We start from the raw sequence: 111,756 nt of genomic DNA, 5'->3' as shown, positions 1-111,756 counted from the left end.
GGCCACATTTTTTCTTTCCAGACAATAAATGTATAAATAAATATTTGAATATTTTATATATTGTTAACAAATAGTAAATACATAAAATTTTATGTTTTGAAAGATATCTAACGTCATGTTGTTTTGGTATAATTGATTATTCTAACTTGAACATCTTACATACACATTTTCATCAAAAACCAGAAATCTTACAGATAAAAATCTAAATTTAAACTTGTAGTATAAGAGCTATAGAGCAGACTCTACATAGAGCTGAGTGTGCAAAAGTCGAGGAACGCATTTTGTCAATTGATTCTCGTTTAGAAAAGCTTATAGATTAGTATTCCGGAAGTTGCCAGAAACAATATTGGTCCAATTTTTGTATATCCCTCTCCCTCCTCAGAAACATTCCAATTTTTTGAATTGAAAACAAAGGACAGCCTGATGAGCAGTGGAAAGTACGCCACAACCGAGATTACTAGACCTCGTCCAGATAGACGCCTTTTTTCCCGCTACTATCTCTACTCGAGTTTTATGGCCTTAATAAGTTAATATGTTCTTGGTTCACCGAATTATTAACAGTTTAATCTTTGGAAAAAATCCAGAAAGATTACTTTTCAAAGCTGAAAATTAATACAAATAAATTAAATTTTTGAGCTTCGCAAAATCGTAAAATCATCTTTGAACATCTTTTAAAAAGTTCTGAAGAGTAATTACAGATTGTTTGATTCAAAAGCTTCAATTTTCAATTGTTAAAAATTGTTTAATTATTAAAAGTTATTATGAAATCTTTGAAGTGTTATAGTATGGAATAGTTTATTTTTTTGTAATTGATGAATTACACACTCAACTCTAACTAGCGCCTGCTTTTCGCCTAAACATTTTAGAGCAGGTAAAGTTTAAGACACCTTAAAAATTCGTGCAAAGCCTTTCTGATTCAAGGTTCTTGCACTGTTCTTTATGTTCCACCTAAACAATAATTAACTTAGGCTGATGAAAATGGCTATAACATTTAATTAATATGACGATTGTGGTTGTATAATCTGCAAATATCATAAAATATTTTTGGGGAGTACATTATTTTGATTTTTACTTCATTTTGTTCTACAAAATAATTACTCCATAATCAGAATATGGGTGCTGATACAGTATTGGTATTCTTAGAGACTCCCAATAACAAGAAAAAATTGTTTAACGCACAAATAAAAAATCTTAAGTGATTAAACAAATAGAAATTTATTAAAATTCCACATTATATTATAGAATGTAAAAAAAATTGTTTGCCTTAAATTGAATGCCTTTAAATGAAAAGAAAAAATATATTTATATAACACAGTTTATATCGAATGACAATTATTTTCTAATGGTATCTATTCTATTTGAAACTAAATACATATTTTGTAAAAAAAAAAGTTATTAATAATAGATTTAAAATTATGGGTGCTTCACATATTATATAAAGACTGCTTTGTATGGTCAATTAATAAAATTGTAAATAGTTAACTTATAAACCATGATAATATTTATAAAATTTATAAATAATTTAAATTGAATTGATCAATTGATTGGAGAAGTTACACGAGTTATTATTATCCGGAAAAAGTTGTAATTAATAACGCCGTAGAATCTGTCAGGCAAACAAAAATTCATTTTCTGTGTGACTTGCTAAACAATAATGTATAATTGGGACGCAATTTGTTGAAGGAATGTGACGCTGTTTTATGTAGACGTGGGTAAAGGGTATCGCAAGTTTATTTAAGGTGGGTTCTGTATATTTTTATGTACAGTGAAATGACAGTTCGCCTGCCGTGACTATGCCTTTTAAATGATATTTTATAGAGCCAACTATACATAAAACTGCGTCATAATTTGTGCTCGTCCTTGGTGGTAGAATTCGGAGTTATTGTGATTATCGTGTTTAAAGACATTTTTAAAATATAACGAAAAGTGTAAATATACGAGAAAGTAAAATTTGTCACAACTACAGTCATAGTTGGTCACAACTCTAGCCTCCCTAAGTTAGTTAGCTGACTTTATTGCATACATATGACAGATAATCCGATAATGTCTAGTTCAAATCATAGCTGTTTGATAATCTTCCAAATGCGCAGATTTTTCCTGAGATGGATCATAATTTGCCGTTTTTCCATCAATTATTTAATATTAAAATCGAACTTTATAAAAGCAATGCATTTTGTCAATTCAATTTCAAAAGGATAGACTTTAAGATCACATTTCGAAGCCTTATTTTCTCACTTCTGTACTGGAGAGAGTGACAATTATTGTTGTATTTCCTAAAATGAGGATAAATTTGCTTTTTGCACTTACTATTCCTATCGTTTTCCGATGCTAGAATTGTGGAAAAAAATGTTTATATATATTATCCAACGAGAAACCACACTAATTTTCCCTTATTCTTGTCAAAATTGATGTACTTTTCGGTACCTCTCAAGTCAAAAGCGGGAAAATGAGGCACTGTAGCCTATTTATGTTACGGTCAAGAAGTCTACTTAGAATAATATCCCTATATGGTGCAATCAAGCAAAATAATAGCAATATTAGATATATTTATATTTTATTTCTGTTAACGATTATTAAAAAGTAATAGATCAGCCCCTTGCTCGAAAAATGGATCGTGTCTCTGATCATGACGCCGCTCATGTCAATCCCTAGGATAACTTTAAAATGCATATCTATGCTATTTCGATAATTCCATTTCGAATATGAACACTATTTATATAAAAAAAAGTTAAAAGTTCTTGAAAATTGGCGTATAGGTTAGTTTAAAAAATACATTTTAAAAAATATATAAAAACCCGAACCGCCATTAATTAGTTTTGTTTAAGTTTTATATTCTTTAAATGCAATTATCGGAGTAGGCAAATGATTTTTAAAGGGATTTCTGAGATAGGTGTGAGTGGCGTCAGAATCAAGAGTCTTGACTAATTTTTTTCGCTAGGGCCTGCCTAACATTAACCCAAAAAGTCACTCGTAAAATTAATAACATAAATATATTATGTTTTAAATATTAATCTTATAAATGATTTTTATTAAAAATTTTTGATTTTTTTTAAAATTTGGTCGTTGGTAATTAATTATCTTTATTGTGTTATATTTTTATGTATTTTATGTGTAATAGTGGCTTTCTTTACGTACTTTTTTTAAATGTTTTAGTTTCTCTTTATATGTATTAATTAAGTCATTAAGTTTATCGAGAAAGTATTGTAATCAATAAAAATTTAATTTAAAAAGATTCAATAGTCGTTTTTATTTATTATTATTTATTACTAAGTTCTAGAACAATCTTTCTCAAAGTGGGCGATAACGCTCCGTTGTAGCGCTGGAGTCATACAGGGGGCGGTAGGGATAATTGCAATTTTCTTTTAATATGTAAGTGAAACCTACCTACTTTGAGGGCGCTGAAAAATAATGGATTCTCGAAGTTGGCGATAGACGAAATAAATTTGAGAACCTTTGTTCTAGAAGGGCTTAGAACAAACTTTCCCTAAACCATCGCGTTCAGTAGTGATCCTTTTCCAGTATTACGAACCTTTCCAAATCACCTCTCCGCTGCTTAATTTAGTGCTTCCCCTTCTGATAGTGGCGTCTTTTACTATAACTATACTCCTTGTCAATATATTCTCAAGCATACATTCTTAGTGTACTCATCACAGGTAATGTTATAGTAATAATACAGTAGAATCTCGATAAGTTAAACCTCGGTAACATAAAAACCTTAGTTACTTCAAAAAATACTACGTTCCCTTCCCATCAGAGCCCAAAACCTCTATAGCTTAAAATACGCAACCTCTATAACTTAAATAAATAATTTCTGTTAGGCCCTCAGTAACTAAAAGAAATGTTTCCACAACCTCTATAACATAAAATTGTGTGAATGAGTCATTTTGAAAGAGTGTCAAAACAAATGGTTTCGATATTTATTGCTTGCACGTTTTTACTTGTTAACGTAAACAATAACATTACCTATTGTTTGCTTTATCTAAATTCTTCAAAGCTTTGCGGTGGTTAGCTTTGTGACAACGACTTACTTGCATCATAAGTTTTTTGATTGTTGTTCTGGAAACATCGCTTTACTTACTGTGTGATAAAACTGTCTTAAAATGAGTACAAAAAGAAAACTAACAACCCTCACCTACGCTGATAAATTAAAAGCTATAGAAGCAGTGAAAAATGGATTGAAAAGGAAAGAAGTTGCGGCTCAATTTGGAATACATGAGAGTACATTGTCTCTCATCATTAAAAAAGAAGCTGAAATCTTGAAGAAACAAGAATCAGGAGGAAATCTTCAATGTAAAAGACAAAAAAATGCCGAATTCCCTAATTTAGAACATCCCATCCTTCTGATGCATTCAATAACATAGACCCTTGATAACTAAAAACCTCTATAACTTAAAATATTTTTTGTTTCCCTTGGACTTTAACTTATCGAGATTCTACTGTACTAAGAATGTTTCAACGTAATGGCCAGAAATATTTTTTGGATTTGTGCTTAATCCAAAGTTTGTCACAGGAAAAATGTATATTTGAAACTCATTTACCTATGCACAGATTTTAAAGCTGATTATTGTACGATATTGCTCGGTTAACGAAAGACAAGTTTTACAAAATAAAATAAATACTGTATGTATAAGCATTAAGTTAATTATGTGGTAATCAATAAGATGGGTGGCTGTGTGGGTATAGCACTTGTATCTGAAACCAAGGTACGCTGGTTCGTATCCTAGTGTGGATAACATTTTTACTTTTAAATTAAATGAATTTTTCCTGTTCTTAAAAATTTTTCACTCTTTTAAATTAAATATATAACCCGCCCTCTTGCTATAAATAACGTCATTTATACATATGTCATAAATAACTATTCTGTCAGGGGGTGGGAATTTAAATAATCATAAATATATCTCAATCTTTAAAATCATGTTCTCCTGCTACAAAATATTAAAAAATATATACAAAAATGACTTGCTTATGCTAAAATTTGAAACTTTTTAATAGGAGAACATGTCATATAGTTTATTTCACTCATATTCTCCTATAACAAAATATTAAAATATGTATTTATAAAATTAAAAAATCGCTCGTTAAGACTAAAATTTGAAATTTTGTTATAGGAGAACATGTTATATATTTTATCCCACTTTTTTATAACATATTCGCCTATTACAAAATCTTAAAAAAATACTCATTTTGCTTGAGCTCCGCGATCTTAGCACCTCATGTGCGGAATTTCGATTGACCAATTATACCATCTGAAAGGTCAGAAATTGGTCATAAAAGGTCAGTTGGTCTCATTAATTGGTCAGCATCAGAAAATTTTTTATTAAAGATTGAAAAAACTCCACCTATGCGCGATCGGGAAGCATTCGCTGATAATTGGTCAGCTAATATAAATAAATAATTGGTCAGTTTAATTTTATATTCAAAAAATAATATAATTTCGAAAAAATTTTCAATTTTTTCAACATTTGTACTAGGAGAACATAAGTGGGAATTAGTAGTTCCTGATAAGGAGAAAGGTGAGTAAGTGTTTTCACCCCGAAAGTCTAAAATTTTATTTTGGCAGAAAGTTATTGGTCTGCCCACTAGAGGTCACACTCACCAAACACGGGTGTGCAGACCACTAACTTTCTGACTTACGAGGTGACAACAATTACCTTGCTATCAGGTACTACTTATTCCGTCCGTCCTTGATGTTCTCCTAGTAGAAATGTGAAAAAAATTGAAGTTTTTGAACGAAAAAAAACTAATTTTTTCATCATTTACTAGGCAAACATGCTGTGGTGGAAATTTGAAAAAAATGAAAATAAAAATAAGATTTTGCTTAAAAGATTTAATGAACTTTTTTTTAATATATGTCCTCACCTAGTTTCGAACCAAGGGACTATTTATTCGAAGTCAGATACGCTAACCATTATACCATTAGGGCTCTGTTATTCGTATTAATAAATAATTATATTCATATTTTCGACTTTCTTAAATTATAACAAAAAGTAAAACTCATTTTCGGAAAATTTTGAGTAGTATTATTACAAAAAAAAATGGCAAACGAAGTTTGAAATACTTACCTATCGTGAATTTCGAAATACTCACCTATTTTTAAGTGAAATAATATTGTATAGCTACAGAGAGATGGGGAAAAATAAAATAAAAACAGGGTTTGAGTTTTCAACTTTATTTAAATGAAATCAAAATACATAAAAACTATTTACGAATTACTTGCACATAATTCCATATAATTAATTTCATCTTAAAAAAATTTTTTTGCATCAACTTTTTTTTTACAAACCAAATACCACACAAAAATAAAATGAAAATCCAAAAAGAATATTACGTATTTACAATCCAACTTCTTTATCTCACCTATATTTTATAAGAATTTGTTTGTACCTTTACTAAAAAAAAATTAATTAGTTAATTAATAATTTTGTTCTGAAAGGAAAAATGGGATAGAATAAAATAAAACAAAATTTAAAATATATAACGATATTTATTTATTTATATTAATTTGAAAACGTTATCCCGAAAATTGATTTTTTACTATATAAAATAACCATTATTATTATTCATTCAAATTTTTTATATGTGACATATGTACAAATATATATAATACAAGTGAAAACAAACAATTGACTGAGTTAATTGTTGAAATACCATGCATAGTCAGTGTTGATTTATTTATCACATTACACATACAAACATGTAACACATACATAACTGATAATCAAGTATAGTACCTATTATAAAATTTCCGCCTAATTGGCGCCCTCACGAGTAAACAGTGATGTTTATGAAAAAAAATTTTACATTTAAACTTTTGTTCTATCTCTAACGATTTACAAGATGGGTCCTACGGACCCAAGACCCAATTCACCTATGATGCTCATTTACGAACTTGACCTCACTTTTTACGTCCTGAGTACGCTGTAAAAATTTCAGCTCGATATCTTTTTTCGTTTTTGAGTTATCGTGTCCACAGACGGACGGATGGACGGACGGACAACCGGAAATGGACTAATTAGGTGATTTTATGAACACCTATGACAAAATTTTTATACTAACATCATTATTTTTAAGCGTTACAAACTTGGGACTAAACTTAATATACTATGTATATTTCATATATACATGGTATAAAAAGAGTGAAAAATTTAAATAAAAGGAAAAATTCATTTTTTTAAAAGTAAAAATTTTATCCATTTTTTTTTTTTGATATGTACTACTATCAAATATACATGCATATTTGATAGTAGTACATATCAAAAAAAAAAAATTATAAAAAAAATATTTCCCCTACTCTGTCTGGTTTATAGTGAAGAGCTGTGCGTAAGTACTCACTGCCCTGATAAAACCATCCGGCTCAAAGCATGCGCGTTACGACAGAGACAACTTTTTTAATTTTTTTTAATATTAAATTAAACTGACCAATTATTTATATTAGCTGACCAATTATCAGCGAATGCTTCCCGATCGCGCATAGGTGGAGTTTTTTATTTTTTCTGCGAATGAGGTGCTAAACTAATTAATTGACCTTGAAAAACTTTAATCTTTAATAAAAAATTTTCTGAGGCTGACCAATTAATGAGACCAACTGACCTTTTATGACCAATTTCTGACCTTTCAGATGGTATAATTGGTCAATCGAAATTCCGCACATGAGGTGCTAAGATCGCGGAGCTTTTTGCTTGCTTTTTTGTTGTATGTATATGCTAAAATTTATTCTTGTTAAATGAAATTTTATAAGATTTTGTAACAGGAGAACATGTTATTTCACAAAAAAAATTAATTGTGTTAGTTCCACTTTCCTACTTATATTATAAAACACTCTTCTGTCAGGGGGTGGGAATTAAAATAACTTACTTATGTGTCGCTTTTGGTACTCATAATAATTATCTAAAAAAATGTGCATTATCTCGGCATAATAATTTAATTAAAACTTAATCAGGACAATATTAGATACGAACCGAGCTACTCTGTAACCGTAGGCGACTGGCCTAGCCACTACGTCACCCTTGACATATTATACTTATCAATAATGTAATATAAATACCTTTTACTCACCTTTTTCAATAAACTTGTTATATTATCATACTCAAGTTGAAACGATTCTCGATTTTGAAGACATGGGATGAGGTAAAAGTTGAATGGAAATAAAACATAAAATCCAACATTATGTGTTTATTATAGTAATAATTCGTAAATTGTATAAATGACTGGGATTATAAACTATACATCATACATTACAATAATAATAAAAATTATAAAATTTAAATATTACTTTTGGATAGATTTGTATACAGTAAAATTTTAATTTTGTATTTTCTACACAAAAATTTGGCCATTGATCATTTTTTTAAAATAATAACATAATATAGATAATAATGTTGTAATGAATACTGTTTATTCTTAAAAAATTTCATTTAAAATCTATAAATGTTTTTAATTAATTTTTCATTTTTCTAGTGTTTTATTAATTAATAATTAATAATAATTATAATTAAAAAATCAAATAATTTAATTTATGAAAGAGTTTAAAATTCTTTAAGTTCTCCCAATCGTAGGAAATCCACGTACTTCTCGGCTAGAGAGCAAAAGGATCCGAAATCAGATTTTTTTCCTATTTATTTTATATTTTTATTTAAAATTTACATATTTTTATTAACGGGTATTATTTATCAGTTTTAATCGAAATTTTAGATCGATTGGAAAAATTGGTAGATATTTTATTAGAAATATATCAACCCCTCCTCCCCGCAACTTCGTTTGCCTAGGAAAATACTTAACCTTTTCGATTAGCTTCGATCAGAGAGACTTTCTTAAATGGCAATTATTTGAGAAAGCACAGGCAGAAATTTTATGAATGTAGAAAATTTAAAGGGTATAAAAATCGGATGGGATTATTTATGCATTTATAAATAATAACAATATCTTGAAGAAAATTTTCGCAATAAGAGTTTTTACTTTACAAACTTGTCCATTTTACAGACTTTCCAATCGATGCACATAAAACAAGATGCATTACAACATTATAAGAAATACATTTTTTCCCTATAAACAAATCTATACCGAAAAAAATCAATTAAAATAAATATTTTCTCTATGGCAGAATTAATTATTTGGCAAAATTTCCACAAAATTTACACCTGAAATATTTTAAATACTTATTTTAAGTATTCATTAATTTTTTTTTTGTTCTTTATAAATTGAGCAAGAAATTTTTTTTATAACTTAAAAATTTCTTATATTATGGAATACGTTTCATACAAATTACAATATTTAAAAAAAAAAAAAAGAAGAAGTTTCTACTTGATGAACGAAACGTATTCACATTATTGATTTAATTGTCAAATCTTAAAAAAATAAAAAAGAATAGAATTATAATATTGAATTAAAAATTCAGCAATTGAACTACTAAAGTTTTAAATTTGTATACAGACAAAATCGGTTATACCAAAATTTCTTATCAGTTTTTGGTAGCTTTTTAGTTCTCAGTTCTCTCTTAGACTACAAACCCATACTAAAATTTTTCGGGTGAAATGATCCACCAGAAATTATGTTGAAAAAGATGCTTCTATATGTAAAAGTAAATTTTAGCACCATGATGTCACATCTCTGCACCAGCAAATATACACGGCATTGCTGGATATTATCTCTGTATTAGTATTCGAAGCGAATTACATAAATACCGAATAGAAATAAATCACGTAGAGCTTCGGAAATTTACGGGAATAAAAAATTATTTTAAACCGCCGTTAGTAGAGTTACCGGATTTATTTCTGTACGGAATTTTTACAATTTGCCTCGAATACTTATGCAGAGTTAGTATCCAGCAATGCTGTACAAATTTTCTGGTGCAGGAGGGAGACACCAAAGGCTGTGACATTTATATTCTCACCTGTACTGCGCAAAACTGACGCCATGGTGCTTAAACTTACTTTTACATATAAGAACATCTTTTTCAACATGATTTCTGGTGGGTCATTTCAACAGAAAATTTTTAGCATGGGCTTGCAGACTATCTGAAGAATAATGATTATTTTAGAGGGAAAAGTTGCATTACATATCGTTTATAACGACTACCAGATATAACGACCATATTGTAGGTCTCTTCTATGTGGTCATAATCGGTTTTGGCTGTAATTATTTTTATGCCATTATTGAAGAATATAATTGTTTATTACATATACATAATACATTGATTTTTTGACGATTGTTTTTTTTTCTTTTTGTAATTATATTCATAGAAACAACATTAAAGTATACGTTTTTTTAAATGATTTGGCTTCTTAGTATATCCAGTCTGTTATTGAGCATATAAATATTTTTTAATTTATTCACGAAACATAATTAATTTCAATAAACTATATACTATAAATTTCTTCTGACATAGAAGCTATATCAATGTCACAAATTTGCCCAGTAATTTTTTAGACATTCAAAAACGCTTACTCAAGATTTAATCACCGACAGGAATTTTTTTATGTTTATTTCCAGAAATACTAAAAGTAGTCCTCCAAACGTTTCTCACTATTTATATCTACAGGAAATGCATTTTTTTGTGGTTATCTTCGTCGGATACAGTTATTGGACGAAAATCGAAGCTATTAAAAACTTAATATATAATATTCTATTAACAGCTACTACTAAATTGAACAGGGCAAACTACTAGGTAAGTATTTGGAGGTGAGATAAAAAATTATCATCAAAAACTGCCGCTGGTAGTTTATAAATTATAATTAACGAATGCTATGCTCGAATGCAGTTTTTCGTTTATGTTTTCCAACCTAATCTCAGTTGAGTTTCTATCAAAGTCGGCTGCAAACGCATTACTTTTCCATTCCTAGCTCCTTTGTCTACCCACTCATTCTACAACACTCAATTTTGATGTATTTTTACTCAAAAGTTGAAACAAGGAAGAAAATGAAGAAAACTTGCTATATCCAAGATAGTGGTCAACGCCTAAATTTTAATTTGTAATAATTTTCCACATTAGCACCTGTGGAAACGGCGAAAAATATTTCTTCCGACAATTAATTCTTGAGAAAAGTAGAAAATGACTGAGCAACTCTTATATATTTATTTTAAAACAACTTGTCTAATTTAATGGCAGAAATAGTTTTTTTACAATTTCAAGAATTTTTATCTACGCCATATTGAAGCACGGTGCACATGTAACAACAAAAATAATTTTTTTTAAACCACCCTCGAAAATGGATTCGTTAAATTACGGATCGCTATCTAAGACATGTGGATTATTCAATTTAAATCACTAGAATAATGTGCACCGAACTAATTTTAATGCAGAAATTTGTTTTAAAATTTACATTGATTCTTATAAAATAAGAAATTAATTATAATTTCCGGTTCAATGTGTATGGTGGTGTGACATTGCCGAAATTGAATAAAATCATATTTTTAAAAGATGGATGAATATTTTCCATCGCAAGTTTTTAATTATTTTGTGACCAATAATTTTTTGACATAATTTCTATAGATTGTAATAAAAAAAATTAGATATTTTCCTTTATTTAACTAACAAATCGTTACACATTGTGGATCTTGTAACGACTTTATTAAAATGTAATTCTATTTTATGTAAACAGCAAAACTTATGGTAAAGCCGTTAAAGATATTCACTTACTTTCTCATCGTTTAAACGTAGGACATTGAGCCATTTCAAGAACGACTAGATCGGAATCGAGAAATAATACGGTTTTGGGTATACACAAGAAACCAGACAGGTCTCACAGTGAATTACAAACCTATTAAAGAAACCAATCTATAACTACCTTGGATGAATTAGTTTCTGTGATAAAAAAAACTCACATTTTATGAATACATATTTTAAAACAACTTCCAATGTTACCAATCAATATGACATTGATTAAATAAACGAAAATATCTATTAAGGAATTATATTTATAATGTGACCTCTCATAAATATACATAATATAGCCACAGGTCTTTGTCTTGAGACATCCTAGTGTTTGTTCGTTCTTAACATTTCTTAAAATGAAATGAACATAATTGTATAATTTATAGGACAAATCGACAAATATGTTTTGTTTTATTTGAAAAGTTTCATACAATTATTCTTAAAATTAACAGATGATGGTAGATGATGATAATCTTTAAAATACAATGAAATTTCGGTTACTCAAATTATTTTTGTCTAATATTCCTAGTTATTGTTGTTCTATCGCGGCGATTCAAATTCATCGAAGTTTCATTGTATTTTACAATAACAGTTTAATTCTAATGGCATATTAAAATCGCTTATATACGTATTCAATATTTAATTTGTTTTATGTAGTTAACGGAATTATTAAAAACTTAATTAATTAAAGGCAGTGTTAAGCAAAATAATAGGAACTTGATCAAAAAGCATGAAAATTTTTAACAAAATATTAAACTTCAAACTAAAAGTGATAATTAATTACGGAAAACATTCATAGAACAAAGCTTTTTTTTAAGAAAAAGTTGTTGAAATTAGTTATTTCCAAGCATATTTATAATTTTTAAAAAAACTTTGAGACTTTCTATATGGCGTTATTCTATGTTTACCAGTGCAACATAATCAGAAATATCTAATCCTCCAATCAATACACTTCAAAATGTATTAGGTATCAATCATGAAACTAACTTTCATTTAATTTAAGGGATTTTAAGTGGCGGTTTAGGGGAAAGAGAATGAGTTTATCTGGCAACACTGAAATAGGTAATTGTCGATTGAGGGCGCAAAGTTTACATATCATACTAAAATTAGAATTATGATCAGTAAATTTATCGAACGCAATTGATAATTCTCGTAGTTTTTGGTTTAGTAACAATCTTAAAAAGTACTTTTTAAAGTTAAATGCCATCAGAAATGTTTATTAAACGCAAAAGCAGTTGAATAACAATTTAATAAATAGTATAAAAAGTTCAAGTAATTTTAAAAAGCTTACTTAAAATATATAAAGTATGTCCCACTTTCGATATTATTTATGAATTTCATGCCATTTTTGTGTTTTGTACTAAATATAATGTCCTGTATTTTGATTTTTGATTTGTGGCAATTAAGAACATTCCATTTAGCGAAAATGACGAAAATTTGATATTTGAATGGTTTGGTAATCGAATCTGCTGATTTTCTTTGAAAATATTTGAAAGCAAAGGTCTACGCTAACGATCTTCAAACCATAGATGATCTGAACCTAAATTTCATTGCCTGCCATTCAAGAAATGTGTCGATATTTTACCGAAAGTTTTGATAATTAAAATGTTGTTTTTAATTATACTCAGTGTCACAAAAAATGAACAGATTACACATAGTATTATATGTAATGAGTGCATTTTTTGTGACACTGAATACATAAGAAAATGACCGGGATATTTTGACTTGTCACACACAGTACAAAACACCAAAATGGCGGTACATTTAAAAATAACATCGAAAATGAAACACCCTATATTTGCAGTTAAAATTTTAATAAACCATTGAGCTAAACTGTTATTTGTTAATTCTTTTAATGGATTATGATGAATTGATGATCATTCATTAAAAAATATATATCTTTCTCTTTTTTACCATATAATCGCTTCCGCATTACTACTCAGTCAATTTTTGTTTTCTTTATTTTTCTTAAAGATTATATTATTTAAGGAAATAATTCCCTTTTTTAAAATGTGAGTATGTTTTAGATTAACTAAACAGAGATCCATTTATGAAATAAAAATATTAAGGCAATTTCATTCGGATAATAAATAATGGGATTTAAAAAAAATATTTCTCATAACAAGCGCTTAACTATTTTCGGTACGGGTGAAATAAATAGTTTAATTTTGAACTTACGTTTACGGGATAATTTGATCATTCAAATCAAACACAATTTTTTTGACTTAAGCTTAGATTCAATCATTCAGAATTTCATCAATCTTCCTCTAGCCAGAATATTATGTTAAGTTGTATTTAACTTAAAGAATTATTTTGTGCGCACCTTAAAAAAGACATCTTTCTTACAGTTTACAAATTCTTAAAAAAATATTTCTTTCTTTTTTCTGATTTGTTTTGCTTAAAAATTATATATCAACATTTAATTTGAAAAAAAAAAATCGAATCACGGTCATTTATTAAAAGAAAGTTTTAAAATAAATTGCCTTTATAATTTTTCAAGTTGAATAATATCACACTGTTTTGTATATAAATATTAGAATAAGAATTAAGAATATTAGTTCATTTCGGCAGCTTATGGTTTTTGTTTATGAGTTTAATCAAATTAATTAAAAATTAAAATTCTCATTTTGACCATTTTTTTTTGTTAGTTTTTGAGTATTTTTCTTCTTTTGTTATTTTTTTTGTAATCTCAATTTTCAGTAAAATATTTTTTTTTACAAAATAAAGTGCTGACTGAACAAAATTTTTTTGTGCCTACAAATTCTATTCTAATCTAAATATCTAAAATTAACTTTTATCAAACGGTGTTTCTTCATTTTGTCATTTTTTTACGGGTGAGTTCTGAAAATTAATAAAAAAATATTATTAGGAAACAAATTATTTAAGATTTTTGGATTAGGACAACATAAAAATATTTCTGGTAAAAAATAATTTACATACCCCGGGCCCGGGTAATAATATGGCGGGGGCCTCTCATACTCTGTAGGCGGGCTATGATATTGTGGTGGGCCCCCGTTCGGAAAATCCTCCCAGTGTCTAAAAAAAATAATTGAATATTTTTTTGTAATAAATTATATAAAAAAATGTCAGTAAAAAATATTATTAACATTTACTTTGGTGCCATATCAGTGTATCGCATATCTCTGCTGCTGCTTGGAGCATCTCCGGCAGAACGTACATTTGCAGCAGAATCACTTGCATAACCTCCTGGATTTTCATAAGTTTCTTGATGGTATGCTGGTCCACGACCACATTTCTTAGTTTTCTTTCTATGTGCACTAAAAATTTTATAGATAGAAATGTTATTTAATAATTATTAAGAACTGGCATCGGGTCTGCTTAAAACATTAGATACAATTAATTTATCGATCGTATCCAAAAGCACTTCAAAATAGGACATTTTCTTTATTTATTATTACTTTTATTTACTACCTTATACAAAGTGCTACTAAATATTTGGATCATATTCGAAGAATACTTAATACTAAAATTAACGAATAGAATTTTCAGTCCCAAAAAATTATTTTCCTTTAGAATCCTTTCATTTAGAATCAAGGTAGTTATAAATGTCAGCATAAGCATAAATTAATCTTGTAAGATATACTTGCTTAACGACAGACCATTTATTGAGAAATTTTAAACAGACGAAATGCATAAAATTTCTCAGTAAGTTTCTCTTTTGCCCATTGTAGACGACTTCCGACATTTCGAGAAAATTATTCGTTTTATAAAAAAAGTATGAAAACTTTAGATTAGCTCTCATATTTTTGTACCAGATTTACTGTAGTAATACAAATTATGCTTAGAATAGTAAAAATTTGATGTTTTGTCATGTTAGAACATTTATTACAACCAAAGCGGTTTTAAAAAATAACTAGCAAGATTTACAAATAAAGTTTGACGAGAAATACAGATAAATGCACAATCTTAATTTTCTTTTAGTTTGGTAGTGTTTTATTTTGAGATTCACTTCTGAAGGATTGTGTATTTTCATTAAAACCACATTCATATACTAGTTTAAAAAAAAAACGCTCTGGATAATAAAAAAAGTCCTTTTTCGATTGTTTTACACTTTATCTTGCGTAATTTCTTCTAAACAAGCCCATTATTATTAAAAACTTACCATAAGGCTTACCTGATTTGAAATACTTTGATAATGTCACAAATTTTCATATTGAAAATGAAAACATGACAAAACAAAACAAAAATTAAAACATAAAAATAGCAATGAGACATTAATACATCAATAACAATAAATTTTTTAATGGGGAAAGAAAGTTGGATTTTTATAAACAAAAATAATTTGAAATAACTACATGCATTTCAAATCATTTTTTGAATAACAAGCACGCAAAACAACTTACGCCAATCATTCTGAACAACTTTAAAAATTATATGAATGCCTTTTCATGCTGTCGCTCGCTCTGGGCGTCAAAAAACCACGCACATAGTTATTTGTCTGAAATCGAAATATATTGTAATTCGGAATTCGGATGACTTAGGAGATAAACCTTAAAAGATAGTTAATATCGCACGTCTATAGTCTTTACTCAATCTGGTCATAGTTGTTGAATAAACGGTTTTATGTGGGTTTGGGTGTGTTGGTGTGAATCTGTTTATGGGTGCAAGAGTTTGTGCAGATGTAAGTACAAATATAGATATGCATAAGTTTGGTATTTACCATTTTGCACTAGCACCGTCATATATGCTAGAGAAGCAAGCTAAGAATGAAAAAAATGAATTTCACATGGATGAGCAGATAGTTGAATTAGATTTCCTGCGTTGTCTATTCTTTTTTCGTTTTTGAAATGCGACGAGATGCCACCTGTGGATTCAATCAATATAAAATTGGAAAATTTTAATCTCAAAACAATAATAGGTTATTATTGCACTTGCAAATTTTGTTTCAAAACTGCTGATATTGCTGATAGAAAAGATGAAAATTAGATATAAACTTCAAAATCAGATTTTCTCCAGAACGTATCTGATATTCTGCAGATCGCTAGATAAACTCTTTGAAATCACACAGTAATGAAAATACAAAATAAAAACTGGTCAAAACTAAATTTAAAAAAAAAAAGAATCGGTAAACATGATTTTCCGAAACTATGTGGGAGTAATTTATTGAGAGCGCTTTGATTTTAAAGCAGCCATGATTCATAATAAGTTAGAAGCGAAAATATTTCAAAACCCATTATATTTCGATAAATAAAGTAATAAAATCGTAGAATAGTTCGAAAAAAGCGATCTCCCAGTAGAACCTGAGATGCCTTGGCTAGTCATTGATTGCAACACGTAGATTATTTATTGGAAAATTGACCACTGCATAGATAAAGATTCGCTTTAAAGATTTGAATATTTCGGTACAAAGTAGACTGTAGAGCATACTATGGCATCTAAATCGAATAACAACTTCTAATCCAACAGGTTGAAATCTGATATATTGTTTTTGAGCCACAATGTCTTCTAAAAAAATTGTTTGGTAAATTTTCGCTATAGTTTTGACTCGTTTCTTTCAGAAATGAAGATTGATAATGCCATTATAGCAAACTCCTCACCAAATCATTAACTATTCGAGATGGTGGTGTCGTTTTGCTTCTGATGCTTTTCTTGTTATCCAAGCATAGATGACATAATTCTGTGTATTTATCTCTAATTTATGTCTACTTTACGGCAATATAATATGGTTAAATTCGCTTTTACACAAACATGTGCGCCCAGAATCACTGAGACAAATAAAATTGAAATTAGAAAATTAGTTACATTCGACAAAAAAAAAAAACTTTCGATTTTAATATTTTTTCCAATACGTAGTATAACTGCAAGACATTAGCGGTAAGGAGGCCGCAAGTTAAAATTTAATTTAACGACTATATCACGTGGACAAATTTGATCCCCAAAACAAGTATCAATCGTCAGCATGAAATGAAATTCTTCATGTAATTTCTTTTAAATTAATCAAAAGCTATAGTTTAATATTATTAGCTTTATTTGAACAATTTTTTATTCAAATGTAGATTACCCAAAAGCCATGATTGTCCCCATAATGTGAATAATGTCTCATAAGTTTAATTAAATCTTAAACTATAGTAGTTAATCTTAAATAATTAAAATGGATTTTAAAATTGGCTACTTACTTGGCTAATGGAATGTTATCTCTGTCAGCATATGCGTCATACATATATTCACTGCAATGATTATATTAATAATGATCAGGACTTACATGAATATACCATAAATTCGATTTTAATCATGCAAAATGAAGATATTATGTAAAATGATCTCTTTTTTTTTTTAAGAAAATGATTTTTATAAAATATAAAGTTGATAATTGAAATTAAAGAAAATTATTATTTGAATGCAATAAGCCGCTATGTATTTTATTGTTAATTATGTATTTTTCATTCAATAATAACTAAAGTAGAAATTATTCGATGTACTTATTAAGAATAATTGTGGATTTTTTAGAATAATCAAATAAAAAGTTTTCGTCAGGAAATATTATTTCTAAAAAAATACTAAATAAAATAAAAAAACATTAAAATATAAACTGGAATGTGAAAACAGTACAAGGTATTTCTAAATCATTAAATGATAATATGAAATCAAGAGAGCCTATTTTTTTTAGTTTTACTACAAAAAGTCATTCTTTTGGACGAGAAAGTAAGGCTACCGTATTCCAAACTTTGAAAAACGACAAAAAAAATATATATGCATCATACAATTTCAAAAATGATGTTTAACACTAACGAGCTAAGTGCTATTTTAAGGAAATTTTTTGACCACCGGTTTTGGGTAGCAAATTATTTAATCCACCATTTAACTTGATTAAACAAATGCTTAGAAGCGTTTTTATCATTTAAACATTCCCTTTGTGGTTGAAAATAAAGAAAAAAGTAGGAATTGTTTATCCTATAGCACAAAGCACTCTCGCGATTTATAATCAAAACGATCAACACGGAAAGTAAAAGCACACTAAAGAAATAGATAAAAAAGCTTTGGTTATTTATGACAAATTGTCGACTTTCCCGTTTGCCCATTATAATTTCTCCTATTAAATTATTTACTCCGGTTTGATAGATATTTAATTTTACACCCGAATTGATTAATTCAAAAAATCCACAATTATTTTGGTTTTTTAATTATAGTAAATGTTTTTAAATGTTATTCAGTTCATGTTAATAAAATATTTTAACCGTTAAATAGTAATTAAAAATTATCTTATTTTGATCTGCATGAAATTTTAAAATTTTTTAATCAAAGAGTCAGGCAGTATAGACGTTTCTGGATGCGAACCGGAAAAATATAAATAATTCAATTGTAATTAATCATTAATATTTGTAAAGAGAGTTTTCATAAATTCATTCATTCTCTCCAGTTTCATAAATATCTTCAGTTATATATCTTTTTAAAAAACACCTACAAATTTTATTAATTTCTATTATTTACAAAAATATGTGTATATATTTGAGAAATTATGTAATTAATTATGAGATATGAATAAGGATAAAATTAATTAGAAAAATAATATTTTTCATTTAAAGAAGATAATAAATAGTAAAATATGAAGAAGATTGGTCGGCAATAATATCTACATTTGAAGAAGATATTTATGCTCCTTCCAGTTCACGAAAAACGTCAGAGTTATCCACTTGATCAAATTGTTTTGTGAGAAAATAGTAATACGAAAAACATTGTTTTTGTTTATCGAATAAATGTAATAAAATTTAAAAATAAAATTAAGTGTACCGTCAGTTCACTTAACCACCGTTGTTTTAAAATTCAACTCATAAATTTTATTAAAATATTACATAAAATTAAAAAACTTAAATATAATACACTACATCGATATAAAATCTCATTAATCGCATTCAAATTTGTTAAGAATATCTGTTTAAAACAAACAAAACTGAAGGGGAGGATTATAGAAGGGGGTAAAACAAATTTTTAAGATTTAGATCTATATTACCAATAAATAAAAGATTAAAAAAGTTTAAATATTTAGAGCATGCAACTAATTTTGAGAAGACATGCTGATTAATTTTTATACTCAACTCTTAACCGGATATCCTTTAAGGTTATTTTTTTTAGTAAATGAAATTTTAATCTATACTATATAGACCTACCAGGAAAAGATAGACACAGAACTACAAGATACAAATGAGATGAAAGACATACAATATTAGAGCAAAAAAAAAAACAATAATACTTACGCTTCAACTAAAGGGCCTGGATATGGATCAGATTTTTGGTATAATGTTGCTAATTTGACAGATAATACTAAAGTTGGTATGAATAATAGTATACACCATCCCAAACTGACCCAAAAAGCGTTCTAAAACAAAATACGAATATTTATTAATAAGTAGCTTTTATCTAGAGCTTCGTTACATATTGATTTTGTGGGAGATTTTTCTAAGTGTAGTAAATCGTCCCTGATAATATTCAGGATCAATTTTTACTAGACAGACATACAAATTACTTTAAAAAGGAAAGAAAAAAATAGTAAGAAACATGAAATATTCTGTACAATATATGTATTGTGGAAAATGAATAAAAAATTTATTTATTTATTTATTTTATAGATTTTATTATCTATCTTTTACTATCTTTCTTCACCTACTGCTCAAGTCAAGGGGGAGTAGAAAGGCGGGGCGTGAAAGTGGGGATGAACAATCGAATATTTTTAAATTTACCCAAGTGAGGCATCAAATAAAAGGGCATGATGTGAGTGTATATTAAAAAACTGTAAGTTATATGAAGTCAGTTCAGCCGAGTAGTTGTGAACTCTTTTATAGGGGATATGAATTGACCACAGTCTTCAAGATATACGTCTTCAAGATATAGGTGAGGGTACTAGGTACTTAACCGATTTGAAAAATTATTTCACGCATAGAAAGCTTATTAGCAGCGAATCACATGGGCTGTTTTCAAAAAAATTAGGGCTCCGCACCAAAATAATAAAATCGACGAAATTGTGAACAAAAGGAAGATAAGTGACAGCATATGAAGTGAAGGCACAATATAATACAATAATCTTTGTATTAATAATTGAAGTTGCCCAGCGAAGCATGTAGTTCAAAGCTAGTTTTTAATAAAGGTTAATTTCAACGTTATATTATTGTGCTTTTAATATTTTTCGGCGTAGTTTAGGCTAGTTTTTGACTTGGTGCGGCAAAACTAACTTTTGGGTACGAATAATATCGGATTAACAATACATAAAACAAAGTCTTAATTGTTATATTAACATGATTATTACTTACAAGTGGTTGTACTATTTTACTACATGCAGCTACGACGGTAGCATTGTAAGCATTACTGATTGGACCACATTGTCCAACATTATGTTCTAGTTCATAAGCTACATGACGTAGATAATGTTTGATACGACCTTCTAAATTTGTTGCAAATTCTTCAGCGATCTAAAATACACACAATAATAAATTAAATTAGATAAGACAATTTCAAAATTAGATATATCATTTACCTCGGCAACATCTTTTGTTCCATTTGTTTGTAGATATTCTTGTGCTTCTTCTACTTCCTTTAATAAGTAATTAACCGCTTCGTTAAATGATGAATGATTAAATTTCAAACCTTCTTCTAGACGTACAGCAGTTTCCTGTTAAAAAAAGTGTAATAAATTAATTATTTCACTTAAGAGATTCAAATGTCATGGAAGCGTTATAACAACAGTCTTGATATTACATATAGTCTAAATAATTAGTCAAAGATCGCTAAAAAATTGTCTTCTCATAAAATCACGGCACTATTCACAGCTTTTCCTGGTGTGATAAGAATAAATACTTTACTTAATTTTGAACTTACTTTTAAATCTTCTGCACTTTGCACCATTGGTACAACTAATGTGTTTTGGAATGTTTCTAAATATAATGCATTGCGTTGTAAAGATAATTTAATTTGTTGCAGATCTTGTTTATCACCAATTTTATTTGCAGTATCCGTTAATTTATGTGAAAGATCGGTTAGACTGATTGAAGTTATATTATCACGTAACTAAATCAAATAAAAAATAAAATTAATTCTATTGTTAAAAGTAATTTAAAATTTTTATTTGTTACTTACAATTTCGGTAAAACGATCGAATTTAATATCACCAATGCCTGAATCTGCTAATTTTTGTAATTTTCCTTTTGCTTCTTTTGTTAAAATTGTTATTCCATGATCCATAGTAATTTTATCTTTTAAAATTCCAATTTTTTTACTAATTTCATATTTATCTAAATATGATTCTAATTCCTTCAAGTTAAATTTTTGTTCTAAAGCTAAAACCTAAAATAAAACAAATATTTAATTTAATGAGCCTTAAAGTCTGGATTTTATTCTTAAATCAAGCAAATATTAGAACTTATTTTTTCTTAACACCGATTTAGTTTTGAATTCGACCTTGAGAAATATTTTTTTAAAAGAATATATTTTCGACTTTCGAAGATATGTACCGCAAGTGCAAAGGGTTTACACCTTTTAGTCGGTTATATTATAAATTTTCTTTGCGAGAAATGCACTTCAAGTTTTCAATTGTGTCTATTACGTAACTTAAGTCTGGTAATTAATTTCGAGAACAGCGTTGTCAGATAATCAAGCTAACCGTAGGTTCATCTAATTAATGTATTTATTTATGATTTATAAATTAATTCTAAGGAATTATCTTTGAATAATTACATTTAAAATTTTCAACAATTAACACATGGGATTTTTTTTTAATTTTCTATAAAATAGTAGATTTAAAAAAAAAACTTTTACATCAGATTTCATTATTATAGTTTTTTAAGAATAATAAAATAAATAACAATTTATTAAATATCAAATAAATAAAAATAATAAAATAATTTTTCTGATGTAATTGTTTAAATCATCGCGCTTAAAAAAATGACAACGCTGAAAAAAAAAAAAATTGTGGCACATCGCCACGACGTGACCGATTTTGTGCGGAAATTTTACGCGATGGGTTAACTATTTGTCATAAAAAAGAATTCATATTAAACATACTTTATAAACACTTTTATTTCGATGACATGAATCAATCACTTGACTAAGTTCCAAATTTAACCCGGTTGCTTTATCTAATCCAATAAATTGATCAATTAAAGACCACAATTCAGTTGATGATGGAGCTGTTGGTTGTTTCATTGGTTCACATACACCTTTTTCAGTAACAATTCCAATTAACATTGTTGCTATACAAACAGCCATTAATGCGGATGAGAATAGAAAGATTATAGCTACGCCACTGAAAAAGAAAACATAATTATATAAATAAAAGTGTACCTCTGTTTTTCCGATGTTCGTTCATCACTCGAAAACTACTAAGCAATTGTTTATGGTATAATCATTAATCATTATTTTAAACTGTAATTAATGATAACAAATACGGAGACTGTCCTGGGCAGAGGTGCAACAAGACACTATACCTCAATAGCCAGAGAAAAAAAAGTAGGTTCGTAATGCAATTTTCTACAGAAAGGATTTTCTTGTTGGAATATGTTCAGGGATATCCATCGAATGTAAACCTAAATTGGCGGGACGGGATGGGAGGTGTCGTGAGCTTTAGCCGCCATCTTGGAAAACACTTTTATCAAATATCTCGTAAACCGTGCATCGTACGACAAAAATAGTAGGGATAATTTTCGTAGACAATAACATATTCTATAACTTTTATTTAAGACTTTTTTCTGATAATGCATAATTCTGTATTTTTCAATATGGTTATTGAATAAAAGTTAAATATTGAATAGGGGTTAAAACTCGTCCCACTCCGTCCCCCCAACTTTAATTTACATTGAAGGGAAATCACCTGAAATATTTGAACAAAAAAATACCTTCTGTAGAAAATAAGTACCCGGTTATTGGCCTACCTGTATACAGAGTGCAAAGACTATTTACAGTAGATAATTTGCAGTAACAACAGATACATGACCGGATAAAAGAGATTTATTTCCGATGCTTCAAAAATGCTATTAAATCGAGATGAAAAATCGAACACACTTATTTTTATGTACTAAAATACACATTTTCTAGGATGAGAAAAAAAATCAAGACCATTTCGAGGTATTCCAGGACCAAATTAAAAATCAAGGACATTTCCAGGTTTTCAAGGACCGCTAGACATCCTGTCTGAGGAATAGTGTTTTTGTAATATTGTTTTAGTAATAAAAATTGTATTATTCAAAATGTTACACGCCTAATCTACTTTAAAACAATAGACAATTTATCAAAAATACACGAACAACTTGTCATACATACGATAACAAAGAAAATAATATGCAATTCTAATGTCAAATCGTGGTATGTAATGAGTAAGTTATAAACCGCAATTCAACATGAACATTTTTAAGTTTTTAAACTGTTGTTCTCCATCTGAATTTAATTTTACGTCTAAGTTTCTTTTTACACAAATCGCTCTATCTCTCGATTTTGACAAAACATTTAAACTTGAATCTCGAATGCGATAACATTAATAGGATTATTTAATTAAAAAGTCTATAATATAGAAAATATTTCTTTAGAAAACTTACAGCATTAAAAATTTACTGCCAGATCCTTTATTGCAACAATCATCACCGTATCCATCTGGTCGTTTTCCACAGATTCCACATAGAAGACCACATGAAGCACACAAGGCTACAATTAATAGTAAAGTACTGATGGCAAGACCACCATACCAACGATAAATTGAGTATTGAGCTAAATACAAATCAGCTTGATCAATTGGTTTTTTACTATGTTGGCCAATTGCATCGGATGCTTGAGTTAACATATTTGTTAAATTCTTTGCATTTGATTTAATAGCATCACCTAAAAAAATCATATTGATATTTAGTTAAAAGTAATTATAAAATTTTCCAATTGGTCTGGTTACTCGTTAACAGTCTAGCCTTATTATGAAAGTGCGCCGTTCAACTAGCGGTCTGAATGATATTCCTTCATAGCGTCTAATACAACATTTAATGAGCTGGCTGGCTGATGCTTAGACCATTCATACAATAGATTGACCATTTGACAAAAAAAGATGAAATATCTGACATTAGGAATTGTTTATTTACTTAATTTAAAATATAACAAAAAAATATAACAAAAAACTGAATAACAAAATACGCATGTAGGTTATTAAAAAATTATTTGCTAACGCAAGTTAAACTTCCATCGCATTTCGATCCACAAAAAACCTTGTTTTTAAAACAAGCACATCTATTACTGCGACACCTTTTGGAATCCATGGACACCAAAAGTGACTGATTTGCTACAGTATTTGTCATGTCTATACCATATCATATATATACTACAGTATATATCATATCTATCTATCATGAGTTCTGCAACTCTTGCCGTGAAAGCCAGATTTTATTAGTACCATACTTAGTTCCAACTTTTTGTCACTAAACTCTTCCATTGTATTTTTTGGCGTCAACGAAATCAAACTGTGAGAAACACTAATAATATTGTTGTTTAGCCACGCCATATTGACAGTGTGTGGGTTTCAGCGCCAGATAGCAAGAAGTGGAACTAATTTTAAATGACTAGGCTAAGCATCTAGTCAAACGTTATCGATTCAAGTCATTTATGTAGTTGTTTGATTTAATGGCTGAATATCATTCAGGCCGATAGTTGAACGGCATTTATTAAAAAAGCTAGGCTCTTAATTTAACGACAAATTAAGCTAGTTTGCTGCGACATACATATTTCTTCATAGTAGGCATTGATGCAAAGAAAGTTAATAATAAAATTTTATTACCTGCCCCTGCAATCGCTTCTTTTACAACCGGAATACTATCATCCACAGCCTTTTGAATTTGTTTTTGAATATCGTCGAATGCCTTTTTGCCTTTTTGAACTTCTTCTACAATATTACTATCCAATAGTTCGGTGATATTCTTTAATGATTCACTTACATCTGGTAACTAAAATACATAAATGCATGTTAATTTAAGAACTAAAATTTAAGTAAACAGTGACAGTTATCTCCTAAACTTACCCTCGGGAAATACCTATCAAGGTACTGCATGTAATTAATAATAAATATTTAGCAATTATTTTGAACTTAAATCTTATAATTAACAATAAAATATTGCGTTAATGTCTAACAAACTATCGTGAGTATAGATAAGATTTGTTCGAGAATCACGAAAGTATATCTCATATATTATTTTAGAAAAAAAAACTTATAATTTAATTTATAAATTTTTTTCAAAATTTGAATCATTCGTACTAAGCCGGGATTACTTCAATCGTTGGATATTAACGCATAACGCAATATTTTGTTTTTTAACAAATAAACTAAAATTCTTATACTTACATTACTAAAATCTACAGTTGTATCTAATTTTCCAATATCATTTAAACCTTTAAATTCTTTGCATTCACGAACTCCAGCAGTTTGACAATCAGTTAATTCACGTAATAATTCTGCTTTTACGTGACGCAAACCTATAAAAAAAGAGTAATTTTTTAGTCAAAATCAACATTTTTATCAAAAAACTAGGATTTTTGATTTAGTTAATTCATCGATGTTTACAAAAAAAAAAAATTAGAATCTAATATCGCTGACTAATTAGTAACGCCATTGTAGGAATCTATTGATAAATTAAATGCTAATTTTGAATGGTTTATTGTTGTAAAAAATATAATTATTATTAACAAATCACACAAGTATGTAAAAGATTCAATTGGAGCAGTAACGAATTGTAACTTCTTTTGTCCTTCATTCATGTCAAAAAAAAAAAAATGTGCCGACTCCTATTAAAATTAAAAATGTTTTATTTATATACGCAGTGGAAGCCCAGGATGGTTAAAATAAAAATGTCCAAACGAAGTTTCGGATTCGGCTCAGTCGAAACTTGAAAACACATGAAAGTTACGACATCTGACGAATTATACAGGGTGTATTTTTAAGTTGATATATGCTTAAAACTCGATCAATAAATTTAATCGAGGAAAATGCTTCAAACGAAAAATGTAAGTTTCAAAGGCACACATCTTATACCGGCATCGAATTCAATCTAAGTTTTCAGGTTCAATTAAAACCTCACTCCAGTTCATAACTGACAAACGAAACATTTTTTTGTAAACCGAATAGCTTAGACAGTAATTGATAGCAAAAATTTAGCTTTTTGTGCGTTTGTTCATTCAATTTGAACAAAAATGGTATTTATAGAAAAACAAACCACTCTTATTGGATTTATTGTAAAAATTTTTTCGAAGAGTGCCTAGGTTTCGCAGAAACAATCATACAAAATAACAATTTTGATACGAAAAAACAATTTTTAGTAAAACTTTTCAATCTGTTTTTGTCTTGACTGTATGGTTTGCGGAAAAATCAGTCATTGTTAAACATATTTTGCAAACTAGATTCTTTTCGGATTCATCTTTACAGCTTTCCTTCTATACCTAAGCTAAGTGCGATTTAAAAATGGCTTAGTGACACGGAATTCTAAATAAAATATGAATAATGGAATTTTGAAATAATGAAATTTAATAAGTCCATTGTTTATCGCTATAAATTAATATAATTTGTGGGTTTTGTATAACAGTTTTTTTTTTTTTTTTTTAATTAAAAAATAAAATGAATAAAAATCAATGGATCGATTAACCACTCAACTGTGAAATGAAAATAGAAATGTGTTACAAATTATTATATAAAAGAACAACTGAAAATTTGTACTGAAATGTGGAAGAGAATGTGACATTTGATGCAATCTTTAATGAATAGATAATAGAATTATTTATTAGAAAAAATGGTTGATTGTTATTTTTATTCTACTAATGGCATTCAATTTATAAATAATTGAATTAAATGCATATTTAATAAAGTGATTATTATATAATGTGCATACTATTTAATATTACATTTTTTTTCAGCTCCGATAACTTCCACACAGTCCGTCCGTCGCCTAATAATGTGTTTAGTAGCTTAAAACGAAATTTTTCAAGGAAATTGGGTAATCAATTTTTTTATCGAATTTTTACTCTCGTGAAAATTAGAGAAACAATTTTTAAATTTTTTTTAACGATTTTCCTAAAGGGAATTAATTCCTGGGGGAAAATGTAAAAACATGCAAAATGTTTTCGTTTTTAATTTAATGAAAATTATTTAATATAATTTGGAACCAAAAACTGAAATCGAATCAATATTATTAGATAAAGTTATCTACTTTAAGATATGACGTTTTCAGTTCATTAGCTTTAAATTTGAGCCGTGTAAAGCTGTTATATACCCCGAGAAGCATAGTTCGGGACGGATTTTAGCCAGTGATCGAGGGCGTGCACAGCTTTTGATTCAAGGGGAAGCAAAACAAGAATTATCGGTTCAGAGGATGTCAAATGAGAAATGTTTGGTCCAAAAATTGCATACATTCTACGGTATTTTGGCATAAACAAATACTCAGCCAACTTTAGCTGATAAAGTCTCCATACATGTTATTTGCTTCTGCAGAAACCTGCAGGACGTTAAGTTTAGAATGTTTGGGTCCGAAACCCTAGATCCATCAATCCTGGGAGAAATCTCCGCGGAGAAGCTGTGGGCTTTTTACGTGGAGTCTACTCTCGACAGAATCCTGTAGCTACATCTACTTAAAATAGCATCTCTTACTCGGAGATGTTTTGCCTTCGAATGACATGTTGTTATAAAGAAGGACACAGAAAATCCCTGGTTTTAAGTGCTGGGTCCCTCTTATGTATTATTATTATTATTATTCGGCAAACTTAATCAATAGTAAATTCAGGAGCCCTAGGGAGAACTCATGGGATTTCTCATCAGTGCTATCCGTAACATATTTTTCTTCACGTTCGAATTAGTCTTTTTATTGGATTTTTAAGAAAACAACCTTGACGTACAATTACGTAAATTGGATTAATTTGAGAGTATTGTGTTTATTTCAAAATATAACTTTAAATAAACAGACTGACTATCCTGTGTGTATGATTGAATTGGTTGAATAGAAGTGAATTGACAATTTCAATTTCTAATAAGTCTCGGATTCATTTTAATTTGAAATTGAGTTCTCAAATCAAAAGTGATGAGTATAGTGGCGTATAGGTTTTCACCTCTGAATTATCACCATCAGGTAGGTATAAATACAATATCCAAAAAGGACACGTATTTATTAAAAATGTTCTTTAAATTTTCTTCTTCAGTTTTTCTTTACTAAATATGTCAATTTTATCTACTGATTAATTGATGAGTATTTAGTTAGAAACTATCAAATAGAACTGACTTGACATCTAATTCAATTGCGTGGCATGACTAAATACTTTCACTTTTATTTGTTACAATTTGATTATATAATAATACACACCGACATTTATTATTATCGGTGTTCAAAGATACAATCTGTACAATTATAAATAATTATTTAATATTAATTAAAAATACCTACAATAAGAAAAAAATGATCTAATTTAATAATAATTGTCACGTAACATCATCTAATAATCGCAAACAAAATAGAAATCGTGAGAAAATAAGAAAAAAAACTGTGTTAATTCTACTTACCATCATTCAATCGTGATGCATTTGTTCTTAAATCAGTTGTCTCTGTTTTCATTTTCCTTAAATCTCGACTAACATCTGGCAAATCATGAACGATACCTGCTAGTTGACTTAAGGCGACAGCATTTGAATATTCCTTTAATTTCTCCGAAACAATTGCTCCACTTGCTAAAAAAATATTAAGTTTAATAGTTTTGTATTGTCATTTAGAACTAAGCTTGAGTGCAAAAATTCAGTTAGTTCATTCGGAAACTTCTAGCCTATGAAAATTTTTACATTTTTATAGACAGAGAAAAGGTAGAAAAATTTGAATTAAAACCAGTCGATGGGAAAGGTTTAAGAACCAAAAATTATAAAAAGCATGTCCATTTTATGGTTAGATTTTCATAGTCTAAGATCTTAGTTGGTAAGTTTCTTTGACATTAAATTTTAGCTCTGTAGAGGCGCCATTTCGAAAACCATGAAGCATATACGTTTGTATCTAAAGGCTAACGGCTAACTTCTTTTCGAGCTAAAATTACTTTGGAAGAAAATTTTTTAAGGGATTCAAAGAAAATCATTTATTAAGGTAATTTTGATAAAAAAAATTGCGAAAATTAGATTCCAGGGCTAGATATTATTGTGACCTCGCCAATAATTTTTTGAGCGGAATAGAGACTCGTTGAATGAAATAAAAAAGTTGGGTTTTGAGTGACTCCTTATGACGGCACCCGGACCAAAAGGTAATAATAATAAAAATGAATTTACTTACTGTCTAGTATATCAATCAAATTTTGTTCGAGCTCTTGGAAATTTGTATCCAACAATGTTTCTAATTGCAATTGTGTGAAGGATATATAACCACGTGTATCTTTTATTGATGTACGAACAGAATTTGGCAATTCATCTGTTCCATTTTGCATGTACGTATTTGTGACAAATGCAGAAACAACACCAAATCTAAAAACAAAAATACTTTTTTAAGTGACACTCATAAAGTGGTTTTACTTCCCACTGTTTTTGTTTTTTGTTTTTTTTTTGTGGGGTGTAAGAATATCTTTCATCTGATCGATCTCAAAGTTTGTATACGTAATTTTCTCAAATTAGTACAAACTTGGGAAAGAAGTGGGATTAGTACAGGATGGGTTATATTAATTAATATTGGCTAATAGCATGTTTTATATTTAACCAATCAAAAAATAGCTTAAACAAAAACTGTAGAATTTAATGGGAAACATCATGATCTGACATTAGATTGAACCTAGTTTATCGGGTTGCTTTAATAGCCAATTTATATTCTAAACGGTAAGATTTAGAATAACACTTTAGATTAGAAAGTTGATTCTCATAAAAAAACTAACAATTTTTGTTTAAAATATTTTTTCGAAAAACGTTAGCTTTCGGAAGAAATGTGACTTAAAAATATGCCATTATTGCATTTAATCGAAAGAAAACACCAACACCCTTAAAGTTTATCGATAATTGTAGGTTAAAGTAATGGACACAGGCGAATGCCCTCTGTTGACAACTTAGGCTAAAGAATTTTTCCGTAGCTAGCGTGTTTTCTATAATAACATATTTTTAAATAGTATTCCCTCCGAAAGCTAAGGTTTTTCGAGAAAATGTTTTAGGCAAAAATTGTTAGTTTTTTTATGCGAATCAGCTTTGTAATTTAAAGTGTTATCCTATTTCTTGGTCCACCCTGTATAATACAAAAATTGATCTAGAAAATTGGGGCAACAATCGAATTTTATTTTGAAATACCCTAAAGTTTCTTTTTATTATCTTTGATTTGATAATATTTATATAAATTTTAAATTAATAATATAATATTTTGTATACTTCATTGACTCCTAAAGAAAACCGTCGGAAACAATTTCTTTAAGAAATTTTCAGTATTCGTGCGTCACTACAAATAAATAGTTCCCTTTCTTATCCATGTTCGATCACATATTAAAAATACTGTGTAAACAAATAAATAAATCAAACACTTACAGCATTAATGTTGTGATACAAATCAATAACATTGATAACAACACTTTCTTGCACATATCATGTTTTTTATCAAATGGTTGCGAACGTGCTCCACATCTGCCACAGCAACGGCAACAACAAAAGAATAATGCCGCAAATGGCATGATAGCAATAAATATAATTGCAACGCAACATATCGCTAATATGCCACCATAATGTTTTAAAAGTGTTAACCATTCGGACATTAAATCACCTGCTGGCTTTATCATGCCAGCTTTATCATCGTATATAAGGAAACCTGTAAACAACAAAAAATAACCATCGTTAATAATTTATAATATAGGTAAGCTTAAAATTTATTTATAGCGGTACATATATATTTCTGGTAATTGGAGATAAACGATAAACGAGGCATTCTATTTACTATATGGGATTTTTCGTAATGACTACATTCGGACAGCAAAGTGATATACAATGTGTCTCAATTTGAGTGTCACTACCCTCTTATTTATAACAGACAACGATTTAAATATTTTCACAAGTCTTTACACTGAGAAAAATTTATGAAATCGTGACAGCTCCGCACGGAATTGACAAATTCGAAGTTGAGTCAATAGAATTATGATTCATACAAGTCTGTCAGAATCAAAGTAATAAGTTAATCCTAAGTTACCTTCGTTTAGGTAATGACGTGACCATAGACATAGAAAATGGAATTCATTCTCGATCTAGCTGTCAAATGAGTTTTAAAAAATAGGGGCCCCGTGATCCTTATGCCCCCATGGCCTCCAAAATGTTAAAAAGCCCGCTTAGATATTTTGCAATTCGATGTATCATTCGAAGGAGCTAGACTTTGTATAAGGATAGAGTTTATTTGCAAGAAGATAAGAAATTTTAACTTTCAAACTCAATGCCGTGTCCAAATAAAGCTTGTAACCATTAATGAATTTTTACATCAGGAAGATGTTATGTTAACTTAAAACATCGATTTACCTAAAATATTACTTGTTATCGTTTAACGGAAATAAACTTTCCATGGAAGTATAAAAAGCCGTGTACATATATGGAGGCGGTTCATTACTTTTTTCTATTAAATTAATTACTAAATTAACTTATGTACTTGTAAAATAATAAATTAAGAAATGTTAAACATACATCACACATATTTATACACACAAATTACATAAAAATGTTCTTTGTTTCAACTATGTAATTCATTAAATAATTATTTACGTGACTGATGCCATTATATTTTAATGTTTAAAATATAAAAAACTCGCGAGCAGCAGAGTTCCATCACTAAAGTCATATTTCCCTTTCGTTTATGCACTCTAAAAAAAGACGTAGGTCGCTTCAAGGAGTTTACGTTGTTAAAATGCACCTCCTTAACATCAACTGAGAAATATTTAACCCTCTTAGTTTGGTGAGTTAGTAGAGTTACGCAAAAATTGCGAAAAACATGATTCGAAAAAAATAAAGTTGGCAATCTAAAAAGCACCTCTTTGACACTTAGCTTAGCTCAAATTAGAGAGACTGTGAGAGATCGCAGAGCCTAGAAAAGCGCAAAAATGTTTGATATTTCGTCATAAAAAACACGAAAGGAAAACCTGGATACATTGACACTCTACACCCTAAGAAAGCACTTTCTTTATACTTACTTAAGTAAAAACAATTATTTCCTATTCGTTTTTACCTCAACGTTTCCACATTCTCGTTCCGTACACTTTACAAGATTATTCAAATACACTCCTGCAGTGGTTTCTTGAACCGTTTCTCTTGTTAACGCGGCATCATTGTTGCCGGGTAGCTAATACCCCAATACTTGACCTCTTAGAAGTTATTAGATTTCTATTTTTTGTCGTTGCGGCGTCACTGGAGTTTACACGTCTGTGAAAAGCGCGCGGGTAAGTTATACCTGGCCACAATGGCAACGTAACATTTATATATATAAGGCGTTTATTGTTTATTGATGAATTGTATATTTTTTTTCACCGTTTACGAACGTAATAGCTATTCTTTTTGATCGCTGACGCTACGGTAGAGTTTGCAAGTCTCACGTCTATGAAGAGCATGCGGGTAAGTTATACCCGGCCACAACGTCTATGTTCTGTTTAGTCACCACAATGACACCGGGTAAATAGTGTTCTGAGGGCTACCAAACGGATTTATAACGTACCTCCAATTCTCCCCGTTGACCTTTGATACAATGTATAAGTCAACATTTTCATGGATAATATTATATTTCAAAAAACTAACTGATTGCAAGTATACTGCCTGCCATCGTAAGTATATTCTTCTAATAAAATACACCAAACATGGAAATTGTAAACACGCTACATATATTTAAATTTTTAAATAATATAGGTATTATTTAAACCAGTAATAGTTCAGTGCACTCAATGAAAACGGTCCCATAATGGTAAAGTCTCATACTACTACAGCAATAATATTTATTCTATTCAATTATTTAATAGTTTTGCTGGAAGTAAAAAATAAATGCAGCAGCATTCATGCTGTTTTTATAAATGTATTTGAAGTATTTTTACAAAAAAAAATTTCTATTGCTATTGCTATTATTGATTTATTCATGTAGAAAAAAATTTGATTTTTATTCTTATTTTAATTTTAAATGCAGTCTTATGGGAATTTTTCATATCTATAGTCCAGTAGTTCTTAAAGATTGACTAAACATATTCTGCTCATAAAGATTTATGAGCATAAGATTTCTCGTTCGAGAGCTGGCATTATTTCCCAGAGTGAGTTTTAAGAAGATTGAGTTTTGGATGATACTTTTCTTATTAAAATAAGGAAAGGATGAAGTAGGTACGTCTTGCCATTGAGAACGATTGCGTTAACAAATGCAGGATGAGCGTTAGCAAGCTCATCGAGTTTTTGTATGATCAATTAAAATTAAATTTTTTTATTATAAAAATAAATTGCACAACAACTAGCTCAACCTGTGAGGAAAGCCACAGTTCGGTACCCGTGGCCGATGCTTAAATTAGAATTAGGAGAACATTCGTTAAAAATTATAGTTCAATTTGAAATATATTCTCTTAATAAATATTACTATTTATTTTGTTAGTTCTTGCATTCAGTTTTAGGAGAACATCTATAGTGTGTCGCATTTAAGATGAAGAAACCCTCATATTTTCGTTATTTATAGGAATATCGATTTGAAATTTTGCACAGGCATACAGGGTGATGGGTCATATTCTTTAAGATACTCAACCAAAATCAGAACTTAAAAATCAGCCTATTAGAAATTGACAAACAGGGCTGATTCTTAATATTTTGCCCAGCATCAGAGATGGTTAGAGATATCGACAAAAACTATTAGAAAAGTTGCTTTATCGATAATTGCAATGCAATTTTCACGTTTAAAGAAAGGGATACGCAATAGTAAACGCAACCGTTCTCAGGTATCGGGTGGACTAAATTGCTGCGCAATTCTAAAGAAATATTTAAAATTCAGCCATCTTGAAATAAACTATTTCGTGATATTCCGTCTCTTTGCTTTAATTTTATATTTGACACAAACATTTTTTAATTTCTTAAATATTAATAATAAAATAGAAATACAGTGCAACCTTAATATAACGAATTCCTCGATTTAACGAATTTTTCGCAATCCCCTTGAATTGTCCATAAGAGTCAATATAAAATATACCTCTACATTACGAATATTTTTTGCGAACAGCCTCTATATAACGAATTTTCAACTACATAAAAAATTTAAATACCTCTATATAACGAAATTCGTCAATTCAAAACCTTTATATAACGTATAAAGTCCCACCAATATATGACAGTTAGTATACTCCATAGTATGTAATTCATGTCGCGAGAGGTTCCGACACTTTTTTCCTCTTTATAACGAATTTTAGACCAACTTAACTTCAATATAACAAACCTCAGTTTAACGAATTACTCGATACAACGAATATTTACTGGTTCCCTTCAGATTCGTTATATCGAGGTTGCACTGTATTTATATAAGCAGTTCTAGTTTCTAGTAAGTCTGTTATCTGAATTTGTAGCAACCGACTGTCCAGATAAAAAGAGCCATAAAATTGATCTTAAAAAGAATAAATTATCTTCGTGTTATTTATTATATAATAAATGAACTTGTAAATATGCGTATGAATATGTTTAACATATATTTAATGTCAATTCCTTACATAATTATGTATTTACACATAAATAAAATTAATTCTTTACATGACTTAGTTTTTATGTAAATAATGTTAAAAAAATTATTAATTAAAAGGGGATATCAGTTATGCATGTGTGCCATGTATGTATGTGTAATATGATAGAGTGATCAACACTGTCTATGCATGGTATTTCAACATTTAACTCAGTCAATTGTTTGTTTTCACTTGTTATTTATATAAATAAAACTATATTTTTGCATAAGAAAATTACCAATTGAAAAATCAACGAAACACACGCACAAAAAAGCACATTTTTCTAGAGATAGATAAGAAAAAATCATCCGAGATAGTTGCGCCGAATTCTTAATATCAGTGAGAGATATAAACCTGAAAAATTGAAATAATTTCGAGGAGGCTCTTTCGGGTTGACTTCATGGACAATTAGGAGGCCACTTTGCGTTCTTCAGTCTTCCTGAATCTCATTATTTTTGGGAACATTTAAAGGCCTATATTTAAGGGAGGTGGATGCAAAATGGCAAGTTTATGTCTCACGATGCCGCTATCTTGAAAAAATCACCCAATCAAACCATTTGGGGGTTTATTTTTTCCTTCTATTTGAATTTACGACTCTTCGTTGAAAAACGGCAGATGGGAGGCTATCATTGACTGGTATTAAAATTTCGACTCAGATATTTCGCGGTAGTTTTCCCGTGCATCCAGACCAATAATAATATCAAAACAAAAATTTTAATTTTAGTACAGCGGAAGTTACCGTTTTTTAGACAAAAGAAAATTTTTTGTAACCCCAATTTACTGTACAGTAATAAAGTTAATTACAAACCATTAATAGTTGAGCTTTTTGTATTCAAAATGAATAGAACTTGAACAAAAAACTGTTTTTTTTTTTTTTTTTTTGTTGATATTATGATGAAAAAGAAAAGCAGATAAAAGAATACATTTTTCCGTGTTGAAAATACAAATGGGTTCAAAACATGCAAAGCACTGTTGATAATATTTTTTAATTTGAACATCATTTAATTCTTTGTTTCTATAATCTTCGAGATGCACACGATAATTCAAACATAAAATACTAACTATGCATTTTAATGAAATTTTACAATAATATAGCTCGTACATCAGAATAACACATGAGCTATAATTTATAAAGATATTAAAAAAATTAATTAATAAATTAATAATTTCTATAAAAGGACGAACAAGATACATTTTATGACCATTTGCTAACTCCAGATTTTCTGATATAACTACACAATGCATTATTAAAGAAAATTGAAAAAAATACACTCGCATCAGGACCTCTTGGATTCATGCCAAGGGCCTTAGCCAATTGGGCCATACGAGCTCTAGACACAGAGTAATAGAGTAATAATTTTGTAATGAGACACAGAGTTGTAATTTTTTCAACTGATCGAATTTTTGTTTGTTTGTTAACATTAAGGATGTACAAGCGCCAGTACAATTTTGGATACTTAAAAGGTTTGATTTTGTTTATATGAAATTGAACTAAGTCTAAATTAGTTAGCAAATTTCAGTGGGGAGGGGGTGGGGGGGGTTGTCCGATAATTCAAATAAATAAATGACAACGAAAGTAGACCCGTTGGGCTCGACTAATTAAAGATGTATGAACACGGTAGTGGGGATACAAATTTAAAAAAATATGTCTTGACAATATATAACTTGACAATATAAGACAAAAAGTAAGAATAAAATTTTTCGATATCTGGAGTAACAAGTCTGCAAACATGCTTTGGCGCTCGTACCATCTAAATTCACTTTATTTCCAGTATGTCTATTTTACTTTTTTTTTTATTGAAAACTGTATACTTTTACCTGTGTAAAACAATCCTTATCTCATTTTCGAGTGTCATCGAAGTGAGAACAAAATAGGCGAAAGCCAAAACGTGGTGCTCTTTACTTTTAAATTCAGCGAAGCGGGCGGGTATTATACTAGTATAGAAATAAAAATCAATATAGAATGTTTTGGTAAAAGGTAAACAAAATATGGGAAAATAAAAATGGGTTACGTTTTTATTATTATCATAGAATAGAAAATACAAAAAAAAGTCGTCCTTGTTAACTTCCTAGAAGTAGTAAATAAATCCAACATATAATAATAATATATAAATGTCGAGAACAAACGTCATATCCGACATCCACAGGAACTAGGTCATCAATATTATATATGAATACGTATTAGTATGTACAACGTTGAACGCATGAATTCCGTAATTCTTTGTAATGTCTATTTTTCCATGATCAAAAAGTGACTAGCCATGTTTTACAAGCTGGAGGTGCTCAATTATCAGATATAAATTATCAATACTAATACAGAGAAGAGTTCATAAAAATAACAAAATTTGTTTTTTCATGATAGACGGATAATATTAGATATCTGATTTCTTAATAGAGATTGTCAATATTGTAAAAAATAAAGATACTTTAATCCTGAGCTTAATTTACATTTTAGCGCAAGAGGTGCATTAGCTAAGCGAGTTCACTCAGAGATTGAAAAATAACACTTTTCTTAAAATCGAATAGTCTAGAGAAAAATCACAAGAGTGCTTTTTTGCTTAAAACTGATAAAAAAATTAAAAAAAAAAAAAAAAATTATTTTGAAAAAATTCAAAATTTTGTACTTTATCCACACACATCACCCACCCTTTGTATATTTGTCAATTTTTTTCATTAATGAACCCCTTTCAAATACTAAAACCATTCTTGATATCAAATTTTATTCAAATCGGACTTAAATTCCGATTGCTAGAGAGTTTACACATAAACGTATAGATGTATATATTCACTATACGATCGATGGACATTTTAAGAAATTTTTTCAAAATTCCATCATCAGTACAAAAGCAATAGCTCAATTTCCTTCGGCAATTCGCTAAAAGTTTTCCATATATTTTCGACTTAATTGGACACTCCATCCCTATATGTTATATCCTTTTACATCCCTATATATTATATTATAAATGTGAAAGTGAGCATGTTTGTTTGTTTGTTACGCTTTCACGCTAAAACTAGCGAATGGTTTTTAATGTAACTGTACAGAAATATAACTGATATATCAGAATAACACATGAGATATAATATATAAAGATATATTAATTAAAAAAATTAATTTTACAGAAAGATGGAGCAGATATGATCATCATTTTGAGCCATAAATTAAAGGATTCTGTAAAAATTTAAAATAGTAAATGTCAAACAAATCATGGCCAACTTTTATGCTATACTCAATGAATTATGACTATTTTACATTTAACAAAATTTAAAACTTTGTATATCAATAAGAGAGGGTGGAGGCTATAAAGCGGTTGTTTTTACTTTTATGCCCAGTGAAGCGGGCGGGTATCAAGTTAGTGTAAAATATACTAAATGTGTAAAAAAAAAAAATGTTTTGTATTAATATTTCTCGATGCCAGTTTTTTTATTTTAATTTTTTGTTACAATCAAATAATCAAGTGGCGAAGCTGTTGACACTCTTGTAAATAAGTATTTTACGAACGTGGCAAAGCATAAACAAACACCTTATTATGAGCGATATCTGAATATCATTAATCAAAATTAAATGATTCTGGTATTATCGTACCATTTATAATCGGACTAAAAGTATTTTTTGGTAATGACGGATTCACCTGCTGCTACCAACATTTAATTTTTTTATACATTAAGAGTTATTCATTCTTTTGATGCTTTTTTCCATAGAAAATCTTGACATGAAAATAAATATCACAACTCGATTCAATTCGTTTCGTATACATTTCAGTTGAACGATTATTATGATGTTTTGTTGTTATTTGTATGTTTTTATTAATTCATGACTCAAATTAAATTTGACAGTGTAATCAATTCATGAAAAATAATAAATTATTTAATACAAACATGTACAGGATGGTCCAAGTTATAACAGTAGGACTTCAGCAAATGGTAGATTACGTGAAAATAATGACAATCTCTTGATACACTTATAGCCAGGAAAGCCAACTTTTCTAGATACAGGGTACTGAAATTTTGAAAAAAATGACATTTTTGTGAGTATTGTCAAAAAAACTGTTTAGGAACATTATAAATTTGGCACACAATATTAATTAAGGATTCTTGATTAAAGCTATGATAATAAATTATGAAAACTAGTGGTGGAGAAATGGTTGTTATAACCAAGTTTCGAAAAAATCTCTTAAGCTACTAACTTAATTGCAAATACAATCACGAAGTATTCTTCCATTTTTAATGAAGTGATTGGTGTTAGAAAATTTTTTCGAAACAGGGTTATTATACGTCGAAGTTTCACCGCTGGTTTTCATAATTTATCTCCACAGCTTTAAATCATGAAGGATCTTTAGTTTATACCGAGTGCCAAATTATCAATTTTTTTAAGCACTCGATTTGGCAATACTTCCAAATATTTCAACACGCTGTATCTAGAAAACAAGCCTTTCCCGGCTATAAATGTATTATGAAATAATCATTATTTTAATGTTATCTACAATTTGTTAAAATCCTGCTAGTATAACTTGGACCACCCTGTATACATCACATGTTCCTATACGGGTACAATGAATTTGATACTTGCATGTGAAGTAAATTTACTTATAGAATTTGATGCGCTGATTTCGTTTTTGATCTCAGAATTGCTCTCTTAAGTCTTATTTTCGAGAAATTTTATCTTAAAAGTTCACGAAACTCGTTTTTAACGCTGTATTCGAAGTTTTGTAACAATTTCAGACAATTTATTTGCACAAAATGCTTAAATTATTTTTTTCTCTCAAAATCCATTTCGATATCGAAATTTTTGTTCTAAGCAACAAAAAGAAAAAAGCAACATTGGAGTGAAAATCAAATTTAGGAAGAAATACTACGAAACAAATTTCTGTAATGGTATCCCATTGTTGAACGCAAGGCTTCAAAACTCTTTGAAGGGGAAGAACAGTTCTATCAATTACCGTTAAGCATTTTGTAGAAACAAATTTTCTGGTATTGTTACAAAATCTTGAAAATAGCGAAGAACTAGGTTTCTTAAATTTTTGAGATAAAATTTCTCGAAAACCATCCAATTTTTACTACTTATTTTAAAATATTTAAACTGTGGAAAAAATGACACCGCAGCAGCTCTCTTTACGAAATAAAAAAGTAGGATTGAATGAAATAATTCACTCACAGTGTCAGTCAGAGATAATAAAATGAATATGATAAGAATTGAAATAAAAATTTCTTAAAAGTAAAATCATTTTACTAACTAAATAACGTAATGTTCATGTATTTACATATAGTACAAGACGAATCGGAGCATGAGTACAACTATTTCAGCGCAATTTTTTAAACCCAAACCCAAACTTGCAACACCTTTAAAAGGGTGTTACAAGTTTGACCGCTATGTGTGTGTGTGTGTGTCTGTCTGTGGCATTGTAGCGCCTAAACGGATGAACCGATTTTAATTTTTCGGGATTGTTTGAAAGCTAATTTAACGGAAAGTGTTCTTAGCTATGTTAAAGTGCGAGTTAGGGTTTCCTACCCGAAAAAAAAACTAAAAAATTGTCGACCATCTTCTAAATGCTTTAAGAAAAAGGGTAATTTAATGGAGAGTATTCTTATATATGTTTCAATTATTCTTATATATGTTTAGGGTTCCGTACCCGAAAAATTTGTCGGGAGTCTTTTAAATTTTGTAAACACTTGTATACGATTCTCTTCAAATTGTCCTAATGGTGATATAAATGAATGTTGCCAAGTCAGAAATTTTTTAACAATTTTCCCTAATAAAATAGCGAAAATTATTTATTATGCCGCGGGAAAAAACCAAAACTTTTAATGTTGCCAAAGTTCTTAAATGTTCGTCAAACATTCACTAACAAATTCCATAGCGTTTTAGCCTATTATTTTATCGTAAGCCCTTCTATTTTGATAAATAGTTTACTGCTTGTATATATATATATATATATTCTGCGTGAGTGGAAGAGAGAGAGAGAAGAGTAAGTCTCTCTTCCACCCATGCAGAATATATTTGGTTTCGAAGATTATTAAAATATATATGACTACTAAATTTGTGATAATAAATTTAATAATAGTTTGATATGAAACGAAATATGATATTGGTTTGAAATAAATTGTAATATCACATCACATTCAAAATGTCAATTGACTGTTGGATGGATGCAATGAGATACGAAATACAACAATTTAAATGTGGGTTGAAAACATTTTAGATTAATTTAAACTTAATTTAACATTTTATATTATATTGGTTTCAATCATCAACTATGGCATCGTTCATTTGTTCAATGTTCATTCCTTATTGTATATTCAAAATGGGTCATTCTACGATATAAGCACTAATATGTGCAGTAATCATTATAAAATCGATATTTTATTCTAATTATTGTGATTTTAAGCAATAAATCGCATCATCTTAATGAGCTTTATAGAAAGCATTATGATTAAATGCCCAATTAAAACCCTTTTTCTCGAAATTACAAGAGCAAGTCTGAAAAAGTTTCAACCCTGACCAATCCTCTTGACGTTTTTAGTAAATCATGTAGACAGTTTATACCTTTTTTTTCGTGATTGCCAATTAGAATTTAAATAATATTTAGTAGAATTTAAAGCATTGTGAAGGAAAAATACAAAGATAATTATTTATTTTCAATAATTTACGAAATTCGTTATTCCATTCCATTTTTGAATTATAAGTGTGAAAACTTTAAAAAAAATCATGCTGTCTGTATTTAAAATTATTCATTCAGTTCAATTTAACTATTGCTTTTGAACCCCCGACTAACAAAGAGCGGTGTTATAAGCTCCTAGATGGATAAACCGATTTTTTTTGTTGAAAGGTATAATTTGTTCGATAGACCAAGCTATGTTTTAAATTAATATGAATTTTATGTAATTCGAGTTCAGGATTCCGTACCCAATAGCAACTAGAAAAGAGGTGATGAAACATCAAACGGACGAGCAAATTTTCTTGAAACAGAGCTAAGAACATTTTCGATTAAATCATCTTTTAAAGATATAAAAAAAAATCAAAATCAGTTTAAAAGGTTAAATAATGATCACAGTTTTTTTTTTATTCTTCACGGGGGATGCACTTTTTTTTCCTCATATGACCGGAAATGAATGCTTATATAAAAACGGCAGCAGGTTGAAATGTGAGTAATTGTTTTGTTATTAAAATGTTTACAATTTCAATCGAATTTTTATTGAATAAATTATAGAGTTCGTTTAATAAAAATAATATAATAAATGAATAAAAATAATTACAATGATAATTTTTGAATTGTTCATTGAATTGAATACATTATGCTTCCAATGAATGAGCAATATTGATTAGATATATTTTATGTTAATAATTTTATCAAATGTGATAAATACTATAAACAAAGGTTTATAAATAAAAACATTACATTCACAATACAAGAAATTGTTTATCGTTACAAAGTTACTTCTATCAATACAATTACATAGAAATGTACTTTATAGACAAATTGCTTTTAGACAGTTAGTGCGGATATGGCTATGACTTACTTAAAATTTAACAAAAAGTTAAGTTTGAGCACTCAATATTTTTTATTATTTCAATTACATAGAAAAATCAAGATATACGTTTTATTCTTTTCTCTAGTATACTACTTCATAACACTAACTAAAAGTTCTAGAGGGCATAGAATTTCTAGTACATGAACCGATAGTTGGCCGAATTTCGTGGCAAAACATCAGAGATGAAAATAAGTACTAGGGTAATTTGATTTATTTTGTAAAAAAAAAACATTGTCAGATAAATACAAGTGAAATTTACAAAATTTAAAAAACCCCCGACTAATGCAATTTATTCCTTGTAAACCAATTTTTGGAAACTTTGCTATAAAATGTTCTCAATCAAGTTGGTTCGACCGTTTAGGGGCTACAATGCCACTGAGAAACACACAAACGTACAGATAAGCACTTTAAACGTATAACACTCCTTCTTAAATCAATATCAAAGTGATGGTCAAGGGCATCAGATGAGACGAAAAGGATACTTAGAGAGCTATCATGTTTTGGGAAAAATTTTTGGAAATATTTTAATTGAAATTGAAATATTTGAGTTGACTTTATTCTTTTGAATTATTGTTTTAAATTACCTAATTATTTTACCATTTCACTTTTCGAAATGAATTGAACTAGGTTTATTTGACCATTCACTTCCATAGTAATTATTTATATGTCATGCATTTTCCAAACTGAACCGATTTTTGAAGATCATCGCCAATTTTTTAGTTTTTTTCAGGTACGGAAACCTAAGTTCGGACTTGAAACATAGCTAAGAACACTCTCTGTTAAATCACCATTCAAATGAAACCAACACAATTAAAATCGGTTCATCCGTTCAAGCGCTACGATGCCACAAGAAGACACACAAACACACATACACATAGCGGTCAAACTTATAACACCCCTTTTTTTAGTTCGGGGGTTAAAATACAACTTCACCAAGTTTGACATACAATGGAGCAAAAGGTAGTTTGATTTGTTAAAATTGATTGATGTAAATTTGTATTTTTACTTATTCCACTTTGTTGTATCTCATTGGATACTTTTTTTTAAAATAGAATAAAAGTCTTGCAAGGATTTTTTTTGTAGATATAACGCAAGTAATAAGCTCTCGGAGTTATGTACATATCTTGAAAGAACGATTGAAACATTTGTTCAGGAGGCCACATGGACTACAACATATTGCTTTTTTAAAGAATATATTTATGCTATAACAATAATTTTTTTATTCATATTTACATCGAAATGCAACGATTTAAATTTTTTCTTTAAAATCTGATTACATTTTAAAAGCTTTTAAAAATTTAATGCATGTATGTCCTGGAATTTTGCAATCAAAATTTGACTCACTTCATGATTTCCGATTGAGCTGAATTTTTGCAAGCATATGTAATCCTTTATGTAATCCTTGCATTTTTTGTGACACAGAGTGTATATTCGAAAAAATAATTATCGCACATACAGATTTATACAAATGTGTACATCCAGATATAAACATTTTTACTAAGATTACCGTCTAAGATTTCTGATCACTTTTAATTCAGATGGCGAGACTATAGCTCGCGATATATCTTAATTAATTTTCAAATAAAAATGTTTGAATTAGCTTACAAACAGACTAAATAAATTCAGAGTATAAAATATGGTATCTATTTATATTAATTAATAAAAACTACATTTGTTTCATTAAAGTCATTACAATTGTTTGTTTTTGTTCAAGGTGATGATAAAATGTAATAAACACACATAGAGGTGTACGATACAGTGAAAATAGTTTGATAATTTAAATTTAAAATGATGATTTTTTAATTTATTTGTTAGTTTAATTAATACTTTAATACAATTAAAATTACCGCAATGTTGAAATCTTATTCAGTTTAAATTTCACAAGGCCTACACGAAGCAAAATGGTTCTAACCGCATTTTGTAAACAATTATTCTCCAATAAAGCCTTTCTTTTTAAATTCGTAATGAGAAGTGATTTTATTTATGTTTTAGAAGTTTGATTTAGGATAAAGGAATGGCTTTTGTCATATTTTCAACGCTCAACCCAAGGCGATAGAGAATGATAAAAATTCCAGCTTCTGATAAAGTATAAAACTAAAAGCTTACGAATAAGTTATAGTTGATCTGATTTTTTTTCTCAAAGATACAGCTATTCATATTTTTGAAAAAATTTAAATATTTCTCGGTAGCGCGATTTTTATGGTAATAAATTTAAGCCTAGAACACGTATGCTTCAGTTAATTAAGGGGTATGGTTTGAATCCAAGATATTCGAGTTCGACTACTGGTATAGATCGTTCAAACAAAAGTGCCACGAAAAGAGAGAGGTAGTAGATTTTAGTCCACATAGATATAAATCAACTCTCTCGATGCCACTTTGGTTTGAATGGCCTATATGTGAATATTTTTTTCAATTCTCTTTATTTTGCTTTAGTCCATAAAAAAATGTGAATATATTTCAAAAGCTTTCCATAAATTATTTGCCAGATATATTAAATAACCCCTAAAAAAATATTTCAATGTAGTCATGATAAGTATCAATTAGGTAATCGTAATTATTCTCCCAAGAAAAGTTCACCTACTCGTCGCTAATTTGGGAGACTGTTTTACGAACGATACTCTATTAATAGTTCTCACTGTAATTTTGTAACAATACACAGGAGTTAACATATTTATTTGATATCATATTATATATATATCTATTTTATCGATTATACATGTATTTGCATATTTTTTTGAAAAGAATCGTGTTATTTTTTTAAATAATGTAATAATGTAACTACATTTGTTTATTTTTATGTTTTTTTTTGTGTATTGTTTCATGCATGCATATGGTGCTTAAAATGCGTATAAAAATAATCATAAATCATCTGTAGGTATTTGTAAAACAATACCATTCATTTAATAATCATTTGCCGGATAATTGAAGTGCTAGAGAAGACAAATTTCAACACTTATTATAAAAAAACAATAAATAATATTTTTTTAGTTTAAAATTAGATTGTATTTGAAGGTATATTGAAAATTAACACATTACTCAAATCATCATTTCACAAGCGCGGATCCAAGAGATTTCTATTTGGATAAAAATTATGATCTAATTTTTCTAATTTTTATCCAAAAAAAAAATAGAAAAATCATACATGTAGATATGTACATCTAGATGATCTCTTATTCGGTATCGTTTAATTTTGAACGACCTAGAAACATTTGATTTGATGCTGATAAATCATTTTAAGAATTATTTATACAGGATGATTCAAGGTATAAGAGCAGTGCTTAATCAAATAGTAGTTAATGTTTAAATAAATAATTTTTCAATGCACTTATGCCGGAAAATCGTTTATTTCTGGATACAAGGTGTTGAAATTAAAAAAACAGGATATTCTTTGTGAATATTGCTGTTTAAAAAAATTGGTAATTTGTCCCAAGTATGGGGACATTATTGTATTTACCATAATCATTGCATAACATTAATGTATTTATCAGAAACTCGGCAGAATTTTTTTCCTTAAACGGGGTGATGGCGTACCCAAAAATGTCATTTTGTTTCCAAAATTTTAATACCGTGTATCTAGAAAAGCCGCTTTCTCGGCTATAAGTGTATCAAGAGATTGTCATTATTTTAAAAATATCTATCATTTTAAGATGTTAAGATGCAAGTTAAAATATTTATTATTTTATCTTGCACTACTCTGTATATATGTTCAGATTAGAGTTTACAAAAACAACATGAAGAAAGAAAACTTTATGGGTTTTCCAGCTTAAAGACACACTACCTAGTGTTTTATTAAAAATCCTCATTTCTTCTTTTGTTACAGCTAAGAACATTTTAATGCCCAATCAGAAAACGAGTTATATAAATATTCACACCCTGAGTAGTGATTCAAAGTAGTCTATATGAATGAAAAATATCTTTAATTATAACAAAGATATATATTTCCACTATCACTTGTATTATTGTAAAGTTTCATTCAAATCTATTCAGTAGTTTTTGAGTGTAAGCGTAAAAGCAAACAAACTAAACAACTTTCACATTTATAATATAATATATCTTGAACTTTAATAAACAAAAATCAGCTGTTTATCGGAGATAATGTTTGATATTTGTGACATTATAGCGCTGAAATCTTAGTTGTAAAACCTAATATTTATCCCGAAAAATCAGAGAAGACCTTTGAAGATATTGATATCTAACAGAGGGTCCAAGCACCTTTCATTTTCATTAAATGAAAATTCTAGCAAGAGTTCATCACCAATTTGACCTGTCCTTGATACAACATCGTTACCTTGAAGCGTCGTGAAAGCTCAGTATAAGTTGAATACACAGGAAGAAACTTTGAGCCAAATATCAATTTAGGACGCAGTGTTGGGGGTTAAAAACCTTTGTGAATTGGGTTATCATGTAATGTTGCAATATCTTTTATAATCGAATATATATGACTCACGATATGAATCATAATATAATCTAGTTCAACTTTATAGTGAACTCGAAAGTTTTTATTGTTGTAGAATTATTACACAGTTCGTTATTATTACTACAAAATTACCATGAACATTACAACAGTATAAGAATGCATTGACCTCCAGCTACACCATAGTCTGTATAACGACAAAGAAATAACACAACGACAATGTTGACAATAAAACAAGCTATATAGAGACTTAAACCAAGTGATTATGGTAAACAAAGAAACGATAGTAAATGAGCAACAAACGATTGTGGTAAGGGTGAAGTATTGTACCTTGATGGAACACCTTGTAGTTAATTGTAGGATATTACTACCTACGAGGCAGCAACTTTATGAAAGCAAAAACGGAGGCAGAGTGGAAGAGTGAAATCATTCAAGTTTTGTAAGATACTAAACTGACGACGTCTCTTTTTTATCAATACCTCTGTAAAGGAAGCCTTCAATGAAGCTGGTTCCTAGTGAGAATTGTGAAGATTAAATGTTGAAAGGAACGAAAGCATTTTTAAAAAAAAAAGATAGTCAGTCATGGTGAGTGTCGACGGAAGTGAAAATTTAAAACTTTAGAATAACTGACCTTTGGCCTGGCTGGAGAGCTTACATGAATAATAACAAATAATACCTCAATTTTATTCAAATAGCTATTCCCATTCTAGATAAATATATTGGAAGCGCAAATAAATATATTTGAATAGTAAAATGTAATGTCTCGAAGGAAATGGAGCTATTGATTTTGTACTTCGCAAATTACAAAATTTTGAATTAAGAAAAAAGTATCTCTTGTGATTTTTTTTTCTAGACGCTTAGTTTTCGAAATAAAAATGTGATATTCAATTTTTAGAAAAATGTGTTATTTTTTCAATCTTTGAGGGGATTCGCTTAACCAACACAGCTCCTGCACTACGAATATTTATTTTCATGTTTGATGACAGAACATTAAAAACATAAAAATGTTAATTGTGTTCCAAGGTACTAGTGTCTCATATTATTTATTATGTGTTATTTGAAAACGACTATCGAGTCATTATTATTGGACAACAAGTCAACAATAGTTACCAACATTATTTACTTTACTTTGCATAGTAGTGAGAAGGGACAACGCGAGGCAAACGCGGAGATATTTGCTAAACAATTTTATATAGTTCCATTTTTGACCCAAAAATTAGTAAGCTTACGAATTTTTTAATTCATAATGCAAAGAAACTAAAGAAGTTTAAGTAACTGATATATTTATTATATACTATTCTCTAATCAAGGGCCAGAGAAAATTGAATATACTTTGAAACTTTAACTGGGTAGAATCAGACTTGCGCCGGCGGTAATCTAACCTCACAGACCATGATTACCACGTACAGATGTTGGCTTTAACCAACTAGGCCACTTACATCGGTAGGATGTGTTAAAAAATTATGTGTTTTTAAATGTTAGTTTGTTGTATACATTTCTGAGAAATTTATGTTGGTTTAAGCAAATTCGACGTTAAATAACACAGCAAAACCTCGATTTTTCGAATTTCACTCCCAATATAATCAACTTTAAGTTGTAGAGGTCCCAAGTACTGTACCGTATAACGTTCTCTGAGGGAGAAGAACAAATACATAAATTTATTGGGATAGAAGAACCCTTCAGGTGGTTTTAGAGCAGTAGCATACGTGGAACTTCGAGTAGGTAGAAATTATAAATAACGGAATCTAAACTTCAACTAGTAGCGGTTTTCCATGGCGAATAGCGGTTTTCCTTTCAAATAAACAAATCACATGTCCATGATTTATTTTGATATTCAATTTAAAGAGATAACTTCGAACGCATATTTAAAGAAATTCGAATTATCGAAGATTTCGAGTAATTAAGACTCTACTCGCTACTGTAATATTTATTAGATTTATTTTTCGTTATCATTCTGTTGGATAGATAGATGTATCAGTAAATCATCGGAAATGGTATAGAATCAAACTTACCACAAAAATATCGTATCATTTTAATTTTCAAAGGAAGTTGTTGGGTTTTTCTTTATGTATAAAAATATATATAAATAATTATGAATTCCGATTTAGTCCAAATTTCCTTTATTCGCCTTTATGAGAACGATTTTACCTAGCATATATAAAATATGTCGAATAAATTGAAAATAATACATACTTACAAGATTTTACAAATTATTATTGATAAGAAATTACGCAAACCATCTTTACCTGTAACAAAAAAATAAAGAAAATTAACATCATCATATAAATCAAAATCAAAGCAAAAAAATTTTTTTTTGAATATTTAAAAAAATTGATCTCCGTATATCTGTAAATGCTGATTTAAAAAGAATTAAAATTACTTTGGTAAATGATTTTTATCCAAATCGGCACCGAAACTTCTTTGAAAAAATCGAGAAAACTTCAAGAAAATGTGATATGATATTCTATTCGAGCTATACGTACGAACTATCCAACAGTCTCATGTATTATGGCTAGGCTTACAGCCTAAATTCATGCTTGCTCTGCTGTTTAAAATAAGAATAGAGCCTAAATGGCCGAGCGGTCTAAGGCGGTAGGCACGTACTGTTCGTCTATCTAGACTCAGGTTGCGGGTTTGAATCCAGGCAGCGGCAGTGTGAACAATTATAATTAATGGGAATGCAGAATTGATCACATTGTCGTCGCTTGGATAAGAACGTAGTAACCGAATCCACCCACATCAAAATGTAATTGTAAATATGTATGAAGTTAAAATAAATAAAGGTTAACAAAATGATGTGGGTGGTCTCTGTTATAGGCGTATTTGTCAGAGAAACGGAGGTTAAACCCCATTATTATTATATTATAAGAATAGAATACATAAATTAATAATTGTAAAAATTTGTGTTTTATTTTTACAACGATTAATAATTAATTCAGGTTTTAGTATGCGAAATCTTTGGCGGTTTTAACTTCTATCTAGTTGATAATATCCGTTATCTATTCGAATATAATATTGCAAGTAAATTAAATTTTATCAAAGTAAAATATATATCTGAAATGTATCAAATTATTAACATAATATAATATATAATATGAAGTACCTGTTCGGCTGTTCTGTATGTATATGAAGTATGTGACATGATATTAGATGTGAAACAAAGGAAACGATAAACAATAACAATAGATTTAATTAAACATTTAATATTAAATATATTAAATTACAAAACATCAACAATTTTAACATGTTCAAATGTGATTATCGTTCATTAGATAGATTTAATATTATTATTTTAGATTTTGATAATCAAACGAAACTAAATACTTAGTTCTGTTGATATAAGAATTGTTTAAATCGAAATAAAACTAATGTTTATGACTATTGTTAGAGATAAGGATATTTGCCACATTGGAAAATAAAATATTATAGTACTTTTTTCAGTCAGTATGCGTGGGAAAAATAGTTCAAAACCGCCCTAGTGTAATAATGAATTCATTCTCGCACTAGTGCGGTAATAAATTCAGTTACTATAGTAACATTTTTAATTTATCTATTATTCTCAACACCAATCGTTCCCATACTACTCAAGTTGGATTAATTTTCCAGATTTATAAAAAATTGTCGTTTTAACTTATAACACCGTAACTAATCCACCTTTAAATAAAATGGTCCACACAAAAGTCGAAGAAGAATAAATTCTGCATTGGATGAGATCAATTTTTCGACTACTCGTTTTATTGAGTTTTACCTTAAAACCCACTTTTGTTGGCAGAATAAATATTTCTTTTTAGTACAGATAAATTTGGTTTTGGAAAAATATTTTCTGTGCTTGTCTGCGTGTGGCAACACTGGAGCAATTCCTACTATTACTGGATTAAATCAGTCTATTTTGTTTGTTTTGGTGTCTTTTAGGAAATTTAACCGTGAAATCGCAAAAATACCACTTTTGGGTGTACATTTTCACCTTCCACATCAGGACAACTCCGCAAGGGGGGTGAGGGAATCTAGGCTAATTATATTGGGCTATTAATGAAGCCATTAAAAAAATAAATCCTTTTGTAGCAATTAATTTTGATTAGGAATTTTTGAGCAACTTTTTAATTAATCTTAATGAGATTTACCATCAAATTTTCTAAATTATCATTTTACCATCTTAAAATTCAATAAAAAAAGTTCGTAGCGCAGAAGCTGCATTAGCTAAGCAAATTCCCTCAGAGATTAAAAAATTACACATTTTTCTTAAAATCGAATATTGCATTTTTAATTTTTCAATAATTTTTTTTTCAAAAACTAAACATCTACAGAAATAATCATTAGGGTACGTTTTGCTTAAAACTAATAAAAAAATACAAAAATTTTTTGAAAAAATCCAAATTTTTGTATTTTGCTTTAAAACGTAAAAAATCAACGTCCAAAACTTTTCATAGAATTGTCGTATGGGCAGCATACTCTGAAGATTATGTAATCTGTATTGAGTTAAAAATTAGAATCGATCCTAAACTTTTCATCCGTTCATTCCCAATGTCCCAAATTTTTCATAGAATTGTCGTATGGACAGCATACTCTTAAGTTAAAAATTAGAATCGATCCGGTTATCTGCAGATAATTACAGTTAAAAATTATACGGCTAATATATATTAATCATTAAATTTTTTTCTTCTATTTTTAGAAAATCTTGAAGCAAAATTAATGAAGTATAATGAATTCATTTTTATTTTTTCATGGTAAAAATAATTTTTATTAAATAAAATAAAATAAAATTGCATAAAATTACTTCTTAATTTCTCTCTATAGAATATTATAAATTTGACCTCGATGTAATTTTTGTATTGAATCTGACTTGAAATCAACTCTACTAATAAATATCTTATTTGAAAACGACCAACATGACTACTTTTTCAATTGATTGCATCTAACTGTATCTTTTTATAGTCCAAGAATAAAATATTAAGAACTAATCGATTAATTTAGACGCAAAAGATAATAATTCTTTAAACATGACGTGATAATCACAATTTTCAAAGCATTTTAATAAATGGCATTGCTGATTGGTTGAAAACTCTATACTACATAATGAAATTTATTCAATTTGGAAAAAGTCAAAATTGTCTTTTATTTCTTATCATTTAAAAGATATTGTATTGTGGCCTCAGGAAAAGATGAAAAACCGCTAGTGCTACAGTGCAAAATACAGGCCGGATACAATTTTCAAAGTTTTTAACGCAATTTCAAAGAGCTGTATATCCGTGAAAAATGATTCAAAATGTTATCATCCCCTACCGCTTCGTGTCAATGGTGATACAAATTTTCTTTTAAATTAATACAATTTTTTAATACCTCTTACGGTGTAAAATGTTTAGATTTGAGCTGTTAAAGTTTGCGTTTTTAACATATAAATCCTATGTATAGAAGTGTTTTTAAAGGTATGCTTTATTATGTAACAAGACTAATTTTCTTAAGATTAATTTGGAAAACTAATATTTGTTAGTTATAAGCACCCCAAATATTTTCCTATAAAGAAAATTATAACAAGCGGATCTCTTTTTTCCATAAAATACATTGAAAGTGAAGACTTGAATGCATTTGTGTGTTATTTCTTCTCTATAGGTGATTTTCTCTAAATCTTTAGGCATCAATATTTCAAAAACTATGGTATATATCGAAAAATTTTACTATTAATTTTCTCAAGTTCTAACAGAAGCCACCCTCAAAATTTTAAACGTAAGTTTCAATTATTTCCATACAATCATTTCTTTGGGAACGTCTTTAAGCTTTTTTTTATCGAGTATTAACAGTCATATCAAAATTAACATTCTTGACTTTAAACTTTTATACCCTGAAATAATTAACGAACAAAAATCTTACACTCGGTTTTCTAAAAAAGCAATTTCATTGATTCTAAATTTTCGATTTTAGAACATTTCTAAAAACCACACTAGATTTTGGGAATACAGACTTTGAAACCATGGGGGGTGGGGTACGATCTTTTTATATAGGGTTTTTTGGAAAATATAAAAAAAGGCCGTTTTTTGGGAAAAATGTGGATTTTTGCTGATAACATTAAACGGGAAAGTTGAAGCTAATTCAAAAATACGTATCAATTTCAAAACTTCTTATAATTAGAGAACGGATAAATATACAGGGACGAGTCTTAGCTCAAAAAACTGCCTTTAAAAAAAAAAAATCAACATAAAAGATTGTTCCGTTTTGTGCAACTTTTTTGGACTTTTGCTTTTGATAACATTAAGAACCCACCCCCCATGATCGCAAAGTGTGTAAGGTAAATACCTGAAAAATGTTGATCTCCAAATAGGGGTACTGGCCTATTACACACGCTTAGACGGAAATACTTAAGATATACCTGTTGAACTATTGTATTAAATCTAAACAGATGTATAAGTAATAAGACGTGTATCAACATTTTTTTGTCTTATTGGCAACACTAAAGAAGATAAATGGATGATGGACTCAAGGGTCAGTAGTAGTCAGTTATAATATGGCAATTTAAAATTTAACATTCATCTTAAAAAGTGTATTCATGCATGTAGGTAGTTTATTAAAAAAATACCTGATCTATGATGTAAATATTATCATGATTCATATTCAATTTAATGGATAATTTTTAATTTAATAATTGATTATTTTTTTCCCAAAATGATTACACAATTACTTCAACGCAAAGATTATAGCAAGCGTGCGCAACAACTTTAAATTCTACAAATAAAAGCCTTTTTTAGTCGTCGAATCCAATTTGTGAACAAACAAAAAAAAACTAAAGATAATCGAAAAAAATACACACCTACCAGGAGTCGAACCCGGGTCCCTTGTATTCGTGTCAAGCGCCTTAACCATCTGGACCAGAATTTTTTATTTGTTTTGTTCGTCAACATTTATTTGTTATTTACGTTTGTTAAACAATCGTTAAATCGTTATTTTTCGAAGTAAAAATGATTAAAAATTATCGTATGAAAATGGCATTCAGAATCTCGATCTATTTTTCGGGCTAAGTATCTCATAAATGATAAAAAAATAGTGTAAATGATTAAATTGAAATTTATCGATTTTACAATGAATTTTCAATTATAAAATGGTACGTTGAGCTTTCCACTAATCGTTAGAAAATGTCAATTTTTCTATGCAGTAAAATCTATAAATAATTCATACAATCAGTACCTACAATAAAATATGGAAACTTTATTTTTGTTCAGTACAAAGCAATACCAACTATTAATAAATTTCCTCGATAAAATTAAAAGAATTGGTCGTTAGTGTAGTTATATATGGACACATCTATACTAATAAACAATAAAAATAATAAACCTTGATTGTTCAGTCAATTGATTTGCAATGAACCGGAACAAACTTTCCAATGATCGTTTTTTTATCTTAATATAAATTTTTTTTTGTTGCGAATATCATCTTGAAGGAAAATGAGCTATTGGGTTTTATATCGATGATAAAAATTTCTTCAAATTTTCATCGATCCTACATAGTAAATGTCGAATATGTTCTTCAAAATTTGTGTAATGAAATTTGATTCATATGCTGCTTTTGGTCTAAGAAAGACTATGTTCTAAGAAAAACTAGGTTAATGAATGGAAGCGTATACAAAAGTGGCTAGGAGAGGGGAATTGTTGGACAACTTTGTGAATTTCTCGATTGAAATATTTATAATAAGCAACCCACAAAGACTGGTGTGTTTCTTATTATCTCAGTCATATTGAATTGTTTTTAATTTTTTTATAATGACTTACAAAAAATATTCATCAATGATGACACCAGGTTTTTCCTTTTATACAATTTTAATCAAAATCTAGTTAATAATTATTATTTTTTTAAATATTAATACAATTATTGAAACGTTCTACCCCCATAGATTCGATACAATAAAACATCTCTAGATGAATTCTTTGAAAACTTTGCTATACACTAATGTTTAACACAAGGGTGCATTAATTGTTCCACACAAAATTAATTTTCAATCTAGATTTCCAAATATATTTACCAATAATTTAACATTTTTAGCATTGCACTGTAATAGCATCTGTTCACCATAACTGTCCGTAGAGAACTGGCTTGTTATTTTACAGCACCCATCCCCACAATTTTTCGATAAAGTCGTTTCCATGGAAACCATGAACTAGCACAGCCACCCCCGATAACAAACTCGTTACGTTATTGTTCAAAGGGAATTCATTTAGTTTATGTAGATTCTGCGTAACACATTCTGTTATAATAAAATGTTATTATATGGTTACTAACAATAAATTTATTTTTATTTCATGTTATAGTAGTAAATGAACTAATTTTTATGTTTTATGATAAGAAAAAAAAAGCTTAATGTACATAATTTCCGAGTAGCTGGGTACCTACTCAATAATATCAATTTTATAGGTAAATATAGATTATTGAAAACAAGAAATAAGTAATAACAGGCTTCACCTTGAATCAACTCCGTCAGAAGTAACTTTTTTTTAAATAGCTACGTTATAGCATTTTTCTAAAATTCAAGATGGAAAATTGAGAAACACGGAGTTTCAAAAAGATAAATTTTCGATTTATCAATACAAAAGCTAATTTAACACGAGACATCCAGGTAATTACCGTAGTTATGTCGGATTACAAGGGGTACAAGATTAGACATGGGCGGATAACGGCCGCGGCGGGTCTACTGTAATTGTATAACTTTTATTTTATAAACATGAAAATAATTGTACTAGCTATAGTCAGAGAAACCTACCGCAGCAGATGTTGCCACTTTTATGTCAGCCATAGCAGTATGAGATACTTGTTGAATAATACAAGAGCTTCACTTTTGCTAACTTTGGCGAGTATACTTCGAGAGAGTGGTGAGGAGAGCATAATATTTACTTGCTTCCATGTTAAGGACATATTTTCTTGGAAACAGTAATTTTCTTTACTGTGTATTGAATGTTTTGTAACTTTTTTCAATTTCCAAAGAGAAAGGTCCAAAGAGAACGAACACCTGAAAATACAAAGTGAAATATAAAGGACCCCACACTAATCTTAATAAAATTGAATTTCGGCCAAAGCTCATATTATAGGATTTTGTAAATCTTAAAGTCTCCCTTTGAGTTATGAGCGTTGAAATGTCAATAATAAATACATTTAAATAATGTAGTAGGGAGTTTAAATTTTTTAAATTGTTTATTACTTTGCTCAGCTTGATAAACACTAAGCAGTAATATGAGACTCATGTGTGTGATATGGTGTTGTATGTTGTATACACATGTGTGTTTGTGTGAAACTAATCCTTATCGCATCAAAATAATACAAAATAATAAATGTATTAACTATTAATAACCATATAAGACCTTTGTTTTGATTCACGATAATGTAATTATATTGTTAATTAACTCACATAAGCGTATAATAATCATGAATTTATCATTATATACAATTTTTTTGTATGTTCGAAGTACGCTCTTTAGCTGGAAATGGATGCTGTGTTTATAGTATCTGGCAACTTTTCTCTTTTATACGCCATACGGAAATAGCTCTCAAATACTACGACGAACCCTAGTTGTTTAATTATTTAAATCAAAAAGCAGTAGAAGTACCTTAAAAAAGCGGTATATAAAACTTACGCTGGTAAAATATCTTTCTATCGACCGGTCTGCTACAATGAGTAAAATTGAATTTGAACGCTATTTTGTCCTGAATTTAAAGGTAGGTTTTATTTAAATAATTTCAAATATGATAACGTGATTTTGCTAAAGAGTGTTATGTTATTGTTGAAGATACCTTTAAATGTAAAAAACTTGTTCGAGGTTCCTTTAAATTTAAAGATAATATCCTTAATAGGGTATGAAGTTTATTTAAGAGAGCATATATCTTTTTGGAACATTCTATGTACCCTCTGTGTCTCAAAAAATTCACGTGTTTTATCATTCTAACTGTTATAGTTAAAACATTATATGTGAATTACATATACTGTTATAGTAATATCATTTAAAATGGTTCAACTTTTGCGTTTATTTTGTTGACTTAGAGTGTACATCTGGAATAGAAATTATTTTAGTTAACCCAAGCTTCAAAATATATATTTTATTCATAAAATACGTTAGCAAAATTAGAAAAGGTTGAATAACACACCTTGAGATTGTATGAGAAATAAAGAGGGACAAATTTATATTTTATTTTTAAAGCGTGAAATAACAAAATTTATAGTTGTTTTATTCCGGAGTATTAGGTATTCTCATTTTTTTTTTTTTTTTTGTAATTTGATCGTTATACATATTTCACTGGAGTAAATAATATATTTATAATTTAAATTGAAATACAATGATTTGAAATATCATTTTCTAAATCTTGTGACTAATACTTACAAGCGCGAAAATAGGAACTTTTCCGGGTATTGACTTTCATACATTACTTTTAGGCGACATTTCAGAAACTATACGTCCAGTCGTCGAAGGATATTATTTTTTAAATAATTTTCAAATATAAATGGATTTGAAACAGTTGGGATTTTGAACCAAAATTTGACAAAAATGAAAAGTTCATATAAGTTTGATAACAAAATTTTTTATTTTTTCATAATAATTTAAAGTTACAGACAGTTTTAAAAGAACTTTTCAAAAGAGAAACGAAAACGCCCGACAAAAAAAAAATTGTTCGTAAAACATTGTTGTGACGTAATAATGTTAATTGAATAGTATACATTGTATACAATTATTAATCAACATTATGACGTTACACGATCTTTTATGTACATTTATTTTGTCGGGCGTTTTCTCTTTTGAAAAGTTCCTTTAAAACTGCCTATAACTTTAAAATTGTCATGAAAAAATAAAAATAGTTTTATTATAAAACTTATATCTATATGGTTTTTGTCAACAAAAAAAAAAAAAAAAATTTTTTTGTTTTCAAAATATCCATTCCACAATGTCCACAACATATTTTTTTACAATAATAAACCAAGTTTTATTTTACATAGCATATAACAATTAATTTTACTTGTTCCATTCTCAGCTCAATTAACATATGAATAATTTTTGTAATTAATTTCTTGTTAATCTTCCATCTAGCATCTCTTTGTGTTAAATAATAATTACTTATATCATTGAAGCATTAAACCTTTACAATAACAATAACAATATTTACAATAATAATGATGATCATTTATTTACAAAGAAGAAAATTTTATGTTTATATGATTATGAAAATACTTCATAAGTGTAAATACTGTAATTTAAAATACATATATAAAATGTTTAAATAGAGTAACCTAGTTTTCACTCTAATATACAAAACTTATTTAACCTGTTTACAATAATAACAGGGGAGAGTGTAGTACCTGCAATCAAAATATACATTTATATGTTTTTTAAACACTTTAAGTTGTCTCAACCTCATCGCAAGAACAAATATGGCGAATGGGGTCACGAATGTAATACAACTACCGTACGGGGTTGAGTGGTGAAGTGGACACAAACGCATGAGTTGTTTGTATGAAAGTAATCTACTGTCTTACAAATTTTAAATATTGTTGTTTTGAAATGCAACATAGTTTTAAACAATCTTTTTTTGATTGGTTCTACCACTTATAAATATTATAACAAAATAGTGATGTGCTTGACACAACCACATGAGCAGATTTATAAGGTTTATTTAAAAAAATTATAATTATAATTCATTTTAAAATCACGATTCACTTTTGTTTCGGACTAAATAATTACAACCAATGTGATAAAATGAATAACAAATATATTCTACCTTAGTCCAACTTATTACTGTCAGTCCGAAATTATTAACTCTGCACTTGCGCTTATGACATGATGATGAAAAGGCTTAATAAAACTGCTATCTACAAAATTTACTTACCAAAAAGCAAGCAATCGAGAGAGTAATTAAAAAATATTATTATCAACGAAACGAAATAATAAATGTCGCTACTAACACGATTTTAAAATATTTTTATAGCGATAGCGTTATTTCCCTAACATGTTATAGTACATATGTTGAATTCTCGAGGCAATAGTAACATGGTACTAAAATATTTTTGCAGATCTAGTCTTGTATTATATACGGTTACATTATATTTTTCTATGGGTATATAGACGTTAAAAAGTAACACAATATTATTTGATTAAAATTGCATGAGCAAACTTTTTGAGTAATAACTAGTTATTAAACTTTTCATATTTATGTCAATAAAATTTGTTTATGAATGTAAAACAATTTTTGAGAGTCGTAAAATATGGTAATAAATTTTATTTTAAGAATATTTCATTTTCATGTTGAATTCAAATGAGCAAAAATAACAATCACGTGTTAGAGAAAATATTAATTCGCGAAAGAGTAGAAACTGAGGATTCAAAAATTCATTGCCTTAGATTTTTAATCCAATCTTCAAGTGAAATATTTTGTTAAAGGGTAATTTATATTATTATCAAATTCGACGGTTTGCGCTAGTCAATTTAGCCATTATTCCATGTAGGAGGGTAAAATACTAATTTTGATCGAACAAGTTTCCACGATGACACGTTTTCAATTTTTAGAAGACCGAAAATGTGTCATGAGCCAACAGGGAGATATTTTGAATAAAACTGACTTGAATTAAATTTCTGCTTATAAAGAAATCATTTTCCGTGTATAGTTAAAGATAATTTTACACTTTTACAACTGCAACGCGAGTACTTTCAATATAATAACAAATATGGAAAAACCAATTAAAATTAAACAAAATAAGATTACCAAACCAAATTGGGATCGATTGTTCAATTTTTGTAAATTCCGTTCACTGTTTTAATGGTAACAAATTTTCTATCCATTACATATTTAAAATATCTAAAAAGCATTTATAGGCGAGTCGGATAAACTTTTTTTCTGTCAGAAGATTGAACAAGCTAATTTATTGACTATTTTTATATAAATAAAAGTACTGAATACGAAAGTGACAAAAAATGTTTTTCTATTTTATAAAAAAACATATAACAAGACATGTAAACGTGATTAATGGAAACATGTAAACAGGAGATATGCAATTTTGCTTTTTCACGAAGCTATTTAACTAAAGATTAATTTACTTGGGCCGATTTTGATGATTTTGACGTCAATCGATTTGTCTTATCCTTAGTGTTACTGAATATATGCCAATAATGAAAACTCTATATGGCGACTGCCAGAGGCCATATTCTAAAAAATAAAAAAATTAAATTTTAAAAATAAAAAACCCGACTGACTAAAAAGTGAACCAATGCAATTAAAAATGAACTTTAAAATCTGAAAAGAAAAAACAATTCCAGCAGTTTATATAGCGACTTTAACAGTTCGGACCCATTACAATCTACACCGGCTCGAATCTTCGAATAATGGGTCCCGACTGTTTAAGTCTCTATGTAAACTGCTGGACTTGTTTTTTTCTTTTCAGTTTTTAATTAAAGTTCATTTTTTATTGCAAGTTGGTTCACTTTTTACTCAGGCGGGTTTTTTGTTTTTTTTTTTTATTTATTTTTTTATCATTCCAAGTTAAGAATGTACATCTCTTATCTGATCACTCTTTACATGTTTTGAAGCGAAGTATTTTTTACTTAAAAAACTTTTACTTTACAAAATATTTAGATAAAAGACAACATTTTTTGAAGAAAAATCATGTAAATTGAAAATAAAAGCTCCTGTGGGATCATTTGCAAAGTATTTTGTACTTCGAAATCATTCCAGTATTAAACTGAATATGAAAGATAAAGGCTGGAAGTTTTGAACCACCTATATCAACATACATACATACATATGTAAGTAATTTTGTTATAAATTTATTTAATCAAACATAACAGTTTTATTATAATAATATAGCAAGTGTTTTGTTGCTGTAGCTGTATTAAATATGGTGTTCTAACTAAATAAAAGGTATAGGAACTTAACGGTAAATTATAAATACAGTGTACAGCTGTGTATTGTTGATTGTATTTAACATACGTATGTACATGTATTGTATACACATATCAATTAAAAACTTATAATAATAACTAATAAGTTAATAACTTTAAGTACACTAATAATAATTACTACCAACGTTTTAGGACTAGGGTCAGTTGTAATATTTTATATTTATTTCTAGGGTAGACGACAGAACATTAACCTTTTGATAAAGGACCCCAAAAACCCCTGACGAAAAAGGAGGAAGTTCTCAAATCAAGCCGAATTTTTATTAATGTATGACCATTGATCACGCATTACAAAATTTTTTACAAAAGTAAACCGATTTCGATCATTCGTTCTTTACTGGATAGAATTACTTCAAAGTTGGTACCACATAAAGTTTTAGAAGGGTAAAATAGGAAATGATTGTTCACCCACTGAATTTTCATGTGTGAATCGATTATTATGTATATTTACTAATTTTCTTGCCAATTGTGGACTGATTTTGAAAATATTTTGTTTGTTTGAAAGGGTATACTCGCCAGGTGGTCTCGTAATTGTTTCCCTAAAATCGGTTTATTAACTCACTAAATAGTACAAAATAACATTTTTTTGCAAAAAAATACAACCAACGAAAAATGCACAAAAAAATAAATAATTATTACCGATTTGTCAATCAATAATTTCCTTGTGATCAGTTACGTTTTGAATTCGACACCAATGAATCGATTTTTCGCTAAGGATATGTTTAGTGTCAACTTCAAAGCGTATTTACTCTCAAGGAAATTATTGATTTGAGTCGGTACATAAAAAATTATTTTTTCCTTTATTGCAATTTACCTCGTTGTTTTTCAAAAAATTTCATTAAATAAAAATAATTTCATTAATTTTTGGTTTGCCGCACAATTAAAAATTAACCAGACGCCCGAAAAGAGAAGTCCCTGACTGTTAAAATTTTCGTACAGAAGAAAGTTCTTTAGACAATTAGATACGACCTTAGCGACAGCCTCTCAAATATCCGCCAAACTGAAATGACTGTCAAATATTACGACTGACCCTAAATCTATTTATTTATTTCATCTTTACAATACCTATACTATACAAAAACTTTTTATTATTAGAGAATTATTATGTTCATAATTAAAGAAGACAATGTGAATGTATGTGTACTTTGGTGGGCCACAATCACGTGTACAACTTTGAAAATTTAAGTTTAATAGAAATGTTTATTGAAAAGATCTAATTTCAATACCTGCAACCAGTCGAACGATAAGCGAAATTTTAAGAGATCGCAATCTCATTTTCGCTTAGGGAGGTTTTTCAGTGAAACGATCTCTCATTTATGAGTACAGGAATGGTTGTCCTTTCTTATACATGTTTTATCCAAAAACAATTTTAGTTAGTTCCACGAAAATGTAAAAAGGGTCATAAATAGTTTAATACTTCGACTGTCATTTATAGAGATATGGACAAGTAGTAGTCTCAGTTATAGAGATCCATGAAGGAAAAACGATTTCCTCTGATAAAGGTTCCTGTTTCTCACATACAGAGATTTTAAAGGGTTAAAATTAGGTGATCTGGCAATTTAGGTGATCTGGCTTATAGATTTTTTTCACTTAGCCAAGTATCATTTGCCCAGGTTTGACTGTATATGTCACCGACAAAATATATAATTCAAGTAATGTACACTCACTGTCAGAAAAAGTGCCACAGTTAAAACATTCTAAGCGTACTCATTATATGTTATGCTATAATAGTAACACTTAGAATGTTTTAAAACGAGCATTTTTTGTGACATTGAGTATATATATAATATCCTCGTTTAACATTTTACCGTCAAAAACAATCGACCAAGTCGACCCAATATAATTCAAGAAAAACTGGCATTATAACAAGCATTAGGTCAAAATCGCTAATTATATGTTATTTCGAGTTGAACTGGGTTGAATTATTTTGGGTCAGTAAGTTGAATAAGTTGAATGTGGAATGAGATATTAACAATCAAAATGTGTATAATTAACATGCTGGAGGTATACCGAGTGTCAAAAAGTAGATAGGTACTTTTCTATATATCTCGAAAACAGTTCTAACCATTTTCTTTTCAAAAAAATGAATCGAATGAAACACATATTTGACGATAGTTTTGGTACCAAGAAAACGGTTCTTGATAGATTTGTTGAAAATATAAGAAAGAAAAACCATTTTTAAATTTGCAGTTATGTATGTGTATTTATTATATATATAGATACGATGTCTTAGTATTATACACTGTTGCCACAAATACTGCACGAATATATGAACATGTTTTTATAGACTTAACTATAATGAGATTAACGAAAACATCAATCTCCATGTTTCACACTTACAGATTTTAATTATTCGAATACATCCAAAACGAATTATATTTTTGAAATTACAAGATTATTCCAAATGCATTTTTACACGATTATATTGGAAATAATTTCAAAGCGTGAAGCATGTATGCACATGCATGGAAATATAAATATAATTTAAATTAACAAGCAGAAAATTAAACAAATTGATAAGCATTTAAGTAAACAATATTATTATAATATTGTTTTAATCTTTAATCAGAAATTACACTAAATAACAAAAATTTTGCCAAGAAACGTAAGTTTACTTGTTGGAAAATTTTTGACGTATTCAATAAAGTTAAATGGTTGAATATATTCTAAATTTGAATGTGGTGGCAGTCAGGCGGACAATGAATAATACAAACCTAAAAAATCAGTTATACTTCAAAATTTCATTCAAATTGAACAAAATTTGGCCAAAATATCAAAAAAATTGATTTTTTATACTTTATAGCGTCTTTAAAATCACAAAATTTGATTTTGCTCTATCACACTCAATTGTATTCTATTTTTATAATCCAAGTATGTAATTCCACTAATTTTGGGCTTTAATTTTCAAATTTAATGTAACTAAAATATTTTCCAAAATTGCAACTTCATGGTTTCCACATTTGGTACAAGAACTTGTAAAAGCGAGTAACTAATACGAAAAATGGAAAATACGACCCAGAATTATTGGGTTTCAAAGAAAATTTTATTCAAATCGATCATGGTTTGGCCAAGATAGCCAAAAAATTGATTTTTTATACTTTATGACGTCATTAAAATAAAAATATATGATTTGTCTCTATCACACCCAAATTTTATCCTAATTTTATAAATTTAACGTAACTACAATATTTTTCAAAATTGAAACTTCATGGTTTCGACATTTAGGACTAAATCACATCAACTTAATGTTAATGTTTCGTCAAGGAAATTATCTTGACTTTACCTACTTTTAAGTTTTTAACAAATTATAAATGAATTAAAATTTCATCATAAACTATTTACCGTAAATATATTTCTTATTTTTTTAAGGATTTGTACCAGAAATAATTTCTTATAAATAAAAGGTTATTACATAAACATTTTTAAAATGATATTATAAAAACAATGTTATCATAAACATACTTAACTTATTAGTGTATATGCAATTCATATGACATGTTTGATATAACTCTTATAATAATTTTTGTATAGGAAGGAATGTTATTTATAATATTCAGGTGAGCAAGAATACTAATGTTGATTATTCTATAAAGCGTCATTTATATCCATGAATTTTACTAAAATTTATCAAAAATATGATAGGATTAAAAAATTGTGTGTTAACTTTGTAAGAATAATTTTATGGAGTCTCATTTTAACCCCCCGTTTTTAGACTTTTTGACCCTTTTTTCGGACTACCACGGTAAAAGATTTATGAAATCCAAAATTATCATCCATAGAGTTAACTAGCTTTTGAAAAATATCATCATCTTTTTTACAAGCTGGGAAATTATATAATTCAACATCAAATTATAAAAATTTGTCCATATATCAAAGCACTCTGATACTCTCATGCTTACCCGATTTAAATTTTTTCCTCTAATCTAAAATATTGACCCAAGGTTATCGTCACTAAAAAAATATAATTTCTTTTTAAATGGTTGTCATTTTTAAACTTGAATTATTTTTTATCAGAACAAAAAGTCACTTAGTCAAATTAACAGGTACATCAAAAACGATTTTTGAATTAAATATGAACTAGCAGTTTATTGTTTAGTGTTAGGTAGATTTTAAAATTTTAACATGTGCATTTTTGGTAGGTAACATTAAAAATTGCTTTTTTTTAGGTTCTTTGGAACACTTCAATGAATTAATAATTATCACAAAAACGTTTTGAATAATTATAGTTTTGTAAAATTTAATTATTTGCGACAGTTGTTTCGAGATCAGAGTCTGTTCTTCAAGGCAGAATTATGAATGTAGAAAATTACAATTTTATTGATAAATTAAATCTAGGTATATTAATTTGCTGCAAAATTAATTCCAAATGCATTATGCTGGGAAATTATTTATTTATAAAGAGATTCATTGAGTAATCGAGAATTTTGAAAATCGAATTGGTCGTTAAAAATTAAATCCGAATTTTTAAAAAGTCGCATGTTATACAATTAAAAAAATAATGGAAATAAAAAATAAATTAATTTAAAAATTCAAATTTAATTTTATACCCTTTACTCAAATCGATTTGAAATTTGGATATGATATAGAGGTATTCATATTCTACTTGCCATGGGTATTTTATTTTTCGAAAATCCTGTTAATTTCCTCAATTTTCATTTTTCACACCCAGGTACTTTTTCTTATTTTACTGTACCTGAATGTGAACAATGAAAATTGGGAAAATTAGCAGAATTTTCGAAAAATAAAAATTACCCAAGGCAAATAGAATTACCTATAACATATCGAAATATCAAATCGATAGAGTAAAGGGTATAATTGCAGTGCCTGAAATTCATTTCTAACTTTAACCATTCTTATTTGGAAAACGCTTTTTCTTTATAAAATTGTTTTCCATCAATGATTATTTAAGAAGATTCTTAAAAAAATTATAAAGTTTCACGCCAATTAAAGAATGATGTCACGCCAATCAAAAATGAGTATAGAACAGCCTTAAATGCAATTTGTAATTTTCTCTATAATATTCGGGCATGACATATTAGCACAAATCTAAGTTAAATTTAAAAATTCTTCAAAGTAATTCCGCATTTTACTATTATTATTTATTTATTTACTATATTAACTGTATAATATACCAAACAAATTAAGAGTAAAATGTACATATACACACATATAATAGTTGAAATGAAATCATGATAATTACTCAGAACAGAACATGATAACTTCTTGAATAATATCTATAAATATTTCTACAAACTTGTTTTTTTAAAAGAATTTATTATTTCTTATTTAAAGAAGGACAAATTAATAAGCTCTTATAATAATTTTTGTACACAGTTGTACAAAACCATATGCATGCATTTAAGACTAGACACACAGACAGACAAATAAAATACATTTACTAATAATTTATCAGCTGTACAAAAGTCGACAAACCGTAATTATAACTGATGTGACTGTACAGTCAAAATTTGGTTTAAAACATACAAATTATTTCGTTTATGAAATTTTGGTTATAATATTTTAATTCATTTTGGCTAATACCTCGTTTTGTAGTTAACCAATCATAAAATAACTAACTTATACAAAAGTTGCAGAGTTTAATGGAGGACATCATGTCTTGACATCAGAATGGGCCTAGTTCTCCGGGTTGCTTTAATGATGATGACTACTTGGTAGTCGAAATATGTATTTATATAATACAAAAATTGATCTAGGCAATTGGGATCTCATTTATTATCTTTAACAATATTAAAACTAACAAAACTAAATGGCTAACAAAACTATCTGTTAGCCATAATATATTAAAATGGCCCACCCTGCAGCTCCTATTTATATAATGCAGTTTAAGAATCCGAGTACCTAACGATTGTGGAGATGTAAATAAGTTTTTAGATGTAACCTATTTTGCATAACGAGTCGAATAAATCCAACGCCGAAAGTGTAAGAAAATTCACTTATAAAGAAACATAAGATTTAAGAACTAAAAAATTGGAATATTTTCATAGAAATATGGATACAGTTTCTCGAAACTGTACCTGTAATGAATTGCTATTCGAAAATCGAAGGGCAATTCATTTATTTAAACGTATTTATCGAAGAAGTTGGTTACAACCTCCACTTTTACGGTAGTTTAAATCCGAAGTGTCCCAAACGAATAAAGATGAAAAACTTTTGTGTGTCCCAAACGAATAAAGTGGAAAAAAATTGGTAGAGTGTCGAGAAGAAAATACAGTCACCGTTTGAATAAAAATTTAAGGCACCTGGATTGCTGCCCAAATGTCCTTTTCGCCATTTCAATAGCAAGTTATAAAATTAAGAAGAAAAAAATTTTACACACTTCTTCAAATTGATTTGGAACTGAGGTAGAAATGGAAAACTTTGATGAAGAGGACCTTCCTATTAATATTATAAGCTCTTATTTGGCGATAATTTTCTAGAGGTACCTGGCAATAAAAAAAACTATAGTCGATTATTTTGATCCACCCTATTGTAGATGCAGATGCACCTCTCTGAATTAAATATTGGATTACGTACGATTTATGCAAATTGGGAAAATTACTTTGCTTATTGCAAATTTTTCGAAAACTACATGGTTTGGAAAAAAAGATTAAAAAATTTAAAATTCCTCTTAAGAAGTACAAAGAAAAAATTTGTTAACTTTACAAAATACCATGCTGTTCAAAAATAAAAAACCACATCGTTTTAATCACATTCTTTCAAATAGTAATAACAATAATAATTATTTAAGGAGCACAAAAAAAGTATGCCAAACATGAATGAAATCAAAGAAGTTATAAAAAAATATTAAAATTAGTTGTTTATTTTAAAAATTAAATTTTTTCACATTAGGTGGCAATTTAAACATGCGATAAGTACAATTTTGTTTATGCATACAAAACATCGAGTTTGAGCAAAAGCATAAGACATAACGGTGCAATATCGTTAAAACCTTTTTTGTTTGAATTGGTCTTATATTCTAAATGAATCTAAATAGTCTAATCCTGATGGTAAGCTGTGAGAGTACGGGTCTCGTATTAGAATTTAATAAAATACACTAATAACCAATTGCCAATTTGCTTGGGCTAAAAAAAGTACTGACTTGGGCTAGAAAAAGACTGAGTAAATTATTGAAATACCATGCATAGACAGTGTTGATTACTCTATCACCCATACATATATGTCACACATACATAAGTGATATTCCCGTATAATACTTTCTATACAATTTGCGCCTAATTGCACCCTCACGGATAAACAGTGATGCTTACGAAAAAATGTTTCAAACAAAAGGTGTTTTGGTATAGGTGTTCACCTAATTAATCCATTTCCGGTTGTCTATCTGTCCGTCGTCATCGCGATAACTCAAAAACGAAAAGATATATCAAGTGAAATTTTTATAGCGTGCTTAGGACGTAAAAAGTGAGGTGAAGTTCGTAAATGAGCAATGTAGGTCAATTGCGTCTTTGGTCCGTAGGACCCATCTTATAAATCGTTAGAGAACAAAAGTTTAAATGTAACAAATGTAATATCCTTATAAAAAAAGAATAACTTTTGTTTGAAATATTTTTTCGTAAACATCACTGTTATAATAAACATCATACATTATGCGCGACTTGTATAGTATGTATTATATGGGAATATCAGTTATATTTGTGTGACATATATGTATGTGTAATGTGACAGAGTAATCACCACTGTCTATACATGGTATTTCAACAATTAACTCAGTCAATTGTTTGTTTTCACTTGTTTTTAGTTTTAAAAAAATAATAATAATAAACTTACGTATCTTCTACGAAATCGCAGACAATTTGAAAAATAATTTACCTGAAAAAGGAAAAAAAAATGCTTATTAATATTTTATTATACAAATTCAAATAATAACTTGTTATTTTACAAAAAAAATTAAATAATAAACACAGGAAGATATAAATATTAATTTCTCCCCTCTTCTAGGAGGAAAGTGTCAACTTTCGTCCCGCTTAGCATAACGAATTCACTCTCGGAACGTGTGATCTGAGACATTCTTTACTTTTGCTCCCTAGATTATTCACCCTTTATTCTGATACACACGGTATCAATTTGATCGAATTTTCTAGTTTCATTTTTCAATCCGAGAGTACATGAACATTGAACACATTCGAAATATTTTAAAATATAGGTATAATGTTAAACAATATTTCACAAAGCTCGTATGTCTGTCGCGTAACCTATAAATGTGACCACATCCCGTTTAAAATTAAATATCGTTCAATTTCCTGGAAAATTTTAACACAAAAGCGAGATAAAATATGAACTTGCATTGAATTTATTATAAACCGCAGACTTATATCTAACCATTTCATTATCTTTTTATAAACGTCAAACGAAATTGCTTTCGTAACAATTTTAAATTTATTTAATGCCTAACATAACATACCCAACTAAACTTTAAAAGCTAAACTAAACTAAAAATAATAAAAGCTTTTACCTTTTATTTCCGAAATTTCAACATTCTGTATCTAAAAAAGACCGCTTTCCGGCTATAAGTGAACTAGCTCGACCCGTACGGAATTCCGCAGTACGGTACCCGTGGCTAAAAACAGGCTAGAGAAATAATACATAAGCGATACAAAATAATCTATTTTTTATGTATAGGCAATTAAATTACATGTATGACATACAAATTACAAAATGAACAAAATTAAATTCGCTAGAGATTTTTTAAGTGAAACTTTTTTAGGCGCGTTGGGCATTTTCGGAATGGAAAAATATCCAACACGCAGTGCGTATAGATAGAAACTATACGCTAAAAATTCAACCTAATTTCAATTTTGCTGCTAGACTGCTTTTCAAAACATTTGAGTTCGAAAACCAACTGAGTCCTAATATTGTTTTTTATTATTTATAATAGTTTTTCATACCCACGTTAATAATTTAAATTTGCAAATTAGGAAATTTTAATTATTCATACTATATTTAATTAAAATTTAAAAAAAAAAAAAAGAAAAAAAGAAACACAGTTGGCCAAAGTTTTTACTTCTTACACCTATATCTCTACCGCTAGTCAAGCAGACATTTAGGAATAATTCATACAAAATATCCTGTTTCTGGTTAAATTTCAACGCCTTGAATCAACAAAAGAACGCTTTTCCGGTTATAAGTGTATTGATAAATGCTCATTATTTCAACGTTATCTACCATTTCATGAAGCAGTTCTAACTTGGACCATCTTATATAAGTAATGCACCTCCCATTAAATAAATACAGGAAACCTTTTATTTAATAAGAAAAGCACACACATTAAAGCATGCGCAATTCATTTTTCATATATCTAATTGAGTAGAAATCCCAGTGTTTTTCTTGACATTTATATATAAATAATAATCCTCTCTGATATGATGATAAAATATTGATTGCAAAACTTTAATATTTATTCAGTTTTACAAAATGTGGGTATTATGTAGTACGTCATATACGTACTACAGTACACTAAGTTTTATGAGCAAACTTTAATAAAATATTATAATACCCTACCATCATTTATACTTGGCGAAAAATAATAATGTGTTTTATACAGGTGTTCCAAAAACTTAAGCAAAAACTACTGCTCAAATATTAGTTACTAGAGTGATACCCATCCGCTTCGATGGGTTTAAAAGTTAAGATTGATAAAGATTGCTCTCACATATCCCTTTTCTATAGCAATCGAATTAATGGTAGGTAAGGATTGTTTTACACAGGTAAAATAAATGTATGGTTTTCTATTGTTTTAAATGTATAATAGTCATAATTATTCAGTAAGTATATCAGAAAAGATGGCCGTGAAATAGTTTATATTGACTATTTTGTATTTTTTAAATGTCAATGAATATCATATGAAAAATGGCTACATAAATGTTTTTCATTTTCTTATAATTATAATTTGAAAAATCCCTATAATTGAAGCTTCTAGACCAGAATATCCCCTTAAATACAAGCTCATTCATGTAAGAAACAGCAGAGAACCAAGATAAAAGCCATCAAAGATTTGCTTGTATCTCTTTCTAGCAAAACAGAATTTAGCATGGAGTGCTTATAATAAACATAGTATATGACGTCAAATACTATATCTGATTTCTCTGTCTAATATCTAGTTAGTAGTTTTTAATGCTTATCATTTGTTTTTCTTAATCTTATTTTAATTTCACCTTTTGTCATCTCTTTTACGGTATTTTCATATTTTGTTAAGCGGAAAAAAATTGCGTAAATCAAATAGTTGACTCCGTTATTTTTTGGACATCCACGATTCGTGAAACAACCTTTACAAAGTAAATCACCTCCATCTATACATAATATAATTATAAAGGAAGTTAGAATGTGTGAGTACAAACTCTTGCAGAAGACCTACTAACATTTTAATAATTGATTTAGGTAGGTATGTCTAGAATTGACCTAGTTATTTTAAATAAATATCGTAAACAGATCGATTTTAACTAAATTACTTAATCAATTACCTTGTTATAATTATATCATGTATTATTATTATTATTATTATTATAAAATTTATATTTACATTAAATCAGCAAATTATTTTAATAAATAATTTTGTAGCTGCAGATTTTTAATTTTAATTTATTTATTTATAATAACAATAAGTAATTATGTATTCATTAGCTGGCATTTAAAAAAAATTATAAATATTTTCACCAAAATCATGTGTGAATCATATAGAATATAATACAGGTTTTTATTAACATATTATATACTAAATACAGGGTGGTCCAAGCTGTAATAGCACAACTTCATCAAATGGTAGTTAATGTTGAAATAATGAGAATTTCGCACTTTACTTATAGCCGGGAAAACGATTTTTTTTAGATACAGAGTGTTAAAATTTATAAGATATTATTGTGACTATTCCCAAAATGGCTGCTTGAAAATTTGGAACACAATGCCTCAACCACGGAGTATAAAATTTTGTTTTATAATTTGACTCAGTTTATAAAGTAATTTAGTATTAAAATCGGGTTGATTTGGATAATGGTTTTTAAGATATCGTTCAATTTAAATCTGTTTTCAGTCGATGTCTCGGAAACTACTACTTTAAGGATGTATGAGCATGACAACAATGTTAGATTTAAAGGCTCAAAATTTGTTTGTAGGTAGTCTTTTACTCAAAGAATATGTGGTTAAATTTCAGCTTAGGTAACCGTGCACATTTTTAAGAAAAAAGTCATTAAAAATCGATATAAAATACATTGGCTCTTATGGAGGAATCTCAAAAAACGACATATTTTGGAAGTTTTTGATAATTTTCATTTGGAATGAATGAAAACAAATTCAAAAAAAACTTTTTAATAGAAAGTAAACATATTAGCAATGAATTAGAAAAGAAAAAAACTAAGTGTCACCGTCCATATAAGGGATGTAAGAGCAGGGTAGATTAAGGGTTGAAATTATTTTTATCTTATTTTCAACTTTGATGATGAATTTTGTTATAACTTCATGAATGTAGACGAAAAATAAGAATAAAATTTTTCGATATGTGTCTTGGTTTTCGAAATATCGAAAGCTAAATAATTAAACAAAATTTTCAATTTTCGATATTTTGAAAATTAAGCCAGATATCGAAAAATTTTATTCTTACTTTTCGTCTTATATCGTCAAGTAATAATATAAATTATCATCAAAATTGAAAATATCTATTTTTAAATTTGTGCCCCCACTACCATGCTCATACATCCTTAATTGTAGTTGATTTTTTATTTTTTTATTTCTTGGATCAAAATTATCTTAAATACTGACTTTGGTTGAAATCAGCAAGTAAAATTTTTTGATATTTTTTAAGGAGCAAAAAACTCATTTGAAAAATCACATTTTGTCTTCGATTTCTATAAGACTTCATTTTGCAATTGTTCGAGTATTTTCTATGGTATCAATCTAAATTCCATAATTTCGAATTTCTTGGTATATCTTTAAAAGCTACTGATAAAATTTAAAAATCAGGTATTGGAAAAATCATAAAAAGTTGGTTGAAACATACATTTGCATCATTAATTTTGAAACAGGTCAGTTTCTAATTCATACCAATTTTTTATAAGGAACATACTTTTATTTAAACTTTTAATCTGTCTCTTACGGTTCGCAAAAGGGGTCTAAGATATTCACGACCCCATTCACATATGTTGCTCATTTACTAATTCAACCTTACTAAAAATTTCAGTTAGATATCTCTTTTCAGTTGTGAGTTCTCATCGTGCTCACAGACAGGCAGACGGACGTATGAACAAACAGAGAAGGGCTAATTATTTGATTTTATCAACAACCAACAAAATTTTATTCGTATCATCAATATTTCTAAACATTACAAACTTGGGACTATAACTAGTACATGAGGATAAATATTTCATATATACAGCGTATAATAAGCGTATATGCAACATAAAAATTAGAAGTTCATTGGCATTTTTAGTTTTATTATGGTTCCTTATCAATGCGACAGCCGCCATATAATTAATTATATTCATGTACTGTTGCTTTAAAAAGTAGTGTACACACATTTACTAAATTTATTCAAATGTTTAGTTAAATTTGGGTTTTGAAAATCCATTTTGAACAAAAACAAATCCTTTGAAGCAGGTCAATAATATTAACATTAATTGCAATTATCTTTGATATAAAATTACTAATTAGTAATAAAATGTTAATAACAACAAATGAACTTTAAAAGTCATTATTGTAAACTAATCAAATAATAATCAGTTGTAAACTTTCTATACAATATTTGTATACACTCCAAAAGACTAAAGTGGCTATGTTTTTAGATTAAGGATGTACGAGCGCCAGGGAAATTTTGGATAAAAGTCTTGATGTCTAAATCATATCGGAAATATCATTGGTTTTATGGGAAAACGGTAAATGAATGATTTATTTTCATCAATTTCTCCAAAACTAGCCGGTGGAAATATAAATCAAAGTTAAAACCTTAATAAATTATTTAAAACAAAAAAAAACACGTTGTGTCTGACTAATTAAGAATGTAGCACGGAAGTGGGGACAATAACTTAAAAAAATATATTTTTTCAATTTTGATGATGAATTATGTTATAACTAGGCAATATAAGACGAAAAGTAAGAATACAATTTTTCTCAATATCTGGAGTAATTTTCAAAATATCGAAAATTGAAAATTATGTTTAATTATTTAACTTTCGATATTTCGAAAATCAAGGCAGATATCGAAAAATTGTATTCTTACTTTTTGTCAACATTTATGAAGTTTTAGCAAAATTCATCATCAAAGTTGAAAATAAGGTATAACAAATAATTTCAACCACAACTCCAAACTTGCCTTGGCGCTCATACTACCTTAAAGTAAATAAGAAAAAAGTTCTATTTTTTGCAAAAAATATTTTTTACTTAATTTATGCGTTTACTCACTTGCATAATGATTTTACTAAAAATGTGATATGTTATCCGGAAACATGTTATACGATCCATGATATTACCTTGATGTATATTTGAACAAAACAATGGTATGATGACCTTACATCTACCCAAATTAAAAAAATCTAATGTAACACCTTTTCGTAATCTTTTTTTTTTTATACATAAATGACTGAGAGAGACAACGATTCAGCTGCTTCAAGTTCCTTGTTTTACGGAAATATTTAAAGTAAAATATCATTATAATTAATGATTTCTCATTAAAAAAGATATTATACATACTTCTTAATGTTGTAACAATCTTTTAGACGTCAACAGATTTATACTTACATAATAATTTTGCGTACATAATGTTCTTTGTAATGAAGGAATAATAGAGAATGGCTATAAATAACTTTCCTAGTTTAAATTTATCAGAAAAGGTCGAGTTCTTCTTGTTTCAGTTTTTTGTATTCTTTATCATCAATTAATGAATAAAAAAACGTTATTTTTCGAAGGAAATTTGAGAATTATCGGAATAGACTAAAATGTTAAATGAATCCAAAAAATTAAAAAAAAATTTAAAACAAAAAGTGAAAACAAACAATTGACTGTGTTTATTGTTGAAATACCATGTATAGACAGTGTTGATGACCCAATCGTTTGTTTTTTTACGTCATGTAAATACAGAAAGATATCCACTCTTAGATAGCCACACACATGTAACTGATATTCCCATATAATACATACTAACAAATGAGTCAAGATGAGTCTTACGGACCCAAGACTTAATTGACGTGACCTATCTTGCCCATTTTCGAACTCAACCTTACTTTTTACGTCCTAAGCACGCTATAAAATTTCAACCTGATATATGTTTTCGTTTTTGAGTTATCGTGTTGACAGACAGACGGGCAGACAACCGAAACGGACTAATTAGGTCATTTTATGAACACCAAAATTTTGTTGGTAGCATTAATATTTTCAAACGTTACAAACTTGGGACTAAACTGAATATACTATGATAAATTTCATATACATGGTATAATTATATACCAAGATACTGATTTGATATTGACCTTGATATTGACTTTGATCAGGTTACCCGAAATTAATTTTCAGTTAGAGTTTATTGACGAATACATATCGATTTAAAATTAAAATTCGTAAAATAATACAATTAAAATTATCAATGTAGATTTTGATAAAAAATTATGGTAATAAAATTATTTCAAAAACTGTCTATTATATAGGCTGTCCCATTGATTGTTTGCGAATTGAAATATTGTCAAAGAAGTGGCTTTTAGAAGTTTCAACTTTCCAGCGCAGACACCACCAAATGGAGAACTTTGAATATTTGTATGAAAGATTAGTGAGTGTCAAGTTTTATATCGAAATATCATTTTCGTGGTTTTAAATACATTTCGAACCTCGAAATTGAGCTAGAGAGTCGAAAATATGTATGTTAATGGACTTAATGTTGAAGAGGTGTTTCTTAGAAGTATCAACTGACCATTACATCTGCCCGCCGTATTAAACAGATATTTTATATATTTTCAAAAACATGAAAAACCAAAACCTCATTTCAATAAAAGTATTCAAAATAAGATCTCAATTCAAAAAAGGTCTCTATAAGCAAAACCGTTGCCGCTATTATTGCACAACTGACTATACAGTGGCAAACTGAACGATTGGGATTACCTATGCAGTACATCACAATTATTGCATTAGCTGTCACAGTGAGGGGGAATATTGGCTAATCTGAGTCTTCCTTTTTTAACGAGCTCTCCAATCGGAAATCTGATGACATCGAAGTACTCTTGCTTTTCTAAAACAGCTCCAAATGATTCATGGAGTAATGATCGGGGATAGGCTACCCCACCTTTTGGTATCACAACGAACCTATGGGGTAAGTGTGTCTTACTCCAGGATAGTAACTTTAACTTAACCTAAGAAGGATCTAATCTGCTGTTCAGGAGATTTTTTCTCTTTAACTCAAGAAAATTGAAAATCTAATATGTCACAAACAAAATTTCAAAAAAAATTATTGTCTAAAAAAAGAAATGATGTGAACATTTGTTGGGATACTCAGTAAGAATATATTTTTGTAAAATAATATATTATTTTATGAATTTTCTAAGGTCAAAAATTATTTTATATAAAAATCATATATAACCATCAGATAACTTGCAATTATTTCGTCAAATAAAATGTGTCATAAATCGTAAAAAAAAATCATAAATATTTAATATCTTGTTAGAGAAAGGTTTTCGTTGAACTAATAAGTTATAAAAATAAAAGAATTAGATATTAAAGATAGTTTTTAAGCTCCAAACAAATTCATTCAAATTAAAATCTTTTTTTAATCATACAATGAAGAATAAGGAAGATTGTAATGGTAAAACCGCGTTGGTTAACAAAAAGCTTCGGCAAATAACGCATAAATATAATACTGTAAGTAAACATGATACTATAACGTCATATTATACATCGGAAGTTTAAGTCTGTTTTTAAATTTGATATATATTGTTTCAAAAGAGACAATAGAGTGATAAGAAATAAGACTATCAACTAACACTGGTTTAATTTTCAAGACCAAACGTTTGTTATAGCACAGGCAGTAGCGTTCTATTTTTATTAATAACCGCTAATTTTCGCTTTAATGCGTTTTTTTAAAAAAAAAACTAACTGAACATTGATGTATCTACTTGTTCTGAGTTTAAAAAACCAAAATTATTGACTGTTTCATTGTTGAGATATAATAATGCAAAGTTATTCAATTTTATTCTTGAACAGAAACGACTAAAGTTAAGTATTAGTGATTGAAGAGAGCTATCTACATTAACAGATTTTGTTCTTTATTTTTTTGATTTATATAACACTCTAGTTGATAATCATCGATAATAAAACAATAGGGTAGTGAAAAATAAATTATGAAATTTGAAAAAAGTTAAAATTTATGTAAAAATATACTTTAAATATTCTGATTTCGAGTCATAAAAGCACATATTTCTTTTATAATATTAAAATTAAAAATCGTAATTTTTAAACTGTATATCACGTGATCTAAAACGCGGGCAAGCCTTGATGTGATGTCATATCGGTATGAACCATAGACCATCAGTTAGATCAGTGTAGACAGCTGGGTATAATATATCCATAGATAATAAATATTTATATTTATTATAATTAGTTGTCTATGAATATATCTGTCAAACATTTTATCTGTGTTATTTCGTATAATGATACCGATATTACGTCACCAAATTGGAGGCCCGCGTTTTTGACAGTTTAAAAAAGGTTTAAAATTTAATAGTTTTTGGCAAGAAAGCGTGTGTATTTTTCCGAAATAAATTTTTGGTGGCTTTTTATTAGCAAAATAAACATTTTGAAGTACTTTTTCAAATATAGTATAATACCCTATTGCCTAAAGTGAATAAGCATTGTTATAAAATACCTAACGATAATTCAACATTATTACCCGGATTATGAATTACAGTAGAGTTAAAATTTAGAATACATTTCCTCATATATCTCACTGCTTACATGATAATATCATGAATATCGTATTATTTGTTAGAGAAATAATTTAGTGTAATATTATAATAGTCAGACAAGGATGAGCTTATACTTATCAACAATTAATATGGTCCGTTTTCATTATTTATATTCACGTAAAAGCATTTATGAAGTACTACTTTAAATATTTCAGATCTTTGAATCTTGAAAAGTAAGGTGACAGACAAAATTCGTATTCAAGTAAGGAGAAAAGTTATTGAAAACTTTTTATTTCACGCAAGACTTTTCCACCGATATCAATTTTATTTTCATTATACTAGAACGAACGGAAACAATTAAGGGGTCCCGATTTTGACTTATACAAGGTGGGCCATTTTAATCTATACACCTAAATATATCGTTTTGTAGTTAATCAATTAAAAAATAACTTTAACAAAAGTAGCAGAGTTTGATGGGGGGACATCATGTTTTAATATCAGAATGGATCTAGTTCTTCGGGTTGTTTTAATGACCAATGAAGAAACGGTAAAAGATAACTACGGAAAAATGCTTTAGACAAAAGTTGTCAAGGGCATTAGAGGACAATCGTCTATGTCCATTACTTTGACCTACAATTATCACCAAAATTCAAGCGTATTTTCTTTCGATTAAATGCAACAATGACATATTTTTAAGTTGCATTTCCTCCAAAAGCTAGCGTTATTCGAAAAAATGTTTTAAACAGTAATTTTTAATTTTCTATGACGATCAACTATCTAATTTAAAGTGTTATTCTATCTCTTACCATTTAGGATCTAAATTGGATATTAAAAAAACCCGAAGAACTAGATATAGTCTGTTATTTTTTACTTGGTTAACTACAAAATGAGCTATTAGCCATTATAGATTAAAATGGAACACACTGTATATATAAATAAAAAAAAACTCATGGGCAGCAGAGTTTCATGACTAAGGTCATATTTCCCCCTCCGTACATGCTTCTTATTTAAAATATTTTCTGTTGAAATAAAAGTTTTTTATCTTTTCATGTAAATCTCTAGCTCACTTTGGGAGAGCTTTGGAGGTGCGCAAAGACTTGAAGGCCGAAAAAATCTAAGATTTGTCAGACCCCCCCCCCCCCCCAAGAAGGCACTTCTTTGACACTAATCCAACCTACACACAGATTTTCAACCCCCACGCTCAATTTAATAAGACTGGGTAAGCCCGCATAGACTCACACTTCCACGACATTAACACAATCGATTTTCAACCCTTAGAAATTAATATGGAAGAATGGTTTAGAGATGAGCAAAGCTTTAAAAATGTAAAAAAAAGTGTCTAATATTAAAGTATACAATTTTGTTCGTCGAAAAATTTCGAAAAATCATGTTTTTTTGGATTTATAATAATAATGGGGTTTAACCTCTGTTTCTCTGACATATACGCCTATAACAGAGGCCACCCACATCATTATTTGTTAATCTCTTGGATTTAACTCCGTTAACAGAACGTTTTTCATATACTTTATTTGACTTGTTTTACTAACTGTTAATCATTAAAACAGACCTCGTTCGCAACATGGCATGTGTGATGCCATGTACAAATTTATGTGTATGAGATACAATGAAATATATATGAGAGCGAATGTAATGAATATGGTAATAACAGTAAATAGACAAAGAACATGAGATAATATTCACTTGTAGAAATATTACATGTATACGAGTTTGTGTAAAGGGTTACTGAACAAGTTCATCCGTTCGCTTTTGCCAATAAAATATTGTGTCGTTACTCATCATATTTGTATCATTTTGTAGAATGTCCTCCGATCGAGATCTACTTCCATGTCTCGCACATTACTCTTAAATCAGTTTTATTCAATTATGCAGGAAAACAGAATCGAACCATAGAAAGATTGATTCAAATAAAAAAACTCCCAAAACGATTAGAATTTCACCTTGAGTAGGTAGACATTTTAATTTCACCGTCTATGGTTCTAAAATTTAATAACTATAATTCGTGTTAATACTGAATCAAATAATTTTATTTTATTTTTGGAATTACAGCAAAAACGATGTAATAAAAGAAGGAAGGTATCTTAACAATTAAATGGCCTGTTCCGATCTTTTTTTTATCCTACTAATATTATAAATGCGAAAGTTTGTGAGAATGTATGGGTGTTTGTTCTCTTTCAAGCAAAAACTTCTGAACGAATTTGGATTATAACACATAGCCAAACTAAATTTATCCTGATAGTATGTTCTCGTGGAACAATTATTACTGAACTTTTTTTTGTAACTTTATAATTATTGACAGTATTCCGATAGTATTTTAAAAATTATTTCATCAATAGAATTCCGTACCAAAAAATTAAACCCATTAAATGGGAAACAAAAGGGGAATCAAGTGAGGGTAACGGAAGAAAAGGCTACAACGCGGTAGTCTTTGATTTTAAAGTTAAAATTGCCCAGCGACACAAGCGGGTAACTGCTAGTTGAAAATAAAATCAATTGATCCAATTTCTTTCCAATTTATAAACGAACCATAGTTTCCTTGATAATTCTTAAAGATAAAAGATATAAGTTATTTCATTTCGTCAAGATAAAAAATATTTGAGATATTATTCAAAGTTTAGGACACGAAAATCTTAAATGCCTAAAACTAATTTGTGTTGATTTGATGATATTTTAGTAGCAAAAATACGGAAAGATTAGATCACGTCAACACGAACAACATAATTGATTTTAACGGGTTTTCATATCATAAATATTAATGCACGAACAAATTATTGTTATTAATATTCATTACAAATAACTGCTATTGTACATTTTATAATACAAAAACTACTTTTAGCAGTTGGCAAAAATAGTCCTTTTATTAAATATACTTAAAAAGAAATAAGCAGGAATAATACGATGATTGGATATAAAACGCCTGCTTAAAGCCGGCTTCAAAGGTTCTTCTTTTTTTATGTAACGGGTGATTCACAATTTAAATTAAAATAGCGCTCCGATAAACCAGCCAAAACTCGCCGAATGTTGTATACAATCGTCTCTGGTTTATCGGAGTAGACAAGTGACTTGACACATTCAAGTGAGGTTAGATCGCATGGTACTAGAGTGCAGTTGAAAAGGGTGGTAGTGGGATCTCTGATGATCGGACTAGTAGGGCCTTTACGGAGAACGACGAAACCTTCATACATGTTATTTGCACCTGCATAAATCGACAGAGCGTCAGATTCATAATGTTCGGTTCGAAACCTTGGATCCATTAATCCTGGGAGAAATCCCGCCAGAAAAGCTGTGAGCTTTCTGTGTGGCTTTTGGCCGCGACAGAATCCTATAGCTTCATCTGATTTTAATAGCATCTCTTACCCGAAGACACTTGCGGCTCCCCTCATTTTTTATTATATATTTATTTATAGATCCCATGATCTTGTGAGACCAAATAATGGGTTCATTACGATAAATAAAAAATTCCACAATTTATAAGCTTTGCTCTGGCGTAGGTCTATTCATTATGAAATGGCAAACCAAACTAAACGCAAAGCAACTGACTGCTGTCAAATCGGTTATCAAACAAAAGAGTGTTGCCAACTCAAAAATGTGGACCCTTAAAAAAACACCTTTTATAAATATCTATCTTTATCGAAGATTACTTCTAGGAATCCGTTTCAAAAATAGAATTTAAGGCTTAATGGTAATTTTCACTAAGAATATGATCTTTTTTCCAGGGCTTAGGTCTACTTTTGGAATAATCAAACGAAAAAGAATGGTTTGGAAGTGTTATTAGAGAGTTTACCAAAGCGAAGGCCATACAAATTTATTTTTCTTGAACGAGAAAAATCATTCAGCAAACACCTGGCAAATATGGAAAATCATAATAAAAAGATTAGTTACTATTATTGCAAGTTTGTAAACAAACTGGAATTGTTTATAAATAGTGAGATCTATTAATAGACAAAAGAGATAGTTTAACTGTTTTACGCGACACACTTTTACAAATGTATCAACAACTCTTACTAATACCTAGTCCTGTCATTTGAACATTTCAAATGGAATTTTTTTGTATCTCAACCTACTGGGCCAATTTTTGTTTAAATATTCAGGAAGGTGCATAGATCAAAATCTACATCTAACTTGGTGCCGTTAGAAATTTTGGCCATTGCCATTGGCCAAATAGGCTAATTGTAGGAATTCATTTCTGAGGTGATATTTGAACGTGATAAAACTTTGAAAATGGCCCAGAAAAGTATACTACGGGCTTTCGGGGTCGCTGAAAATTTTCGCCTCAGAAATGGATTCCAATAAAAGTCAGTATATGGGTATAAAAAAATATTCTAAGCAACTTTTTCTAATAGTTTTTTTCGATATCCCTAACCATCTCTGACGCTAGGCAAAATATTTAGAATAGGCTCTATTTGTCAATTTGTAGTAGGCTGAATTTATAGTTCAAATTTCGATTAAGTATCTTTAGAAATGTGACCCATTACCGTTTATTACTATACAAAATTTCAAATCGATACTATAAATAACGAAAATGTAGGGATATCTTTATCTTAAATGCGAAACACTGTATGTTTAAAATTGAAAATTATTCACCACATAGTTTCAATGAAAAATTAAAAATAATGACACATTTAAGCGGCAATGTTTAGTGGAGGAGATGAAAAAATTATATGGACAAGACAACTATATAGTGGAGAATTGTGGTTGTAACAGAAACAACTATAATAGAATATTGTAAACAACTCATTATTGTGTGGCTTTGCTAAAGATTAAAAATTATGGCTTTACCATAAGAAGTTAATTTTTACGATAACTTATTCACTGAATAGCTTGCATAATTTTCAGAAATTTAAACAAAATTTTAATCGCGATTTTTTAACATGTTTAAGAACGATTTCTTAAAATGGTGTTCCTTTTTGTGTAGCGCCACAGCAACCTTAAGCAAGTAAGTATTTAAAAATTTTTTATTTTATAGGCAATAAACATTTAGTCAAGTCACCGTTCAGTAAACACTTGAGATTTCTAGTTTGATTTATGAATGAATTTCTAGTTTGCTATAAAAGCAAGTACACTTTTCTCAAAAAAAACAATTGGAAAAAGTTCTCATTAGGGCCAAAAGTCACAAAAATCCAGTTCATTTCACGATTAGATAAATTTTTTTTAGACAAAAATTTATCTAATCAATTTGAGAAATGGTTCTTCCTATAGAGTTTTGGACGATATATCAAAAGCATAAGCATTCATCAAATGAACCTTTTTTTTTCATTTTCTGGATCATTTAATGAATTTTATTATTACTGGAGACAGAAAAATTTCTCTCATGTAAGTTGGCACATACGGTAATTTTAACCCAAAAATTGGATTCATTTGACGATTAGTCGAATATTTCCTATAGTTTTTACCCAAGAGGCAATTTTTTATTACTGGTATGATCCAAGGTCTATCGTGTGGCAAATTAAATTTTATAACTCTAAAAATTGAACTACTAAATACTAAAATAATGATGTTATTATGAAATCAAAACAATAGCATAACATTAGTAACATTATAATGATCATGATGTGATGTTTACAGATGGACGATTGTGTCAAGTTGTTGATTGTAGTTGTTGACTGTTGGCAAGTCAATGGCAAGGTAAGGATTTCCGTTACACAGAGGTGCATGACTAACTCTTTTTTATGTATATTTTGCAAATAAATCAAAATAATTGTAAAAACACGTCTGTCAATTCTAATTTATATATATTACCATTTCTTTATCTCAAGTTTTATTTAAAAATAAGATATTATTTCATGACCAACAGGTAAATTACGCGAATGTTTTAATATTTTTTAATACAATTTTATAGCAGGTATTTGTGGTACCTCCCTTATGTATTATTATATACTAGCAGTTACCCGCCCGCTTTGCTGGGCCTCCCTTATCTTTCTTTACCCCTTCATAACAATCGAAATATATAAGTTACTTTTAATAAAGAAACCAAATTATTTTGCTTTTAACATTGAAATCATTTAGCGAAACAGGCGTGTAACCACTGCTAGTATCTTCATAAATTACAGCTTATGTGCTATTCTGATATATGAGCTATATTACTTTAAAGTTTCATTAAAATCCATTAAGTAGAAGAGTAACAAACATCCATACATCCTCACAAACTTTCGCATTTATAATATTAATAGGATTAATTACGTAAATAGTTTATAAAATTTTACTAAAATGAATTGCTCCCTTCAACTAAAAATTTAATGTTTGATCTCTCTGAAAATTCAGGAGATAGATAACTTTTCAAAAAATTTCTTCAATTGAAATAAACGGTTCAATTTAGTGAAATCCTTTTAAAAGATGTGAGGTGAATTGGGTAAGCGAACGAAAATAAAACCATCAAAATCGATTCTACGAATCAAAGCATGCGAAGTAATGTATGCTGATGATTATTTTGTATATTCGCGAATGCAAATGTTTATCTCCAATATTCGCGATTGCGAATACGAATGTTAACTGTCAAATGAAGCGCTCGCAAGTTGTTATGTAATAACTTAATACATTTTCATTAAAAATTTTCGTAAAAGAGCCCGTTCATTAAAACCAAACCGTTTAAGTCCATTAAAAAAAACTTCAATCTCTTTTGATTTGAGGTTAGTTTACTATAATTGCATTAGCCCAACAGTTTGGACTTATTTTGCAATTTTTTCATTACATATCAGTATATAGTTTGATTTTTTTGATAAATAATTCGCAAAACATTCGCATCGTTTCTTGCAAATGTGAATAAAAACCCCTTTAGTGCCCGCAGTACCTTTACTAAGACCTGGAGAAACACATAACTCAAAAGTTCAAAAAGATGAAAGAATAGCATCCTTACATAATTTCTTTTGTGGATCTTTTCCATCTGTTTAGGAAATGAAGCCTGGGGTGCGTTATTAATTCTAAGATTTGTACCGATTAGAATTAACAAGTAAAAAAATGGAGTTCAATATTTAGAAATTTTTTTACTAAACTAACAGAGATTACATATACGAATAACTTAAATCTCAAGCAAACACTTCCATGTCCACAAAACCTCTTTAAAAGAACGAGGTGTATGTATACATATATACTACAGATAAATTATGCAATTTTGAAATTTTGAAAAACCTATATAATGGCCTACATAAATCAACTTTCAAAATTACCAGACGGTTTACAATTTTCCAATTTTTCCTGATTTATAAAAAATTCAAACAGATGAATCATTTTCCAAGTTTCCGTCATTAAAAGAATTAAATTTGGCCAAATAAACTTTATGTACTTTTCTTCATAGAATTTAGAACCCAAAAGCCACGAAAACTAGCCAGTTTATTCGACTACTTGGCAAAAACTGCTGCTTAAAATCGATCATTTGAGATTTTTATATTGTCAAATTATTGCAGTAATCACTTGAGTCACCGTTCAGTGAAATATGATTCAGTAAAAATAGGTCCACCTGATAGCTTGCGATTTCTTACACTTTAAGAATATCTCTATGGGGGCTCAAAAACGCACTCACTGCATTAGTTTGTGTATCTCAAAACCAGCGAGGGTCGTCCACTAGCAAAATATTCAATTGCCATTTCTCTCAGAAAATAATAAAACAAAAACAAATTAGGAATAAGTAGCAATACAAACCTGGAGGTAGTGGTTCCTTGGCCATAATGAATTGTATAACAATCTTGGTGACATTGTAGACGCCTGTCATACCCCTAGGATAATATGCCGTCGTACTATTATACGTTCGATTCATAGGTAACGGTGTAAAGGAAACATTATCAACATTTAATACACGTCCAAGTGCATTTTCTAAATCTTCACTAATGCCTTTCACTCTAGTTGTAAAACTAGCTCCAGCTCCTATCCAGGTACTGACTGTTAATACAAATATTGTACACGCAAAAACAAAAACTTTTGTTTTCATCTCCGACATTTTTGTTTTTGTTATTATAATTTTGTTAAACAAAAAAAAAAAAAATTAACACTTTTTATTTAAAATATAATAAATGATTTTATATTCTCATATTTAAAATTGTTTATTTTTTAGTTATTATTTTATTTAATCATTTTCATAATTTTTATTATTTATTTATACACGAAATATATAAATATTTGTAACATATTTTTAAATGTATTATATCTTTGTCCTTAAGCTGAAATTGGAAAAATTAAAATAATTATCAAAATTTAATTTATTTTAAAATAAAAACAACGCCCTATTTAAGAAGAAAAAAAATAAAAGGTAAATAAGAAGTTCACAAAGAATTCGACATGTACTTCAAAAATTATAAATTAACATCCTCTTGAAAATGGGCGTAAATAAACTAAAGACATTAATTCAAATTCAAAATAGAAAATCACGTATTAATTCAATTAAAAAAGAATCTAAAATTTGGATAAAATCTCAGGCATTTGTAAAACATTTGTTAAAAATCAATACAAAACAAAAATAAACTATCGAGGTGAATATTTATTTTAAAAAATTTAAATTAAAAACAATTTAAATTAATTAAATAAACTAATTTATTATTAAAAATATGATTTTTATTTACAGTTTTATTCAAAATTCACTAATTATTTTAAAATTTTGTTGATTAATGTTTTGGGTATTTACGTACAGACAATGAACTTTCCACAACACCACCAAACAACACTATGGCCCGAATCTGACTGACTCATGCTCATCTACTACACATTCACACACCTAGAATGTATGTTATGATTGATATACTGGGTAGTGTGGTGCAGCGTTGTCGGTAATACAGCTATACACATATTGTTTGGCTGTGGTTAAAATAGTAAAAAAATGATTTGCAATATTAAAATTAAATTTTATGGGATTTCACTTATTATTTTGGCTTTAAAACTAAATTATGTTTAAAAATATTTGTTAATTTCAATTTCACTGTTAATTAAAAAGTAAAGTTCAAAATATTATTATCTTAAATTAGAAATATCATCTCAAAATTTCCATCCATAAATTACGTTAAACAAATTTCAGGACTTTTTAACCCCTCCCCCCGTCCTTGTCACAAGTTGTCACATTTTGAAAAACTCCTCCCCCCTGACATGACGTCACACATTTTCCTATAAGGCTATTTTATGAACAGATTGTAACCCTATTATCTGTTGAACGTGGATCCGAATTAGCATCTCCGGGTCCTACACTGTAACCACAGTATCGAGACTGAAACACAGTGAAGGACGATCGAAGAATAAGCTCCTTGAACCACAGCTGCACTCGATGGTTACGACGACCTTATTATAAAGATATATAATAAAGATTGCGTTTGTAAATGTTTAATATTTTTTTGTTTACATATAAATTTCGCGTTTGCACATCACTAATTTTGAAATATGATGTCACAAGCTTTTGATCCCCCCTACCCTTTGTCACACAATGTCACATTCAAATGATCCCCCCCCCTCTTCAAGGTGTGACGTAATTTATGGATGGCCCCTAATTCACTCAAAAAATTTTGTTATATTTGAAACCAAATTTTCAATTTAAAATGGTGTATCATTAAAGCCATTGGCCGTTCATATTAATATTCAACGCTATCCGTATAGCTTTTAGCAAATCTTAAGGCCTTGTCTTGATCAAAAACAGGACAATTTAACTATTTTAAATGAAATATCCATTTAAGTATGGTCAAAAGCATAGCGGAAAGATAAATAATATCTTTTAACCTTTCCGCTATACATAAGAGATAAAAAGTTGATTTTAGCACATTCTTTTTGTACCAATAGAAATATTAAATCTGTTCCGAAATGCAAACCGTCAACCTGCCCATCACGGTTTGTCTTTGTTATTCCTATATATTTAACATAATAATGACAAGGATAAACCTTGATGCATGTATTTAGGGACAGACGCATTATTTTCAGAGATCTGTCTACTATTTAGTGAATTTACATCGTGATTTACATGCAATTAATTTATTATTCTATGCGTGTGACTCCATCTTTCAATCAAAAAAATAACCTTTTTTTATCGTTAATTAATAATTATGTATTATAGAATCAAGATCAAATCTATTATTATCTAGACATAGGCGTACTGAGGGGAGGGTAGATCAAGGCAGTGCCTTGGACTTGGATTTAGTTAGATAAGTATGTGTTTATGCCAAAATACTATTGAATTTATGAAATTTTTAGGCCAAAAATTGAAGTTTTCTTTCCTTTAAGCCAAAAACTTCCCCTCGCCCCTTGGGCGAAAAGCTGGGTATGCTCGTTTACCTAGGTTTAAGAAACATTTTTTATAATAAAGTAACGAAAAATAACAATAAACCAAAAATTCTCGTTGTAAATAATCGCAACGGATATATTTTGAAATTATTTGCGGTAGTATCTCGAAAACGACTCATCTATAATCGAAAAAAATCATAAAAAGTATGTGGTCTGTATTAAATTATTTTCTAAGGTAGTTAAATTCCAAGAAATCTTAAAAAACATTTTATTGTCGGATATTTTCCCAAATATTTGGACATTTCTTAGATTTCTCTTATATTTCCATAATAATTCTCACAGTCAATTATATTCGCTGATATTTTCCCAGTTTGTGGAATTAAAATTTTCGTCGTAGAAATATCAACAAAAATTTTCTCTTGTTAAGTAATTCATTCTACAGTATGTTAGTAGAGCGAAAAATATCTCCTGCAAAGAATATTCAAAAACTTATATACCATATAGTTTCCTTAATAATCGCATTCGAACAATAGTTATTAAGAATAACATTCTAAGCAGATAAATCTTGTTTTTTATTCGATAAACAATTAAAGAAATAATAAATTTTCTTAGTAGGCCAGACATATTGTATTCATAAATATCCACTGTATTGTTTAATATCCACTGTTTCTAATTTTTATGTTTGAAGGACCATAAAAAATAAAGTATAAAATAATTTTGTTTTCATGGCACTGGGATCATTTCTTTAAATACCTATTATTCGGAGGTCGGAAAGGTAAATTGTTAATTACAAATTTTTTCTTGTTAAATCGTAGGGGCACGAATGATACGAAATAAACTTTTACGGTTAATATTTATAAAGAATTAATTTAATAAAATATAAAGAACATTATATAATTATTTTATGTACATTATATAATTAATTTTCAATTTAGCATAAAAATAACTTATTAATTAAAAAAAAAAAAAAAAAAAACAAAATTGTTTTTTAAATTATAACAATTTTCGTATTGGTTAACAAATTACTGATATGCGGAATTAGTATGAGTTTTCTTATAATAGCCAGGCTCCAAATTCACCCATAAACAGATTTATATGCAAAAAAATATACTAAAATTTCTTTTAGGATTATTAATGGTAAAAATTAAAATCTTTAAAAGAATTAACGTATTTAATATAACAAATAATTTTAACCGATTCAGAGCAATTCTAGTTTATATGATCAATGTATCCATCTCACTTTAATTAATTTCCCTACTCTAGAAATTCAACTTCCTTCGAGAAAACTGGATATTTTCGCACCGTCCGTTCTCGAAATCGATTAAATAATTTAATTTATGAAAAGTCAAAACTTGATAGATCATTTTAACATTAATTTTGAAAAGAGAAAATATTAAAGCTCATGAATTGCTAAATGAATACGTAGATCGAAATACAAGGGTAAAAATACACCTCTATAAAAGTATAGAACAAACATAATTTAATCAATTTTTTAGAAATTTTGTTAGTTTAGTAAGCAGACTCTGCCAACTTCAGTTTAGATCAAAATCGCAATATTTGTTATTTCTTTTATAAAATATCACTAGTTATTTTTAGCTTTTGTAAGCTCGTTCTAATCATTAAATGGAACATTTGCTTATGGACAACTCAGATTTAAGCGCATATAAATAAAAAACCTGATACGTATTGAAAATCTACGCAATTAAGGTTCACACTAATTCAACATTTCATTCATTAATACTATTCGTTCCAAATTTTTGTCAAAAAATATTTTAGCATATATTTTCACGCATTTATCGCAAACAACTTTGGTAAGTATACAAACGTAAATTTGTTTATTTCCACCGAAACCAGTATATTCAGGTTTAATTCTGGAACGCAGTCTGACATTTGTGGACGCATTTCTGGATTAAAAAGTGGTTTCATATTAGTAAAAAAAATGGTTAAATATTAGGGTTAATTATTGATAAGTAATGTTGAGACGACACTATCTAATTAATTGTACTGTACTGTGGCAAGAACAAAAATATCTTATATATCTTAAAATTTATTCGTGAAATAGCAAAAATAGCAGTAAAGTTCAGGCCGTGGAACTGGAAATCAATCATAAATAGAAAAAACATTAATATAGACTTTTATTGTTAGTAAATTATTCAAAAAAATTAAACGCAAGGGGTACTTTTTACTAATTTAACAATTTATGTTAAATGTTTTTTTTTTACTTTTTCTTTTGCGTCAATTTTATACCGATTTTTATACCATGCATATATGTAATATACAAGATATACTATGTTTAGTCCCAAGTTTGTAACGCTTAAAAATATTGATGATATGAACAAAATAATGGTATAGGTGTTCATAAAATCACCTAATTAGACCATTTCCGGTTGTCCGTCCGCCCGTCTGTGGGCATGATAACTCAAAAACGAAAAAAGATATTAAGCTGAAATTTTTTCAGCATACTCAGGACGTAAAAAATGAGGTCGTAAATGAGCAACATAGGCCAATTGGGTCTTGACCTATGGGTCCGTAGGACCCAACTTGTAAACCGTTAGAGATAGAAAAAAATTTTAAATGTAAAAAATGTTCTTTATCAAAAAAATAAACAACTTTTGTTTGAAACATTTTTTCGCAAACATCACTGTTTACCCGAGAGTGCGCAAATTAGGCGTAAATTGTATAGTATGTATTGTATAAATTGTATATGTATGTGCAATGTGAAAGAGTAATCAACACTATTTATGCATGGTATTTTAACAATTAACTCAGTCAATTGTTTGTTTTCACTTGTTTATTTCTAACCTATATGATACGATATTTTTTTTTAGTTCTTAACTATTCAAAAATGGACTTTTTGATCTTTATCATTTAAAAGATTTATCATTTTAAGTTCGAAAAACCTAAGAAATCTTTCTGGAAAAAGTGTAAGATTAAGAAATAGCGCCCATCATTTTACCGACAATTTTCAAATGTGTATTTTTTGGCTTATTTACCAACAATAAAAGTTCGCTTTAACGATTTTTTATTTTTCTTCCACAGACTGCCCTTGTAAACAAAAATTTGGAACAGATATCATTATATTTTTAAATTATAACGTGCAAAAAAGTATAAAATTATATACAGTATGTTTATTTTAAAAAAATACTGGTTTCTATAATATATTAAATATTTATATATTTACAGATAAAAATCTAGACATTGTGTACACTTTATATGTAATATATTTTATAACAAAAATTATGTACATGAAAACATACTGTATATAACAAAATTATTACAGTAGTTCAGTAAACGATGCGACACGACGCTTGTATTACACGCATCAAATTGGAATTTTATTTCTTGTTCGATTTGAAGCTGGTCTTAGTTGAGGATTTTACAATAAATATAAAACTAAAGTTTCTTTAAATCAAAAAGTAAAGATCGTTATTAGCTACATTCTTGTCAGAATATGCATAAAATTGTGTCTCTTTCCCAGAAGTCTGGTAGAAATTCGTCTCAAATCGAATACGAAGATCGTCATTACCTAAATTTATACCAGGATTTACTCAAACTTAACCTTCCGTCTTTTTTGCGGTCTCTTTACATTCTTTTTTAAAAATCACTCATATTTTCAATCAAATGCTTAGGAGCAAGAAATTGGACTAATAAGAGAATCGTGAATTTTTAGTTTTATATATATTTTTTATTTGTTCTGTAAATCCAAATTGAAAAAAAATATAACATTGTTTTCATCGTTTACTAAACTTCATTTAAATTATTTAAAAAAAGTTTTTTTTATTATAAAACAATTAAAAAATTTCTTTATTCTCTCATCCTTTTTAATCATAATATAAAAACACTTAGCTGTTAAATTTGTTTTCAAAAATGTGTGCAAAACAATCAATTTAAACTAAAAATTTTTTTAAATAAATTATTTATTAATTGACATTTTTATGATCAGTTAATTAGTTTTGTATAACTATTTGGATTCGAAATAGCAATTATTTACTAATATGAAGTATCATGGACATCCATATTTATTATTTCAACAGCAAATAATAGAGAACCTTGCACAAAGCTAAGCTTAAGCGGCAGCGGTTAAAAAACATTAATTTAATCGATTAAATTTTTAGCCAAATTTTACGTAGGCGCCTCTGTGAAATAATAGTTATAAGGCTCTCTACTATTGAAAAATGTTTAACATATGTGATAATTTTTGGACGGTATTAAGCATGACGTGAAGAGAAAACGTTTTAGATGTAGATGTCATTCTATTATTTAAAGATATCCCACTAATGCTAATGTGGCTTATTCCATCCAAAAATGCCTTTAACAATGGGATAAAATAAAATTACAATTCTTTGGTTGGTAATTACAAAACAAACAACAGTGAAAATACAAAAAGGTGAAATGGAGAAAAAATGTTAAACGCATATAAAATGTTTATTTCAAATAAACAATTATGGATACAACTTGAATTGAACATTTTAATAATGATTTACCAAACACGTTCGAGGTAAATTTGATTAAATGAGCATTTTAAAATTCGTAGAAAAATTTTTTCTGGCAATTTCACGTCTTTTCGAAAATATCGAATAAAAATCTGATTGAAATATAGCAAGACATACATAATTAATTATATATATATAACATAATTAAAAAATACAATTCGGATTAAAATTATTTGTAAAATACAAAATTTCATATAAGCGGTTACCTTACAGTAGTTTTAGAAAAAGAAAACATTGTTTTTCTTAAACATTTACTGATATTTAAATAATAAAACAATTGAAGTGTGTTTAGGCCTTAAACATAGGCGACCGGAGATTATTTTATAAGAGGGGACAAACACTGTCGGCCAAGGTAAGTATTTGATTTCAAAATTTTTACACAGTTTTTAGATTAATAAACCTTCTTGATTTTTTGGCATTCGAACAAACTTGAGCTAAAAACACTCACTTTGACCGTTTGAACTGTTTTCACGACTGAATAAAAACATTTTTTTTTAAATGGCATCATACATTCGATGTTATCGTACATACATGTATAGGAGAAATTAAAATCTTAAAAGCCAAAGGGAGAACAAATACTCCAATCTTGCCTCCTCTCCGGGTGTCTATACAATATACAATGCAACTTTTCAAGATTTTCAAAAATACGATTTGCAGATTCGCTGTTCATACATTTAATAATATTTAAAGTGTGTAGCCTTGTTCAAATTTAAATTATTTTCGAGGTTGGTCGACATTGTTTAATTTGTTCATTTGAAATTATACTGAAAGTATCTAATTTACAGAAAATCGCAGATAAAAAAATAAAATATGAAAGATTTCCAATACGTGAAGTATAAAATATTTACTGATCCTGTAAATAATAAAAATTGATCCCAAATTATTGCCGAAGTTTTTTAGAGGAAGCTCCAAAGGCATATTAAAAAATTTTCCTATCAAGTTCATATATTTTACAACTTATAGTAAATAGTAGGGTAACTGCTTAAATCCGTAAAATGATTTTTCATTGTTTCACATCGTTTTCAAGTTACAATTTTCATATGGATGACCATGGAAAGTAAATTTGATAATTTCAAAATCGTGTGTATTTAAATCATTAGTCATGGTAGAGTTTTGCATTTTGTAATTATATTACTTTTTCAAACAAAAAAAATGATAACTTAAATAAAACACAATGGGATGATAAACTAATGTATCAACAAAAGTAGAAACACAAAAAATAAAAAAAAATTTAAATTATTTCTTCCAAGCGGTTGATATTTCACCAACCGTACCGCCACCTAAAACTGGAAAATGATTTTCTAATGTATGATTAGCAACATGATGTTTTAAATCATTTGAAACACAAACTTGTCCACAAATCGCACACAAATCTAAATGAACTGAATTATTATTCATAGATTTTTTATCTTTACTATAAATGTCATATAATTCTTTTTGTTTTTTGATATCTGGTAATAACGCTAATAATTCGGGAAAAATATTTTCAAATTGTACACCTAAACACTTTTTACAATAATCGTAATAATTTCTCGCCGTATATGAACCTTGTTTAAATAAATGTGATAATTGTCGAAATTCATTTAAATCGCCATCACTTAATGCTGTCATAAAACTTTGTACGAGTTTTTTATTACGATGATTAAAATTTGGTGGTGAATAGAATATTGTGTTATTTTTCGTTACATTATTTGGTAATATTGAATATTTTTGACCACTGCTATTTGTAAATGTGAGATCATTCGCTGATTGTGCAACCATATTTAATTGAATTGTATTGAAACCAGGTGGAGGTGGTTGCCGAAAGCCAGGAGGTGGTCCTTTTACAGGCCATGAATCAAATCCAGGAGGTTTTTTTACTGATGATGATGACGATGTTGAACCTAATGTTGGGAAGTCATCAGATTGTAAATTTGGTGTTTTTAAGTTACCAATATTTAATTCTGAACGTTTTCTTTCAACTTTTCCATTTTGATTTGGTGATGTAGTTTTTTTCGTTTCAACATTATTTTCTTTCTTAACTTCTTGAGTTTTATTTTTCTTTTTTGATTCAGATTTAGAGTTGTCATTTTCCAAGGCACTAATAGTTTTAGCAGTCCCGTTCTTTTTTATAGACTCTTTTGTTGGAGGCATTGTTATGTTTGTTGGAGACGTGGTTCCGGAGGTTTTCGTTTTCTTCTTCTTGTTCTTGGTTTTCGTCTCTGTGGATGATGATTTTACAGACGATTCTTCACTAGAACATGAATTTGGACCAAGTTTTTTCACAGGCGTTTCCGGTTTATTTTGTTTTTGTGGACTTGCTGTAAATCCATCACCATTTGTTACAGTTTTACTTAAGCTAGGGAAATTTTTTAAATTGTTACTTATTTTATTTATTGGTGATGTGGGCACAGGTGCTGTTTTATTTGGTTTTGGTTTATCTTTTGATTTCAATTTTATCCATTGAGCAGGTTGAACTGGATCGGTACCCGAACCAAGAACGGGAAACGCTTCAGCTAATGATTCTGTTTTTGTATGTGTTTCTTTTGATGATGACGATTCTGTTATTTTACTTATTCTTGTAGATGTTGGTCCTGTTACTGAGATACTACCAGGTCTATGATTTACATGTATTGACACATTTGGCGTTTTCGTTATTGTTGGTCCGTTGGACGAGCTTGAAGCACTACTGAAAACATTAACTAGTTTTATAAGAGATTAAATGAATTATAAAATTTTAAATATTAAAATATTCAGTATTATACTGGACCTGTCAGGAAAATAAATGCATATTAAGTAGGCTAGAATTAGCTATAAAATCGAGTTCATGATTTTGACCGTTAAATTGAAACATTTTTTTGGTTTTGTAGATTTATTTCTAATTAAGGTTGTTATGGACATAGTGTCAGAAAATTCTAAATTTTTTTATACTTACTAGGGGTTATAATACAATTACCATAAAAATTTGAAGTCGATGAACCGTCTCTAACTCTAGGTGAATTTAATTAGTATTATTAAAAACTAGCCTTAAGATATTTTCAAAAAAACTAAATATTTGTTCCGAGTTTCCGAGTTTTAAAAAAAATTTTTTTTTGACCGTTTCATTACTGGGATATAATAACTCAAAGTTAATCAATTTTATTGTTGAACAGAAAACGTCTATAGTTAGAGTATTGGTAGTTGAAGAGAGATATCTATTTTAACACAGTCCTTGATATGCAATATTTATTACGAGAAACAGTCGCGTTGAACATAAGAGTTAAAAATAACGCTGTATTTGACTACAAAAATGTATATTAACACCGTGCATATAGTCCAAAACATTTTTAGAACATAGTACCGCGGCAACACAGCCTTAAGAATGTAAAATCGGCGCGCTCTAAATTACTCTTTACGTCGAAGTAATTTTAGATAGAAAATATTTTTTAGATAAATATTTTCAATTTTGATGATGAATTATATAACTCGAAAAAGTAAGAAAACAATTTTTCGATATCTGACTTATTTTTCAAAATATCAAAGTTTAATAAAATCTAAATTAAATTGTTGTCATTAAAAATGATTTAATTGAAACATACTTGACACTAAATCTTAATGTGCTTCCACTAGGCACTTCAGTAGATAACGCTGGGAAATTTTCATCATTTTTAGCTAAATTTTGGCGTGTATGACGAATTGTTATTCCACTACCTCCACCACTACTCCTAGTTAACGGTTTTGAGGCAATAGCACTTATTGTCGGAGCTGGAGCGCCTCCTAACGATGGAAATAAATTTGGATCCAAAGCATTTATAGGTTTTTTATGTATTGGATTTTGTGGTGTTCTTGATTCAGTAGGGGCTGTATCAAAACCACCCATAGCACCATCTTCGTCGGGCCTATATAAAAAAATAGCAAATGTATATCAAAAAATTTAACGTCAAAAGTTACAAGAGCATTTTTTTTTTAATTTTATTAAAAGATTTTAAACAGAAGTTGGGTATATTTATTAAATTGTTTCTTTGTAAACATTTTGTATATCATAGCAGTTGGTAGTTCTACCCTTCCCATTACACATACTATGCCAAAAATGAATGAATCCTAAAAGTATTTTGCTCATAGCCCTGAGTAAATCTCATCATATCTCCGTTCATTTTATTTAAATGAATAATTTGACCAAAAGACGTTAAGTGTCGTTTATCAGTTTTTCCAAAAGTAGCTAAATCTTTCTCTTTAGATATGCTAAATCGGATTCGTCTACATATTCGATTCACAAGCGAATCAACAGACATCCGAATGGAATAAAAAGAGCCAAAAATCAAAAGAGTCGCTTAAAATGATGTTCATTGTTTTTTATTTTTATATGCGCAGTTTAACTCATCATGAATTCTATAATTTATAAATTACACCAAAACTAATTTTTGTTTAAAAGCAAACTTGAAAACTTTAGTTTAAAATATTTTTTAATAATTTCAAAAAAATGCAGGTTATTTATACCAATCATGTTCAACATTCATTCCCAAATGTTGGCCCAATGTTTGTGGCGGAGGTATTCGTGCTTGTCTCGCTTGCTGTTGATTCTGTGGATCTCCCGGTCGCGGTCTAGGTGCCAACCGAAATTCTAATTCTAAAGTACGCGCCTGTTTTGCTCCAATTTTACCTAATTGACGTCCATGGGCAGAAGCTTTGTGAGCTACAAAATTTAAATTATTTCAGGATATAGAATCTAAAGATTTTAATTTAAAAAAAAAAAACTATATACATACCTTTTAAATCAATATCAGTACGAAATACTGAAGTAAATTGTTCTGTTTTGCAATCACCTTCTTCACAAAGAAAATGTTCATTTTGAAAATGTTGGCGCAAAAACTCATAGGAACTGTAATAATGATGTTTGCCATCCGCATCACAGAAATGACAATATAAATGATCTCTTCGTAAATGTCGATATAGTTCATCGCTGTCCATGTACCGTGTATCACAAAATTCACATAATGGATGACCCCTTAAAACAAATTAAAGATGAATTAAATAACAAGCAGTTTTCCATCCGTTTCGCTGGATAATTTCAAGTTAAAAACAAAGGCTACTGAGTTATAGCATGTAATTAAAATCAAAAGTACTAAAGAGTATTGATATAACTTCGATGCAAATAACCCCCAAAATAACTGTATACCCCTTTTTAGCCATGTTAGGCGATGAGTTTCAATAAAATACGAAACACATCTTCCGTCAATTCTGTTAAAGAATGTTTATGCAAAATTTGAAGTAGATTGGGCTAAGGAATCACGTTCTCCAAGTTTCAGGTCTCTACGATTAACGGCTTAGGCTGTGCAATCAGCCGGGCTAATACCCAGAGCCGCAAAATTGAGAGCGCTGGGCGATTTCATGGAGTGTCCTCAGTTTTTTCTCTTGGAGAGAGAAATGTTATTAAAATTACAATGCTTAGAAAAATAAATTGTTAAATAAATTTTATTTAGCAAATAAGTTTTTTTGAGGTATTCCTTTAATAAAATGCTTCATTTGCAGCTTTAAATCCTTATAGACAGAGCAACATATTTTAATGTGTATTTTTTTTTTTAAATGCTAAGAAAATTATAAGACAATCAAGGAGAAAAGAAGAAGAAATACCTAAATAGGAAAGAAGGAACCCAACTATTTTAATATGTATAAATTTTAAATTAAGAACACAATTTTGAAATGGAAATCTTTTTACTTCCGTCTGTGTTTGACGGGGATTCCCCACAGAGTTGATTATTTCCAGTAATTTGTATATAAGTACTAGAATATTTTTGGGGGAATACCCTTCTAACCTACACTTATTTTTCCCTTGTGAACTTACAAACATGGACTTTTACTCTCATGAACTTTTGTATACTTGTTCAGAAGCATCATATAAATAGCTAGATCGGGCCTTGAACAGATAATAAAACATTGAGACTTTACTTCGGTCACAAGAACGTCAAAACGAAACCTAAATAGATGTTTTACAATTTTCATAGTATATACAGTGTGTCCCCGGATAGAGGTAACTATACTTGTAAATTTCCTTATTTTGCATTTTAAGAAAAAAAGTTATTCTTTATAAGAAGTTTTGCTTATTATGAAAAGTATGTAGGTATATTTAAAACTTCTAAATATTGTATAGGGTAGCCAAAAATTTGGTATCACTATTTTTTTTTTCGTTTGGGTAAACTGCCCTTCTTTTTTAAAAGTTGACTTAATGTTACTAGAAAAAGTTACTCGAAATTAACAATTACGACTCTATACAAAATATCAAGAAGATCTTTACAACTTTGACAATTCCATTCTTATTGAATGTTTATCCGCGACAATAAATTTTCTTTTTAATTTTCTTAACTAGTCCACAAAAAATTACACTCTCGGATAGTACATGTTAATTGATTTATTATTATTTTCTTTCTTACGTTTTTTATAATTAGAGCTTTTGTTCAAATAAAAAATGATGCTATAATTAAAGTACACGGATCTTCTTGATATTTTGTATAGAGTCATAATTTTTAATTGTGAGTAACTTTTCTTAGTAACATTTCGCCAACTTATAAAAAAGAAAGGTAGTTTACCAAAAATAAAAATAGTGATTCCAAGTTTTTGGCTACTCTGTATATTATTTAGAAATTTTAAATATACCTACAAACTTTTCAGAATACTTCTTATAAAGAATGACTTTTTTTTCTTATAATGCAAAATAAGGAAATTTACAAGTATAATTAACTCTATCCGGGGACACACTATAATATGAAATTTATGATATAATTATAATTTCACTTTAAAGATTTTAATTGGTTCAATTTTTTTGCTTTCAAGTATACATGTCACACATAAAATGAAATAGCCTTGAATAAAAACATACTTATGTGATTTGTCATCAGGATCTCCTTTTCTACGATGTAAGGCTAATTGAGATCTGTTGTAAAAACGTCTCTCGAAACTAAATATTTTCAAATTTTCAGAACATAAATCACAATAAAATACTTCATGTTGTCGTCGCATGTGATCTTTTAACTGTTGAAACGTTTGAAATATTTCATTATCACATTTTGAGCATCTATGTATTAATAATTGTAAATAAGCTCGTTCTATGTCTGATGTCATGAAATAAATACCAAATTTCTTATCCAGTAAGTTAATACTTAGAGCTTTCGGTTTGAGACGTACAAATGTTTCCACATCTGTTGTAAATATAACCTAAAAACATTTATTTTAAAATACATTAAAATATTCATAAATTACAGTATTATTATGCCATTTGGTTTATTTAAATCGTTATCATTTGATTAATTGTATGATAACAGCTGGGTCATTCGATTCACTGTTACAAGGGTGCAACATTATGTAATATTCGTTTTCATTAAAGGCTAAAAATTTAATAGCATAAAAGTTTGCTCACTTTTGGCATATCTCTTCTACAAATGGGGCACTCATTTTGTAAGCACAGCACCCTCATTCGCGTTGAACATTCAAAACAAACGGGATGATCACAGTCCCCAATTGAATAAATATCCACGTTCTTAAAACAGACAACGCACGTGTTTTCATTTTCACTAAAATTTTGATCCTTTTTTGTAGACATTGTTTTGCTTTCCAAAAAAATATTTATATACTCTCAAGTTTGAAGATTAGCTACAAAATTTTAGAAGTACAGGTACTTCCAACACTTTACTACCGTGGCCGTGCAATCTAAAATCACTATTAGTTGAAGCACAATTAAATAGATGGCGTTAATGATATAATACATTATCTGGTGGGAAATTTGAAGTGGATTCTAATGTAACATTTTTTTTAAATTTTGAATAAAATATTATATTGGACATATTGGACTAATCTAAACATCTGGATATTAACTTTCAATAATAAATGGTTCCAATTGCGTTTTAGTTTTTTTTATATTATCATTATAAATATTTCAATTTTTATAATATCTATGTTTTGTATTGATAAAAATTTCGAATATCATTACAGAAATATAACATAGTAGTTACAGAATTTTCAAAATTGCTGCATTCTCACGAATGCATGTGGCAATCGTGTAGGAAAAAGTTAACGTTACTCTTAAGGTAGTACCAGCATGAAATCACTTGTCGACAGATTTGGCCGAATTTTTTTTCTCGGGTTTATAATAGCTTTATTTATGAATTCCTAAAATTTCATAATTTTTGACCGTTTAGATCGCGAGATATTTAAAGACAAAGTTCGCGATTTTGAGGGTCATGTCCCATTTAAAGCATGTAAAATGTCCGGTCTCTCCAACTATTTTTTATGATATTATTATATATTGAAGAAAAAGTAGAAAAAAATGTTTATACAATAAAATTCTAAAAAAAAAATTTAGAAATTAATTTTCACTTTCGAGATATTAATTTTGACGTAAATTGATCGAAATTGGGACGTTGGCATAATTATTTCCCATTTTAAACGGTCAAAATTTCTGAAACTTTGGGAATTAATAGTAAGCATTATTAAATTCTTAAATTTAATTTTTCGTTAAATTCTGTCGAAAAAAAAATTGTACCATTGCTTTAACATAGAAACTGCAAATACCATGCTGGAAATACCTTAAGGGAGCACTTGCATAATCTACCCAAAGGAATTGAAATAAAATGATTGAATTTGACATACTGAAAATATGAATTATAATACCAGCGCTTGCATTATTTTTAATAAAATAGAAAATGGAAAATTTTCTGCAAAATTTTAACTTTATATCTTTTATAGTTTTGGAGAAAATGGACACCGAAGTCTTGTCCTAATTTGCACCCTCAAGGGCAAACAGTGATGTTTACGAAAAAATGTTTCAAATAAAAGTTGTTTATGTTTTTACAAGGAACATTTTTTCATTTAAAGCGATATGCAAGGATTGAATAATACTAGGAATTTCAATAAAATACATTTGTTGATTAACAAAGTATCTAAAAATCACAAAAAATTCCTAGGTCACCGGGCTTTTTATAATTTTATGTTATCGTTCAAAGAAAAAGTCCCAAAAATCCCACTGTTTAAGAATTTTTTTTATTAAAAAATGAACAGAAAAGCCACTTAGGCAGCGTTCTCTCTTTGTCAAAGTAATGCGTATCACGTCTATGGTATATATTCGATGAAAAAGCAACGTTACCAACCACATATTCTCATGCAAATGAGAAAATGCTTTAAAGATGCATATCCAAACTTTCTATAATAATCCCATAGTACAGGAGTCGGTATTAAATTAAAGTCGACCTTCACCCATCTGTTTTCTGAATGAAAGTTTTTCTTATATGAAATGTTAAATGTTAACAAATATCCTTGTATTGGGTTACCTAAAGAAAATATGGTAGTCTTGACCATTTAATAAGATATCAAAAATTCGAAAACTTGCAAACATCTTTTTTATTGATATTTCGTGAACAATATACCAGTATTTGAAATAAAATTATCTTCATTTTGATATGCAATTCAATGAATTAACAGATGACTGTAAAAATGCGATAATTCGGCAAAAAAATTTCAATAAATTTTACTCTTGGTATTTCTACTAATGGTAGTCTAAGCCTCATTTTTCTAGGCAACATTTTGCAGGGATATTGATTAACCTTTTATATTTCATAAGAAATAACTTTCATTCGGTAAACAAATGGGTGAAAGTCGATCTTAATTCGGTTCTTAAACTAACACTTATATTAATTTATATTGTAGTAAAACAAACAATTGACTGAGTTAATTGTTGGAGCACCATGAATAGACTCTGTTGATTACTCTGTCACAGTACACATACATACATGTCACACATATATAACTGATATTCCCCTATAATACATACCATACAATTTGCGCATAATATGCGCTCTCACGGGTAAACAATGATGTTTACGAAAAAAACATACAAAAGTTGTTTATTTTTTATAAGGAACATTTTTTACATTTAAACTTTTGTTCTATCTCTAACGATTTACAAGCTGGTTCCTACGGACCCAAGATCCAATTGACCTATGTTGCTCATTTACGAACTCGATCTCACTTTTTACGTCCTCAGCACGCTATAAAAATTTCAGCTTGATATTCTTTTCATTTTTGAGTTATCGTGATGACAAACGAACAGGCGGCAGACAAATAGACAACCGGAAATGGACTATTGGGGTGATTTTATGAACACCTATACCAAAGTTTAGTTCATAGCATCAATATTTTAAAGCGTTACAAACTTGGGACTAAACTTAGTATACCTTGGTATATTTCATATACATGGTATAAAAAGTATGATATTTTAAATTTAATATAGAGGGGATCACTTTTTGATTATAAATAGGTGCTTATCTAATCATGCTTATAATCTACAAATTAAAAAAAAACCAAACAAAGTAAACATTGAAATATTATATTAAAATATGAACTAATAATATAGTTTCATTTAATTCACAATTATCATTTTATCACTGTAATCAAAATAAATTTATTTAAAATTTATATTACATAAATTAAATAATTTTATTATCCTAGTACTAATAATTTTATTACAGTACATTTTATATAATAATATTATACTTAATATTCAATAAATTCATTTTTGCAGTATTATAGATTTTTTTTAAATTTAATCTTCGAGTAAAAACGCAAATATATTTTTTATAGCAACATTTAAATGTTGATCGATTAACGAGATGTATGTATCAGATGGATACAACGATATATTTGATCCTGTAGGACATTGTATTAACATTGCACCTGATTGTAATGACCAGCAAACGATTCCTTTTTTAGAACAAGCTAGTAGAACTCCACCATTGATTCCAACACTTTGTATTCTAGAAAAAAATTATGATAATTCAAATTTAGTATCACTGACTTTCACGTCATACACATGTATGTTAAGAGCGTTTTTCGTAAAAAAGAGTCACAGCTTAAATTTATTGTTATTGATTATAAATTTTATTATTGAAAAAATTTTTCGACCTTTGACCCAGCGACACATTGAGCATCGTACGGCCTGCGTATATTTCGTCATGTCATTTTTGTACAGAAGCTATTATCAAGGTCTAACCAACAATATTTTTACTTCTCATATCCGAAAAGTTCCCTTTTAGAGTTCAGATTTTAGCGGTGACTGACTCATTGTTTTTGACAGTGATAGATGCTAATTTTGGGCTTTATCTATTTTAACTACATCGTGGCTTTTAATAAACAGGAGTTAAACAGGAGTATTACTAATAAACTCTTATCACATACAATATATTTCTTTTAAAATCTCTACTTACTCTGTATGATCAGCAGGAATCTTATATTTTTGTAAATTTTTCCAATCTTTGCGCAAACCATTTATGGCAATTAAATGTAAAACATTATTATCCGTTTTATTGATTAGGAATAGAAAACCCTAGAATGAAAAAAAATTTGTTTTTTAAAACTATGTCTTAATTCTTATTGTTAATAATATCAAAAATTATGCACATGGCTTAAAACTAAGAAAATGTATTTGCCTTGAATTAAAAAAAAATATTTTTTGCCCAATAAATTTTATTTTGTATTATCTTTGTTATTTAAATTGGTAGAAATTGTATTACGTAAAAGGACAAAATATTTGTCTCGATTTTTTGCAATATTGTCGTAAGGGTACCCAATTTTATAAAATCGAAAAAATCTGCTTTTTTTTGGGAATTTGATAAAACTCAGTTTATAAGGTTAATTTAACCATTTATCGGCGATTGATCAAGTATAGTTTATTAAAGTATTTATCGGCGTTTCTTAATAGGCGATTAGTCGAGTATTTTTTATGATTTTGCACGAAATTCTATGCAAATTCTACCGTGGAGAATTTTACAGTGATTTTCGAGAAATACTCTTCTAAGCGACAAATGAACTAGATTTTAAAATTTTTCGTTTGTTTATTCTATGTATTCCAAAAAAAGATACAACAAAAAATTTTATTTACTTAATAATAATTTTTTTAAGCGTACCGACAAAATCCCAAAAATTAGGTATCATTAAAATCAAAAATATCATAAAATGTGTGTTTGTGATTTGGTTAAAAATAGTTGATTGCATAGAATAATTAATGTCAGTCGATCGATAATCAGTTAATCATATTCCCTAATAATTCCCGTATTGTGACCACTCAGATCAAGCTAAATTTCATTAATAGGAGTGATCGGTGTCTGATATTTAAGTGATGTCTGTTCAATTACAGCCCTGGCGTCAAAACTTGATACGAAAAATACACATTCTTCTGGAAGGGGAAACGATTTTACGACACCTTGGACAATCAAGATTTTCAAAATAATGATTTAACTTAAAATTAAATAGAAATAAAATACTTCAAATAAATACTTACGCGATCACATAACGCCCAAACACAATTAATATCGTAATATTGATTACCATTAATTTGTTCATGAATAGGCAAAGGATTATGTATAGTCACCGTAGTAACTAATTTTCCTTGAAGTAAATGCCAAATAGATACTTGATGATCGCCAATTCCCAAAATCATTTCAAAGCACTCTAAAAAATACAACAGAGAAAACGTAAAATTTTAAATAAAATATTTATTTGGAATAACAAAAAACGAATTTTCTCGTAATTTACCATAACTAAAACTGTTAACTGTTAATAGTGCGGTAGACTTCTTGTATTAGTATACAGTAAAACCTCGAGTCAACGGGTTTATCTGAGCACTCAATATTAATTGAGGTGTACGGAAAATTCGGATAAAGACGCTTTGCTGTACGCGTGTATTACTTTTCTTATCCGAGGTACCTGCTCCACACATTACTTCGAATAAACGAGAAGTTACTTTATATACGTAAGTTAGGTGGTTGCTGTACACTCAATTATCGATGGTAAAGAGGTTCAAGAACTTCTTATGTCTTCAAAATACCGCTGACCACCTTATTCTAAAGAGCAGTCTAGATAATCAAGATTTAAAAAAATGTAACCAATGATATTTTAAAAATACAAGAAGTAATTGAATAAATCAGACTTCTAAAAAAGATAGCGCAATTCATATATATATAATTCACAGGGTAACCTTTTTACTAAACGGCACTATTATATTCAGCCATTCAAACAAACAGTTACGACAACAGTTAAATAAACTTCAATGTCAGATATTTAATCTTTTTTTGTCAAATGGTCACATTATTATTGTATAAATGGCCTAAACATCAGCCAGCCATTTTATTAAATGTTGTATTAGACAATACGACTGAATATCATTCAGGCCGCTAGTTATTAGTCATATATACAACATCGTCTTATCGACATATACTAATGCAAGAAGTCTAGGAGTTCAAGTATTAAACAAACGTCAAGAATTTGTCGTCTATCTACAATATAGAAACTTAAGTTCCTTTGTTCCCTAGTAATAAATAGATCAATAGTAATGTAATGATATAAAATATGTATAAATTTTCCCATTTTGTACTATAATTTTGGATTGAACTTTCTTTTAAAAAATAAATTATGAAATTTTCTATTCAAGTATGGAATATTTTTTTAAAAATTCTTTAAAAAATAGGTATAAAACTTACCATTGACATCATGTAATTCACTAACATAATGTTCCACTGACTCCATTTCCATGACATTTGATATAGTTTGAAAATCAACTGCTAACTGATACCGACGAATTTGTGATTTTGGAGGACTTGCGAATTGATCTCTCCAACTAATAATGATACTACGTCCATACTTTAAACATACAAATTGCACATCTTGAGCAAAACTGTAATAGAATAAATTTTACACATTAAAAATAATTGATGCCAAAATCATAAGTTACATGGGGTTCATTTTATGAACATGGGATCTTATCGAGGATAACTAGGATTCAGATTTTTATATCAAGTGTTATTATGACAAGTGTTATGTGACAAAATTAATTCATGATGGGCCATAAGGTATCCCGAGTGCAATTTAATTAAAACCCAATAAATTTATAAATTCGATTGAACAAAAACTGATTTTTCGTATTTATAAATGTGTTGATAGAAACTGGTTAAGTGTAGGCTCTACTCAAGACTGTTTAACATCATTATCTAACTTTTATATCCCCCTATGTAATATAGGAGCTAGCAAATCTGAACCTCGTCTAAGAATTTTAAAAATACCTCATTAGTCTTGCAGTGATTTAGTTATTTATTTGTTGCTCAAAAAATCAAAACAAGCGGAAATAATAATAACTTTTTGTCTTTTTTAGTAACCAGGGAGTCTCATTATTCCCGCCCCCTTATAAATCGTATTCTGTATCTCTAATCTTGCTCCCCCCTTAGTGCATTGATCTGCGACGCCCCCTGTAACTCGAGCAAAATATTGTTTCTCTAGGAAGTATCTATAGTGCATATTTGTACTTGATAACTCTAATTTAAAAAAAAAAAAACTTCGTAAGTCGAATTTAATAAAATATATATGAATGAAAAAGATATATTATTATTTGGAATTTCCCGAACTCATAGCAATAAAATCTAAAAGGGATGTTTTCCTTAAGACGAAAACTAGGTTAACTCAAAATTTTTTAAATTTCCCTTGAAATTCGAATTATCGAGATTCTACTGTATTATAAAAAATAAATATAATTAACGTTTTTAGAAAATCATACAAAATATTGTTGTGAAAAGGACCAAAAAACCGGAGATTGTTTCGAAAACCGGAGACCGATGAAATGGTTTGAAAACCGGAGAATCCGGTCCAAAACTGACGAGTTGGTATCCCTAAAACTAATGCACGATTGAGGTGCCGTAGAATAATTTGGATTTACCAAACAAGTACAATAAAAAATCTCTAGCCATACTATAATAGAAAAGTGCCGGAATGCCTTTTCGTAACGCCCTGCCTCAAATTAAGTCCTGGTCTAAACTACATAATAAGAGGAGAGATTCACGCTCTCTTTAATTGAAACTTCACAATGTAATACATTCTTTCAAAGCTGAAGTTATTAGACTTAAAAAAAGTACTAAAGTTGTTATATACCTTTTAGTATTTTCAAGTTGTATAACTTTCTTATCTAAAATATTTCCTTTTTTCGTTTGTTGATGAAAATAAACAACCGCAAACACATCCGTAATCGGTCGCTCTCTACGTTCCGATTTATGCTCCTTTGCCCATAATTCAATAAATGCTGTTGCATTATCTGAACTTAAACAACTCTGTGATACACAACGAATATTTACATAACCAACTTCAAAATTTAATCGTTGAATTTTACCCAATGATAACCACATATTTTGAGCACCAAGCATATAACCCAATGGCGTTTGTTGCCAAAAACTTATACATTTATCCTGTACAATCATAAGCGTACTATTTAAAAAATGAACACTTAATACTTGTCCCCCATCATTTGAAATATCCACAACATGCTGTTCCGATTTATTGATATGTGGCATTAATATTTTATTTTGTTTAATATTCAGTTTATCTTGTATTGTTTGCCGTAAAATTGGTATATATTCTGAATAATTATTACTCGAATTATTAACCATATTCCATTCTTCCGAGAAAAAATTTGAATATAAAACATTTGTTTCACTGCCAAATATACAAGGTGCATTATTCGTTTGTTGCTTTTGTATTCGTTTATTAAAAATTTGATGAAATGGACGAACTGGATGCGGTGATAATGGTATGAATTTCGGTGATGATTCTTCTATTTGCATGGAACTATTAAGTAAGTCTTCTACTGAATTATGATGGCACACTAAATTATTATCATTTGTACAAATAGGGGATGATTTAATTGGTAAATCAGGTGAAATTAAATCATTTAATTTTAATTCTCGTTCATTACTGATATATGTTGGTAATGAATATCGTCTCTGTGATCGAATCCCACATTTATCATTGTGTGATGAACTCACTTCGGAATATGATACAGAAGTTGTTCCACTCGATGATGTGCCACCATTTAGCGGTGTTCCAAAACCACGAAAACTATGTTCAGAAACTTTACTACATTCGCTAAAATCATCCTCGTAACATGAATTTTGCGATGATAATTCTAATATATTATTTTGTACTTTAAGAACTTCATTATTCACAGCATTTAATAAATTACTAACATTTTCACGACGTATGCTAATATTCTCTAATCTTGATTCAATATTTGTTATTATCTCGGTATTTTGAGCTAATGAACACGATTTTGATCGTACTTTCGGTACGATTATTTTACTAGGTTTATGCTTGTTGTACATTCGTTTCATAACAGCGTCCAAATTTAATTTTGGTAGTTTTGTATGTGATCCACGTGTTAGTGTTTTATGGATTACCGCAAATGAATGTCGTGTAACTGGTCCATTAATATGATTTAATACAGTATCTGATTCATCTCGTGATTTTTTCTTAACTAATATTTTTTTCTCAAGTTTTTTCTCCACTTTATTTTTATTATCATCGACATCATTCTTACAAATTAACGCTCTTAAATTATTAAATTGTTCTAATGATTTATCAATTTCATTTTTAGCTAACAACAACATCGATTCAGATTTTAACGATGTTTCTTTATCAACAACAGAAAATCCAATTTCATTAAATCCATTCTCTTCAATTTTACTTTTTACTTTATCAATAATTTTATCAGATTTTTTCTTTGTTTGTTTATTAATCAAATTGACAATTTTTCGATTTGATCGTAAATTAATACTGTTTTTCAATGAACGACGTGTTTGTATAATTGACGAATATTTCGATTTCTTTTTTAAATCATTTCGTAACAATTTTGTTTTTACATTTTTTGTATTATTATTTTTCGTTAGCTTCGATAACTTTGGTTTGACAAATAATTTTTTGATTTCTTGTTTTTTAACACATATTTCTGGTGGATTTGATTTCTCTGGTTTAATCTCTTCTGATATCGATCGATCTCGTTCTTTATTGATTTCAATATTTTTAACACGAACTGAACGTCGACTGGGTTCTAAAGGTGTTCCATCACTTCGAAACTGTGGTTTCACGTTTAATTGAAGATATGAATAAAATTCATTACGTTTCGTTGTTTCCGGACTAAGTGGTGTATCAGCGAATTTAATTTTCTTACGATATCGTTTCATATTCGATGAACTTTTTCCCGAATAACTGGTTGCTAAACTAAAATTATTAGACTTTAGTTTTTTTGCTTGAATTGGTGGTGATTCAAGATTGTGGTGTTTAGTTGTACCATGACATGTAATTGATTGATAATTACAACCTTGATTATCGATCGACATTTTTCCGGAATGAATATTGATCGTTTTTAAACCTTGTTCATTAATTCGCATGCTAAAACCATTATGAATAATTCGAGTTTTATCAAAATTCGATAATTTTGAGTAATTCGATTTATTATTTTTTCGTAATAAATTATTTTCATAGTGAAGTTTATCTTCATGAATTTTCTCAATTAATTCATCATTAAATTCGTTTGCTTCATACTCATTATTATATGCAGTCTCAAAATCAGCATTCCATGATTTCACTTTTGTTATTGATTCAGAAAGATCTTCGTATTGTGTTTTATCATTTGCTTGTGATATGGACGAGCTGGATGATGTGTAACTTAAACCTGTATGTGAACTATTTCTATTGTTTGACACGTTTAAAATAGGTGGTTTTTTAATGATCAAGTTATCTGTTTCCTGTAATTTCATAATGTATCGTTTCTTAAATGGTATTGAACGATTTTCTTGCATATAATTTGGTGTATAATCTGATGATGATTCACAATTATTATTTTGTATTACATTTTTAAATGTTTGACACGTTGTTGAAATTTTTGGTTCGGGTGAAACTTCTTTTAAATGTTTTATTGATGGTATATCTGTTGTTGAATCACATATTTTTCGGACAATCGACGTTTTCGAATGATTAAAACTTTTTTCATTCTTTAAGCTACCATATTCAGAATCAGAAAGGTTAAAATCAATTTCTGGTGTATAAAATACCTTTCGAGATGGTGTAAAATTCTTGAAGGCGCTTGTTTTATAATTAACATTTGCTTGTTCATTATTTTCATATTTTTCATATGTATGATGAGATACAATTAATGATTGTCTTTTCGGCATTTGTGGAAATTTTGGATATACAGTTGGTGAATTTACTTCCTGAATACGACAATATTTATTATCCATGTTGAATTCTACAAAATTAATCTCTTATGTATCTTTGAAATGTTCATTTATAATGTAATTGATATTATTTGCTAATGAATGCTTACGTTTATAACTTAATTAAATATTATTTGAACATTTCTATTTACAGCACAAATATTCACTATTTATTTATTTATTAAGAATTTATTCATTTATATTTATATATTTGACAACATTGTAGCCTAAACACTTACATTCTGTGGAAAATAATATGAAAGCCATATACGCTCATCAATTTATTTTTATTTCAAATAGGTGCTGCCACGTAATGTAAATAAATGGTACTTTGTTTCATGAAAATTATTTTTAAAATGTACGTAATTTAAAATGTTTTCATGAATGATAGACATTAATAATTTTTAATTTAATATTATATTTACATTTTACCAAAAAAAAAACTAATTTATTTGAATTTTTTTTTAATTTGTAGCTGAATTATATTTATTATTTCTTTTAAATTTGCCCTCACAACTTCCATTGTGCCTTGCATACTAGTTACAGAATGGTTCAGATTAATGTTTTCCAAATCAAAATTTCATTTTAGAAAGATCTCATTGATTACAAGAAGTAAGCAAGCGGCTATCTTAATATCTGATATTTTTTATTTATACGGAGAATATACACTGAAGTTCAACGTACAGAGTTAATTAAATATCAATTACTTAGTTATGTTTTTGTTATTTAAAGAATCGGTTAACTTAAAAAATCGTAAAAAAGTTGGCCTCGGTCTTTTTATTTTTTAGAATAATTAGAGCCCAAAAGTAACACAAATCCAAATCATTTCACTATAAGATAAATATTTTCTAAGAAATAGTCTGAAATCCATCAAAAAATCGCTATTTGTTATGAGATTTTGGGCAGTAATTCAGAAATACCCATCCAATTGTAAAATGAATTCTTTGTGTATTTTTGGAACAAAATTTCCTTATAAACAACTGCATTTTTAAAAAAAT

The 111,756-nt window shown here is 28.5% G+C and overlaps 3 protein-coding genes across 4 annotated transcripts; all 3 read right to left on the bottom strand.

The window, feature by feature from the left end:
- Nucleotides 1-14,189: 14,189 nt before the first annotated feature.
- On the bottom strand, nucleotides 14,190-85,977 carry LOC123296127 (prominin-like protein). Its single transcript, XM_044877588.1, has 19 exons — nucleotides 85,687-85,977; nucleotides 31,131-31,407; nucleotides 29,908-30,095; nucleotides 29,160-29,324; nucleotides 25,965-26,095; nucleotides 25,644-25,667; nucleotides 25,404-25,569; nucleotides 24,187-24,466; nucleotides 22,661-22,901; nucleotides 21,899-21,943; nucleotides 21,737-21,856; nucleotides 21,479-21,667; nucleotides 21,138-21,272; nucleotides 20,914-21,072; nucleotides 19,864-19,985; nucleotides 17,788-17,838; nucleotides 14,764-14,928; nucleotides 14,591-14,686; nucleotides 14,190-14,491 (listed from the first exon to the last, which is right to left on the bottom strand). Exons 1-19 carry the CDS (start codon nucleotides 85,970-85,972, stop codon nucleotides 14,479-14,481), a joined length of 2,853 nt encoding a protein of 950 aa, XP_044733523.1. The 5' UTR covers nucleotides 85,973-85,977; the 3' UTR covers nucleotides 14,190-14,478.
- Nucleotides 85,978-92,933: 6,956 nt separating this feature from the next.
- On the bottom strand, nucleotides 92,934-100,372 carry LOC123296722 (E3 ubiquitin-protein ligase ZNF598). Of its 2 annotated transcripts, none has more exons than XM_044878330.1 (6): nucleotides 100,099-100,372; nucleotides 99,562-99,896; nucleotides 97,454-97,692; nucleotides 97,185-97,380; nucleotides 96,287-96,586; nucleotides 92,934-95,397 (listed from the first exon to the last, which is right to left on the bottom strand). In XM_044878330.1, exons 1-6 carry the CDS (start codon nucleotides 100,279-100,281, stop codon nucleotides 93,966-93,968), a joined length of 2,685 nt encoding a protein of 894 aa, XP_044734265.1. In that variant the 5' UTR covers nucleotides 100,282-100,372; the 3' UTR covers nucleotides 92,934-93,965. The 2 variants fall into 2 exon arrangements, with proteins under 2 accessions (XP_044734265.1, XP_044734266.1); XM_044878331.1 differs by having other exon boundaries at nucleotides 92,934-95,394.
- A 2,895-nt stretch (nucleotides 100,373-103,267) lies between these two features.
- LOC123296125 lies at nucleotides 103,268-110,782 on the bottom strand. The gene is made up of 9 exons (XM_044877587.1): nucleotides 110,693-110,782; nucleotides 110,413-110,617; nucleotides 110,088-110,361; nucleotides 109,486-109,934; nucleotides 107,646-109,236; nucleotides 106,208-106,401; nucleotides 105,010-105,179; nucleotides 103,937-104,055; nucleotides 103,268-103,486 (listed from the first exon to the last, which is right to left on the bottom strand). The coding sequence occupies exons 1-9, from the start codon at nucleotides 110,780-110,782 to the stop codon at nucleotides 103,276-103,278; spliced, it is 3,303 nt and encodes a 1,100-aa protein (XP_044733522.1). The 3' UTR covers nucleotides 103,268-103,275.
- Between the last annotated feature and the right edge of the window lie 974 nt (nucleotides 110,783-111,756).

Source organism: Chrysoperla carnea, chromosome 3, assembly GCF_905475395.1.
Source record: "Chrysoperla carnea chromosome 3, inChrCarn1.1, whole genome shotgun sequence".
Classification (NCBI taxonomy): Eukaryota; Metazoa; Arthropoda; class Insecta; order Neuroptera; family Chrysopidae; genus Chrysoperla; species Chrysoperla carnea.
This window is presented reverse-complemented; position numbering and strand designations above follow the sequence as displayed.

Excerpts from the sequence above, each read along its gene's own strand:
- LOC123296125 (XM_044877587.1), bottom strand. The coding sequence starts at position 110,782 with ATGGATAATAAATATTGTCGTATTCAGGAAGTAAATTCACCAACTGTA. Across the intron at positions 110,362-110,412 it reads ACCAAAAATTTCAACAACGT|ATTATACACCAAATTATATG; the intron begins GTCAAACATTTA and ends AATCATCATCAG. Across the intron at positions 104,056-105,009 it reads TTTGGGCGTTATGTGATCGC|GGTTTTCTATTCCTAATCAA; the intron begins GTAAGTATTTAT and ends TTTTCATTCTAG.
- LOC123296127 (XM_044877588.1), bottom strand. The coding sequence starts at position 85,972 with ATGAAAACAAAAGTTTTTGTTTTTGCGTGTACAATATTTGTATTAACA. Across the intron at positions 19,986-20,913 it reads GTAAAATAGTACAACCACTT|AACGCTTTTTGGGTCAGTTT; the intron begins GTAAGTAATAAT and ends ATTTTGTTTTAG. Across the intron at positions 17,839-19,863 it reads CCAGGCCCTTTAGTTGAAGC|TGAATATATGTATGACGCAT; the intron begins GTAAGTATTATT and ends TAATCATTGCAG.
- LOC123296722 (XM_044878330.1), bottom strand. The coding sequence starts at position 100,281 with ATGTCTACAAAAAAGGATCAAAATTTTAGTGAAAATGAAAACACGTGC. Across the intron at positions 99,897-100,098 it reads GTAGAAGAGATATGCCAAAA|GTTATATTTACAACAGATGT; the intron begins GTGAGCAAACTT and ends AAATGTTTTTAG. Across the intron at positions 96,587-97,184 it reads ATGAATGTTGAACATGATTG|GCCCGACGAAGATGGTGCTA; the intron begins GTATAAATAACC and ends TTTTTTATATAG.